Source organism: Tamandua tetradactyla, chromosome 26, assembly GCF_023851605.1.
Source record: "Tamandua tetradactyla isolate mTamTet1 chromosome 26, mTamTet1.pri, whole genome shotgun sequence".
Taxonomy (NCBI): Eukaryota; Metazoa; Chordata; class Mammalia; order Pilosa; family Myrmecophagidae; genus Tamandua; species Tamandua tetradactyla.
Genome location: NC_135352.1, coordinates 2,275,679 through 2,419,857, shown reverse-complemented (window position 1 = coordinate 2,419,857; position 144,179 = coordinate 2,275,679). Strand labels below are relative to the sequence as shown.

The 144,179-nt window shown below is 38.1% G+C and overlaps 1 protein-coding gene, 1 long non-coding RNA gene and 3 pseudogenes across 2 annotated transcripts; 3 read left to right on the top strand and 2 right to left on the bottom strand.

Moving 5' to 3' along the window:
• Positions 1-28,859: 28,859 nt before the first annotated feature.
• LOC143669654 (uncharacterized) lies at positions 28,860-109,253 on the bottom strand. The gene is made up of 7 exons (XR_013168955.1): positions 108,767-109,253; positions 41,121-41,227; positions 39,292-39,364; positions 37,584-37,693; positions 31,353-31,498; positions 30,720-30,840; positions 28,860-30,367 (listed from the first exon to the last, which is right to left on the bottom strand). It is a non-coding gene; the product is annotated as an uncharacterized LOC143669654 (long non-coding RNA).
• Positions 42,144-42,827, top strand: LOC143669650 (galectin-related protein pseudogene; annotated as a pseudogene).
• Positions 57,929-62,200, top strand: LOC143669564 (iron-sulfur clusters transporter ABCB7, mitochondrial-like). Its single transcript, XM_077144186.1, is given in 2 exon segments — positions 57,929-57,952; positions 59,998-62,200. Coding segments are annotated over 2 exon segments (1,815 nt in total). The 3' UTR covers positions 61,789-62,200.
• On the top strand, positions 93,329-93,867 carry LOC143669563 (ubiquitin-conjugating enzyme E2 C pseudogene; annotated as a pseudogene).
• A 12,588-nt stretch (positions 109,254-121,841) lies between the features above and the next one.
• Positions 121,842-123,304, bottom strand: LOC143669602 (WW domain-containing adapter protein with coiled-coil pseudogene; annotated as a pseudogene).
• Between the last annotated feature and the right edge of the window lie 20,875 nt (positions 123,305-144,179).

Here is a 144,179-nt window from a genome sequence, read left to right as displayed (position 1 = left end):
CACTATCTTTAAGTAGGGTTGAAGCTATCTTAAGGATTCCCCAACCAAAGACAAAAAGGCAAGTACAGGAATTCCTGGGGGCAGTTGGATATTGTTGACTCTGGATTCCCAGGTTTGCAGAAATGGCCAAGCCCTTGTATACAAGTACAGGGGGAAAAGAGAAAACTCTAACCTGGACTAAAACTGAGCAAAAGGCTTTTAGATTGTTAAAACAGGCTCTTGTAAGCACTCCTGTCTTAACCTTTCCTGACCTGTCAAAACCCTTTCAACTGCATGTTGTTGAGGCCTGGGGAATAGCAAAAGGGCTTCTACCCCAAATATTAGGTCCATGGAAAAGGCCTGTTGCCTACCTGTCTAAGAGGCTAGACTATGTAGCAGCCAGGTGGCCAAACTGCCTCCAGGCCATTGCCACCACAGCTATTTTGGTTAAAGAAGCATCCAAATTAACTCTGGGGTAGGACTTACAAATAGTGGCCCCACACTCAGTAGAAACATTACTAAAAAGCCCTTCTGAGAGATGGCTCTCAAATGCCCAGATAACCCAGTAACAAGTACTGCTACTAGATCCCCTGAGAATCTGCTTTCTGAAAGTGACAGCTCTTAACCCCGCCAACTTACTCCCGGATGATGACCCATCTGAGCCCATCCATGACTGCTACGAGGTCCTGGCTGACCCCCCCCGTCCAGATCCTGATGAAGAATTATATACAGACAGAAGCAGTTACGTCTCAGAGGGAATCAAGTATGCAGGGGCAGCGGTGGTAACTGCGGACCGGGTCATCTGGGCTCAGGTCCTAGGACACGAGACTTCAGCCCAAATGGCCGAACTGATAGCTCTGACCCAGGATCTGAGGTGGTGAAAAGGGAAGGTTGTCAACATCTACATGGACAGCAGGTATGTCTTCACAACTTCACATGTCCATGGGGCACTATATCAGGAGTGGGGAATTTTGACATCAGGGGGAATAGAAATAAAAAATATACCAGAAATATTCGCCTTGCTAGAGGCTATCTGGTTACTGAAAAGGGCAGCCATTATACATTGCAAAGGACATCAGATTACCAAAACTCATATCACCAGAGGAAATGCCGTGGCTGATAAAATGGCAAAAGAAGTTGCCCAAAAACCAGTGGGGACACTGCAGATACTTCCTGTCCTACCCAGATGAGTACTGCTGAACCCTCCAAGCTATACCGGGGAAGAAATGAAACTGGGCAAAACACTGGGCACCAAAACAGATCTGGATGGTTGGAAAATTTTCCTGGATGGGAGAATTCTGGTGCCAGGACACCTGGGGCACAATTTGGTTGCCCAGGTGCACTAAAGTACACACCTGGGCAGTATAAAACTACCTGAACTATTATAGAGAAATTACTACATTCCCCACTGCAACAACAAGCCTGGCAAATGTCATCCAGATGCCACATCTGCACCCAGGTAAATTCTGGCCAAGGGAAGGAGGTACCCCAAGGGACCAGGATGAGGGGACAAGCTCCAGGAGAACAGTGGGAAGTGGACTTCATGGAAATGTTACCCAGTCCATATGGATACAAATATCTGCTAGTTTTCATTGACACCTTCTCCGGATGGACTGAGGCATTCCCTACCAAAACCGAGACAGCACAAATAATAGTAAGAAAACTAGTTTCTGAAATTGTCCCCCAATTTGACCTCCCGACTGCAATGGGGTCCGACAATGTGCCAGTGTTCATCGCCCAAATTACCCAATTGTAGCAAAAATATTAAACATTAAATGGAAATTACTTTGTTTTTATAAGCCACAGAGTTCAGGGCAAGTTGAGAGAATGAATAGAACAATAAAGGAAACTCTGATTAAACTGAAGACTGGCAAAAACTGGGTGAGTCTCCTTCCATTTGCCCTCCTAAGGACTAGATGTACTCCCTATGTTAAGGGAATTACCCCATATGAAATCATGTTTGGGCGACCACCCCCACTAATTCCTAGGTTGGGAGAAGAGAAAATAGCTGAATTAAATAACCATTCTCTTCTAAAATCATTACAAGACTTGCAGTCTGCCACCCATCATACGAGGGAACTGGTGAAGGTAGCCCATCCAGGACCAAGAAATCCTGCCCCTAACAAAGATCTATTTCAGGTACAGCCTGGAGACCTGGTCTGGATTAAGAGGCTTCAGCCAGCCACCTTGGAGGCCTAGTGGACGGTACCCCTGCCAGTAATCCTCACAACCCCAATGGCAGTAAAAGTTGCAGGAAAACGACACTGGATTCATTACACCCAGATCAAGAAGGCTGCCCCAAACCAGCTCCCCAGGAAATGGACTATCCAGTGAATTGAGGATCCACTAAAGATAAGACTTTCCAGAAATCCTTCTGGGTCCTCCTGATATCCCTGGTGGAGGTCGTGGGAAAAAATCCTCACCAGGTTATAAACTATACCTGGGAACACACTGGAACAGTGGATGGGATAGTGGTCACTAGAAACACCACTCCATCCCAACCAATCCTCCAGTTTGACCTCTGCCAGCTGTTTGGGAATCAATGGAACACTTACTGAGGAAATCAGAGGATGGGGGTCATCTTCAAGGGGAAGGGCCAACTATAATCTGGGGATATGGATATGGCACCTTTCCCCAAGAAAAAAGCTTACAGCATGTTGGCCATTATGCCTGTCCTGAAAAAGGCAGTCCAGAATGTCAGAGGGAAGACGAGTACCATTGTGCCAAATGGAGTTGTGAAACACTCACAAAATGGACTGACCAAGACCCATTCATAACCTTAACAAGAACACCAACCCCTAGCCATGACAGTTGCACCCAAGGTGTTTGTAACCCAGTTATTATTACAATCCATTCCTGGTATACCCAAGTCTGGGACAGTGGGAAAACTTGGGGATTTAGATTATATGTCACAGGTTATGATCCTGGCATCAGTTTCACAATTCAGAGATTCCTTCCCCGAAAACCGAACAACCCCATAGGGTCAAACAGAGCTCTAAACGCTGGCATAAAACCCATACAACCCCCCCCCCAAACAAAAGCCGTGGTCGCTGGAGCAGCCTCTGCTGGAGCAGCCATCGCCATCACGCTCCCTCCCTCCAGCCAAGGGGTGGGGCAGATCATCACCCCTCAGGCTACCCTGAACCCAAACAATCTCACCCTTTTAAGCCCTCATACAGGCTTCTCCCCCTCCCCAAAAAAACTCCTGCTTGACATGTTGGATTCAGTGTTCCAGTTCATGAATCAAACCAATCTCTTACTACTGAAGACTGTTGGCTTTGCTTAAACCCTGAACCCACCTTATTACATAGGAATAGGAGCTAATATCTCCCTAGGCCTTGCAGATACCCATATCAGAAACCTCTCAGTCCAAGAAGCACAAGGCCAACACCTATGCAGGTGGGGACAAGAACCGAAACTCACCCTAGGAGATCTCCAAGGTCAGGAAACCTGTATTTACTCTGAGGATTTCAATCTAGCTAAATGCCCCTATAGTGACTCTTGTGGACTCCTCATATCACTAGAGAACATTTTAACTTCAACCCCAAATGGATGGGACTGCCTCCTTGTAGCTCCCCACAGCACTTGGTTTGCTTGCACATCTGGTATCACACCCTGCATAACTCCTCCAGTAATGGCCGTCGAGGAGGAATTTTGTATCTTGGTTCACCTTATCCCCCAAGTATATTATTATTCTGGGGAAGGGGGTAGGGCACATTTAGAAATCACTTACAGGGCCAAGCAAGCCCCAATCCTGGTGCCCCTCCTTGTCAGACTGAGCATCGCAGGATCAACTGCAGTTGGAACTGCAGCCTTTATCACTGGGGACCAAAACTTTAAAACCCTTAGCAAACAAGTTGATCAGGACCTTAGTGAATTAGAAAGCTCCATCAGTTGTTTGGAAAACTTCTAAAATTCACTGGCCAAGGTCGTCCTCCAAAACCGCAGAGGCTTAGATCTCCTATTTCTGAAACAAGGCGGGTTATGCATGACCCTCAGAGAAACCTACTGCTTCTATTCCAATCATTCTGGAATAATTAGAAGTAGTCTATCCCTGGTCCATAGCAGGTTATGAGAGTGGGAGGGACACCAGAAAGCTGAAACCAATTGGCATGAAGATTTGTTTTCCTGGTCCCCATGGCTAACCATGCTCCTAATCACCATAACAAGACCCTAATTCTCATATTATTAGGCTTAATGTTTGGACCCTGTACAATAAACTGTCCGACCTCATATGTGAGACAAAGAATACAAGCTATTAAATTATTAGTTCTTTGAACCCACTATCAACAGATTTATAATCAAGATACAGAAACAATGATTTGATTCTCTCATAAAACCAGTGGGGAATGCAGGGGGTCTGGAGCAATGAATCAGGCCCTAGCAAGAAGAAGGTACCCAGAGTCACAAGATCCAGGGCAGAAAGTTACCAAGAGTTAAAAATTGAACAATAATCATTGTTAAGAAACAAAAAGAATAGGATGCTTACCAATGCAAGCTTGGTAAGAATGCTTGCCTGCCAAGCCCGAGGACCTGGGTTCGATTCCCGGTGCCTGCCCATGTAAAAAAAAAAAAAAATAGAAAAAGAATGGGGATGCATTGTGCAAGAGCAAATGGCATTCCTCTGCTTCTATGGATAAGATTGCTTGCTTACAGCTGCAAACCAAGATGTGGCTCTAAAAGATAATGTCCTTTTTCCTGCTTCTGTGGATATGCTTGTGGTTTTTACCTTTATAAGCCCCCCTTGAGAACTCCTCGGGGCTGCTCTCTGAATCCTCCTTCTTGGGTTTCTGAGGCAGTCATCTGCCGGCTAACAAAGACTCCTAATTGGCTTGCAAATTGCTTTGACTTGTGTGGTCTCTCCTTTGGTGCACCCCACAACAGGAGGAGGTGCGGGACTATTCTACTGAGTTTCATAATAAAGTCCTTTTGTGGATAATTCTTCAAATTATCAGGGCAGGAAAGGAAACTCTTCAAAATGAAAGGAGGTACTTTATCCTTTTGAGATAGTCTTTCTTTTGGGGAGGAGAGCTATGGTCTTAATTCTTCTTCCTCTAAATCATCTCCATCCTCCTCCTCCTCCTCAGATTACTGTGTTCAAAAGGCTGCCACATAGGGAAATTAAATTACAGAAGGACCATATAGTAACAGGAATATTCTTGCCTATAATCCTTCTTTAATTCTTTAATGACCTCATGTCATTGTTTCAATTCCAAAGTCCCTCATTCTGACAGCCAAAACAATATTTTTAAATGATACTGAATAATTCTTTTACTTTAGTTTTTGAAAGTCGTACACCATTAACCTACATAAAAGTTCATATTCACTATAAAGTGACTGCTGTTGCCCAGTAATGACCCTGATGCACAATTCTCAGAGCACTCACACTGTGAGTTTGAAATCTGGAATCTCTGATTCACTGAGTCCCATGGACATGAACACTTTCCTTGATGATCTCAAGCCTTCCTCTTCAGGTACCTGCTTGGGTGCCAGTTGCCAGGGATTCCTCAGTGAACAGGGGAAAAAAAGGGGTGCTGAAAGGGATGAAGAAAAATAAGACACAGTAGAAAAGTGAGCTCAGGGGACTTGAGTCTTTATCGAGACAAGAACCACGAGTAGCTTCTAAGTATAACATATTCATTCTCCAGTTCAGCAGAAAGTAAAATTATATTTTAACTAAGCATTCTCTGAGTTGTTTTGGCAAACTGTAACATATTTGCATATAATATCTGAATTTCAGTAGTGATCATGGATTTTCATTTGTTGAAATCCAGGGATATTGAAGTCATTCATTTAAAAGTTATCTTTACTATTCCTTGATATGTATTGGCATTCCACTAATTTCATTTGTTTAATCCATGTACACAATCACTTGGTCCACACATTCTCCTTATAGATAAAGTGAATATCATGATATCCATTTATATAAATGGATATAAATGTATGTCATTGAATGAATTCTCATTCAGGAGATTTACACAGATCTTACAATTTTAGGAATAGGATTTCTTCATTAGTAAAATGATGGTATGGCCAAGGGAAACTGGAGAGAGGAGAAGAGACCAAAAGAAATTGTCGGAACTGCAAAACTGACCATTTGGGAATACACGTGTCCACTCTAAGTACTGTATTGAAATCTTTCATTACTTAAAGAATGTAATTTAATAAAGAATTTACTGTAAGAGTTTATTTAAATTCACAGTTCATGGTTTAGATGGGCATAAATTAGGAATATGCTGTGAAAATCCACAACAAATATCTCAGTATACATTTAAAAATAATTGTTAGTTGCTAAAATGATGTGATAATTATTTTTGGCACACAGTTTATTACTTTTCTTCTTAAACCCACCTGTCATCAAGGTGGAGTTGTGTTTAAAACCAACAACTAAAACTACAACTGGAAAAAGAGATAGCTAGGGAAAGCTTTGGCATACCTCTAGAGAACCATGCTGTGGAGAAAAGCATCAAATGTGAGTCTTTATCTATACTTGCATTTTATGATCATGGTACTAGTTCAACTAGGTGTGAATGATATCGGACAGTGGCCAACCCTGAGGGGCTTCTTAGTGATATATCAATCTTGGTATCATCATGTGAAAGATGGTTGTTTTAGGTTAATCAGAATCAGGGAGTCTACAATCCAGTGTGCAAGCATCTGTTGGCATTAAATTTCTTATGTTACCTTGAAAATTGTTGCCTCTTTAAAAAAATTGTATTGGCATACAACAAATTCTTGAGAAAGTTTTGCAAACAACTCACAGCAGCTGGCACCCTGGTTCTCCCATTAAGGCATTGTAACACTAAAAGTAAACCATCCCAGACATCATGTGAGCAAAGACTTATTATGTTGTCTAAATAATGAACTTGCATAATATATTCCCTTTTGTGTTTGGCTATTTTTATTTCACATGATGCTTGTGAAACACATTCCAGTTATTTATGGATCCATAGATCATACATTCATTTTTCTGGATAATATTGTTATCCCCTAGTTATTTATCAGTTCCACTGCTAACTGAACATATGTGAATATCATAGGTTTTAAATATTGTAAATAGTGATGCTATGTACATTCTTTTCCATGTTTGGAGGCCATATGGAAGCATTTCCATTGGCAGTGACTCAGGAGTATAGGTTCTAAGTCATAGGATATGACTATGTTAATCTTTAGTATAAATTGCCAAAAATTGCAGAGGGGTGGGCCCAGTGCACACACTACAAATTCATAGGAGAGTTACAACATTAAGTCAAATTCTTTTACATAATTTCAGTGTTTTCTCTTGGTCAAATTAACAGGAACATTGAAGAGTGTAAAGGAAAACAGTCTCTCAGTGTTGTCTTATACCGTCTTAAAATAATCTTAAAAGCAGTTGCTCATGGGTCAGCAAGGAAAATACTGTCACTATGTCCATCATTATAAACTAATGTGGGCAACTTAGAAAATGATGAATTTCTTCTTACCCACTACTCAGGTACCTCCTTATTACACTACCCATAGTCCACTCAGATTTGTGATCAAATTATTATTATCTGCAGGAAAGAGAAGAAATTACCCAGATTACAGATTTTACAATGTGGCAAATGAACATTGCATAATAAATTGTGCTGTCTATTTAGAAGATTAATATCAGTTATACATTAAAATTTCAAATTTATTTCCTAGTTGTTTCATTGTTGAATACAAGTTAGACAGCTATTGTTTGTGGGAAAATAGAATCCCTGAGAAATGTCCCAACAACCAAATACATTTTGTGAGTTTTAATGTGACATTTTGCCTGCTTGGATGACTGAATTTCTCTAAGTATCACTTTGAATTTTTAATTCTTTTCAGAGGAGGTTGAGGATTATGATTAGCAGGTTTATTGAAATATATTACACCACACAGTCCATCTCAAGAATATAATGAGTGGCTTTAAGTAACACAGCATAGTTGTCCATTCATCACCACAATCAATTTTAGAACACTTTCATTAATCCAAAAAATTCCATAGCCCTTATTTCCCCTTATTATTGACTCTTAGCATTGGTGGATACATTTGTTACAGTTGATACTAGAATATTAAAATATTACAATTAACTATATCCCATAGTTTGCAATAGGTGCATTTGCTCCACATTCCATTTAATTACTATATCCTTGCAACAGTAGTGTACATTTGCTCTAGTTCATGAAAGAATATTTTTATATTTGTACTGTTATTCAGTCATTATCCACCTCAAGGATCACAGTATTATACAATACCATGTTTTTCCCTCTACTTTTCCTTCTAGTGTCATAATTACTCTAAATTTTCCTTTTCAGTCACAAGCACATAACTTAGTGCTGTTAACATGATGGGCTATTATCACCTCTGTAAGTTTCTAAATATTGAAATTCAACTGAGTTAAAAATTATTAACACACTATGCATCCACTTTCCATTCTTTACCCTCATTCTATCTCCTAGTAACCTATATTCTGGATTTAACTTTATGAATTTACTCATTACAGCTAGTTCATATTAGTGAGATCATATAATATTTGTCTTTTATGTGTGACTTATTTCACTCAAATTAATGTCAAAGTTCATTCATGGTACATGCTTCAGGACTTCATCCCTTCTTACTGCAGAATAATATTCAACCATATGTGTATACCACATATTGTTTATCCAGTTATTGGTCATTGTTTATCCAGTCATTGGTTGATAGACACTTGGGCTGCTTCCTTCTATTGACAATTGTAAATGTCTGCTATGAAAAATCAGTATTGCAAATGTCTGTTTGCATATCTCCTTTCAGTTCTTTTGAGTATATATCAAATAGTGGGATTGAAGTTCTATACTTAGCTTCCTGAGGAGCAGCCAAACTGTCATCCACAGTGGCCATACCATTTTACATTCCCATCAAAAATGAATAAGTTTTCCTATTTCTTCACATCCTCACCCACACTTACAGTTTTCTATTTGTTTAATAGTTGCTATTTTGGTAGGTTTGACATGATAACTCATTGTGGTTTTGATTTGCTTTTTCTAAAGGTTATTAATGTTGAGCATCCTCCTTTGAAAGACAGCATATGTTCTTCATATGATTCTGGGAAATTTTGTTTCACCTACATTATCTAGGACCATTGGCACAATATTCTTTTTTTTTTGGCACAATATTCTTTATAATATCTTCTCATTATCATTTTTATTTCTGTGGGGTCTATGGTAATGACCGTACTCTCAATTATTTATTTTATCTATATGTATCCTCATTTTCATCAGCATAGCTAAAGGATTGTCAATTTTATTTATCTCAAAGAAAAACTTTTTTTCATTGATTCCCTCCATTCTTTTTTCTCAATTTCACTTATTTCTCCTTTGTTGTTTATTTCCTTCAGTTTGTTTTGGGATTAGTTTTCTTCTCTTTTTCTTGTTCCTCCAGGTGTGCAGTTAGTTCTCTGATTTTAGTTTACTTTTTCCTTTTTAATTTAGATGTTTAGAGATAAAAATTTCCACCTCAGCACCTTCTTCACTGCATCTCATAAGTTTTGATATGTTGTGTTCTCATTTTCATACATCTCAAAATATTTTTTAATTTATTTCACAATTTCCTTTTTGACCATTGTTTAAAAGTATGTTGTTTGACCTCCACATATTCATGAATATTTCTCATCACCACTTGTTATTAATTTCCAATTTCATTCCATTGTGATAATAGAATGTACTTTGAGTGCTTGCAATATTTTTAAATTTATTGAAACTTGTTTCTTGGGCCAACACATGATCTATCCTGAAAATAGTCTATGGATGTGTGAGATGACTGTATGTCCTGTTTAGGGATGTAATGTTCTGTAAATGTCTCTTAGATCTAGTTCATTTAGCCTGTTATTCCTGTTTACTGTTTCTTCATGATCTCCTCACTTGAGATATTCTATTGATGAGGGGTGTGTTGAAGTCTCCAAATATCATTGTAGAGCTATTTATTTCTCCCTTCAGTTTTGCCAGTATTTGCCTCTTTTATTTTGTTCCCAATGGTTAGGTGCATAAATGTTTATGACTGTTTGTTTCTTTTAGTAGATTGGCCCTTTTATTAGTATATAATGTTCTTCCTTGCCTCATAAAGTTCTCATACTTAAAGTCTATTTTGTCCAATATTGTATAGCTACCTTAGTTATTTTTTGATTACTGCCTGCATGTAATAACTTTTCCAGCTTTTCCTCTTTATGTCTTTGGGTCTAAGGTGAGCCTATTACAGATAGCATATAAATAGATCATTTTAAAACCCATTTTATCAATCTATATATTTTTATTGGAGAGTTTAATATATTAACATTCAATGTTCTTATTCTTAAGGCAGTATTTACTTCAGCCATCCTATCCTTTGATTTTAACATGTCCTATTGCCTCTTTTATGGTCCTCTCAGGAACTATTATTGATAACCTTCATTTCTACACTCTCCTTCAAGCTTCTCTCCACTGTCTTTTCTATTTAGCTGGCATAATACCAAATATTTCTAGCATGTCAGGATTCTCATGAAAGAGCTTCTGTTTATCAATGAATATTTTAAACTCTCCATCATCTTTGAAGAGTTTTTCTAGATGAAGAATTCTTGGCTGGCATATTTTCTCTTTCAGTAGCTTAAATATATCATACCACTACCATGTCACTTCCATGGTTTCTGATAAGATATTGGTACTTACATATTTTTTTCCTATATTTCTACTGAGATACTTCCACATGCCATAAAGTCCATCAAAAGTATTGTCCAGCATATCATCACACAGATGTGTATTTATCACCAGTATCATATATAAAACATTTGCATTACAGCAGAAATGAAATTAAAAGGAAAAAGAAAAACCCAAACTTCTCATGCCCCTCACCTTCCCTCTTACTGGCCACTAGTATTGTAATCTATATAATTTTAAGACTTACAATTGAGGTAGGTTAAATAAGACAGAATAGTATTGACAGGTATATATATATATGAGAGAGAGAGTCAGTGGAACAAAAGAAAGCATCTTAAAGTAGATCCATACAAATGCAGAAAACTATTTATTTGCAATATACTTATCAAGCATCATCAAAGATCAGAATTACTGGATACAGTTCCACAATTTCAGTTATTTCCTTCTGGCTATTCTGAAACTCTAGACTCTATAAAGAAATGTCTATTTTATGAGTCAGTAGTCATAGTCATTTATAGAATTCTAGCTTCTCAGTTACACTTTTTCCTCTCATTTATGTTTCATCCTTCAGGGCTATCTGGGCAAAGACCATTTTAATTTCCTCATGCTGAAAAGTGGTATTGGCCTTCTGGGGTAGAGAAGTTAACTGGTTGCTTTCTTGGAGAGACTGGCACTTCTGGGTTTCAGGACTTATCTTGTCTATGATCAATCTGGAGGATTTAATTTTCTGAGAAAATAAGCTTAGGAAATCTTTATAGTGACTTTTATAGAGCATAGGACACCCCCTACAGTTTTCAGGATTACTGTTGTTTGTAGTATGGCATATTGTGTTAGTTTGAAATATATGGCTACAGCTTACATAAAAGTAACCTCCAGAATGACCTCTCAATACAATTTGAAATGTTTTCACCACTGAAACTTTATTTTATTCCATTTATTTCCCCCCTTTTGTTCATTCTCAATCCCAAGATGCCGGGGCAAGGATCATCCCTGAGAATCATGTCCCACAGTGCCACAAACACTTATACCATTGGAAGTCACATCCCATGGACTGGAAAGAGTAGTGAGTTTATTTACAGAGTTTTTGGCATTTAATCTTATTCCAATTCTGTCGTATATGATGATTTGCTTTTCTCATGATGTTTTCAAAATCCTTTCTTTATCTTTAGAAGTTGACATTCTGTTTAGTATGTGACTCAGAGTAGGTTTCATAGGGTTTATTTTGTTTGGATTACATCAAACCTATAGGACTTAGGGATTTTTTCTTTGTCATTATTTCCTTGAATATACCTTCTGCCTTTTTCCCTTCTATTGTCCTCCTGAGACATGCATGTCATGTATGTTTGTGAATCCTCTGTTTTCATTAAATTCCCAGCGACCCTGTTTAAAATTTTCCATTCTTACCTATGTGCTCTTTTTTCATTTTATTTCAGATGTCTTATCTTATAGGTTACTAGTTCTTATAACCTTATAGGTTATTAATTCTTCTGTCTGCTCAAAACTGCTGTTGTTTGCCTTTAACACAATTTTTTTATTAATTAAAAAAATTAACAAACAAAACATTTAGAAATCATTCCATTCTACATATATAATCAGTAATTTTTAATATCATCACATAGTTGCATATTCATCATTTCTTAGTACATTTGCATCGATTTAGAAAAAGAAATAAAAAGACAATGGAAAAAGAAATAAAATATTAATAGAGAAAAAACTATACGTACCATACCCCTTACCCCTTGCTTTCATTTACCACTATTTCAAACTGAATTTATTTTAACATTTGTTTCCCCAATTATTTATTTTTATTCCATATATTCTACTCTTCTGTTGATACAGTAGCTAAAAGGAGCATCAGACATAAGGTTTTCACATTCACAGAGTCTCATTGTGAAAGCTATATCATTGTTCAATCATCATCAAGAAACATGGCTACTGGAACACAGCACTACATTTTCAGGCAATTCCCTCCAGCCTCTCCACTACATCTTGAACAACAAAGTGATATCTATTTAATGCATAGGAATAACCTCCAGGATAAACTCTCGACTGTGTTTGGAATCTCTCAGCTATTGACACTTTGCCTCATTTTAGTCTTTTCCCTTTTGGTCGAGAAGGTTCTTTCAGTCTCTTGATGTTAATTCTCAGCTCATTCTAGGGTTTTCCTCAGTCCTTTGATGCTGGGTCTCAGCTCATTCCAGGATCTTTGTCCCACGTTGCCAGGAAGGTCCACACCCCTGGGAGTCATGTCCCACGCAGAGAGGGGGAAGGTGGTGAGACTGCTCATCATAATGGCTGGAGAGAGAGGCCACATCTGAGCAACAAAAGAGGCTCTCTTGGGGGTGATTCTTAGGCCTAAATTTTAAGTAGACTTGACCTATCTTTTGTGGGATTAAGTTTCATGTGAACACTCCCCAAGAGTGGGGGCTCAGCCTATAGCTTTGGTTGTCCACACTGCTTGTGAGAATATCAAGAATTCAACTTAGGGAAGTTGAATTTCTCCCCACTCTCACCCCCCAAAGGGGGCTTGCAAATACTTTTCCAGTCACTCATCAAATCATTCTGGGATTCATAGGGGGATCACTCTGGACAAACCAACAAAATCTCAAGTGCTACCTGAGATTCCAAGTACTTATGACATTCAATCAAACTATCTACATGAGTTATATTAGGAAATGCTCTAGTCAAAATCTAAATTTTGTAACAAATAAACATTTTTTGCTTTAGTCTTACACATAATGTGACATTTTGAAGTATTAGTTATCATCTATTATCAGCACCCTGCAATAATGACAATCCTTTGTTCTTCCTCATGCAAAAACATTTTTAAATTTGTACATTGTACATTTTACTATTATTATACACTCTAGACATTCCTAGATTATACCATCTTTAACATCTATCTTTCTTTCTGATTTCATTTATGTCCCCACCCCTCCTCCCTCTATCATTCTCACATGTAGCTTCATCCAGTGTTTTAACATAATTACATTACAGTTAGGTAGTATTGTGCTGTCCATTTCCGAGTTTTTGTATCCAGTCCTGTTGCACAGTCCATATCCCTTCAGCTCCAATTACTCACTATCTTACCCTATTTCTATTTCCTGATGGTTTCTGTTACCAATGACATATTCCAAGTTTATTCATTAATGTCGGTTCATATCAGTGAGACCATAGAGTATTTGTCCTTTAGTTTTTGGCTAGTCTCACTCAACATAATGTTCTCTAGGTCCATCCATGTTGTTACATACTTTAAAAGTTTATTCTGTCTTAGAGCTGCATAATATTCCATTGTATGTATACACCACAATTTGTTTAGCCATTCATCTGTTGATGGACATTTTGGCTGCTTCCATCTCCTTGCAATTGTAAATAATGCTGCTATAAACATTGGTGTGCAAATGTCGGTTTGTGTCTTTGCTCTTAAGTCCTCTGAGTAGATACCTAGCAATGGTATTGCTGGGTCATATGGAAAGTCTATATTCAGCTTTTTGAGGAACCACCAAACTGCCTTCCACAGTGGTTGCACCATTTGACATTCCCACCAACAGTGGATAAGTGTGCCTCTTTCTCCGCATCCTCTCCAGCACTTGTCATTTTCTGTTTTGCTGATAATGGCCATTCTGGTGGGTGTGAGATGATATCTCATTGTGGTTGTGATTTGCATTTCTCTAATGGCCAGGGACATTGAGCATCTCTTCATGTGCCTTTTGGCCATTTGTATTTCCTCTTCTGAGAGGTGTCTGTTCAAGTCTTTTTCCCATTTTGTAATTGGATTGGCTGTCTTTTTGTTGTTGAGTTGGACAATCTCTTTATAAATTCTGGATACTAGACCTTTATCTGATATGTCATTTCCAAATACTGTCTCCCATTGTGTAGGTTGTCTTTTTACTTTCTTGATGAAGTTCTTTGATGCACAAAAGTGTTCAATTTTGAGGAGTTCCCATTTATTTATTTCCTTCTTCAGTGCTCTTGCTTTAGGTGTAAGGTCCATAAAACCAACTCCAGTTATAAGCTTCATAAGATATCTCCCAACATTTTCCTCTAACTGTTTTATGGTCTTAGACCTAATGTTTAGATCTTTGATCCATTTTGAGTTAACTTTTGTATAGGGTGTGAGATACAGGTCCTCTTTCATTCTTTTGCATATGGATATCCAGTTTTCTAGGCACCATTTATTGAAGAGACTGTTCTGTCCCAGGTGAGTTGACTTGACTGCCTTATCAAAGATCAAATGTCCATAGATGAGAGGGTCTATATCTGAGCACTCTATTCGATTCCATTGGTCAATATATCTATCTTTATGCCAGTACCATGCTGTTTTGACCACTGTGACTTCATAATATACCTTAAAGTCAGGTAACGCGAGACCTCCAGCTTCGTTTTTTTTCCTCAAGATGTTTTTAGCAATTCAGGGCACCCTCCCCTTCTAGATAAATTTGCTTATTGGTTTTTCCATTTCTGAAAAATAAGTTGTTGGGATTTTGATTGGTATTGCATTGTATCTGTAAATCAATTTAGGTAGAATTGACATCTTAACTATATTTAGTCTTCCAGTCCATGAACATGGTATGCCCTTCCATCTATTTGGGTCTTCTGTGATTTCTTTTAACAGTTTCTTGTAGTTTTCTTTGTATGGGTCTTTTGTCTCTTTAGTTAAATTTATTCCTAACTATTTTATTCTTTTAGTTGCAATTGTAAGTGGAATTCATTTCTTGATTCCCCCCTCAACTTGTTCATTGCTAGTGTATAGAAACACTACAGATTTTTGAATGTTGATCTTGTAACCTGCTACTTTGATATACTCGTTTATTAGCTCTAGTAGTTTTGCTGTGGATTTTTCAGAGCTTTCAATGTATAGTATCATATCATCTGCAAATAGCGATAGTTTTACTTCTTCCTTTCCAATTTTGATGACTTGTATTTCTTTTTCTTGCCTAATTGCTCTGGCTAGAACTTCCAACACAATGTTGAATAACAGTGGTGATAGTGGACATCCTTGTCTTGTTACTGATCTTAGGGGGAAAGTTTTCAATTTTTCCCCATTGAGGATGATATTAACTGTGGGTTTTTCATATATTCCCTTTATCATTTTAAGGAAGTTCCCTTGTATTCCTATCCTTTGAAATGTTTTCAACAGGAAAGGATGTTGAATCTTGTCAAATGCCTTCTCTGCATCAATTGAGATGATCATGTGATTTTTCTGCTTTGATTTGTTGATATGGTGTAATACATTAATTGATTTTCTTATGTTGAACTATCCTTACATACCTGGAATGAATCCTACTTGGTCATGATGTATAATTCTTTTAATGTGTTGCTGGATTCGATTTGCTAGAATTTTGTTGAGGATTTTTGCATCTATATTCATTAGAGAGATTGGTCTGTAGTTTTCCTTTTTTGTAATATCTTTGCCTGGATTTGGTATGAGGTGATGTTGGCTTCATAGGATGAATTAGGTAGCTTCCCTCCACTTCAGCTTTTTTGAAGAGTTTGAGCAGGGTTGGTACTAATTCTTTCTGGAATGTTTGGTAGAATTCACATGTGAAGCCGTCTGGTCCTGGACTTTCTTTTTGGGAAGCTTTTGAATGACTGTTTCAATTTCTTTACTTGTGATTGGTTTGTTGACATCATCTATTTCTTCTTGAGTCAAAGTTGGTTGTTCATGCCTTTCTAGGAACTTGTCCATTTCATCTACATTGTTGTATTTATTAGCATAAAGTTGTTCATAGTATCCTGTTATTACCTCCTTTATTTCTGTGAGATCAGTGATTATGTCTCCTCTTCCATTTCTGATCTTATTTATTTGCATCTTCTTTCTTCTTCTTTTTGTCAATTTTGCTAAGGGCCCATCAATCTTGGTGATTTTCTCATAGAACCAACTTCTGTTCTTATTGATTTTCCCTATTGTTTTCATGTTCTCAATTTCATTTATTTCTGCTCTACTCTGTTATTTCTTTCCTTTTGCTTGCTTTGGGGTTAATTTGCTGTTCTTTTTCCAGTTCTTCCAAGTGGACAGTTAATTCCCAAATTTTTGCCCTTTCTTCTTTTTTGATATAGGCATTTAGTGCAATAAATTTCCTTCTTAAAACTGCCTTTGCTGCATCCCATAGGTTTGATATGTTGTGTTTTCATTTTCATTCACCTCGAGATATTTACTAATTTCTCTTGTAATTTCTTCCTTGACCCAGTGGTTGTTTAAGAGTGTGTTGTTGAATCTCCATGTATTTGTGAATTTTCTGGCACTCTGCCTATTATTGATTTCCAACTTCATTCCTTTATGATCTGAGAAAGTGTTGTATATGATTTCAAAGTTTAAATTTGTTGAGACTTGCTTTGTGACACAGCATATGGTCTATCTTTGAGAATGATCCATGAGCACTTGAGAAAAAGGTGTATCCTGCTGTTGTGGGATGTAATGTCCTATAAATGTCTGTTAAGTCTAGCTCATTTATTGTAATATTCAAATTCTCTGTTTCTTTATTGATCCTCTGTCTAGATGTTCTGTTCATTGATGAGAGTGGGGAATTGAAGTCTCCAACTATTACAGTAGATATGTCTATTTTCCTTTTCAGTATTTGAGTGTATGCCTCACGTATTTTGGGGCATTCTGGTTTGGTGCATAAATATTTATGACTGTTATGTCTTCTTGTTGAATTGTTCCTTTTATTAGTAGATAGTATCTTTCTTTGTCTCTTTTAACTGTTTCACATTTGAAGTCTAATTTTTTGGATATTAGTATAGCTACTCCTCCTCTTTTCTGGTTGTTATTTGCATGAAATATCTTTTCCCAACCTTTCACTTTAAACCTATGTTTATCTTTGGGTCTAAGATGTGTTTCCTGTAGATAGCATATAGAAGGATCCTGTTTTTTAATCCATTCTGCCAGTCTATGTCTTTTGATTGGGGAGTTCAGTCCATTAACATTTAGTGTTATTACTGTTTGGGTAGTACTTTCCTCTACCATTTTGCCTTTTGTATTTTATATATCATCTAATTTTCCTTCTTTCTACACTCTTCTCCACACCTCTCTCTTCCATCTTTTCATATCTGTCTCTAGTGCTCCCTTTAGTATTTCTTGCAGAGCTGGTCTCTTGGTCACAAATTCTCTCAGTGATTTTTTGTCTGAAAATGTTTAAATTTCTCCCTCATTTTTGAAGGACAATTTTGCTGGATATAGGAGTCTTGGTTGGCAGTTTTTCTCTTTTAGTAATTTAAATATATCATCCCACTGTCTTCTTGCCTCCATGGTTTCTGCTGAGAAATCTACACATAGTCTTATTGGGTTTCCCTTGTATGTGATGGATTGCTTTTCTCTTGCTGCTTTCAAGATCCTCTCTTTCTCTTTGACCTCTGACATTCTAACTAGTAAGTGTCTTGGAGAACGTCTATTTGGATCTATTCTCTTTGGGGTGCACTGCACTTCTTAGATCTGTAATTTTAGATCTTTCATAAGAGTTGGGAAATTTTCAGTGATAATTTCTTCCATTAGTTTTTCTCCTCCTTTTCCCTTCTCTTCTCCTTCCAGGACACCCACCACATGTATATTTGTGCACTTCATATTATCATTCAGTTCCCTGAGCCCCTGCTCAAATTTTCCCATTCTTTTCCCTATAGTTTCTGTTTCTTTTTGGATTTCAGATGTTCCATCCTTCAGTTCACTAATTCTAACCTCTGTCTCTTGAAATCTACCATTGTAGGTTTCCATTGTTTTTTTCATCTCTTCTACTGTATCTTTCATTCCCATAAGTTCTGTGATTTGTTTTTTCAGACTTTCTATTTCTTCTTTTTGTTCATTCCTTGCCTTCTTCCTGTCCTCCCTCAATTTATTGATTTGGTTTTTGAAGAGGTTTTCCATTTCTGTTCGTATATTCAGAATTAGTTGTCTCAGCTCCTGTATCTCATTTGAACTATTGATTTGTTCCTTTGACTGGGCCATGTCTTCAATTTTCCTGGTGTGATTTGTTATTTTTTGCTGGCGTCTGGACATTTAATTACCTTAATTAGTTTATTCTGGAGATGGCTTTCACGTATCTTACCTAGGGTTTTCTTGGTAGATGTTTGTTGTCTATCTTTTCACTGACCTTCAGTTCTTCTTTTTCTGGGCCTCTAGCTTAAGTTTTGTTTAACAGAGGGTAATTTTTCAGTTCTTGTTGTCTTGTTTCTTTTCCTGCTTGTGATGGGCCTTTTCCCTTCCCACCCTTAGGAGGGTCTACATAGGTATTACAGACTCCAGTCGGGTTTTCCTGGACTAAGCTGGCCTCCTTTCAGGGGGAAGGAATCTCCTGCATCAGTTACCCCTGAGTGTGAGACCCAGCAGGTTGAAAGACTTTCCTGTGAAGTCTCTGGGCTCTGTTTTTCTTATCTTGCCCAGTATGTGGTGCTTGTCTGTCTGCGGGTCCCAACAGCAAAAGATGTTGTGGCTCCTTTAACTTTGGAAGGCTCTCCCTGCTGGGGGCGTGGTGGAGACAGAGGAAAATTTGTAGGCTGGTTTTAATGGCTTCAAATTGTGAAACCCTGGGGTCTGAATTCCTTAAGAGAGGGATTCCACCTGAGTTGCATTTCACCCCTCCTGTGGGGAAGGTTCAGGTGGGAGACAGCCCTGAAAGCACCCTGTTTCTGCATTTGGGGCTGTTGCAGCATGTATAATCCCCCCTCTGGGAAGCTGCCTGTGGGGGAGGGGCGATGGGCGCCAGCCACCACAGCGTGGGAAATTCTGTGCGTGGCTTGGGGAACTGCACACAGCTTGGGGAACTCACTGTTCCGGAGACTCGTAGGCAGTCCAACTGGTCCAGACTGGGGTACGCTGTGTGTCTGGTCACTGTTGTGGCTCCGGGAGCTGTTCTGTACTGTTTCTCATTATTTAGTAGTTGCTCTGGAGGATGAACTAAAAATGCACACACATTACTAAGCCGCCATCTTGGCCCCCTCTTGTCTAACACAACATTTTAATCATATGTATTATGCTTTCCTGTTAACTTTTTTTTACACTTTCAAATTCTTCTTTGTGTTCACCCAGTGTCTTCTTAATATCCTTTAATACACATTTTCCTTCATCTCTTTGAGTTGGTTTGGGAGATTGGTGTGAATATCTGTGAGTGGTTGTTCTAACAACTCCATCTCTTTTTATTTTACTCCTTTGCCTGGCCATATTCTTGTTAATAGTATGGTTTGTAATTTTTTGCTTGTTATTTGGGCCTTTAATTATGTTGGTGAGATTTTGAAGACTGGTTTCCCTCTCTTATCTAAGATTTTGTTGTTTATGGGGTTTCTGTTAAAGTTCTTATTTGGCACTGGGTTTTTTATATTTCCCAGCCAAACCAGAAGGTCACATGCAGGGGGTGCAGAAGAGTTCCAAAAGGACTTGGAAAATAGCTTCCTAAGATGGCACATTCCAAGCCTGCCCCACAAGTAACACTATTTGGCAACATATTTTTCATAGGCCTTACAAAGGCAAATTATTTTGACACTCAGTCTGCTCTACTTCTAAGGCATTTGAAAACAATAGCATTTCAGGAACCTGGGTAGGACCTTGAGGAGACCCAGAATCCAATTTCACAGGCCAGCTGCTGGGCTAGGCTCTGCAGCATTCACCTGTGTTCCTGGCAGGGGGAGAACTTCTCCAAATCTTTCAGATGCAACAGCCCACCAGGAAGAAACTTGTCCTATCACAATCTGTTGGTCTTAAGGTGTGGGGATGGGCATCATGAGACATGGCCAACTGAATCATTCACTGCAGTTTCTCCATCTGAGTAAAGGATGGTTTTGCAGGCACCATGGGGTTCTGTCTGGAAAGGGACAAGGCTGTGGGACACAGTTGTCCAATTTTGCTGGACAAGAAATGGATCAAAACTGTGCCATGTCACGATTCCCAAGGGGATAAGGGCCTTCCAAAATTCCAGTCCACTGCGTTCTGATATATAGGAACTGGTCTGACTACCAACTACTGGATCCAAGGGTGGGAGACACGTGAAAACAGGCACAGCTAAGTGAATTATCACTGTGGTTTCTCCATCATAGTTTCTTTATTGATCCAGCATTGTACTCCACTGATCTCTTGAGCCCAGAACATCTGCTTTGGACACTTTCTACTTGCCCACTAGGCATTTTTCCTGAAGGACAATCTGCATTTCTTATTCCACCATCTTCCACCTCAGAGATTTTCACTGCAAGCTTATAGGACCACCATCATTTGATGTAATTTAAGTATACAGAATTCTGTAGATTTGTCTCTGCCTGAAAACTTCCTAATATCCCTGTACTTATATGGACTTCCCGTGTCAGCAAGGTTGATCCTGTGTTCCCCATGACAAGATTCAAGGGTGAGATCTAACTCATGGACACATGGCTAAGTAATGATTTACCTGAAGAAACTCTTGATATTGAGCATTATTGATGACCAAATGGAGTCCAGGAAATAATATAACAAATTTCTAGATAAATTGTTCTTGCCAAAGATCATATTTATAGCACTCCATACCAAGCACTGTCTGCCAATCTTCTTATTTCTCTGTGTGCAACTATATCTTCTTATGTGCCTTAAATTTTCCTTCTTCCTGCAAAAAGACATCATTTTATGGCTTTTTATATGATATGAATTCAACCAAGGAATGTCTTAGGTGTGGTATGGGAGGAGAATGCAGCAAATGGAAAAGCAAGCCCTAGAATATCCACCCAAGATAATTTGAAGGATATTTAGCATTATTTCCCAGCGTCCTCAAAATACAAAACAAAAATTTTTTCTATGTTAACTATAAAAATTGCATAAAAAGATGTTAATACAAAATATGCAGTCTGAGTCAGCATATATGCACATTTTCTTTCAATATACCCTGTATTTTCTCAATGGAGGGAGAGATTTGTGCATGATCAAGGAAAAATGGCAAAATTAGGAAATAGGGAAATATTTTATATTTGATGACTAATTGGATAGACTATTTATTTCAGATACCTTATAACTGAAATTTATAAATCTTCATATTTCCTAAAGGCATAGTATCTTTTGAGAGAAAATAGCAGAGTAATATGGAATTTTTAGAAAGACCACCATACTTGAAAGAGAATAAGTGCTCACCCGATTGTGGGAAAGAAAAGAATTAATTCATGGTCTTGTGAGAGCAGGTACCCTCCCAAAACAGTGGTGGTGAACATGCCAAACAATAGAAAGCCATAGGTATTTACATCCTAAGCTTAGCATGCAGGCCCCTCCCCTGTTTCTCTGCTGATTGGATATTTCAGAAGTTACAGCCTATCCAGAGAGTCTAACTAATTTGAATTTCCCACTGAAGGTTCCCTCTTTCTTTATGTTTCACATTTTTAATGGCTTAAGGATTTAAATCCTTAACCTGGCTGTTAAGGATTTGCCACGAGTTCTAGGCTTTTTTGGGGTGCATCCCTTTCCCTGCCTGCCATCATCCTTTGTGAAAGCTAAACTTAATTTGAGTCTTACAAAAACCCTCTGTTTTCCAAATCTTTAATTTTCACATTTTAGTATCTCTTTAAACCTAATAAGGCCTTTTCACAGTCTTCATCATAGGGATCTTCTTTTTCAAGGAGATTTTTGATGAGTATTTGAACTAACCCTTGGGCACCAGAGGTAATGCAGCATCTAAGTATGTGAGCAGTGATGGTTAAAGAAGTTAGCAAGGATAGTGCCACCCCTTTTCATTTCCCAAACCAGGTCTCTCAACATCTCATGAGGTGGTCATCAATGCCTGAATGTTTCACCAATTCTTCAATAAAGGCCCTCAGACTTTGTAAAGCTTTGGTAACTGTTCCACTTGGGGATGTATTATTGAGGGCAAATCCATAACAATTACCCCCAACTGTAATGCAAACACCTCCCTTTTCATCTAACATCATGTCTAGGGCCATCTTATTCTGCCAGGCCATTTGGTTAATAGCATCCCATTATTCTGCTATTCCTTCAACTACATCCTTGGTGTATTCAAATCCTGAAGGTACTTGGTTTTAGCCATTAACTTATCTGGAATTTCCCTTGGCATCTTACGCTGTCTAAATTAACTTGATCCTCCTCTTTTTCAAATACCAGCATGAATGGGATGGCCAGTTGGACCACAGCATATGTCCTTTTCCACTTCTTTGGTAAAACTGGTCAGAGCATTCTCTTCCCACAATACCACCAAAGCCCTGTTTGTGGTGTGGTTAAACTGGAGAAATTGCCAGTACTATCCTCAGTCACATACCATGTTTGGGTACGTGAAACCATGGTCCCAAGGTCCTGGAGACCTGCTTCCCATCTAGGAAGACAGGCAAAGTGGTTTCCTGAACCAAGGCAAGAAGCCAATATGGCTTAGACTTTTCCATCCCTGAAAAGAGAGGACTATGTACTACTACTTTCACCAGGAATAATATTCTAAAACAGGAGTACCATGAACTTAACTCCTCATCAAGTTCCTCCATACTCATTGGAAAAGGCATAAAAAGAACAGTGGGTCAGCCTGTTGTGCAAGCATAACAGTTGCTTTTGTTTAGATTCTAGACTTTATATTTGAACCATTTCACATAGGCATTTGTATCTCCCTACCCTTATGGTTTGCCTTAAAATTTCTGTTCTGTCCACCCTGACAACTTTGGGATTATTCTGTGTTGGGGCTATTGGACAATTCTAAGCATCAAGTGTTAGGCCTGGAGGATAGGACCCTTTCCCCCAGGATTTAACCCACCACTGGCAAATATTTTGGAACGTCTTTCTTATCCCAAACTGCCAAAGCACATTATATCCTTCACCCTCCATCAGCTGCCTTCTTGCAGTAACTTCTCATTACTCAGCCTCCACTTTCCAGCAAATGCATTCTTATGTAAATCCCCCTTATTTATTATATGCCTTCCAGCATTTATAACTCTGCATGACTAAAGCAGTTTCAATTTTAAACTTTACCAATGGAAAGCTGCCAATTCAAACTTAGCCCCCTATTTCTAAAAGCTAGTTAATAGGGGCTTTCTTAAACCTTGCCCCCAACTCCTTAATACTAAACCTTAAAAACAATATCACCACATCACCACCTCAGGGCAACTGTTTTCTCTTTCTCTTGAAATGCAACCTGGGTGGTTTTTTTTTTTTTTCTGAAATAAAGCCTTTGCCTAAACTCTTTTGTTCCACCTCCTTTCTGACTTTGCTGAGTTTGTATTTCATCAACTGTACGGTTTGGGGTTTAAACTTTCAGTTACATTCATTACCAGCTTGATAGGACTTGTTGCAGCTCCAATTTGGTCTCAGACCCCTCATCTGTCCTTTGACCATGGTCACTATTAATTATGTTAGGTTAAAATACAGACTCCAAAATTCCCAAATCCAAAAATCCCCTTTATCCCCCAACTACTGTCTCTTTAAAGTGTTTTTAAGTGGATCAAATTTGGAATTATTTCCCAGGAATCAAACTTATCATCTGGCTTAGGCACTAGTCCTTTCACTCAGGTATAGTGGGTCCAACCATTCTCTGCCTTCCATATGGCTGTGTCAGTTGTCAACAGAACTTGATAGGGTCCCTCTGAGGATGGTTGAAGTTTGGACTCTTTTCACAAATTGATGAGGATACAAATGCCAGGTTGGTGTTGATGGAGAGCAAATTCAAGAGCTGGGGTCTGGTCCAACAATCCAAGTGGAAGAAAAAAACAGCATATAATTCTGAAGGAAGAGGTGTTTGCAAAGTTAACTTCTGGCATAGTTTACCCTAAGGAAAAATTCTCTTCTGGTTTGGACCTGTAAAACTCACAATAAGTTATTTGCTGCTAACATACAAAGGAGGAACAACCACAGAATACATATTCCCATTAACATAAGGAGAAATTAGAAGGAACACAGGGGTCACCAGACCCAAGCAGTTTTGAAAGCCTGCAGGGCAAACTTCAGTAGATTTTAGTCTAAGAGTCATTTATTCTTAGTCTTTAGTAAGCAATATTCCCACCCTTTCCAAAGGCCTACACAGAAGCCCACCTCTCTGAATGCAACCCTGGGGAAAGCTGGGGAGACCACAACCCTCTCAGCTCCACCCTCTCCAAGTACTTGGGAAGGTCCACTTTCCTGGCCCAAAACTTTCTGACTTCAAGCTCCAGCCTCCATATTTCTGTCTCTGAAGTCATTTTCCTCCAATGCCTTCCTTCCCTGCCTCCCCCAAGTTCTGACTGGCAGTGGCTTTTTTTATGCACATGCTACAGTACTCTCAATGCCCTTCTGTGTAGTAGTTTTGGGTCAAGCCCATTAGTCAGTCCCATGGATATTATTAGGTCCTTTCCCAACAAGCTACTCACAGCTCCTGGAATGTATAGCAGGGGGCTTAAAATTTGGTTATCTTACAGATAGTATCAGCAGGTTTGAAACTGGAGGCTTTGAATCTTTTCCCTTTTACCCCTGAAACTGCAAGGCAGCTACTGAGAATTTGATTCCCTTTGTGACATGAGTCACAAAGACCAAGCTGCCCTGGTGTCCACCAAAAATGTAATTTCTCCCTAATACAAGTCCACCTATAAATTTACCAAAGGCCTCCATTTAACAAAGGTGGGTTCTTGAGATGAGGAGACTTAAACCTCCTTAATTTTAAAATTCATCAGGAATATTCCCAACCCTTCTTTCTTTAAATCCAGGCATTCCCTTTTGAAATGATTAAGTTTCCCACAGTGATAACATCTTGCTGAGTCTTGTGCACTTCTTGCTCCTTTATCCCCTTTTGCCCAGACTGTTTCCTTAACTTGCCTCTGTCTGTCTCCTCCCTGCTTTATCTCTAATCCCTCTTGACCATGTGGTTGACTGTGCTCAACATGATTTTAACTTGCTGTTTCTGCTTTCCTCTTCCCTCCCCACAGTTACTATCATCAGTGGCATGGCAGGAGAAGCTGTTCAGCTAAGTGAATTGCTGTTTGGCACTTGGCGGGCAGCCTGGGGAACACCCAGTCAGCATTTGCGCTGGCCCATTGGCCAGGCTCATAGCTGGCCCATCCTGGCACTGGTCCTCACCCCCAGAGGGGCCAGTGGCTGTGTAGTCCTGGGAGCCTGGGGGTGGGCCATGCATGGTGGAGGGGTTTGGGGATTAGAGGAAGGAGCAGGGTGGGTGATGAGCCCATGCTCTCAGGACCTACTGACCTATGTTCAACTGCTGTTCACATGGAACCCTTCTCCACTTCAACCTTCAAAGTTTTCATTTAAATATTTGCTACTACCACCAAGATCTGCACCTGTGGTGGATCCACCTGGCCCCATGTCTTAGGTTTCAAGACTCACCACAGCAGCGCTCCTACTTCTCACAGTGTAGCATCTTCAGTTAACATCTGCAGGATTGGGGATCCAGGTGGTACCACAAGGGCCTATCCATCTCCTAACCCTCTTGTGCACATCCAACTGCTGGCAACAGTTGGGTATGGACAGGATACTCCAGTGCCATCCATTTTTACAGCCAGCCCTGACACTGAGCAGTTTTGAGCACCCCCCTCTCATATGCTTCCCACCTCCCTCTTATATAACACCTTAAAGCAGACAAACAATAAATATAAGCCTATGCCTGTACCAAAGAAGCACTAAGTGATTCTGTATCTAAAACAAAATATAGAAGCAAAGAAAGGAGTCTGATTGAGTCATAAGGGCTTCCATCACCAGTAAAGTTGAATGCAGCAAAACATCACAAATAAAATACACAGAGACTTTTTTAATAACACTTCTAGTGATTTATCCTTCCATCTATATATTTCCTGGATTTTTTTCTGAATGTTAGACCCCTTTACATCCTTGGGCCACACGACTATCAGTGTCCATCCATGAATATCTTCTAACTTGGTCCTTCAACTTTTACAGGTAAGCAGAGGGAGCTTTAAGTTCATTCCTCAAAAAAAGTAATACCCAACAAGATTTTGCTGGAAAAGATGTATCTTTAGTTTAACTAAGAATCTCCTGTGTCTCTTTAATCATCCAACCTCCCCTCGACTCAGGCAGTTGCCTAAATAAAATACAAAGCAGGCATCTTTTCTTCACTTCAAATAAAGCTCAGAAGTAGTTTGGCAGGTCTTGTTAGGAGAAATCATAACCCTCCAAGGAGTCCAGTTCCTGCACTGACACTTTCACCAAGACTGAACTCCTATAAGATAATGCTCCCACATCAAGATAGTTGTATTCATCCATTTGCTTCATTCTTATAAGTAGCAAATCTGCAATTCCTGCATTTGACAATTGGCTATATTATAGAGAAACCCTAACTCTTCATCAAGTGGTCCCATACCACTAAGAAATAGTTCTATTGAACCAAAGAGAAAAAACTAGAAAATTACCAAAATATCAGTAACTCTGCATACCTCCCTCAAGTCCCTTTTAAGTACTAAAAATTACTGAGTAGTTTAAGCTGTTTTTTCCTTGAGATTGCTCAAAGACTTTATTTAAGTTCTGAGATTTGGGTATAGCCAATTTTATCCCTTGTTTTGTGAGGCCTTAAAGATCTCACATAAAGTCAGTATTTATCTGCCCCATATTTTCACCAGAACACATCAGACTGCACAATGCTTTCTTTCATTCAAATGTCCATTCTTCTTTTCCTTGATCTGCCAATGTTCCAACATTCTCCCTATGTGTTACTCAGGAGAATGTTCTTAGGGGGTATTTTATAGGTGCCCCTTCCATTTTTCCCTGGTCAGTCAACTGCATCTACCCATCCTGAGTAGTCTAGATTCCTTTCCCTCAGCACCATTTCACTTCATCCATCTCCAGTCCCTTTTCCTTGCAGAGGTACTTTGGGACTCAGCACTTGTTTCATGCCACCTTGACACACACACTTCACCTCAGACTAATCAAGATCCTTTCCATCCACCAAGGTAATACTTAATAGCTTTTTTTCCTACCTTGGTCTGTGTACAGAGTTGCCTCATCACTGTGATGCCAATATCCCCCTTTTCTTCTTCACAGTCAGTGAATTTAAGCATATGGTCTTAGGTCCTTCTGGCTGCTAGAGGTGGGCCCCACTGCTGGAGTCTAAGACCTCTTAATCAGCAGGGCATACCTCCCATTTCTCCTTCTCAGGGATCCCCTTTTGAAGCCTCAGATTCCAGACAAGCTCCCAAATTGTTAGAAAGAAAACAATACTTGAAAGATAGTAAATGCTCACCCAATTGTGGAGAAGCAAAGAATTCATTCACAATCTTGCAAGAACCGTGCCTACCCAAAAACTGGTGGCTGGCATGCCACACAATAGAATACCACAGGTATTTATATCCTAAGTTTAGCACACTGACCTTTCACTTGTTTCTCCACTGATTGGCTATTTTAGAAGTTACAACTTATCCAGATAATCGAACTAATTTGAACTTCCCACTGAAGGTTCACAGTTTGTTTATGTTTTACATTTTTAATGAGCCTGGCCATTAAGGATTTGGCACCAGTTCTAAGCTTTTGTCAGAGACTGTCTCCTTTTCCAGCCTACAATCATCTTTTGTGAAAGCTAAGCTTACTTGATTCTTAGTGTCCTATAAAGTTGAGTGTGCACAATAACATAGATGCTTTGAAGATATAACCCTATAAGTTTCAAATCTCATTATAACGAGAAAGCAATTTATCCATGTGTGTGTGTAAGTTCATCCAGTTATCAAGCTGACATCACTGAGGTTGAAGTGGGTGGATTTCAGATCCTTCTGAATGGGTGCACTAAGGAGTGGGCAGCATCAATCTGGGGTTTTACTGTTGGAATTCAACATGTATCAGTTCAGGAGGAGGCTGTGGAAAGATTTGGGTTGGAATCATTTGTGTTTGCCAATCTGTCAAGGACATGGGGGAAATTCTCAGGGACAGTTTCAGTTGAAAGAATATGAGCTGAAAAGCAAAAAGAAACATTTTCCCACTATAGGGACAACTGGTAAAATTTGAAAATGATCTGTGGATTGGATCATAGTATGAAAACTATTTTGTTACCCAATTTGTGTTTGTGTGGTTATGTAGAGGAGCATTCCTGTTGTTAAGAAACAAACACTGGTGTGTTTTGTGTTAAGGGGTAAATGTGGTGAAGCTATAACAATTGGGAACTTGAAAAGACCAGGAGTTCTTTATATTGTTATTACAATTTTATATATAAAATCTATATATTCAATCATTACTTCAAAATATATTTAGTTACCATCACAATACCATGCCATTAAGGTAGAACAATATTAAATCCCATTATAGAGCCTAAACTCTAAAGAAATCCATTTAAAAATTATGATACTAAGTTTAAATTTAATTAAGGAGGTAGTGATTGAGTATTATATGAATGACCATTTTATGTTCAGTGTTTTGAATGATTTTGTGATGCTATGAAAACAGCACTATGTTTGGATTTAATTTTTGCATATGAGCTCCTTCACCTGGGAACTCTGAAGACTGTCCTTTAGCCAAGACTGAATGCTATGGAGAAAGCACTTACTTTTCTCAGGTTAAAACATTGAGTAAAGGCTTTCCCACGTAGATGACATTCCTAAGGTTTCCCTACAGTGTGAGTTCTCTTATGTTTTCTAAGGTTAGAATAATGAGTGAAGACTTTCTGACATAAATGACATTCATATGTTTTCTCTCAAGTATGAGTTCTCTCATGTTTTTTCAGGTTAGAACGCTGAGTGGAGGCTTTTTCACATAGATGGCTTTCATAAGGTTTCTCTCCTGTGTGAGTTCTTTCGTGTTTTCTCAGGTAAGCACATTCACTGAAGCCCTTACCACATAGAAGACATTCATAGGGTTTCTCCCCAGCATGAGTGTTCTCATATCATGTAAGGTTAGAGTAATGGATGAAGACTTTTCCACAGAGATAACATTCATAAGGTTTCTATCCTATGTGAATTCTCTCATGCTTTTTAAGGGCAGGACCTTGAGTGAAGGCTTTTCCACATAGATGGCATTCACAAGGCTTCTCTCCAGTGTGAGTTCTCTCATGTACTCTAAGATAAGAAATTTGAGTGGGGGCTTTCCCACATAGATGGCACTCATATGGTTTCTCTCCTGTATGAGTTTTTTCATGTTGTCTGAGGTTGGCACATTGAGTGAAGACTTTTCCACAAAGATGGCATTCATAAAGGTTTCTCTCCCATATGAAGTTTCTTATGTTGCTTCCATTCAGAATACTGAGTGAAGGCTTTCCCACATACATGACATTCATAGGGCTTCTGTCCAGTATGAGTGTTCTCATGTTGGTTAAGGCCAGAATATTGAGTGAAGGCTTTACTACATAGATGACATTCATGTGGTTTCTCTCCAGTGTGAATTTTCTCATGTTGTCTAGAGCTAGAATAAGTGAAGGCTTTCCCACATAGATGACATTCATAAGGTTTCTCTCCAGTGTGAGATTTCTCATGTTGTTTAAGGCCAGAATATTGAGTGAAGGCTTTACCACACAAATGACATACATAGGATTTCTCTCTAGTATGGATTCTCTCACGTTGTCACAATTCAGAATATTTAGTAAGGGCTTTCCCACATAGATGATATTCACAGTTCCTCTTCAATATGAGCTCCATTGTAATGTGTATGGGCAGAATTTTGAACAAATGATTTCTCAATTAGATGACATTCATATGACATACTTCTAGTGTGAAACTGTTTTTATTGTTTCAAAGATGATTGGTCATTGAGGGCTTTTACAAATAGGTTGCTGAAGTAAGATTTCCTTCCCTTGTGAGTTAATACATGATGAGTCACCCTGGAACTGTGCATGCAATCTTCTGGCAATTCACTACATATAATGCCATTCTTTTGAGCATGAGATTTCTGCTTCTAGGAAGTAGAGGAGAGACTATAAGAGGTTTGTCCATAAATATTAATTCATATACATATAAATTGTAAACTAGTCAATCAGCGAAGTCTCCAATTAAAATATTTCCCATATTGCTTATGAATGATGTTATTCTCCAGCAGGTATAGAGATCAACATTTTTGTAGCATCCAAACTGCTAAACTATCTAATTAGTTTTGAAGACTATAATGCTTCAAAGATTAGTATATGAGCCATATTTATAGAATTATCTTTTTATAAATAACTAAGATTATACTATTGTGGTGAAATTGATTTTTCTCTAAATTCAAATTGTTGCACACTTTTCCTGTATTAGCACCTAAACCAACTTACAGAATATTGAGTGAAGTGATTGTACTGAATTCTTCATTTATTCCACTCCCAGGTATCTATTTGGAAGACCAGGGTTACAGCCATGATGCTTACCAATGACATGATGGTAGGTATATCTTTCCTGCAGATATAATGCATGGATAGCATTTCTTGTTTTTTTAAGACTACTTTCCCTGCCTGAAAGAACTGACAAGTCAATTAATTGCTAGACCAGCATTAAGTAAATGAATACATTAAAGCAATACACATAGCCCTATAATTATTTAAAATATGGCAGCTATCTGAGAAAAAAATATCAAATTAAGGATTACTACAGGTAGAAACCTTTGTATGACATTGACAGTTATATTGTCAAGATTGAATTATAAGAAAAATTATTTCAAAAATAATATTTTGGGGAGGTAAAGAGAGGGAAAATCTTGAAGATGAGAACCAGGAAAAGGACAATAAGTGAAAATTCAAATCCAATTGTCCATGAATGTCTATTTTGCCAAAGACACAGACATTTGAATACAGATTAGTAAGTAAATGATAATATGATTATAACTGAGGAAGTTTCCCCAACATCCACACCTACACTCCAGAAAATATAGCTTGCAGAAATTGATGTCATAGTTTCAAGAACAGACTCACTCATTGACAAGGTTCCTCCTTGTTCAGAAGCACATGTTCCAAGAGCTCACCTGAATTCTGGCTATGGAACAATCTAGTTCCTTCTTCCTACAGTTCCTCCCCTTCAGCCAAATTTGAACTTAAATCTGATTTACAGACCTGGTATCCTGTTTGTGGGAAAAACAAAGGAAATTTTCTTTGCACTTACCAGTGCATTATCCTGAAGTCCAATGAAGCTGGTTTTGTTAGAGTATAAGCTGCCAGAATGCAATATACCAGAACTGGAATGGCTTTTATGAAGAGGAATTCAATAAATTACAATTTTATAATTCTAAGGATGTGACAGTGTTAAATTAAGGCATGAATAAGAAATTACCTTCACTCAAGAAGGGCTGATGTATTCAGAACACCTGTCAGCTGGGTAGTCATGTGGCTGACATCTGCTAGTCCCTTGCTTCAGTCTCCATTGCTTTCAGCCTCTGTTCCTGTGAGTGTTCCTCACTTTACTTCTCCATGGCTGGGTTTCATCTCTTGGCTTCCCTTGGATCTTTCTAGGTTCTGGCTTTCTTAACACCTCATGACAACACCTGCTGGGCTCCAAGCATCTCTAAACATTTCTGTTTCTGTTCTCCACATGTCCACATATGTGTCAGCTCTAGTGTAATGGTTCTGTGGTCTCTGAGGTTTCTGTCATTTTTAACTCTTTCTAATACATTTCCTCTTTTGAACTACTCCAGTAAACTAATCAAGTCCCACCTGGAATGGGTTAAGTCACATTTCCCTCTAATCAGAATTAACACCCACAATTGGGTATGTCATGTCTCTATGGGGATGATCTAATCAAAAGTTTCCAAGCTATACTATTGAATGAGGATCAAAAGAAACAGCTCATCCCACAAGATTGGATCAGGAATAAAATATGGCTTTTCTTGGGTATATTATATTTCAAAACAGGCACAGTGACATTCTAGTTTCTTATGCTATTTTAGCAAATATCATGAAAGTGGTTCACTTAAAATATAGAAATTTATTTGCCCATGGCTTTTAAGCCAGGGAAATGTCCAAATCAAAACACAATTGAGACAATGCTTTCTCCTCAACATTGTGGTTCTGGACTGGCATGTGTTGACCCTGCTTTCTTGGCTTGCCACATGTCAAGGTACAAGGCTGCATCACTTGATGTTTCCCTTCTATTCTAGGTTTCATTGATTTCAGCTTATTTCAGATGGACTTTTCTCCCTGTATTTGAATTTTATTCTCTTATAAAATATGTCAGTAATAAGATTAAAACATAACTTCTTTTTGGTAGTGCACTCCTTAACTGAAGGGACCTCACCAAAATGTCATGTTACAATTAGTATACAATCACAGGTATGGATTTTAGTTGACAAAATGTTTTCTGGGTATATACAATTTCAAACCACCAGACTCTACCCTCTGGCCCCAGAAAGACCTGTTCTTTCCATAGGCAAAAATACATTCATTCCATTAAAATATCCCCCAAAACTTAAGCCAAAGTCTAGTCCAAATTAGTTATGAGCAGCATTATTTACAATTGTGAAAAGATGGAAACACCCAAAATGTCCACCAACATATGAGTGGCTAAACAAACTGTGGTATATATATATGATGGAATATAATGTAGCTGTAAGACAGAATAAAGTTATGAAGTATGTAACTACATGGATGGACCTTAAGGACATTATGCTGAGTGAGATTAGCCAGACACAAAAGGACAAATACTATATAGTCTCACTGATATGAACTGACAATAATGAATAAACTTGGAGAATTTCATTGGTAATAGAGACCACCAGGAGATAGAAATAGGGTAAGATATTGGGTAATTGGAGCTGAAGGGATACAGATTGTGTGACAGGACAGGATTGTAAAATCTCAGAAAAGGATAGCACAATACTACCTAACTGTAATACAATTCTGTTAAAACACTGAATGAAGCAGAATGTGAGAATGATAGAGGGAGGAGGGCTGGGGACACAAATGAAATCAGAAAGAAGAATAGATGATAAAGACTGAGATGGCATAATCTAAGAATGTCTAGAATGTATAATGATAGTGACTAAATGTACAAATTTTAAAAATGTTTCTGCATGAGGAAGAATAAAGGAATATCATTACTGCAGGGTGTTGAAAATAATGGTAATCAATATTTAAAAATTTTTAAATGTGTGAGACTAAAGCAAAAAATGTTTATTGAGTACAAAATTTATATTTTGACTAGTGCATTTCCTAATATATCTTATGTAGACAGCTTAATTGAACACCATAAGTAAATGGAACTTTGAGTAGGGCATGATATTTTGTTGGTTTGTCCAGAGTGATACCCCAATAAATCCAGTGATTTGAACAGTGAATAAAAAGTATTTACAAATTCCTCTTTGGGAAATGTTGAGAAAAGAGGAAAATTCAACTTCCCCAAGTGGAGAATTCTTGATATTCTCACAAACAGTGTGGACAACCAAAGCAATAGTCTGTGCTCCCAATCTTTGGATTTGTTCATATGAAACTTAACCCCACAAAGGATAGGTCAAGCCCACTTAAAATTAGGCCTAAGAGTCACCCCCAAGAAAACTTCTTTTATTTCTCAGATGTGGCCTCTCTTTCCAGCCAACACAACAAGTAAGCTCACTGCCCTCCCCCTATCTACATGGGACATGACTCCCAGGAGTGTGGATATTCCTGGCAACATGGGACAGAAATCCTAGAATGAGCTGAGACTCAGCATCAAGAGATTAAGAAAACCTTCTCAATCAAAAGGTGGAAGGGTGAAATAAGACAAAATAAAGTGTCAATGGCTGAGAGATTCCAAACAGAGTCGAGAGATTCTCCTGGAGGTTATTCTTATGCATTAAATAGGTATCACCTTGTTAGTCAAGATGTAATGGAGAGGCTGGAGGGAACTGCCTGGAAATGAAGAGCTGTGTTCCACTAGCCATGCTTCTTGAATATGAGTGTATAATGATATAGCTTTCACAATGTGCCTGTGTGACTGTGAAAACTTCGCGTCTGATGTTCCTTTTATCTACCTTATCAACAGATGAGTAAATCATAAGTTTATTTTATTATTCAGTTTATATTATAATAATTTTATATAATAAAATTATTATATAAGTTTATTTAACACTGGCACCAAGTGTTAAAATAAACTTAGATTGAAATGCTAGTCATCAATGAAAGGGAGGGGTAAAGGGTACAGTACATATGAATTTTTTTCTGTTGTCTCTTTACTTCTTGTTCTGAATTAATGTAAATGTTCTAAAAAATGATCATGATGATGAATATGCAACTATGTAATGATATTGTGAATTACTGATTATATATGTAGAATGGAATGATCAAAAGTTAAGAATGTTTGTGTTAGTTTGTTATATATTTCTTTAAAAAATTAAAAAATAATAAAAAGAGAAAAAAATTGGTTATGGGTATGGTTAGCCCAGTCCAGGAGTACAATTTCCATCTGCCTGTGCACCTGGAAAATCCAGAGAAGAATGTGCAATGGAGGAACAAGTATGAAATAAATATTTCCATTTACATAGGTAGAAACTGAAAGGAAAACAGAGTTCATGGTTTCAAAGCCTTTAAAGCATACTCCATTACATTTCAAGGTCTGAGAGTTACATATGGAATGAAATTTTGACCTCCAAAACTGAAGTGGCAACTGCAGCCCTCCCAAGTGCTTGTGCATCTGTAAACACAGGAGTGAAGCCAATGACTCAGAACTTTGGGGGTAGTGCTCTGACTCTGAAATCCATGGGGAATAGGCACAACCCTCTCAGAACACTTATGCAGCAGATAAAGACTCTAAAATTCCATGACTACTGATTTCACCCTCTGAAACAGTGAGGTGGAACTGAACACGGGGTTGAAGGCCAACAGACTCCAAGCCATGAAATAGACATATTCTTTCAACATATATTTGTGGCCCCACCTTCTTGCCTGAAACTGTCTTTGGTCCAGACTTCAGCTTCATAGTTCAGCCCTTGAAGTGATATTTCCTACAATCTGTCCCTTTTCATTGAGGTTGCCAGTGATTTTTTTATGCAGATCTTGCAAAAACCTTGTCAGTTGTGAATGTTTTACATAGGGGTCCAAAGTGTCAGACAGAAGAACATTCCACAAATCCTTTCTGGAAAACTAAACCTCCAATATTGACTTAACAGAAATTGTTGACTGGTCTCATGTTTAATGAAACCTCACATGAAGCATTATTCTCAGGGGACTCACTTTCCAGAAGCTCCAACTTCTACAAACCATCAATTTCTGTTTTCTAAAGCCCATGATTTCAGTTCTTAGTTTATCCCATTCCTCTCACATTTTACTATAAATTGCAATTAGAAATTAGTCTGAACTTTCCATGTTTATCTTAGAAATTGCCTCAGTTAAATATCCTATTTCATGAATGAAGATCTGCATTCCACAAAACATCAGAACTCAATATTGACAAGAATCTTTGTTCCTCCTGCCTTCATAATGCATTATCATTTCCTTCAAGGGCATTAATGGAAATAACTTTCACATCCACACTTCTATGAATGGTCTCTTCAAAGAAATCTAGGTCATTTTCTATAAATGACCTCACTATTCTTCCAGCATCAACCAATTACCCCATTCCAAAGGTATATTCACATTTTTGGTATGTGCAACAAAAGCACCCCAATTGCCTGTTGCCAAACTTTGTTTTTGCTTCCTAAGCAAACAGCATTAAATGGGTTGGTTTGAACAATGGAAATTTATTAGCTTATGGTTTTGCGATTTGGAAAAGATCCAAATCCAAACATCATCAAGGCAACATTTTCTCCCCAAGGCTGCAACTTTCTGGGATTCACAGCTGGCAACCATTGTTCCTTAGCTTGCCACATGGTAAGACATATCATGCCATCTCCTGGTTTCTTTTTTTTTCTTCAAGGTTTCATTGACTTCAGCTTCTTACTACTGATTGCTTTCTCTCTCTCTCTGAATTTTGTTTTCTTGTAAGAGACTCCAGTAATAGATGAAGACCCATTCTGCTTGATGTGGAACACAACTTAACTAAAGTAACCTCATCAAAAGTTAATATAAACAATGGTTCACATGTGAAGGAATGGATTAGGTTTAAGAACATTGTTTTTCTGCAGTAGATACAGCTTCAAACCACTATAGTGACTAAAGAAGAACATATATATTGAAGGTCAACCAAGGGCAAAGTACCTGAAACATGGGAATATTGACCATTTTTCATCATGAAAGGGTGACATCTTGACCTTATGCCCAAGTACAGTGAGAACTTCTGGTTGCTGATGCCCAAGTTCAAGGACAGACTGCAGAATATTCTGTATTTTCAGGCAAGGAGAAATACTAGGTTTCCACAACAGTTCATTATTATTTTTGAAAATAATTTAAAAACAACTGTGAAAGTTAGGTTCATGGGTCAACTTGGCCAGATGAGTGTGCCCAGTTGTCTGGTCAAGTAAGGAATGGTATAATCATTACTGCAAAGAAATTTCATGGCTGGTTAATAAACCAGAAGATGGGTTCATAAAATCATCACTTGGTTTATTGCATCTGTGCTAATTACATCCATGATCAAATAAGGAAATTTCTTCCTCAAAGAGTGAATCCAATCAGTTGGATTTAATTCAATTAGTTGAAGACTTTTAGGGGAGAAGAGAGAACTTTCATGTCTTCTTCAGCCAACCAGCCCTCCTGAAGTGTTCACACTTCATTGGAGTTGCCAACTAGTGCCTGTGTTATGGAATTTGGACTCATGCATCCACACAGTTGTGTGAGACACTTTTATAAAATCTCATATTTGTAGATATGTCCTGTTGGAGATAACCTGATCAATATAATAAGCTTCCTTGGATCAGTCTAAGTAATGTGGTAAAGGATATACCTCTTGTTTTATTGCTATCATCAGAATCCACACCAAATACCTAGAGCACAATAATTACTTAGGACACGTTTAATCCCCTTATCTATCCCTATAGAAAATACTTATCATATTCCTATTACTGTACTGAGCATTTGACATTGAGTAAAAGAAAATGTGAAATTTGTGTTCACAAAGATTATGTTTCAGTCAGGTGAGAAAGTAGATGTAAGAAATAAGGGGACAAAAATTTTAGGCAGTTTTTCACATTATAAAATAACACAGAATATGTATATAAAGTAAAAAAATAAAATCTAAAACAATATAAGTAAGCTGTTTCAGATACTTCTTAAGAGGAGTAGATGGGTAAGTTTGAGACTCACCTACTGAGAGCAGTTGATTGATATTCTCCAGCATCACATCTCTGAACAGCTTTCTGTGGGATGTATCCTGCAGTGAATTCTATAACTACATCTTTCAAGTTCACTAACTTCTAAAAACACGAGAGATAGAAGAATTCAGGTAGGGCCATCTTCCAATATCCAGAGCAGAATGATTGATAGCATAGCACTGAGGAATTTGTGACTGTTAAAAGAAATCTTAAACTACATTTAAGTTTTAAGTCATGATTCTCAATGCTGAAGTTAGTCATCTGTCTTTCACAGGTATAGACATATACACATACACACAACTGATTATTTGTCTCAATTATTAAAAAAATCTCAAAAAGCACATGGTGTAATATAACCTGGACATTTCCTAATAAACTGGTCATTATGACTTGCTGATGATAATGTATGATTTGAACTTCACCCTTTTAAGAAAAGATACTTTTCAACCTATTTCAAGTAAATATAGAGACTCATCACAGGACAATGAATACCCATGTTTTGCCACTTTTATAACTATAGATTATTGCCCCAGATGACCTCAGTTTTCTTTCATCTAAGAAATCATTTCACAATCAGTTTGAAATTTTGAAAGATCTGATGAGCTTATGTGTAAAGTATTTTTCATCTGAACATAATATGCAGGTATATTATTCAATAGAATGGCAGCAAACATTGCAGCTAAGCATAGCATTCTGTAGAACTAAACAGCTATTGTAGACAACTTGCAACAATGTATGCTGCTTAACTCAACTCTCCATAACTCAGGTATTCATTAAAACATACAAGCACAGACAGATCAGTGGTACACTCCACAGACTCCTGAGACTCCTATATGGTCCTAGCTGGCCATTCCAGGGGTAAGAGATCTTCCAAACTCAACTTTCCTTGGTTTCTTCAAAACCCATATTCATCATCTCTTCTACCTTCATCTCCTTGTTATGTTCAAGAATAAAAGAAGGCTCTCAAGTTATTATGGTCTCTCTGACTCTTTAAATGTTTTCATAGGGACATAAATTTTACTCTACCCACTCTACTCCTGAATGCAAGCTAAAGTTAAAGAAACAAGAGTTCTTTTCATTACTTCCATTTACAAAATTTGAATAAAGACTGTTTAAAAGAAGGGAAAATGGGCAATGAGGACAAAAGGGAAAATTTTTAGGTATCTTTTAGAAAGTTATAAAAATGTACAAATACACAGCAACACTACCTTAAGAAATTAGGAAAATAAACTATTCCTCTTTTCCTTATATTAACTAATCCTCACATTTGCCTCTATTAACAATGCAAAACCCTCCATCATAGCAACTGTGTCACTGTACTGATCGAATTCACTTGATGAACACCAGCCTCCCTACTGACTGTAAACATCTGCTGTTACATGCCTCTATCACCTAAGTTCACTGTATGCCTAAGCCATTTGCTGGCATTAACAGGATCAAGGAGTGTATTATTCCTCCAAAGAGGATATGGGCTGAATGAGAAAAAACCTCTCTCAGCTCTCCACTGAATAGAGTCTTAATGAAGTCTGGAACAAACTTGCAATGAAAGATTACATACTGATGAATGATCACCATCCCAGAAACCAGGATAAATATAACTTTAGCTCAGGTCCTTAAATATCTTCTAAATGAGATTAGAATATCCATGCCATCTGCTGAAAACACATGGGTAATTTCAGTAAAAAGAATTCCTTACTCACCACTGCCTGCAAGGTCAACAGTTCAGCTGACAACTATCTTCCTCAGGTTTTATATACCACAACAATTTATGCACTAGTTAAGAATGTAGAAAGAAGCTATTAGATTCTGGACTTGTCCCTGATTTCCACACACAATTCTCATGACTTCTAATCTTTCACCTGGGAAAAACCCAGTCCAATAAATAGGAATATGAAGTATGCTCCAAAAGAATAAATTCTTTGTACAGATAAGATGAAAATCATTGAGTTCTATATATTCATTAGCCCATGTTTTTCTGAGACTTTCCATTCCATCCCTGATTTCAAAACATTTGGTCTCCACATCCAGAGGAAACACTGGATTTTCTCAGCTATCAGCATGCCTGGCTTCTGAAATATTCATCTCTGAATATTTTAACTCTCACTCCTCTCCTGCTTTACCTTGTACCTGTCTTCTGAGGATACTTGCCTGAAATCATCATGGTTCTTCCACATTAGATGTCTAATAATATCACTCTCTCAATACTTACTTATGATCTCACCCTGGTAAATTTAGATAGTGACCAAGAATCAATGCCTTTTATTATGGGGTGATCAATTCAATGACTTGGTCCACTTTGAGGGATCAATGGACAGCTGCCCTTATACAAATATAGTCCTGAAAATCCCTTGCATCAAAATGTAGCATGTGTATATGGGTCATAACATCTTATAATCCCCATAAATTCAGGGGGCTCAAATAATATAGAATGAAGTATTAGGAAACAAACCTAGTATCTCAATCTGATATTAGTAAAATGGCAGTTGACATCTCATACTATATTAATAGTTTTCATCTGTAACATCCTTTCATTTCATAATTTTATAGATGAGGAAGATATTTTATGTTTTAAATTTTTATTAACATTGTTAATAATTACATAATAATTTCACAGACAAATGATGATATTTTCTGAAAAGCAAGTCAGATGAACTTACCCATTTATAACTGAATTCACATAAACAATGTTGTATTAAATGTGCTTGGAGAATTACATTTATTTAATCTTCAAATTAACCATATTGATTAAGGCAGATTTACCTATTCAGTAAATGAAATGAACAGAGGTTCAGAAATGTTTAGTAATCTTAGAAAATTACATGGCAAGAAAAAGACACAAGTCAGAGTTTGAATTTTTTCTGCCTGTCTCCTCAGTTCAAATTCCTTAAGGTTTACACCTAGGTTTTACCTCAAATGCCATCTCTCATTTCAATAATCAGATTCTGCACCTTATTGTGAAAATCTCATTTTTATATAATTTCTTTACTCAATTATGCCTATGTCCAGGTTCCCCTCCATGTGAGGACCTTCATATGATTGAATCCACTACCAAAACATCAACTTCTGTCTCACCTGGTGTTTACTGACCAGCATAAACTATACTAACATCAATATCCACTTACTGAGAATAGTCCTTATGTCCTGTCTTTTCCATGACTCCAAACAGAACATGATTAAGATGTTGAGCCAGGTTTAAACACAGAGCTCCTTTCCCTCAGGTCACTAATAAAATTTGTCATTATTCATTTATTAGTTCATTTGCCTGTGCTTCCTACTGGTCTACCTGCTTGAATTTACTCCTTGAATGATTTTAGGAAAGTTTCCCTGTGAAAAGTGCTAATGAATTATGAATCTAGAGAAAGTGTATGTCCGCTATAACCTAATCTGATCTCAAATGGCCTGGGCATAAATGCCTGCAGTCAAATCCAATCATTTGAAAGTAAATAAGGACTGTCCTTTCTGGTTAAAATACTCTTTCTTCTAAAACAGAACCCAAACAGGGCAAAAATGCATGTAAATCAAGACTTACTAATGCACCTTCACCAAATTCCAGTGCGAAGAGGTTCTTTAACACTCTAGAAAATGTACCATTTCATGGGGTACTCTCCTTTAATGCAGTTGACAGTGTCATCAGTCCTATAATTCAAACACACCCTCATTATTTCAAATGACAGTAAAAATACATATAATCAACACATGCCTTCTTTAACAATATCTTTGCCATCAAAATGCATACATCACAAAGATACTTTTTAATTCCTATTAAAATATAAAAACCAACCTACATAACTTCCCAGAGGATTCTTTTTTGTGGATTTTGATATGCTGGGGTAAGGACTCTGGGGTAAAATGTCTACCAAACTACATCTCTAAAAGTATTTGTAATCAACCACCATTCACTAAAGATGTGAACATCAGTGTAGTATATAATTACAGCTGTTTGTGCTAAAAATACATATTCAAATAAAAATGTATTCATTTGCTTTTAAATGTATATATTTTATTACTGTACAAAGGAAAGAACATAACATATCTCATCATCTCAAATTTCGATACTCTTCTAAGAACTTTAAAACACTTTAACCCCGCACGCCCCGACCCGGGTAGGACCGTCCCTCACCCCCGGGCCTCCAGCCACCGTCCAATAGCTGAGGCGCAGGGCAAGCTGAGCAAGCCGCGGCAACCCAGCTGGGTCCCCGCCCTGGACCCGGACACCGGCGGCTTTTAAAGGCCGCCCAGGGCCGGCACGGTGCGGCCCTCGCCACCTTCCTTCCCCGGGCGGCGGCAACCACAGCCGGAGCCGCAGAGCCGACCCCTACTCCGCCGCCACCTTCGACCTCCCGGCTTGCGCCGCCCCTTCTCTCCCCTCCCCTCCCCCTCCTCCCGGGCTCTGCCCGCCGGGTCGGCGCCGGGCCCCCGGGCGTGCGCGTCGGAGCCAGCCTCGGACCCGCTCCCTCGCCCGGCGCAGGACAGCCCCGGGATGCCGTAGCGCGCGCCGCGTTCCTGGTCCCCCTGGGCCGGGCCGCCCTCGGTGCAGCCCCACCGCGCCGTGCAGGAAGATGGCGGGATCGGTGGCCGACAGTGATGCCGTAGTGAAACTAGATGATGGGCATTTAAATAACTCCTTGGGCTCTCCGGTTCAAGCAGACTTGTACTTCCCACGACTGATAGTTCCATTTGGTGGGCACATTAAAGGTGGCATGAAACCAGGCAAAAAGGTGTTAGTGATGGGCATCGTAGATCTCAACCCAGAGAGCTTTGTAATTAGCCTGACCTGTGATGACTCTGAAGATCCTCCCGCGGATGTGGCAATTGAACTTAAAGCTGTGTTCACAGACCCGCAGCTACTCAGAAATTCTTGCATATCTGGGGAAAGGGGAGAACAGTCAGCAATCCCTTACTTTCCATTCATTCCAGACCAGCCATTCAGAGTGGAAATTCTTTGTGAGCACCCACGCTTCAGAATGTTTGTGGATGAACACTAACTCTTTGATTTTTACCACCACATTCAAACATTATCTGCAATTGACACCATAAAGATAAACGGGGACCTCCAGATCACTAAACTTGGCTGATGTTGCTTAAACCACCCCTGCTTCACATAGGACCAGGTGCCACAACCATCTGAGTGTTGGTCTGAAAGAAGTGTCTTAGCAAGATCTGGAGACTTAAAAAGAAAACAAAAACAAACAGCAAGTTTACAGTCTCTTTTCTGTGCAGTTTAAACACAAAATGACAACCTCAACTGTGCTTTGCCCTTTGGAAGAAAGCTGTTGGGACAAAGACACCGAGCCATTATTCCTAGAACAAAATAATACATTTATACTGGATTTTATTCAAACTACACTAAAATAGATTTGTGATGATTTGTGATTTGATAGAAACTTATTCATCTTTTCAAAGCTAAACAAAAGTGCTAAAGACTTTTAAAAAAAATCGGTACACCGAAATCAACTATCCTTTCTGCACTGAAGTGTAATTGTGTAGCAGAACCAACATTTTAGTCAGGGTATTTACACAGAATGTATTGTTCAAGGATTGTTTGATTTTGTTTTGTTTTATTTTGGTCGAGTTGGGTTGTTTTTTGTTTGTTTTTATTTGTTTTCTTTTGCACAGCATAATGTTAATTCAGATTTTTAAGGCTTTCTTGTAGTTATTTATTTATATTCAACGTATGTATTAGTAAGCATTGTCACTGAGCATCAGAAACCACAATTTATGAACATTTGAATGTATAAATATCTTATGTCCCTGGGGGAAAACTATGTATTACAGTCATGAAACAGGTAAATTTCTACTTTAAAGTATTCAGTGTATCCTCTATACCCCTAAACTTAGGATTTATTGATATGAATTGCTCTTTATCCTTTTGGGAAACTTTGCAATATTTCAATACAATTGCTTTTCAAGTTATTGATCATTAAGTAACACTCTATTTACATTTGCTTTTTCACCTTACTGTGAATTAGCACAGTATTGGCTTCCTTAAGGTTAATTAACTATTTGTTCCTAGATTTACATAATTACAAAATAAACAATTTAAGTTGTTTTTAAATTAGTTGAGAACAGAGGTGATTGCATAGACAATTTGTTAAATAACTACTATATGAACTTTTAAAAGAGTAATATTAAAATGATTCTGGAATGCAGTATAAAGCAGAAGCAGATGGCCCCAGATAACTTTCTCAGAAATGGTTTATATTAATTTAAGCTGTTAGCTCATTGTATAACTTTTCTAATGTGACCCTCACCAATATCCCCAAGCAATGTCTTTGGAGCTTCAGAATAGAAGATACTTCCTACTGTGTTGACACTGCTGAAATGTTAGGGTAAGATAGGATCCAGATCAGGAAACAATCCAGTTTATCTGTGAGGTCAACCCCCCCAGGCCTCTGGGTCTTTGAGTTCAGCAGAGAATGTGGATGCTTCCAATTAAACTGGAGGAGTTTCCCTGCACTTGTGGAACTGATGGTGCAGTGGAGTGCCCTGCTCCAGCCCAAACCTGAAGAACTGTAAATATCACTGCAAGGCAAGGGCTGGGTAGAGTCCTGGGTGCTGGACTTCCCAAACTCCATTAGCTTTGGAGCAAAGGCCCCTTGGCATTGCTTTGGTCACGTAGTGGGGGAAGAAAGGGGTACAGGGGTGGGGGTGTATTTCTATATCATTTAGATTTGATTTGTACAGCATACTGCATCTTGCTATGACATGTTCTTGTCCTGCTTTGCTTATGAGATTTTTACACAGCATGCACAGGCACTGAAGTGGCCATGTCATTTTCATGTGTCGAGAATGTAGACAGTGTTTCAGTACCAAAGTTTAAGATAAACAAAGCAAATGAGCATTTTGAATTTTTTTTGGAGGTGATGTGTTTGGATTCCTCTCAACTTTGAAACCATTTACCACAGCTCCATTGTGTTACGTAAGAGGATACTTTATTCCACAAGACACACTGTGCATTGAAAAGCTTTACATACCAGCTGAGTGATTCAGCCTTATTCGGCCATCAGGGCTGTTCTGTGGCTCCAGGTATAGCCAAGTGATTAATTTCTCATGGGTTTGTAGAGCCATTCAATTTTGAGAAGTATTTGTAGACAGATTTAGAGGGCACCCTGAGAATATATTTATAGGGGTTTTGAGCCTTCTTATAGGGGAAGCTCCTGTGGAAGGTCTCCTTTGAATAGCCAACCTTTCCCACCCACTGCATAATTCAGCAGAAACTATCTGAGCTTGGAGTAGAGCTGATTGGAACTGACACTCAGGAAGGCAATGAGGCAGCTTCGCTTGAAGACACGGGGTTAGTCCTCTCATTTCTCCATGAGAGCTATGGGAGCCTTTTGGCAAAGCCTATTGGGATCCATCTAAATGACATGATGGTTTGATTCAGGTACAGCTACATTAGTAGAGGGCTAATCTGGCTGCACTAATCATTAGTTTGTAAACCAGAAACAATTTTCACATTCTCTCATTGGCCTATGAAGTTTAAGGTGAGAACTTCAGGATAGAAAGTGCAACTTAAAGTTTCACAGGAAGGCATTTGGGTTTTTAAGCTATTTCTGACCACAGCCCTAATTTTGCAATATAACCAAAAACAAGGGGTATAAATAACAGTCAGGCTCTGGTGGAATAAGAGGCAGGTTTTAGACAATCTGTCCGTTTCTGCAGCAAAGTTAAAGTGAATGTGTGTATCTCCTTAAAAAGCTATTAAAAGTGACTTATAACTTTCTGGGTCATCTCAGAATCGTCTTAAAAATTTTTTTATTTTTTAAAAATCTTGAAACCCCCTTTCAAATCATGCCAACCTTGGTTCGGAGTCTCTGAAGAGTTCACTCTTAGAGTTGATGGTGATTTGTTAAAATGGCAAATCCTTTCATTTTTATTTTTTTTTAAACCCAGAAAGGGAGGAAGCCCTATTGCCTTGACAGGACCAGCATTGGCATTTTCAGTATTAATGCAGAAATAACATTCCCATGACATATTTTCAAAGAAACACTTTCTTATTTACTGCCTGGTGTAAAATGTTGCTAAATGTATTCTTACATGATTATGTCACTGCTGAAAGTTATTTGCACTATAATAAAGAAATTTTCTAAAAAAACAAAACAAAACACTTTAAGTATTAAGTTTCCCAGAATAAATAATCTAGATTCATTAATGATTTTACTATGAATAGGATTTGTACCATATTTTTCCTTTTACTCAGTCTGGGATCATATAATACATTCAAATTTTACTGTCTATATAGTCTTTCTCTCTTTTTTCAAATTTTATGAAAACATATATGCAACATAAACTTTCCAATCTCAAACACTCCCCATCATATAAGCCATGGGAATAATCATATGCAATATATTGTGCTGCCTTCATCAGCTACTTTGCCAGAACTTCACAATCACCACAAACAGAAATCATACAGCCAGCACTATTTCCTTTATATTAAAAGTATGAGAACATTCAGTCATATCTTAAAATATATTTTAAAACTTCAGAAACAAAAATCAAGCAAATCATTTTAGGTATAGGCATTTGATTCTAAAGTCATATTTTAGCTTTCATTTTAAGCTCACTGTTATGAAATTTAACAAGATGTATTCTGTATTAGTTTATTACTATGCATTTTGGTAATCAATGACTCCATCATTATGGTTTTCTTATAGCCCTAGGAATTACACCCTAGTTACACCACAACATTTTTGATGCAAATGATATTGTTCTTGTTGCAAATGACATTGTTTTGTCAGAAATGTGAAGATGGTTACAGATTACTCTGAACTAGGCCTCTACAACGGTATAAAGTTATACTCACAAATAAAAAAGATAGTTAGCCCAGAACTGTGGAGTTTAAGCACTACATTAGAAGAGATCATTTATAGGAAAAGAAATCAAGGATGCTTTGAATACAGAATACAGAACTATTTCATTTTGGGAGATGGGAAATCCTCCCAGAAATGCAGGCATTCTGTACAAAATATTGTTTTAAGTTTTTTTTTTTTTTACCCCAGGCACGAGTCACAGGTAAAGTACCTTACTAAAGTTTAAATTATCAAAGATGAGAAAGCTTTCAAAAATATAATTTAAAAAGAAATAAATAAAAAGAAAAACAAAAAAATCAGTTAATCTACATTACTGATGAGGGAACTGATATATCTCACTTGAGAAATAAATATTCATGTCTGGAAATCAGATATTACAGCCAGATGGGAAAGCATAAGTTTATATACATAAGATAATATCTGAGGTCAAGTGAATGAAAGTATTGCCTAGGTAAAGAGGAAAAAGAAAAGAAGAGCTGAGACTGAGGCCTGCATTTCCTATAATTAAGGTTTCAGAAAGAGCTCACAAACACATAGAATATAGACCAGAGAAATCCAGGTGAATACTGATCTAGGAGATGAGGACAGTTTCCAGAAAAAGGGAATCAGGGAATTTGTTGAGGAGCTTTGTGGGGTTAAGCAGTATTCAGTTGTATCACTGAGGTGGAAGTAATCAGACTCTCAAGGATATTGGATGTATACAAAGACAGTTTAAAACATATTGAGTGCATTGAGAAAAAAATTTAAGTACCTACACCACAATGAACCATAGAACTTTAGGCAACTTTTCAGTAAGAATTGAAATTTATATTTCAGTGGAACTCAAGAGTTTTACTTCACTGCCTTTTATTAGTGGATTTTGTTTGTTGTGAATATGGTGGTAAATGTCACTAGAAATAAATGTGAAATATGCCTAGGCTAATATATATGAAAATCATTTTCTTTTTATTAAAAATACATGCACTTTTGCTGAATCACTTCTGTAAAGTGTGGAAAACTCAAATGGCCTCTGAACCCATGGTGTATAGTAACTGGATCTGCAAATGAGTATGCCAGAAACACTGGCAGAAAAGAAAAAATCAAAGACACTAAACTAGACCTTTCTAATCAGGATCTGCATTTAATGAGATCTTAGGGGATTCATAAGTATGTTCAAGAATGAGCTGTACTGGTTCAGAATTTATTCCAGTGTTCCCTTTCACCATGCTTAAATCCTGTGTGGCAAAATGAAAATTCTTTCACTGCTTCATTCAGTTCATTTCCAAAAAGACATCATCAAGAAAAGTTTATCTCAGGGTCTTTGCCTCCATTGTAGTAATTCAGATAACTTCTTGTTGCCAAGACCACAGATTCGCAAAATCTTTCCTGACTTTTGGAATAGGCTCAAAATAAAATACTCCACATTGAAAATATTGAATAATACAGTCACACTTAGAATGACAAAAAAGAATCTGGGCTGTTTCTTCAACTTCCAGCCATACTTTGCAGATTTAAAGGTTTCATATTATTTTAACAATTGCTGTGTCTAACTCAAAATTTGTATCACATGCATTCATTTAAAATTTTATCTTTCCCAATCAATACTCATTAGATTGACTTCCTTGTGGCATGCAAATAGCACACACACCAATGACAATACTTTCAAAATAATTGCTTCATAATTTTAGTTAATTTAATTTCTTGTTCATTATGATGAAATTATTACTTATTTCTAGTTAGGATGACCACTTGGCCAGGTGCTGGTGCCTTGGGCAAGCACTGGCCTGTCTATTGCTGTGAGGACATTTCATGGACTTAAGTCATGATCACATTAGCTGCATCCATAGTTGATTCAGTTAAGGGGATTGTCTTCTGCAATCAGTGATGCTTGCCTAATCACAAGAAGGCTTTTAAGGAGGATTCAGAAGAGACAATAACTCTTCCTGCTTTAGCCAGCCAGCCTCTTCTAGGGGTTCATTGAGGACCTTCATTGAAGCCACCAGCTTGGGGCCTGGCCTACAGAGCTTGGACACTTACATCCCCACAGTTGTCTAGCCAGCCTCTCCTGAGAGTTCATTGAGGACTATCTTTGGAGTTGCCAGCTTGTGGCCTGCCCTGCTGACCTTGGACTCTGCATCTCCACAGTTACATGATACAGTTTTATAAATTTTATATTAACAGATATCAACTGCTGAATCTGTTTCTCTAGAGAACCCTTGCTAATACAGCTTGGTATCAGAAGTGGTTCTTAAGAAACAGAATCTTGAAAATGGGTTTTTCAATGGTGCAATGGTGACTCAGTGGCAGAATTCTTACCTGCCATGCCAGAGATCCAGGTTTGATTCCCAGTGCATGCCCATACAAAAAAAAATGAGTATATATGATTGGTTTCTGCATTGACTGGACTCATAGGCACTAAAGACTGTTTTCCACAATCTAACACTTCCAATCCTTGGGGTGAGCTGGCAAAAGAGATAGTCAGAATATCACCATTGGATTCTGCTAATGATTCACTTATACAAAGACAGGCTCTAGGGGACAAGTTTTGTACATCTTTATGGAGGTGTTGTTTTCCTTTACATGGGCAGGGACCGGAAATCGAACCCAGGCCCTCTGGCATGGCAGGCAAACATTCTTGCCTGCTGAGCCACCGTGGCCCTCCCTCTTTATGGAGTTTTATGGAAATAGGAGGTATAGGGATATTGGTTGGCTGTTAGATATGTTGTATACATTGATGAGGGAAAGTAATAAACTGAAGGCATCAAATGAAAAGCTTATGCAACTTGAATGTATGGAACCATAGTTCCATGGAAACAACTGAATCAAAATTTCCCATCCAAAATTGGGTGTTTAAATCAGTATGGATACACCCTAATAAAAAATATCCCACCCAACAAATGAGTAAATAGTAAGGAGAGAAAATATTACATAACAGGTGGGAGGAGGGATAAAAAATTTTTGGTTGACTGGAATACTAGTGGTCAATGAGGTGAGTGGGTAAGAGTATATAATTTATGATATTTTTCTTTTTATTTCTTTTTCTGGAGTGATACAATTGTTCTAAAATTGATCATGGTGATGAATACACAACTATGTGATGATTTAAAAAATTGAATATGGTGATGAATTTCTTGATGAAACTGTGAGCCTTAAATTGTATACTTTGGATGGATTGTAAGCTGTGTGAATATATCTCAATAAAATTGCATAACAAAAGATCCTACCCAACAATATTGAATCAGGATTAAAGAATACAGTTTTTCTGGGTGTACACAACAATGTCAAGGTACCAAGCAGTTCCAAAAGCCCACAGGACAAACTACATTAGATTTTACAGTCTGAGAGTCATGTTCCTTGGTGCTTTAGAATGCAGCTGTCCCACCCTTTCTAAGAGACTAAGCAGTGGTCCTGCCTTCTTCAAACACTGAGGTGAAGGGTGCAACCTTTGGGGACATTGGAGAGACCACCTTTTTCTTGGCTCCACCCTCAGGAAGCATAGGGTCAGTATCTGGGTTCTCCGCCATCTCTGGGGTACACTCTAAACCCCCTCAGGAAATTTGGATAGCAGCAAGGATCTCCCTAAACCCCAAGGATTGTACTCCACCCTCTCTGAGGCCAGGTTCCCTGAACTTTGAGGCAGAAGACCTGCTCTCTTTCTTCAGAGTAAATTCACCCTCTCCAAATGTACACGTGTGCCTGCTTTCTTGGTCTGAATATAGTTCTGTCTTTAAAGCTTTTCCCCCTACAATCTGTCCCTTTTAGTCAAGACTGGCAGTGGTTCTGTTTAAACAGTTCCCACGAGATGCATGTTGAATTTTTAAGGCAGAATACTGGGATCATACCTATCAGATGATAGAACTTTCCACAAATCTTTCCTGGATAACTTCATTTCCAATCATTGCTTTTTCTGAAATGGCTTACAGATTTCATTTTTTTTTATTAATTAATGGAAAAAAAGCAAAAAAAGAAATTAACCTAACATTTAGAAATCATACCATTCTACATATGCAATCAGTAATTCTTAACATCATCACATAGATGCATGATCATCGTTTCTTAGTACATTTGCATCGGTTTAGCAGAACTAGCAACACAACAGAAAAAGATATAGAATGTTAATATAGAGAAAAAAAATAAAAGTAATAACAATAGTAAAAAAAAGACAAACAAACAACCAGACAGACAAACAAACAAACAAGCAAACAAACAAAAAAACAAAAACCTATAGCTCAGATGCAGCTTCATTCAGTGTTTTAACATGATTACTTTATAATTAGGTATTATTGTGCTGTCCATTTTTGAGTTTTTGTATCTAGTCCTGTTGCACAGTCTGTATCCCTTCTGCTCCAATTACCCATTATCTTACCCTGTTTCTAACTCCTGCTGGACTCTGTTACCAATGACATATTCCAAGTTTATTCACTAATGTCCGTTCACATCAGTGGGACCATACAGTATTTGTCCTTTAGTTTTTGGCTAGTCTCACTCAACGTAATGTTCTCTAGGTCCATCCATGTTATTACATGCTTCATAAGTTTATCCTGTCTTAAAGCTGCATAATATTCCATCATATGTATATACCACAGTTTGTTTAGCCACTCGTCTGTTGATGGACATTTTGGCTGTTTCCATCTCTTTGCAATTGTAAATAACGCTGCTATAAACATTGGTGTGCAAATGTCCGTTTGTGTCTTTGCCCTTAAGTCCTTTGAATAGATTCCCAGCAATGGTACTGCTGGGTCGTATGGCAATTCTATATTCAGCTTTTTGAGGAACCGCCAAACTGCCTTCCACAGTGGTTGCACCATTTGACATTCCCACCAACAGTGGATAAGTGTGCCTCTTTCTCCGCATCCTCTCCAGCACTTCTCATTTTCTGTTTGTTGATAATGGCCATTCTGGTGGGTGTGAGATGATATCTCATTGTGGTTTTGATTTGCATTTCTCTAATGGCCAGGGACATTGAGCATCTCTTCATGTGCCTTTTGGCCATTTGTATTTCCTCTTCTGAGAGGTGACTGTTCAAGTCTTTTTCCCATTTTGTAATTGGATTGGCTGTCTTTTTGTTGTTGAGTTGGACAATCTCTTTATAAATTCTGGATACTAGACCTTTATCTGATATGTCATTTCCAAATACTGTCTCCCATTGTGTAGGTTGTCTTTTTACTTTCTTGATGAAGTTCTTTGATGCACAAAAGTGTTCAATTTTGAGGAGTTCCCATTTATTTATTTCCTTCTTCAGTGCTCTTGCTTTAGGTTTAAGGTCCATAAAACCGCCTCCAATTGTAAGTTTCATAAGATATCTCCCAACATTTTCCTCTAACTGTTTTATGATCTTAGACCTAATGTTTAGATCTTTGATCCATTTTGAGTTAACTTTTGTATAGGGTGTGAGATATGGGTCTTCTTTCATTCTTTTGTATATGGATATCCAGTTCTCTAGGCACCATTTATTGAAGAGACTGTTCTGTCCCAGGTGAGTTGGCTTGACTGCCTTATCAAAGATCAAATGTCCATAGATGAGAGAGTCTATATCTGAGCACTCTATTCGATTCCATTGGTCGATATATCTATCTTTATGCCAATACCATGCTGTTTTGACCACTGTGGCTTCATAATATGCCTTAAAGTCAGGCAGCGTGAGACCTCCAGCTTCGTTTTTTTCCCTCAAGATGTTTTTAGCAATTCAGGGCACCCTGCCCTTCCAGATAAATTTGCTTTGGTTTTTCTATTTCTGAAAAATAAGTTGTTGGGATTTTGATTGGTATTGCATTGAATCTGTAAATCAATTTAGGTAGGATTGACATCTTAACTATATTTAGTCTTCCAATCCATGAACACGGTATGCCCTTCCATCTATTTAGGTCTTCTGTGATTTCTTTTAACAGTTTTTTGTAGTTGTCTTTATATAGGTTTTTTGTCTCTTTAGTTAAATTTATTCCTAGGTATTTTATTATTTTAGTTGCAACTGTAAATGGGATTCGTTTCTTGATTTCCCCCTCAGCTTGTTCATTACTAGTGTATAGAAAAGCTACAGATTTTTGAATGTTGATCTTGTAGCCTGCTACTTTGCTGTACTCATTTATTAGCTCTAGTAATTTTGTTGTGGATTTTTCCGGGTTTTCGATGTATAATATCATATCGTCTGCAAACAGTGATAGTTTTAGTTCTTCCTTTCCAATTTTGATGCCTTGTATTTCTTTTTCTTGTCTAAATGCTCTGGCTAGAACCTCCAACACAATGTTGAATAATAGTGGTGATAGTGGACATCCTTGTCTTGTTCCTGATCTTAGGGGGAAAGTTTTCAATTTTTCCCCATTGAGGATATTAGCTGTGGGTTTTTCATATATTCCCTCTATCATTTTAAGGAAGTTCCCTTGTATTCCTATCTTTTGAAGTGTTTTCAACAGGAAAGGATGTTGAATCTTGTCAAATGCGTTCTCTGCATCAATTGAGATGATCATGTGATTTTTCTGCTTTGATTTGTTGATATGGTGTATTACATTAATTGATTTTCTTATGTTGAACCATCCTTGCATACCTGGGATGAATCCTACTTGGTCATGATGAATAATTCTTTTAATGTGTTGTTGGATATGATTTGCTAGAATTTTATTGAGGATTTTTGCATCTATATTCATTAGAGAGATTGGTCTATAGTTTTCTTTTTTTGTAATATCTTTGCCTGGTTTTGGTATGAGGGTGATGCTTGCTTCATAGAATGAATTAGGTAGTTTTCCCTCCACTTTGATTGTTTTGAAGAGTTTGAGGAGAGTTGGTACTAATTCTTTCTGGAATGTTTGGTAGAATTCACATGTGAAGCCGTCTGGTCCTGGACTTTTCTTTTTAGGGAGCTTTTGAATGACTAATTCAATTTCTTTACTTGTGATTGGTTTGTTGAGATCATCTATCTCTTCTTGAGTCAAAGTTGGTTGTTCATGTCTTTCCAGGAACCCTTCCATTTCATCTAAATTGTTGTGTTTATTAGCATAAAGTTGTTCATAGTATCCTGTTATTACCTCCTTTATTTCTGTGAGGTCAGTAGTTATGTCTCCTCTTCCATTTCTGATCTTATTTATTTGCATCCTCTCTCTTCTTCTTTTTGTCAATCTTGATAAGGGCCCATCAATCTTATTGATTTTCTCATAGAACCAACTTCTGGTCTTATTGATTTTCTCTATTGTTTTCATGTTTTCAATTTCATTTATTTCTACTCTAATCTTTGTTATTTCTTTCCTTTTGCTTACTTTGGGATTAGTTTGCTGTTCTTTCTCCAGTTCTTCCAAGTGGACAGTTAATTCCTGCATTTTTGCCTTTTCTTATTTTATGATATAGGCATTTAGGGCAATAAATTTCCCTCTTAACACTGCCTTTGCTGCGTCCCATAGGTTTTGATATGTTGTGTTTTCATTTTCATTTGCCTCGAGGTATTTACTAATTTCTCTTGCAATTTCTTCTTTGACCCACTCGTTGTTTAAGAGTGTGTTGTTGAGCCTCCTCATATTTGTGAATTTTCTGGCAGTCCGCCTATTATTGATTTCCAATTTCATTCCTTTATGATCCGAGAAAGTATTGTGTATGATTTCAATCTTTTTAAATTTGTTAAGACTTGCTTTGTGACCCAGCACATCTTTGAGAATGATCCATGAGCACTTGAGAAAAAGATGTATCCTGCTGTTGTGGGATGTAATGTCCTATAAATGTCTGTTAAGTCTAGCTCATTTATAGTAATATTCAGATTCTCTATTTCTTTATTGATCTTCTGTCTAGATGTTCTGTCCATTGATGAGAGTGGGGAATTGAAGCCTCCAACTATTATGGTAGTTTTGTTGATTTCCCTTTTCAATGTTTGCAGTGTATTCCTCACGTATTTTGGAGCATTCTGGTTCGCTGCGTAAATATTTATGATTGTTATGTCTTCTTGTTTAATTGTTCCTTTTATTAGTAGATAGTGTCCTTCTTTGTCTCTTTTAACTGTTTTACATTTGAAGTCTAACTTGTTGGATATTAGCATAGCCACTCCTGCTCTTTTCTGGTTACTATTTGCATGAAATATCTTTTCCCAGCCTTTCAATTTCAACCTATGTTTATCTTTGGGTCTAAGATGTGTTTCCTGTAGACAGCATATAGAAGGATCCTGTTTTTTAATTCATTCTGCCAGTCTATGTCTTTTGATTGGGGAATTCAGTCCATTAACATTTAGTGTTATTACTGTTTGGATAGTATTTTCCTCTAACATTTTGCCTTTTGTATTATATATATGATATCTGACTTTCCTTCTTTCTACACTCTTCTCCATACCTCTCTCTTCTGTCTTTTTGTATCTGATTCTAGTGCTCCCTTTATTATTTCTTGCAGAGCTGGTCTCTTGGTCACAAATTCTCTCAGTGAGTTTTTGTCTGAGAATGTTTTAATTTCTCCCTCGTTTTTGAAGGACAATTTTCCTGGATATAGGAGTCTTGGTTGGCAGTTTTTCTCTTTTAGTAATTTAAATATATCATCCCACTGTCTTCTAGCCTCCATGGTTTCTGCTGAGAAATCTACACATAGTCTTATTGGGTTTCCCTTGTATGTGATGGATTGTTTTTCTCTTGCTGCTTTCAAGATCCTCTCTTTCTCTTTGACCTCTGACATTCTAACTAGTAAGTGTCTTGGGGAATGCCTATTTGTGTCTAATCTCTTTGGGGTGTGCTGCACTTCTTGGCTCTGTAATTTTAGGTTTTTCATAAGAGTTGGGAAATTTTCAGTGATAATTTCTTCCATTAGTTTTTCTCCTCCTTTTCCCTTCTCTTCTCCTTCTGGGACACCCACAACACGTATATTTGTGTGGTTCATATTGTCCTTCAGTTCCCTGATCCCCTGTTCAAATTTTTCCATTCTTTTCCTGATAGTTTCTGTTTCTTTTTGGAATTCAGATGTTCCATCCTCCAAATCACTAATTCTATCTTCTGTCTCTTTAAATCTATCATTGTAGGTATCCATTGTTTTTTCCATCTTTTCTACTTTGTCCTTCACTTCCATAAGTTCTGTGATTTGTTTTTTCAGTTTTTCTATTTCTTCTTTTTGTTCAGCCCATGTCTTCTTCATGTCCTCCCTCAATTTATCGATTTCGTTTTTGAAGTGGTTTTCCATTTCTGTTCATATATTCAGCATTAGTTGTCTCAGCTCCTGTATCTCATTTGAACTATTGGTTTGTTCCTTTGACTGGGCCATATTTTCAATTTTTTGAGCGTGATCCATTATCTTCTGCTGGCGTCTGGGCATTTAGACAGATTTCCCTGGGTGTTGGATCCAACAGTTTGGAAGATTTTTCTGTGAAATCTCTGGGTTCTGTTTTTCTTATCCTGCCCAGTAGGTGGCGCTCATGGCACACGTTTTTCTGCGGGTCACACCAGTAAAAGGTGCTGTGGGTCCTTTATCTTTGGAAAACTCTCTCTGTCAGGGAGGTTCGCCAGCTGAAGTGGCTTGGAAGAGTGCCAGCCGGCCCGGGGTCCGAACGCGGGGAGGGTCGCTGGCCCCCGCAGCCTGGGAGAGCACCCGTCTGAGTTTCCTAGTCGGCCTGGGGCACCAAGCTTGGCAGGAGGGCGCCAGCCGCCGTGGCCCTGGAGAGTGCACCGTTCCCGGGGAGTCACGTGTTTGGAAGGGCCCCCCCCCCTCCCGTCACCGTTCTCCGTGGCCTGGGGATTTCTGATCTAATTCTCTCAGTTGATCCGTAGGGCTGTGCGTGGTGTGGGCGCCAGCCACCGCGGTTTGAGTGGACCGCCTGTCCAATTCTCCCACCCGGCCTGGGAAGGGGGAAGGGAGGGATTCCGGTTGCTTGCCGCCCCGCCCGGTGAAGCCCGTGCCCCTCAGCGATCTCACCGGAGAGGGTTTTCTCAGCCAGTCAGCCATTCCAGGATGGGGTACGTTGTCTTTTTTATCTCTGTCATGGCTTTGGGAGCTGTTCTGTATCATTTCCACTCCCCTAGTAGCTGTTCTGGAGGAGGAACTAAGATCCGCGCATCTTACTAAGCCGCCATCTTCTCTGGAAGTCCAGATTTCATTTTTGGTTCCATCCTCATTTGGAGCACTAATATCTGTAGTCACCCTTTCTGGAATTCCAGAATTTTGCATACTATCAATTTCTGGTTTCCTTGTATGCAAGAATTCAGTTCTTGGCTTATCTGCTTCCTGTCATATTTCACTATAAGCTGCAAGGAATTACCAGAACACACTTTCCACATTTGGGAAACTCTTCAGATAAGTGTCCTAGTTTGTGTATTTAAATACTGCCTTCCATTCACAACCAGGACTCAATTTGGTGAAATTCTCTGCATCTTTAAAGGAGGGATCACCTTCCTTCCAGTTTGGATTAACACATATATTATTTCTGTTTAAAGCCTTATCAGAAGTATCTTTACAGTCCACATTTCTACCAACAAGTTTTCAAATACATAAGCCTTCTCTATCAAACTCCTCACAAGTTTCCAGAATCATCCCCTCATCCATTTAAAAAGCCATTCCAACATAGTTGGTATTTGCAAATCAGTGTTTTCTACTTCTCTGTTACCAATATCTGTTTTAGTTTGCTAATTCTGCTAGAAATGTAATATACAAGAAATGGGTTGGTTTTTATAAAGATAATTTATTAAATTATAAGATTACTGTTTCAAGACCATAAATATGTCCAAACTAAGGCATCCAGGGAAAAAATACCTTGATTCAAAAAAGGGCCGATGATGCTCATGGTTTCTCTGTCAGCTGGCAAGGCATATGGGGATGTCCACTAGCTTTCTTTCCTGGGGTACAGGACAGTTTCAAACCGGTGAAGAGGCCATTAATTGTTTTTCTCAAAGTTTAAAAAGAAGCAATAAAATAAAAAATTATATAGTTCTACCAGCATGAAGCATATGGTTCTATATGTTAATATTAAGTACCAAATTAATATGATTAAATTCTACCCAAAATTCACACCAAATATACAGACATTAACAAACTGATTCTAATATTTATTTTAAAGACATAAGGCCAAGAATGCTGCCATCAGACTCTTTGCTCTAGTCCTAGCTGGGCACTTCTTGCTGTTTATGGTCAAGGCCTGACAAGCAATAATGGGAAATCCATCTTGGCAGGAGTAATTGATTTGACCAGGAGGAAGAAAAGACTCTGTATATTGCAGAGTCAAGGAAGAATATGTTTGGCACCTACATGATTTCTTTAGGTACCTCTCAATGTTCCCCTATCCAAATTTGCTAATAAACGGAAAAGTTTGGCAAACTCTGCCTGAGAAAAGCATTGTGACACAGAGATCTGACCCATCAGATTGATGAACTGCCACCTAGTAGGATCTGAGACTGGAAGAGGTGCTAGGAGGGGGTGAGGGAAATGTAGAATGGACAAGGTAGAAGGATACTGATTGGCCCCAAGAATACCTGCAGTAGTGGTAGTATTATGGGTAAATATGCTTGTGCTCACATATTCCTTCAGAAGAGAAGCCTGGAGGAATAACTCCATGAATATATAAACATTTATCCAAGTAAGACAAGTGATGGACTGGATGGACATCGAAATGGTCCACCTAGATCCTCCTTATGTAAAAAGCTTCCTGCTCAGATTCTGAATGTTATCAACACTCTGACAAAGCCCTTTATTTATCTGGATGATTGAGGATTGCCTCACCTGCAGAAAGTCACATGCCACAAGGTCACACATCCCCAGGGTGATTAATGGATACCAAGGTTCATAGTTCTGGCCATTCTGATTCAGTACAGTCCACCTGTAATGGGCCATGTCAGTTATAAGACTGCTTTGCAGCTTCAATTTTCCCTTTGCTTAGGATTTCTTTCCCTCTTCTCCTTTCCATCACATTGATCCCAACAGCAATTCCAAATAAATATCTTACATATTGGTTCTGGGACCCTAACCTGTGAGAACAGCCAAAATTGTCTAGGGAAAAAGAGTTCATATGCAGGAGTTACTAAAATTCTGCTAAGGATGAAATAAAATGAAGACTGAAAAAATCTCATGAAACTGTTATATTGATGAAAATATTACTATCAACAAGACTGATGTCTATGAATTAAAGGGAATAAAGACTTAGATTTGTAAGGGTGAGAATGGGATGTAATGTAGAGCAAATCTGATGAATGTATTCTGTTCTTAACTTGCACTGAAAAGGGCATGAGAGGTCAGCAGCTGGAAAGAAATGTTCTAAAGGGTTTTAAGTATTTTTTTCAAGTTTCAGAATTGAAGATTTTAGAACATGTCTAAATTCAAAGGGCCTGAATCAGATTTAGATGGAGTAGATTCTAAGATAAAATATATAACTTATAAGGAATAAAATAAAATTCATGAAACTGTAGCAAGAGATGGGAATCAAACACAAAGTTAGAGGTTCTGCTGTGCTAAGCTGCACCAAAAGTAGGAATGCTTCTAAGCATATAGGAACTTGAAGACTGAGGGTTTCTGAAGGCCAGGACTGAATATTATGATCTCTGTGGCCAAATATGACTCATGTTTGTGGAGCTCCAGGATAAATTCAAGCATCACTAAATACAACCTATTTGTTCCAAGGAAGATTAATTTCTTCAGCTGTAAAATGTAGGTATTTTAACCAACTTCTTACTCTGAATGGTAAAATAAATAGTTGGATTTACAGGACTTTGAAACATGCTCAATAAAGAGTACTCAACTACTATATTTATAATAGTAACAACATATAATTATTTAAGTTTCAGAAAAATAGTTTCTCTGAGTTCAAGGAGTGACCAGTCAGCCCCTCTTTATAAGAAATATGATGTTTGAGTCTAAAATATTATATAAAATTAGAAAGCATTGCATTCAGGTTGAATGTGGAAATGTGTGAATCCTGATTAAAACATACTACTCACAGATTTTGTAGGTTTGTCCAGATTGATGCCCCAATAAATCCCAGAGTAACCTGAACAGTGAATAAAAAAGTATCTGCAAAGTCCCCTTGGAGAAATGGTGAGAAAGGAGAAAAATTCAACTTCCCCAAGTTGAGAATTCTTGCTATTCTCACAAGCAGTAGGGACAACCAATGCAATAGTTGCCTCCAATCTTGGGTTTGTTTACATGAAACTTAACCCCACAAAGGATAGGCTAATTCGACTTAAAATGAGGCCTAAGAGTCACCCCTAAAAGAACCTCTTTTGTTGCTCAGATATGGCCTCTCTCTCTCAGCCAACATGACAAGCAAACTCACTGACCTCCCCCTCTCTACATGGGACATGACTCCCAGATGTGTGGACCTTCCTGGAAATGTGGGACAGAAACCGTAGAATAAGCTGGGACTCAATACCAAGAGATTGAGAAAATCTTCTTGACCAAAATGGGGAAGAAAAAAATGAGACTAAATAAAGTGTCGGAGATTCAGAGAGAGCAGAGAATGCTGCAACACTACAAAGCAGAGAGTCCACCAGCCAGCGACCTTTGGAGATGAAGAAGGGAAACGCCTCCTGGGGAGCTTCATGAAACCAGAAGCCAGGAGAGTAAGCTAGCAGATGACGCCGTGTCTGCCATGTGCCCTTCCAGCCGAGAGAGAAGCCCTGACTGCGTTTGCCATGTGCCTTTCCAGATGAGAGAAACCCTGAACTTCATCGGCCTTCTTGAACCAAGGCCATGAATATTGTGGTTCCCTTCATGTTTAAATATGCTGTAGAGAGTCTCAACCAGATGTCGGGAAACATGCTGAACCTGAGTGATCCACCAAGTACAGTTGCAACCATGGCAACAGCAGTTTTGATTGGCTATGGTGTATCGAGAGCTGGAGCTGCCTTTTTTAATGAAGTTCGAAATGCAGTATTTGGCAAGGTAGCCCAAAATTCGATTCGAAGAATAGCCAAAAATGTCTTTCTTCATCGTCACAACCTGGACCTAGGTTTCCACCTGAGCAGACAGACAGGAGCTTTATCTAAGGCTATTGACAGAGGGACCAGGGGTATCAGTTTTGTTCTGAGTGCTTTAGTTTTTAATCTTCTGCCCATCATGTTTGAAGTGATGCTTTATTACAGATGTGGTGCCCAGTTTGCATTGGTAACCCTCGGGACACTTGGGGCATACACAGCATTCACAGTTGCAGTCACACGGTGGAGAACTAGATTTAGAATAGAAATGAACAGAGCGGATAATGATGCAGGTAATGCTGCCATAGACTCACTGCTGAATTATGAAACTGTGAAGTATTTTAATAATGAAAAATATGAAGCTCAGAGATATGATGGATTTCTGAAGACGTATGAGACTGCTTCATTGAAAAGTACCTCTACTCTGGCTATGCTGAATTTCGGTCAAAGTGCTATTTTCAGCATTGGTTTAACAGCTATAATGGTGCTCGCCAGTCAGGGAATTGTAGCAGGTACCCTGACCGTTGGAGACCTAGTAATGGTGAATGGACTGTTTTTTCAACTTTCATTACCCCTTAACTTTCTGGGAACTGTATATAGAGAGACTAGACAAGCACTCATAGATATGAACACCTTGTTTACTCTACTCAAGGTAGACACCCCAATTAAAGACAAAGTGATGGCACCTTCCCTTCAGATCATACCACAGACAGCTACGGTGGCTTTTGATAATGTGCATTTTGAATACATTGAAGGGCAGAAAGTCCTTAGTGGACTATCATTTGAAATCCCTGCAGGAAAGAAAGTGGCCATTGTAGGAGGAAGTGGGTCAGGGAAAAGCACAATAGTAAGGCTGTTGTTCCGCTTCTATGAGCCTCAAAAGGGTAGCATTTATGTTGCTGGTCAAAATATACAAGATGTGAGCCTAGAAAGCCTTCGGAGGGCACTAGGAGTTGTACCTCAGGATGCTGTCCTCTTCCATAATACCATTTACTACAACCTCTTATATGGGAACATTAATGCTTCACCAGAAGAAGTGTATGCAGTGGCAAAATTAGCTGGACTCCATGATGCAATTCTCCGAATGCCACATGGATATGATACCCAAGTAGGGGAACGAGGACTCAAGCTCTCAGGAGGAGAAAAGCAAAGAGTAGCAATTGCAAGAGCCATTTTGAAGGACCCACCAGTCATTCTCTATGATGAAGCCACTTCATCATTAGATTCAATTACTGAAGAGACTATTCTTGGTGCCATGAGGGATGTAGTCAAACACAGGACTTCTATTTTCATTGCACACAGATTATCAACGGTGGTTGATGCTGATGAAATCATTGTCCTGGATCAGGGTAAGGTAGCTGAACGTGGTACCCACCATGGTTTGCTGGCTAACCCTGGCAGTATCTATTCATAAATGTGGCATACACAGAGCAGTCGTGTGCAAAACCATGATAAACTCAAATGGGATGTGAAGAAAGAAAGTGTGTCCAAAGAGGAGGAAAGGAAAAAACTACAAGAAGAAATTATCAACAGTGTAAAAGGCTGTGGAAACTGTTCCTGCTAAGTCAAATGAGACATTTTCTTTTCTTTCTTTTTTTGTCTACGCATTTGCACAGAGGAAAATTGTTTTATTAAAAAAGCATACATTCCCATTTCCTATAATCCTTCTTTTAGATAACATTTATTTAAAAGGGGGGTTTAGTTTTACATCTTTCACAATCTACTTAATGTGGTGGTATCTCTGTTTATCCCCAAATGGTCTTCTTATTACTAACTTAGTTGTGCACAAACATAATTTTATACCATTTCACTTTACCTCATTTCCATTTCTGAGGCCTGACTTTTGATATTCATAACCAGAAGAATCAGATTGTTTCCAATTTTTTGTGCAAGTTTTAAAATCTCCTTTATGCTGGCAATTTAGAAGGAACGTGTCTGTTTCTTAAAATTAAAAAACAAAAAGAGAGAAAGAAGAATGGGACAGTAGAGTTTCATTGTTTCTCCTCCCTCCTGATAAAATGAATTTATAAGCACATATAAAGTTAGAACTTGTCAGAAATAGACATGCATTTATAGATCAGTTGTCTTAGTTGATAAGAGTTCTATACTTACATGTTTTAAAGTAGTTTTTATTATATACCTTTTTGGAGGAAAAACCTTAGGTCTCATATTAGCATATAGAATATTATTCTTCATTAACCAGCACCATAACTATCATCCAGTAATTGGAGTTTTATTTTTCCACTGAAATGGAGCATTGCTCTTTTATTGAGCCAAAATTTATATATTTTTTCTTTAGAGTCTTCCAAACTCTGATATAATTTGTAAGTTTCTACGCTGGAAATAATCTAAAAAAATTAAGAAGTTAATAACCTTTTATCTTTCCATCATTTAATGCACTGCTTTTGCTGCCTGAAATTATACTGAGAAACATCTAAATGGGATGTGTGCACATGCTCATATTTGGATAAAGCAACATCCACTTACAAATTATTTGAGTACTTTAGGGAAATAGGAGAGGTTTACATATATATATGCTCTTTAGATGGTCAAGACCCCTAAACTGTGTTGACACTTAAGAATTACTTCATTATTAGGCCTTACCTTTTTTTTTTTTTTTTTAGTAATTTAATGAGTTCCTTTAAGCTTGACATAGGAGCATGGAGAAACCCAATCAGGTTTTACCTGCTAGAAATAATTAATAAAATGATGGCATATAAAAAAAAATAAAGTGTCAATGGCTGAGAGATTCCAAACATAGTTGAGAGGTTATCCTGGAGGTTATTGATGTGTATAATATAGATATCACCTTTTTAGTGAAGGTGTAATGGAGAGTCTGGAGGGACTGCTTGAAAATGTAGAGCTGTGTTCCAGTAGCCATGTTTCTTGAAGATGGTTGTATAATGATACAGCTTTCATAATTTGAAAGTGTGTAAACCTTGTGTCTGATGCTGTTTTATCTACCTTATTGACAGATTGGTAAAACAAATGAATTAAAAATAAATAAATAAAAGGGAAAACAATGTTAAAATAAATTTAGTAGAGTGACTATATATATATAAAGTACTCATAGACAACAGAACAATCCTTAAAGAAGAAAAGAGAAACTCATAATTTTTCAAACATTTTAAATAGTATCAAAGGTCTTCAAGTCAATGATGTAGTGCTTGAAATAATAATTCTAATAAGATCAAAAACCTTATAGGATGAATTCAGAAAATGTCAATATTACACTGATAAATTTTCATTGACAATATCCAAACATCTAAATTGTTTATAAAATAGCTAAAAATGTTACTGTAGAGTCATAATTTAAACTAAGTAATCAAGCAAATATCCCTAATTATTTTAGATATGAAACCTGGAAATAATTTTAGTAAAATGTAAAATCTTTGAAATAATTTAAAGATTTAAAAGAATCATGCTCCCAAAGAGCATGAGGCAAAAATATACTTTACATAATTGTTTACTGATAAAAATTCACTGTCACTGCTATGGCTTAAATTATGTCCGAAATGTTTTTAATCTGAAAACAAAGTCTTAATTCCTCACAAATTCAAACAGTTGGGATCAAGCAATTCTCTTTTTCAGTCCCATCCTTGTCTATACCAGCTCAGGTGATCACTGAAAGAGTTTATGACAGTGAACATTGATGCCTTTTATTTAATCTCCACTGAAACTGTCTCAGAAAGCTCCCAAACACAACCCATCTCATCCCTGGCATTTCTTGACAGGAAATGGACTTCTTCAAATACTTGTATTTGAAGTATTTGAATACCTATATTCCTCTAATACTTATAAGTGGTTTCCCTCAACATTAATTCCAGAACATGGGCATCAATAAAGAACAAATACCTAAATCAGAATATCTGTCATTTTTTCAATATAATTTCTGAAACTTTTCATATGCCACAATGTGATATAAAATGTGGAGACAAACAGAACTGATAACTGACCTTCTGGAGTTTACTTGGGTAGAGAGAGTCAATAAAATGTATTACTAGTGGTGCATACTTTGGTGGAAACAGAGAGATTTTTTATTTTATTATTATTATTTTTTTACATGGGCAGGCACCGGGAAACGAACCCGGGTCCTCGGGCATGGCAGGCAAGCACTCTTACCTGCTGAGCCACCATGGCCCACCCAACAGAGAGATTTTTGTGGTTCTTGATAGATAAGTTTGGGTTTCAATTTTCAGACTATTAATACCTAGGCCAGTATCTAAAAGAAGGCTATGCTGGATATCATCATAAGGAGTCCCAGGAATAGGTGGCTGTGTGAATAAGTCACTAGTGCAGTAGACCCTATCACCCCCCACAGAAGAAGTGGGGTTATTCACATGTCAGATGCTGCTGAGAGAAGGTACATACAAATTGCCTGGGAAAAAAATGGTTCCAGTATTACCACATGGCCCCAACACGATTTCAGGTAAAGCAAGGATTCAAGATCTCCTTAGGTGTAAACTAACATAGCAGTAAAATACATATGACCTAAATTTAGTAATTGTATGAGCTCATGGGTGGTTTTGAGACTGAAAATGATTCAATACAATTCCAGTCTTCCTGCTAGCTTCCTGCCCTATCAGTATCCATCTGTCTCCCTAATAAATAATATCTATGTTGTGGATCCTTGCAGGGGTAAGGACACAAAAATTACAGATTTGTGACCCTAATTTAAGCAACTACATGATATATTTATACAGATCCTCATCTGACTCTTCCAGCACCACCACCGAGACCCAAAACAGTCTGCCCTCCTCAAGAGGCTCTGTATACTAATCTGAACCCTACTGTGAAGAAAATACACTATTCAGACCCATGAGATAAGGTTGCAGACTCCTATAGTGAAGATGTATGAGAAGATTATGAAAATAGATAGTTACAGTATTGCCCCATTTCAGAAATATTGATTTATACAAAAGATTCAAAGTGCACATGAAAAGAAATGTGGATCACAAATGTAAACAGATATCAGCATCAACACTTCATGAGAGAAGGCTTATAAAACTAAGAGAAAAATGAGTCTGTTTTGTTTTGTTTTCTTTCTTTCTAACATGATCAAATTACCTGAATGATATATAGAATAATAACAGGCAGGCATCCATGCTCATAACTAACTCTCTACCTATTCACAACTGATGAGAAAGTTACTGCACAGAAGTTATGATAAGAAAAGAAGTGCTAAAAATGGTGAGACCATGGACTGCTCAATCAGGGAAACCAATTCAAGGTAGAACAAAAGAAGATGTAAAAGCATGAGAAATTGTGCACTAGGACAAAGGTCCCAGCAGGCCCACAGAACTCAGTAGTGGACTAATAGCAGACAAGGGTGCCAAAAGGAGGATTGTTAGGTGATGATAATTAGATATAATACATTAGGACTTGAAATTAAAGCATTGGGAATAATTTCACAATTATCTTACAATTATTTTTAAATGTTACAGATGATGACTGATGAGATGCAATGACAGTGAAGAAAATGACATTAAAACAAGTGCTGGTTTTTAATGAAAAATGAAAACTACAAAACTGCAATAAAGGCTTTATACACATTCCAAAGTAATATAAACACTAAATGTATTTAAAAATATTCATGATGTAATTATTTTGGGAAAAGATTAGAGTTAGTAGTTGGGCAGATATAATGTGTAAATGAAAATACTGATCTTTTGAAATGCAAAGGTATCTATAGATTCAGTATAAATTTGGAAAGATAAAATTAAAAATGAAAACATTATTAAAAACTAACATATACAAAGAAGGCTTAAATAACTGAAAATATAATCTTATCAGAAATGGGGTTGAGGATGTGAAGAATTAGAGCATGGAGGCATTCTTGTTTTCTACACTAGTGGTGGCTATATTATTCAATATCTTAAACAAAGACTTTTTCATTTTGATACAACATCCCAAACGAGGGAAACAGTTTGGGTCAGCAAAAGTTCACTACTTCAAGTTGTAGTGGAGAGGCTGGAGGGAACTGCCTGAAAATGCAGAGCTGTATTCCAGTAGCCATGTTTCTTGATGATGATTGAATAATGACACAGCTTTCACAATGTGACTGTGTGATTGGGAAAACTTTGTGTCCGATGCTCCTTTTATCTACTACATCAACAGACAAGTAGAACATATGGAATAAAAATAAGTAATGGGAAAATTTCACTACCAAATGTTAACTTTTCTTGGCAATCATCTGTATTTTCTCTTTTAAGCAGAGATGCTTTGGGATAAGAACAGAGGGAGGCAGTGGCAGTATCCTCACTTTTCTGCATAGTATTTAAGCACAGTGATGTGAGAAGCTGAAGACAATTGAGAACCAATGCTGCTCATATTTCAACAACCACATGAATCTCTGCAATCTTGTAAAATCTCAGGTCCTGATTTAGTATGTTTGTAGTGGGCCCTTTGTAAATGCTTGTATAGCAAGCTCCTAAGATGTGCTGATACCAGGGGCATATAAACTTCACACTATGAGTTGCAATGTCCTGTTTTGGTCTCCACTTCTATACAGAAGTGGTTTTCAACTTTAATTCTATTTAATTCTATTCAAATGACATTGGGATCTTTTAAATTCTGACTGTCAAGATCACAAATAAGGAAAATTAAATCAGTATCTCTTGCAATGGATTCTAGATATCATAATAAAATAAAGACAAATTCAATGTGCAGAACCTTTAAAATTCATTGCTTTAGAAGTCATGATGCAGTATGAGTGATATTCTTATTTAAAATTGTGCAGATTGTTGTACCAGCAAAAAGAGCAGCATAGTTGGCTCCAATGGGTCCTTTCTCCTCAGAAATAATGAATAAAAAGTATAAATTCTCAAAATCATATTTGTCATAAGAAATAGTCACATGCTTACAGAAACAACATGAAGGCTCAATCTAAGGTAACAAATGAGGAAGGGAAGAGAGACTTTGTAGCATTTCAACTTAGCCCTGTATTTCCTCATCCCAAATGTGGGGTTGTCCCAAGACAGAAACCCCTGGTTGCAGTGTACCTGATTCCAGAGGGAGCAGGCAGGACTTGATCCCAAGAAATTCTGTCCATCTCTTTTAACCTCTCAGGGCTTTTCCTAAAGGTTAGATGCAGGGTTAATGCCTTTCTTTGGCCTGATTTAGAACCCTGTCATGGCAAAAATAGTGGTAAAGTGGAGGGTGGTCCATAAAAACATTACAATGAGAAAAAACTTTCTGCTGCCTAAGAAAAGATGCCCAGTAAAATAAATAATAAACAAATCAAAAAACCCTGGCTAGGAAAGCTGGAGAGTCTTATTTTAGAGGATAAGTGTTTTCAAAACTTCTGTGTTTAAGGGTAATCAAGAAAGCCAAGCACAGTATTTGAAAGCATTTGTGCTCATTCAGAAAAGGACCAAGAAGATCCTATGTTGCCACATCAGTGTGAGGGTTAAGCTTCAGAAAATTAAGACATGAAGACAAAGGTAGTAGTTTAAATGGCCTAGCTAAGCATAAAGGAATACTCCAACAGAACAAACATGCTAATACAGGGAGAGGTGTTTTATTTAATATTACATGTTTTCAGATGGAATGCTGTATGAATGGAGAACATATTCAAGTCTTAATGAACACTCACATAGGTGCGATTCATTTGAAAATGGTATCTTCAAGTATATTACCATGACTCAGAGTGTGGACGCATTTGTAAATAGGATTTTTGAATATTCGTTGGCATAATGGAATGAATTTGGGCTTGCACCAGATGGGGGATACTTTACAGTCAAAGAAAATTGAATATGGAGATGAGATGGAAAGAACCAGACATTGAAGCTAGAGAAAGGAGAGAGATCACCATGTGATGCATGACTACCATCACCAAAATGCTACCAAGTGTGAGAGAAAACACAAACTTGCTGACATTTTGACTTTTGTCTTCCAACCTTCAAGATTGTTAGACAGGGTGGGTAACAGTGGCTCAGTGGCATACTTCTTGCTTGGCATTCCACAGACCAGGGTTCATTTTCTGGTGCCTGCCCATGCAAAAAAAAAAAAGTGAAAAAAAAACAGAGACAGTAAATGCATTTTGTTTAAGCCAATGCATGGTGTGTTATTTGCCATAGCAGCTCCAGCAAACAAAGACTGCTGATATTAATGAATTTTTCTGCATATAAAACTTCTACCAATATGATTCATAGACAATTTCTACAGCAATAATTATAAGCCCACATAAATGGGAACTAAATATAGAAAGATACAAGTAGTGGAAATAACAACTTAAAGCATGATTGATATTGCTCTATTAGAGTATGATCAATAATAATAGAGGACTTAAAAATACAAACCACATAGATCAGGGAGACCCATATAGAATAAGTCATACAACAGAAGTAGATATTCATTCTTTATAAACTCACATGGAATATTTTCAAGGGTAGACATATATCTAGTCACAAAACAAATCTAAAAATTTTTTTAAGAATGAAATCACTCAAAGTGTCTTCCAAGCCATAGTGAAATGAACCCTAAGTCAGAAAAATAAGGAAAGCTAGAAAATTTACAAATGTGTGGAAAGTAAATAACACTTATTTAACAAACTGTTGGTGAAAAATCAATTACAAGGGATATTACAATATGTGTTTAGATGAATGAGAATAATAATACAATATACTGAATTTGTGAGATGAACAGAAAGCAGTGCTCAAGCAAATTACATCTTGAAACCCCAACTTTAGAGTTTTTTTTTTGCATGGGCAGGCATTGGAATTGAACTCAGGTCTCTGGCATTACAGGCAAGAACTTTAATAAAGAAGAAAAATTCACAATTAAGAATCTAACTTTGTATATTATGCATTTTATGGAACTATAAAAAGAAGAGCAAACTAAACACTATCTTACGAGACAGAATGAAATAATAAAAATTAGATTGTATAAATACAGAATGCAGAAAAGAAAATGAAGAACAAAATCAACAAAACCAAAACATGTTTCTTTGAAAACATCAATAAAATTGCCAAGCCTTTAACTAGACTGACCAAATACCAATGATAAAAATAATAAATTAAAGTGGGGGATTGCATGAGAGTCCTCTGAACAATTGTAATCCAACAAGTTAAATAGAGTGGATCAGAAAAATTCCTAGAAATAAACAAATTACAAAAATTGACTCAAGAAGAAATAGAATATCTTAATAGAACTATAATAAGCAAAGAATTTGAATCAGAAATAAAAACCTCCCCATAAAGAAACAATCAAGTCAAAATGCCTTCACTGTTGAAATCCATAAAATATTTAAAGAATTGGCACCAATATTTCTCAATATCTTTCATAAAACAGAAGAGATAACTAACATGTGTTATACCCATACAATGGAATACCATTCAGACACAAATAGGAATGAAATAATCACATTCTAAAAGAAAAAAACAAATTAAAAAACATACTAAGTTAATGAAGTGAGGCATAAAAGTTCACATTTTTAAATTATTTTACTTATATACAATATACAGTATTGGTAAATCTATAGAGACAGAAAGATTACTGGTTGAAAAGGTTTGGTTGTAGTAGATGCAGGCTTTCCTTTGATGATGACAAAAATGTTTTAGCAGTAGATAAAGCTGATATACAACATTGTGACTATATTAAATGTGATTTATTGTACACTTCAAAATGGTTAATTTGATGTTATCTGGATTCAGCTCAATAAAAAAGGGGCAATTATAAGCCAAGGAAATACAATTTACTTTTCTCTCTCTTTTTTTTACATGGGTGGGCAGTGGGAATCAAACCTGGGTCTCTGGCATGGCAGGTGAGAATACTACTACAGAGCTATCATTGCACACCCAAAATTTACTATTTTTTTTTGCAAGGGCAGGCATCAGGAATCAAACCCAGGTCTCTGGCATGGCAGGTGAGAACGCTGCCTGCTGAGCCACTGTGGCCCACTGCCCCCCAATTTTCTTTCTTTTTTTAAGATTTTACCATCTCAGTCTTTATTGTCTATCTTTCCTTCTGATTTCATTTGTGCCCCCAGGCTTCCTCCCTCTATCATTCTCACATTCAGCTTAATTTAGTGTTCTAACATTATTGTATTACATAGGTAGTATTGTGCTATCCATTTTTTATTTTTTACAGTCACCCTGTTGCACAATCTGTATCCCTTCAGCTTCAATTATCCAATATCTTACTCTATTTCTATCTCCTTATAGTCTCTATTACCAACTGAAATTCTCCAGGTTCATTCGCTAATGTCAGTTCATATTAGTGGGACCATACAATATTTATCCTTTTTTTCTGGCTAATCTCACTCAGCATAATGTCCTTAAGGTCCATCCATGTTGTCACATACTTCATGACTTTATTGTGTCTTACAGCTGCATAATATTCCATCATATGTATATGCCACAGTTTGCTTAGCCACTGATCTGTAAATGGACATTTGGGCTGTTTCCATTTCTTGGCAGTTGTAAATAATACTTCTGTAAACTTTGGTATGCATATGTCCATTTGTGTTCTTGCTCTCAGGTCCTCTGAGTACATACCTAACAATGGCATTGCCAGATCATATGGCAAATCTATATTTAGCTTCCTGAGGAAACACCATATTGCCTTCCTCAGTGATTGCACCATTTGACATTCCCACCAACAGTGAATAAGTGTGATGCTTTCTCCACATCCTCTCCAGAACTTGTCATTTTCTGTTTTATTTGATAATGGCCATTCTGGTGGGTGTGAGATGATATCTCACTGCGGTTTTTATTTGCATTTCCCTAATAGCCAGGGAAGTTAAGCATCTTTTCATATACATTTTGGTCATTTGTATTTCCTCTTCCGAGAAGTGTCCGTTCACATCTTTTGCCCATTTTGAAATTGGATTGTCTATCTCTTTGTTGTTGAGTTGAACAATCTCTTCATATATTCTAGATACTAGATCTTCATCTGATGTCATTCCCAAATATTGTCTCCCATTGTATAGACTGTCTTTTTACTTTCTTGATGAAGTTCTTTGATGTACAAAAGTACTTAATTTTGAGGAGATCCCATTTATTTATTTATTTCTTCACTGCTCTTGCTTTGGGTGTAAGGTCTAGGAAACTACTTCCAATGATAAGATTGATGAGATATTTCCCTACATTTTCTTCTAAAAGTTTTATGGTCTTAGATCTAACATTTAGGTCTTTGATTCATTTTAAGTTAATTTTTGTATAAGATGTGAGATATGGATCCTCTTTCATTCTTTTGCATGTGGATATCCAGTTCTCCAGGGACCATTTATTGAAGAGACTGTTCTGTCCCAGGTGAGTTGGCTTGACTGCCTTAGCAAAGATCAATTGTCCATAGATGAGAGGGTCTATATCTGAACACTCTATTCGATTCCATTGGTCAGTATATCTATCTATATGCCAGTACCATGCTGTTTTGATCACTGTAGCTTCATAATATGCCTTAAAGTCAGGTGACATGAGGCCTCCAACTTCAGTTTTCTTTCTCAGGATATTTTTAGCTATTCAGAACACCCTGTCCTTCCAGATGAAGTTTGTGACTGGATTTTCTGTTTCTGAGAAGTAAGATTTTGTGATTTTAGTTGGTATTGCATTGAATATGTAAATCGATTTAGGTAGAATTCATATCTTAACTCTATATAGTCTTCCAATCCATGAACTCGGTATGCCCTTCAGTTTATTTAAGTCTTCTGTGGTTTCTTCAATATCTTGTAGTATTCTTTGTATAGGTCTTTTGGATCTTCTGTTAAATTCATTTTTAAATATTTTATTCTTTTGGTTGCAATTGTAAATGGAATTTTTTTCTTGATTTCCCCCTCAGATTGTTCATTACTAGTGTATAGAAACACCAAGGTCTTTAACTGTTGATCTTGTAACCTACCACTTTGCTGTACTCATTTATTAGCTTTAATAGTTTTGCTGTGTATTTTTCAGGGTTTTCGACATACAGTATCATATCATTGGCAAACAAGAGAGTTTTACTCAGGAGAGTTTTACTTCTTCCTTTCCAATTTTGATGCCTTGTATTTCTTTTTCTTGTCTAACTGCTCTGGCTAGAACTTACAACACAATGTTGAAAACCAATGGTGATAGTGGACATGCTTGTCTTGTTCCTGAACTTAGGGGGAAAGTTTTCAGATTTTCCCCCTTGAGGATGATGTTAGCTGTGGGTTTTTATATATTCCCTTTATTATGTTGAAGAAGTTCTTTCTATTCCTATTCTTTGAAGTATTTTCAACAAGAAAGGATGTTGAATTTTGTCAAATGTCTTTTCAGCATCAATCAAGATGATCATGTGGTTTCTCTGCATTGATTTATTGGCATGGTGTATTACATTAATTGATTTTCTTATGTTGAACCACGCTTGCATACATGGATTAAATCCTACTTGGGCATGATGTGTAATTCTTTAAATGTGTTGCTGGATTCAATTTGCTAGAATTTTGTTGAGGACTTTTGCATCTATATTCATTAGAGAGATTGGTCAGAGTTTTCTTTTCTTTTTTTGTAATGTCTTTGTCAGGCTTTGGTATGAGGATGATGTTGGCTTCACAGAAAGAGTTAGGTAGCTTTCCCTCCTCTTCAATTTTTTTGAAGAGTTTGAGCAGGATTGGTACTAATTCTTTCTGGAATGTTTGGCAGAATTCACATAATTTTCTTTTTGAAGAGCTTCTTAATGATTGATTCCATTTCTTTACTTGCAATTGGTTTGTTGAGGTCATCTATTTCTTCTTGAGTCAATATTGGTTGTTCATGCCTTTCTAGGAAGCTGTCCATTTCATCTGCATTGTTTTATTTATTAGCATAAAGTTGTTCATAGCATCCTGTCATTACTTCCTTTATTTCTGTGTAGTAAGCCATTATGTCTCCTCTTCCATTTCTGATTTTATTTATTTGTTTCCTCTCTTTTCTTCTTTTTGTCAACCTCGCTAAATATCCATTATTTTTTAAATTTTCTCATGCAACCTTCTGCTTTTGTTGATATTCTCAATTGTTTTCTTGCTTGCAATTTCATTTATTTTCTGCTCTAATCTTCATAATTTCATTGCTTTTGCTTGCTTTGTGGTTAATTTGCTGTTATTTTTCTAGCTTTTCCAAGTGGAAAGTTAATTCTTTGATTTTTATTCTTTCTTCTTTTTAAGGCAATACATTTCCCTCTTAGCACTGTCTGTGTTGCATCCCATAAATTTTGATACGTTGTGTTTTAATTTTCATTTGCCTCGAGATATTTACTGACTTCTCTTGGAATTTCTTCCTTGACCAACTGGTTGTTTAAAGAATGTGTTGTTGAGCCTCCATGTATTTGTGAATTCTCTGGCACTCTGCCTATTATTGATTTCCAACTTCATTCCTTTATGATCTGTGAAATCATTTTGTATGATTTCAATCTTTTTAAATTTATTGAGACTTGCTTTGTGACCCAGTATATGGTCTATCCTTGAGAATCATCCATGAGCAATTGAAAAAAAGGTATATCCTGCTGTTGTGGGGTATAATGCTCTACAATGTCTGCTAAATCTAGTGAATTTATTGGATTATTCAAATTATCTGTTTCTTTATTGATCCTCTGTCTAGATGTTCAGTCCATTAAAGAGAGTGTGGAATTGAAGTCTCCAACTATTATGGTAGATGTGTCTATTTCTCTTCTCAGTGTTTGTCTCATGTGTTTTGAGAATTATGGCTTGGTGCATAAGTACTTATGATTATTATGTCTTCTTGTAGAATTGTTCCTTTTATTAATGCATAGTGTACTTTGTCTCTTTTAGCTGTTTTACATTTGAAGTCTAATTTGTTGGATATTGTTATAGCTACTCCTGGTCTTTTCTGATTGCTATTTGGATGGAATATCTTTCCCAACCTCTCACTTTCAACCTATGTTTATCCTTGGGTCTTAGATGTGCTTCTTGTAGACAGCATATAGATGGGTCCTGTTTTAATCCATTCTGCCAGTCTATGTCTTTTGATGGGAAGTTTAATCCATTAGCATTTAGTGTTATTACTGTATGCATAGTACTTTCTTCTATCATTTTGATTTTTTGGACTTTATATGTCATATCTAATTTCTCTTCTTTTTACCTTTACTGATAGTATCCATTTCTATGCACTTCTGTGCCAGTCTGAATCTGTAGTGGACCCCAGAAAAGCCATGCCCTTTGATCATCATTCAATATTGATGGGTGGGAGCATTTTGATTTTTCCATGAAGATGTGACCCACCCAATTGTGGGTGATAACTTTTGGTTAGATGATTTCCACGGAGGTGTGTCTCCATCCAGTGAAGGTGGAGTTGCTTACTGGAATCTTTTAAAAGAGGAAACATTTTGGAGAGTGTACCTTTTTGTAAGAGTCACATGAAAGCCAACAGATGCCTGTATGTTCACCATCTGCCCTTCCAACTGAGAGAGAAATGTTGAACATTGTTGGCTTTCTTGAACCAAGGTATCATTCCCCAGATGCCTCATATTGGACATGTCTATGGACTTGTTTTAATTGGGATATTTTCTCGGCCTTAGAACTGTAAAGTAGCAACTCATTAAATTCCCCCTTTAAAAAGCCATTTAATTTCTGGTATATTGCATTCTGGCAGCTAGCAAACTAGATGTTCTCCACACCTCTCTCTCCTATCTTTTCTTATCTGTCTCTAGTGCTCCCTTTAGTATTTCTTGCAGAGCCAGTCTCTTGGTCACAAATTCTCTCAGTGAATTTTTTACTGCAAATGTTTTAATTTCCCCCTCAGTTTTGAAGGACAGTTTTGCTGGATATAGAATTCTTGGTTGGCAGTTTTTCTCTTTTAGTATCTGAAATATATCATCCCACTGTCTTCTCACCTCCATGGTTTCTTCTGAGAAATCTACACATAGTCTTATTGGGTTTCTCTTGTATGTGATGGATCGCTTTTCTCTTGCTGCTTTCAAGATTCTCTCTTTTGGGGAAAATTCAACTTCCCCAAGTTGAATTCTTGATATTCTCACACACAGTGTGGACAATCAAAGCTATAGGATGAACCCCCAGTCTTGGGGTTTGTTCATATGAAACTTAACCCCACAAAGGATAGGTCAAGCCTACTTAAAATTAGGCCTAAGAGTCACCCCCAAAAGAGCCTCTTTTATTACTGAGAGATTCCAAACAGAGTTGAGAGGTTATCCTGGAGGTGATTCTTACACATTAAGTAGATATCACCTTGTTATTCAAGATGTAATGGAGAGGCTGGAGGGAACTGCCTGAAAATGTAGCACTGCATTCCAGTAGCCATGTTCCTTGAAGGTGATTGTAAAATGATATAGCTTTTGCAATGTGACTGTGTGATTGTGATGCTCCTTTTGTCTACTTTATCAACAGATGAGTAGAACATATGAAATAAAAATAAATAATAGGAGGAACAAATGTTAAAATAAATTTAGTTTGAAATGCTAGTGATCAATGGAAGAGAGGGGTAAGGGGTATGGTATGCATAAATTTTTTTCTGTTTTCGGTTTTTTTTTCTGAATAGATGCAAATGTTCCAAGAAATGATCATGATGATGAATACGCAACGATGTGATGATATTGTGAATTACTGATTATATATGTAGAATTGAATGATCAAAATAGGAATGTCTGCATTTGTTTGGTTGGTTTTTTGGTATTTAAAAAAATAAAATTAAAAATTTTAAAAAGATTATCTCTTTCTCTTAGACCTCTGACATTCTGATTTGTAAGTGTCTTGGAGTATGTCTATTTGGATATATTCTGTTTGGGGTATGCTGAACTTCTTGGATCTGTAATTTTAAATCTTTCATGAGAATTGGGAAATTTACAGTGGTAATTTCCTCCATTATTTTTCCTCCTCATTTTCCCCTTCTCTTCTCCTTCTGGGACACCCACAACAGGTATATTCATGTGCTTCATGTTGTCATTCAATTCCCTGTGTCCCTGCTCATATGTTTCCATTCTTTCCGTTAATTTCTTTTGCTTGTTAGATTTCAGATGTACCATCCTCCAGTTTACCATCCTATCTTCTGCCTCTTGAAATCTAACATTGTAGGTTTCCATTGTTTTTTCACCTCTTTTACTGTGTCTTTCATTCCCATAAGTTCTGTGATTTGTTTTTTCAGACTTTCAATTTCTTCTTTTTGTTCATTCCTTGCCTTCTTTATATCCTCCCTCAGTTCACTGATTTGATTTTGTTGAGGTTTTCCATGTCTGCTCAAACATTCTGAATTAATTGTCTCAATGCCTGTATCTCATTTGAATTGTTGGTGTGTTCCTTTTACTGGGCCATATCTTCAATTTTCCTAGTGTGATTCATTTTTTTTTGCTGGCACTAGGCATTTAATTACCTTAATTAGTTTATTCTGGAGATTGTTTTCACTTCTTTTACCTAGGATTTTCTTGCTGGATGACTTTGTTTTCTATCTGTTCTTTGATGTTCAGTTCAGTTTATTCTCGACCACTAACTTAGGTTTTGTTTAACAAAGCAGAATTTTTCAGTTCTTGTTGTCTTGCTTCTTGCCTTGCTTGCATGGTGCCTCCCCCCCCCCCCCCCCCGCCTTAGAAGGGTCTACTTAGGTATTATAGACCCCAACCAGATTTTCCCAAACTAAACTAACCTTCTGTCAGGAGGAAAGGGTCACCTACATCAGTTTTCCCTGAGGGTGAAACCAAGAAGATTGAAAGACTTTCCTGTGAAGTCTCTGTGCTCTGTGTTTTTCCTTTCCTCCTCAGTACGTGGCACTTGTCTGCCTGCAGGTCCCACAAGCATAACGTGATGGGGTACCTTTAACTTTAGCAGACTTTCCCTCCTGGGGCCATGGTGGAGACAGGAGAGTTTGTAGGCTGGCTTTATTAACTTCAAATTTCCAAATCCTGGTGTCTTAATTCCTCGAGGGAGGGAATCCACCTGAGCTGGGCCCCTACCCTTCCCCTGGGGAATGCATAGGCTCCAGACATGCTCTCAAGCAAGCTGTTTCTGCTTATGCCTGGGGCAGCTGCAGCCTGAAAAGCCCTGCTGCTCTATCCAAAGGCAGTCAAGCCTTTGTAGAAACACAGCCACAAAAAAGCAAGAGAAAAATCTTTCTCAGAGCAGGATCTCCCCATTGCTCAGTTTTACCAATCAAAAGCATACGTTGGTATGTTGCTTTGTGTACCTTCAGATCCTATGTGCTCCCTCCTTTACTTCAGGGCCCAGACCCTTTCAAGTATTATGTGCCATCTGATAAAAAAAATCTCTGTTTCTTTGTTCTTTTTCCATCAGCACTGCCCCCTCAGCATTGGGACAAAAATCAGCAACCTCCTCTTTGACCAAGTTCAGCTGTGGTGGGGGCCTGTTTTTAGTAGTTAGAATTTTTTAATTAATTTCATAATTGAAGCTTAGTTGTGCTCAGCCCCTGCTTCTGGTAAAGTCCCTTTCTTTTCCCCTCTGGGAAGCAGCTTGTGGGGAGGGGTGCCAGCCACCATGGCTTGGGGAGCTCACAGTTCTGGGGTGCTCGCAGCTGCTCCAGCTGGTCCTGACTGGGGTATGCTGTGTGTCCAGTCACAGAGGTGACCCCAGCAGTTGTCCTGTACTGTTCCTGGTTATTTATTGGCTGTTCTGGAGGAAGAACCAAATCCCACAACTCTCTAAGCCACTATCTTGGCACTCTCTTGGTTACCCTATATTATTGACAGCCCCTTCTATGAAATTTTCCCTTTCATTATAAATGAAAATTTAGAATAATCATAGCCCAAATACCCCTAAAGAGTGGGATAGAAAGTTCAAAGTTGATGGTGCAGTTTTACAGGGAAAGTAAGACTTAACAAATGAATATGGTTGCTGAATATTATATTGATGTTTATTTTAGTCTCTAGTATCTTAGAGAAGCAGAAGTAAAGGCTCAAAATCATAGAATTGTAACCTATATTGAACTCTGAAATCTGCCCTATTACTAATTGTTGGTGCTGTGCTTTGAAATGTTTTGGTTTATTGTATGTATGTTATTTTTCACAAAAATAAAAAAAGTTGATTGTGATGATAAAAAAATATTTATTCCTTCTAGACTCCTATATTCTGGAGCAGACAGAAGGAAAATTCGGAGAGTATGGTATAGTAGCCCATGACAAACCCTGGGATCTGCCTTGTAACTATTTGTTGAAGAGTACTTTGAAAACTATTGCTTTTTAAATTTACTTTATATATATATACATATATGTATATATATTATACAATTTAAAAAGTTAAAAAACAATTTGTAGATTTGTTATGAAGTACCTGTGACTATTTGAATTACCTGTTACTATTTGTATGTACTGTTGTGTATGCAGCTTCACATTCATTTATTCAGTGAGTGTTATATCAGTGCTATGCCCTGTCTACTGGCCACCTTTGAACCTAACTTGAAAATAAAGTGATATAGCATTTCCCCTCAAATAGTCTTTTCTTTCTAAAATTCTAAATGATTACACCTTAACTTACTTGAAGGAAAATGGTGACAGAAAGCTTGAGAATAGGTTGCCTAAAGAGTGCATCATTAACAGCAAATAAATGCTGCTCTGCATTATTTGATTAGGTTCAAAAAACAGAGGAGTCTGAAGGAACTGATGAAGTTGATGCACTATCAGTGACCAGTAACTAGAGCAATAACTGCTTTTGCAGTTAGATCCTCTCCTCAGCACCATTCACAATGAAAAAAAAAGAGAACCCCTTTTGGTAGGTAAGCAATGAAAAATATAGAAGTCAACTCTGCTTTTCAGAGAAATTAGTTTAGCAACATATTTAAAAGTCTGCTCAATTAAATAAGTACACATTCAAAGATATTATGTTTGAGTCATGAGAAAATTTAGATAAACATTACACTACTTCAAAAGTCACATATTAAGTGCAAAACAATTTTTAACAGTTACACAAAATGGGTACATACAATCACTTGTACACAGGTACACACAGGTATGCATACAGCAGATATGCGCACACACACACTGACACTCACACTCTTATACAAATAATCAAATACACATACCCATCTATGACATAATGAGGTTTTCCAGTGATGGTGCAACAAGCTAATATTTGTGCAGCATTATGTAACAAAGCTCTAAGCAAGTTTCAAGACCTTTGTACATATCTTCTGTGATTAACACCTGTTAGCATCATGTTCTCAAGAGTCCAGGTTCCTAAACCTGTAATTCAGTTTCCATCAGAGGCAAGCAACTAAAGGAGTGGGAAGCCTGCTATGATTTTTTTTTAAGTTGGAGTATCTTGTATAGGCTCATTGTATAAAGGGAAGCAAAGCCATATAAGAGTTTCATTTGGCTTAAGTTTTAGTCAGAATATTGAAGATATGAGCACACTACTTTCTTGAACATTGGAAACTGATCCCTTTATAGGAGCCCTGGGCATAGAAGGGAGAGTATGTTTCAGGTAGAGGGTCAGAGAGAAGAGGAAAATGGAGGGTAAAGGGGGAGGAACAGAGAAGCAGAAAAGGGACCATTCTAAAAGGGGACTGTTTAGAAAGGGAAAAGAAAAGGAAAAGGAAAGGAAAGGAAAATAGGTTTAGAAATGCTGTATTGACTTGCAAGCAGAAAGACACAGTGCTGTATGTGAACAAATCTCAAATATATCTTTGTTAGGAAATAAAAGCTAAAAAGTGGGCATGTCATACCTCCTTCCTTTCCCTTTTATAAAAGATGTCATTGAAAATACGTGTAAATTGTGGCCATCACAATTTTAATGATGTAAAATATTTAGGTTTAATTTTGAAGATGAAAAACATTCAAATAAGAGCATGTGAAGTAAAAGGTTAAGTTCATGAAAAGGTAGATATGATCTGGGATCTTTTCATTTATTAGTAGCATATACCCAGAACATTTTCTTTTTGAATTTTTTTATTAATTAAATTTTTTAATATGACAAAAAAGAAAGGCAAACATTCTTAACATATGAACATGCCATTCTACATATATAATCAGTAATTCACAATATCATCACATAGTTGCATACTCATTCATCATCATTTCTTAGAACATCTACATCAATTCAGAAAAAGAAGTAAAAAGACAACAGAAAAAAATTCATACATGCCATACCCCTTACTCCTCCCTTTCTTTAACTTATTTATTTTTTATTTATAATATGTAACCATATACAAACACAAATATTCTTATCATATGATCATTCTATTCTTGTTGTATAATCAATAACTCATGCTATCATCATGTAGTTGTATATTCATCATCATGATCATTTCCTAGAACTTCATCAATTCAGAAAAAGCAATAAAAAGAAGACAGAAAAAATAACATACACTCCATACTCATTTCCCCTCCCCTTCACTGATCACCAGAATTTCAATCTACTTAATTTATTTTAACATTTGTTTCCCCTATTATTTATTTATTCTTAATCCATATGTTTTACTCATCCATCATAAGGTAGACAAAAGGAGCATCAGACACAAGGCTCTCACAACCACACGGTCACATTGTGACAACAATATCATTATACACTCATCTTCAAGATATATGGCCACCAGAGCACAGCTTCACATTTTCAGGCAGTTCCTTCCAGCCTCTCCATTATAACTTGACTTGGTGATATCCATTTAATGTGTAAGAATAACCTCCAGGATAACCTCTTGAATCTGTTTGGAATCTCTCAGTCATGGACACTTTATTTTGTCTCATTTTGCTTCTTCCCCCTTTTGGTCAAGAAGGCTTGAATTTCTCAATTGTTTTCATGTTCTCAATTTCATTTATTTCTGCTCTAATCTTCATTATTTCTTTCCTTTTGCTTGCTTTGGGGTTAATTTGCTGCTCTTTCTCTAGTTCTTCCAGGTGGACAGTTAACTCCTCTATATTTGCTCTTTCTTCTTTTTTGATATAGGCATTTAGGGCAATAAATTTCCCTCTTAGCACTGCCTTTGCTTCATCCCATACATTTTGATATGTTGTGCTTTCATTTTCATTTGCTTCGAGATATTTACTGATTTCTCTTGTAATTTCTTCCTTGACCCATTGGTTGTTCAAGAGTGTATTGTTGAGCTCCATGTATTTGTGAATTTTCTGGCACTCTGCCTATTATTGATTTCCAGCTTCATTCCTTCATCATCTGAGAAAGTGTTTTGTATGATTTCAACCTTTTAAAATTTATTGAGATTTGCTTTGTGACCCAGCATATGGTCTGTCCTTGAGAATGTTCTATGAGCACTTGAGAAAAAGGTGTAACCTGCTGTTGTGGGGTGTAATGTTCTATATATGTCTAAGTATAACTCATTTATTGCATTATTCCATTTCTCCATTTCTTTATTGATCCTCTGCCTAGATGTTCTATCCATTGATGAAGGTGGGGAATTGAAATCTCCAACTATTATGGTAGATGTGTATATTTTTCTATTCAGTGTTTTCAGTGTTTGCCTCATATATTTTGGAGCACTCTGGCTCGGTGCATAAATATTTCTGATTGTTGTGTCTTCTCTTTGTATTGTTCCTTTTATTAATATATAGTGTCCTTCTTCATCACTTTTAAGAGTTTCACATTTGAAATCTAAGTAGTTGAATATTAGTACAGCTACTCCTGCTCTTTTCTGATTGTTATTTGCATGGAATATCTTTTCCCAACCTTTAATTTCAATGTTTTTTTTATCCTGGGGTCTAAGATGCATTTCCTGTAGACAGCATATAGATGGGTCCTGTTTTTTAATCCATTCTGCCAGTCAACATATTTTGATTGGGGAGTTTAATCCATTAACATTTAGTGTTATTACTGTATAGGTAGTACTTACTTCTACCATTTTGCCTTTTGGATTTTATATGTCATATCTAATTTTTCCTCTTTCTACCTTTACTGATAGTCTTCATTTTAATACTCTTTTCCACACCTCTCTCTCCTGTCTTTTCTTATCTGTCTCTAGTGCTCCCTTTAGTATTTCTGGCAGAGCCAGTCTCTTGGTCACAAATTCTCTCAGTGAATTTTTGTCACAAATGTTTTAATTTTCCCCTCATTTTTGAAGGATAGTTTCACAGGATAAAGAATTCTTGGTTGGCAGTTTTTCTCTTTTAGTATCTAAAATATATCATCCCACTGTTTTCTCGCTTCCATGATTTCTGCTGAGAAATCTACACATAGTCTTATTGGGCTTCCCTTGTATGTGATGGATTATTTTTCTCTTGCTGCTTTCAAGATTCTCTCTTTCTCTTTGAAATCTGACATTCTGATTAGTAAATGTCTTGGAGAATGTCTATTTGGATCCATTCTCTTTGGGGTATGCTGCACTTCTCCGATCTGTAATTTTAAGTCTTTTATAAGAGTTGGGAAATTTTGAGTGATAATTTCTTCCATTAGTTTTTCTGCTCCTTTTCCTTTCTCTTCTCCTTCCGGGACACCCACAACACATATATTCATAAGCATCATGTTGTCATTCAATTCCCTGAGTCCTTGCTCATATTTTTCCATTCTTTTCCTTATATTTTCTTTTGCTTGTTGGATTACAGATGTCCTGTCCTCCAGTTCACTAATCCTATCTTCTGCCTCTTGATATCTGACATTGTAGGTTTCTATTGTTTTTCATCTCTTCTACTGTACCTTTAATTCCCATAAGTTCTGTGATTTGTTTTTTCAGACTTTCAATTTCTTCTTTTTGTTTGTTCCTTGACTTCTTTATATTCTCCCTCAATTCATTGATTTGATTTTGTTGAGGTTTTCCATGTCTGTTTGAACATTCTGAATTAATTGTTTCAATTCTTGTGTCTCATTTGAATTGTTGGTTTGTTCCTTTGACTGGGCCATATCTTCAATTTTCCTAGCATGATTCATTATTTTTTACTGACGTCTTGGCATTTAGTTATATTAATTAGTTTATTCTGGAGACTGTTTTCCCTAGGATTTTCTTGCTGGATGACTGTGTTGTCTATCTGTCCTTTGATATGCAGTTCAGCTTATTCTACTCCTCTAGTTTAGGTTTTGTTTAATAGACCAGAATTTTTCGGTTCTATTTTTTTTCATTTCTTGCCCTGCCTGTATGGTGCCTTTCCCCCACTCCTTAGGAAGGTCTACTTAGGTATTATACACCCCATTCAGATTTTCCCAGACCAAACTGATCACCTCAGGAGGAAAGAGTCATCTGCATCAGTTTTCCCTGAGTGTGAGACCTAGTAGATTTAAGGACTTTCCTATGAAGTCTCTGAACTCTGCATTTTTCCTATCCTGTCCTGTATGTGGTGTTCCACCAGCATAAGGTGATGTGGTACCTTTAACTTCAGCAGACTCTCTCTGCTGGGGTTGTGATGGAGATCAGAGGAGAGGTTTTAGGTTGGCTTTAATCATTTCCCTTTTCTGGACCCTGGTGTCTGAATTTCTTGAGGGAATGATTCCACCTGATCTGGGCCCCACCCCTCTCCTGGGGAAGGCAGAGGTTCCAGAGAAGCTCTCAAACAAGCATGTTTCTGCCTAGACCTGGGGCTGTGGAGCCCAAGAAGTCCTGCAGCTATATCCAAAGAGTAATCAATCTGTAGAAACACAGCCACAAAAGAGAAAAGGAAAACTTCTTTTCAAAGCAGGACCCCATCCCTAGGGATTGCCAATCAAGGGATTAAGTTGGTGCATTGCTCTGTGTATCTCCATGTCCTATGTGCCCCCTGCTTTCTTGCAGGGCCCAGACCTTTTCAATTCCAATAAACCTTTTTTTTTCTCTTTTTTTCTTTTTCCACCAGCACTGCCCCCTCTGTACTGGGGGAAAAACCTCCACTTTTACTCGAGGTTCAGCTGAGCTGGGAGCCTATTTTTAGTAGTCAAAATTTGTTAATTAATTCCACAATTGGTGTTTGGTTGTGCTCAGATCCTGTTGCTAGTAAAATTCATTTCCTCTCTCCTCTGGGAAGCAGCCTGTGGGGAAGGGGCACCAGCCTCTGTGTCTTGGGAAACTCATGGTCATGGGTGGGATCGCAGCCAGTCCAGGTGGTCCAGATGGGTACACTGTGTGTCTGTTCACTGATGTGACTCCAGCAGTTGTTCTGTACTGTTACTGGCTATTTACTAGCTGCTCTGAAAGACCAACTAAATAAATCCTACACCTCGCTAAGCCACCATCTTTGATCAGACTCAATTTCATTCTTACATCAATAAAAATAATTAATTTCAATTAAATCCTTTTTATCTATCTTTTATGTTATGCTTAATTCCTTTTCTTGTCTTAATAAATCTTCACCTGATTGAGAGAAAGAAATTGGACTATGTCACATACATCCCTATGCTGCTTCCCACCTTCCCACAGAACATTTGTAATCAAGGAGTTAAATCAATTGAGCTGATAGCTTGATGGGGTATCTTCAAATTTAAAAGGCAGAACCAAAGGGTAGATGATCTCAGTTCATACTCATTAATGAAACTGCAATATCCTGTACAAATAAAATATCAACTAAATTGATATCTTGATTGAGCATTTACAGCATTTTAAATGCAGAAATGAGGAACACAATGTCGATTTGTTCACTTTTCTAAAGCTTCTATTATTGCTTAAATACCTTTCCTCACTTATAATGACAAAGGTTATTGACTACCTTGGGTTGATTTATTCCTGCCTTGAGCTCAGTCTTTGCTGGATGGCAAGTTATAGTTCTTTTCAGAGTGCCAGATGAAAATACCTCAGAGGTGACATGTCTGTGTATGTGAGCTGGTATTGGTTCCTTTACAGTTTCTTTTTTTTTTTTTTCAGTACTCCTCTTTCTTTCTCTTGCTCTAGATTTCTCTCCACACTGCTTTCTTCTGTGTTGGTTTCATTCTTTTGTGTGTTTTTTTCATCATATTTCCTAAGAGCTTGAGGCTTATATATTTCTTACAGCTAGCCAACCCCAACAAAAGCAGAACTTAATATTTCCAGAAATAAATCTAGCTAACTTGAATCACATGCCCATCTTTGAATCAGTCACTGCCACAAGAGAAAAGGGGTGAACTAATTTTTCCAGACACTGCTCTCATGTTTACATCTAGAAAGTGGTGTATGAGGAAATCAACTTCACTCATCTCACGTGGGCTGATACCAAGGGAGTGGCTGTTCCCCAAAGACTGACCATTAAACTTGTTGCTGAAGAGAGGAGACTCAGTAACCAGTAGGAAAAGGAACAGATACCCCAAAGACATGATATCTCACACTAAAACTATTGTTTTGCTTCTTCAGGAGTCATATTTCAAGACCCAATTCCTTGTCATATCCTCCATAATCTTCTGAGGACTTCTACCTCACTGTATTAATCTGTTATGCTCCTTAAAGACCACCTTTAGCAACCCTCTCAGTTAATATTTCCCAAATAACACAGCCCATCCCCAGCTTCACGAATATGGAACTCTAACTCTGATATCCATGCCTTTTTTCCTTGTTTCTCTGCTCCCAAACACCCATGAAATCCCACTCATCCTTCAATATCATCCTCTGTTCAATTATCATTTTCTCTGAGCTGTGAACCTGGAGTCTCCCAGTCAAGAACATCTTTTAAATATCCTAATCTTGTGTTTCCACTGAAACTGTACACCATATGTCACTTTCAAAGTATCATATATAATTCTACTGCATGACAAGACTCATGTAAACTGTGAGTAAGTTCTGCTTGTGGTGGTGCATTTAAAATGACCAATTTCAGGAAATTGAATGAAATGAAGGGACCATTAAGCTGCCTTGACAAGATTAGGGGGCTGAACAAGATATGTTAAGGCACCCAGAGATTAACAATGGTGGGAAGTCATTACCACCCCTAGGCCTGAAAAGGCAAGCAAGAGCCCTATAACTGGAAGCTCATCAGAGCTATAGCCAAAGAAGAGAAATAGCCAAAGAGGAACTGCTGCTATTGGTAGAAAAATGCAGCTACTCCCCAAAAGGTGGCCTGACAGGGTGAATGTGATACAAAATAAGTATCCCAAGCTTTCTCTTCTCCCATGTCATTTTTGTACCTCCATTGACAGAGGCTAACAGAAGGAAGTAGATAAGAAAGCCAGGTTGTGCAGGATGTAGAGGTGAACTGCCAGGCATAAAAGTAAGGTAGGAAAGGATGAGATGGATCAGGAGATAAAAAAAAGAGGATAACTTGCAGAGTCCACTTAATGTTTTGTATTTTCAGCCCTGCACATAGCTCCTTACATATAGTAGATACACTAAATATATGTATGAGTGAATGATGAATGACTCCCACAAACCTCCACTTGTTATTTTTTAAAACTTTTTTATTGTATAGTATAACATATATACAAAGCAAAGAAATAAAAGCAATAGTTTTCAAAGCACCCTTCAAAAGTGGTTACAGGTCTTTCTCCGCCAGCCCGCCGCGCGGCGCCCACGCCCTGCAGCAGCCGACCCGTGGGCCCTCCTTCTCCCCTCTCTTTCTCCGCCCGCCCGCCGCGCGGCGCCCACGCCCCGCAGCAGCCGACCCGCCCGCCCTCCTTCTCCCCTCTCTTTTTCCGCCCGCCCGCCCTCCTTCTCCCCCCTCTTTCCCCTCCTGCTCCAGCGGCTCTCCAATCACCACGGTGCCCTCTTCCCCCGCCTTCACCGGCTCCTCCGCCACCAGCCTCGACAGCCTTGCCGCCCTCACCTTTCCTCCTCCAGAACAGCTACTGGGGGAGTGGAGATAATACAGAGCAGCTCCCGGAGCCACGAGGGAGATCAAAAGGACGGCGTACCCCATCCTGGAACGGCTGACTATCTGGGAGAACCAGCTCCGGTGAGATCACCAAGGGGCACGGGCTTTCCTGGGTGGGACGGCAAGCGACCGGAGTCCCTCCCTTCCACCTTCTCAGGCCAGCTGGTAGAATTGGACAGGCGGTCCCCTTAGGCTGCGGTGGCTGGTGCCCCCACCACGCGAGGCCCCCCGGACCAATTGAGATAGTTGCGTCGGAAATCCCCAGACTGCAGAGAACAGTGACCGGGGGATCCTTTCCAAACACATGACTCCCCCATCCGGCTGGGAACAGTGCACTCTCCCGGGCTGCGACAGCTGGTGCCCTCCCGCCACGCTTGGCGCCCCAGGCCGACTAGCTAATTCGGCCGGACGCTCTCCCGTGCTGCGGCGGCCGGCGACCCTCCCTGCATTCGGAACTCCAGGTCGGCTGGCATTCTTCCAAGACGCTTTTGCTGCCGAACCTCCCCTATGGCGAGAGTTTTCCAGAGTTAAAGGACCCACAGCAACTTTCATTGGTGGAACCTGTGGACAAACATGTGCCACGAGAGCCACCTACTGGGCAGGATAAGAAAAACAGAACCCAGAGATTGCACAGAAAAATCTTTCAACCTGTGGGGTCGAACACCCAGGGAAATCTGACTAAATGCCCAGACGCCAGCAGAAGATAACGGATCATGCTCAGAAAATTGAACATATGGCCCAGTCAAACGAAGAAACCAATAGTTCAAATGAGATACAGGAGCTGAGACAACTAATGCTGAATATACGAACAGAAATGGAAAACCTCTTCAAAAACGAAATCGATAAATTGAGGGAGGACATGAAGAAGACATGGGCTGAACATAAAGAAGAAATAGAAAAACTGAAAAAACAAATCAAAGAACTTATGGAAGTGAAAGATAAAGTAGAAAAGATGGAAAAAACAATGGATACCTACAATGACAGATTTAAAGAGACAGAAGATAGAATTAGTGATTTGGAGGATGAAACATCTGAATTCCAAAAAGAAACAGAAACTATCCAGAAAAGAATGGAAAAATTTGAACAAGGTATCAGGGAACTCAAGGACAATGTGAACCGTACAAATATACGTGTAGTGGGTGTCCCAGAAGGAGAAGAGAAGGGAAAAGGAGGAGAAAAACTAATGGAAGAAATTTTCACTGAAAATTTCCCAACTCTTATGAAAGACCTAAAATTACAGATCCAAGAAGTGCAGCGCACCCCAAAGAGATTAGACACAAATAGGCATTCCCCAAGACACTTACTAGTTAGAATGTCAGAGGTCAAAGAGAAAGAGAGGATCTTGAAAGCAGCGAGAGAAAAACAATCTGTCACATACAAGGGAAACCCAATAAGATTATGTGTAGATTTCTCAGCAGAAACCATGGAAGCTAGAAGACAGTGGGATGATATATTTAAGTTACTAAAAGAGAAAAACTGCCAGCCAAGACTCCTATATCCAGGAAAATTGTCCTTCAAAAATGAGGGAGAAATTAAAACATTCTCAGACAAAAAGTCACTGAGAGAATTTGTGACCAAGAGACCAGCTCTGCAAGAAATACTAAAGGAAGCACTAGAGTCAGATACAAAAAGACAGAAGAGAGAGGCATGGAGAAAAGTGTAGAAAGAAGGAAAGTCAGATATGATATATATAATACAAAAGGCAAAATGGTAGAGGAAAATATTATCCAAACAGTAATAACTTTAAATGTTAATGGACTGAATTCCCCAATCAAAAGACATAGACTGGCAGAATGGATTAAAAAACAGGATCCTTCTATATGCTGTCTACAGGAAACACATCTTAGACCCAAAGATAAATATAGGTTGAAAGTGAAAGGTTGGGAGAAAGATATTTCATGCAAATAACAACAAGAAAAGAGCAGGAGTGGCTATACTAATATCCAACAAATTAGACTTCAAATGTAAAACAGCTAAAAGAGACAAAGAAGGACACTATATACTATTAAAAGGAACAATTAAGCAAGAAGACATAACAATCATAAATATTTATGCACCGAACCAGAATGCCCCAAAATACGTGAGGAATACACTGCAAACACTGAAAAGGGAAATAGACACATATACCATAATAGTTGGAGACTTCAATTCACCACTCTCATCAATGGACAGAACATATAGACAGAGGATCAATAAAGAAATAGAGAACCCGAACATTACTATAAATGAGCTTGACTTAACAGACATTTATAGGACATTACATCCCACAACAGCAGGATACACCTTTTTTTCAAGTGCTCATGGATCATTCTCAAAGATAGACCATATGCTGGGTCACAAAGCAAGTCTTAACAAATTTAAAAAGATTGAAATCATACACAACACTTTCTCGGATCATAAAGGAATGAAGTTGGAAATCAATAATAGGCAGAGTGCCAGAAAATTCATAAATACATGGAGGCTCAACAACACACTCTTAAACAACAAGTCAGTCAAAGAAGAAATTGCAAGAGAAATTAGTAAATACCTAGAGGCAAATGAAAATGAAGACACAACATATCAAAACTTATGGGACGCAGCAAAGGCAGTGCTAAGACGGAAATTTATTGCCCTAAATGCCTTTATCAGAAAAGAAGAAAAGGCAAAAATGCAGGAATTAACTGCCCACTTGGAAGAACTGGAGAAAGAACAGCAAACTAATCCCAAAGCAAGCAAAAGGAAAGAAATAACAAAGATTAGAGCAGAAATAAATGAAATTGAAAACATGAAAACAATAGAGAAAATCAATAAGACCAGAAGTTGGTTCTATGAGAAAATCAACAAGATTGATGGGCCCTTGGCAAGATTGACAAAAAGAAGAAGAGAGAGGATGCAAATAAATAAGATTACAAATGGAAGAGGAGACATAACTACTGACCTCATGGAAATAAAGGAGGTAATAACAGAATACTATGAACAACTTTATGCTAATAAATACAACAATTTAGATGAAATGGACAGGTTCCTGGAAAGACATGAACAAACAACTTTGACTCAAGAAGAAATAGACGACCTCAACAAACCAATCACAAGTAAAGAGATTGAATTAGTCATTCAAAAGCTCCCTAAAAAGAAAAGTCCAGGACCAGACGGCTTCACATGTGAATTCTATCAAACATTCCAGAAAGAATTAGTACCTACTCTCCTCAAACTCTTCAACATAATCGAAGTGGAGGGAAAACAACCTAATTCATTCTATGAAGCCAACATCACCCTCATACCAAAACCAGGCAAAGATATTACAAAAAAAGAAAACTACAGACCAATCTCTCTAATGAATACAGATGCAAAAATCCTCAATAAAATTCTAGCAAATCGTATCCAACAACACATTAAAAGAATTATACATCATGACCAAGTAGGATTCATCCCAGGTATGCAAGGATGGTTCAACATAAGAAAATCAATTAATGTAATACACCATATCAACAAATCAAAGCAGAAAAATCACATGATCATCTCAATTGATGCAGAGAAGGCATTTGACAAGATTCAACATCCTTTCCTGCTGAAAACACTTCAAAAGATAAGAATACAAGGGAACTTCCTTAAAATGATAGAGGGAATATATGAAAAACCCACAGCTAATATCATCCTCAATGGGGAAAAATTGAAAACTTTCCCCCTAAGATCAGGAACAAGACAAGGATGTCCACTATCACCACTATTATTCAACATTGTGTTGGAAGTTCTAGCCAGAGCAATTAGGCAAGAAAAAGAAATACAAGGCATCAAAATTGGAAAGGAAGAAGTAAAACTATCACTGTTTGCAGACGATATGATACTATACGTAGAAATCCCAGAAAAATCCACAACAAAATTACTAGAGCTAATAAATGAGTACAGCAAAGTAGCAGGCTACAAGATCAACATTCAAAAATCTGTAGCTTTTCTATACACTAGTAATGAACAAGCTGAGGCAGAAATCAAGAAACGAATCCCATTTACAATCGCAACTAAAAGAATAAAATACCTAGGAATAAATTTAACTAAAGAGACAAAAAACCTATATAAAGAAAACTACAAAAAACTGCTAAAAGAAATCACAGAAGACCTAAATAGATGGAAGGGCATACCGTATTCATGGATTGGAAGACTAAATATAGTTAAGATGTCAACCCTACCTAAACTCATCTACAGATTCAATGCAATACCAATCAAAATCCCAACAACTTATTTTTCAGAATTAGAAAAACCAATAAGCAAATTTATCTGGAAGGGCAGGTTGCCCTGAATTGCTAAAAACATCTTGAGGAAAAAAAACGAAGCTGGAGGTCTAGCGATGCCGGACTCTAAGGCATATTATGAAGCCACAGTGGTCAAAACAGCATGGTATTGGCGTAAAGATAGATATATCGACCAATGGAATCAAATAGAGTGCTCAGATATAGACCCTCTCATCTATGGACATTTGATCTTTGATAAGCAGTCAAGCCAACTCACCTGGGACAGAACAGTCTCTTCAATAAATGGTGCCTAGAGAACTGGATATCCATAAGTAAAAGAATGAAAGAAGACCCATATCTCACACCTTATACAAAAATTAGCTCAAAATGGATCAAAGATCTAAACATTAGGTCTAAGACCATAAAACAGTTAGAGGAAAATGTAGGGAGATATCTTACGAATCTTACAACTGGAGGCGGTTTTATGGACCTTAAACCTAAAGCAAGAGCACTGAAGAAATAAATAAATAAATGGGAGCTCCTCAAAATTAAACACTTTTGTGCATCAAAGAACTTCATCAAGAAAGTAGAAAGACAGCCTACACAATGGGAGACAATATTTGGAAACGACATATCAGATAAAGGTCTAGTATCCAGAATTTATAAACAGATTGTTCAACTCAACAACAAAAATATAGCCAACCCAATTACAAAATAGGAAAAAGACTTGAACAGACACCTACCAGAAGAAGAAATACGGATGGCCAAGAGGCACATGAAGAGATGCTCAATGTCCCTGGCCATTAGAGAAATGCAAATCAAAACCACAATGAGATATCATCTCACACCCACCAGAATGGCCATTATCAACAAAACAGAAAATGACAAGTGCTGGAGAGGATGCGGAGAAAGAGTCACACTTATCCACTGTTGGTGGGAATGTCAAAGGGTGCAACCACTGTGGAAGGCAGTTTGGCGGTTCCTCAAAAAGCTGAATACAGAATTGCCATACGACCCAGCAATACCATTGCTAGGTATCTACTCAAAGGACTTAAGGGCAAAGACACAAACGGACATTTGCACACCAATGTTTATAGCAGCGTTATTTACAATTGCAAAGAGATGGAAACAGCCAAAATCTCCATCAACAGAAGAGTGGCTAAACAAACTGTGGTATATACATACGATGGAATATTATGCAGCTTTAAGACAAGATAAACTTATGAACCATGTAATAACATGGATGGACCTAGAGAATATTATGCTGAGTGAATCCAGCCAAAAACTAAAGGACAAATACTGTATGGTCCCACTGATGTGAACGGACATTCGAGAATAAACTTGAAATATGTCATTGGTAACAGAGTTCAGCAGGAGGTAGAAACAGGGTAAGACAATGGGTAATTGAAGCTGAAGGGATACAGACTCTGCAACAGGACTAGATACAAAAACTCAAAAATGGACAGCACAATAATACCTAATTGTAAAGTAATCATGTTAAAACACTGAATGAAGCTGCATCTGAGCTATAGGTTTTTTTTTTGTTTGTGTTTTTTTTTACTATTATTATTATTTTTATTTTTTTCTCTATATTAACATTCTATATCTTTTTCTGTTGTTTTGCTAGTTCTTTTCCTAAATCGATGCAAATGTACTAAGAAATGGTGATCATGCTTCTATGTGACGATGTTAAGAATTATTGATTGCATATGTAGAATGGAATGATTTCTAAATGTTGTGTTAATTTCTTTTTTTTCTTTAATTAATAAAAAACCTTTAGGGTAATTATTTTCCTATAGCTGGTTGTTTTTAATGAACTAAAATTAATATATGTATCATTTTCTTGCAAAAATTTGGGCGGGCCGCGGTGGCTCAGCGGGCAAAGTGCTTGCCTGCCATGCCGGAGGACCTCGGTTCGATTCCCGGCCCCAGCCCATGTAAAAAAAAAAAAAAAAAAACAAACAAACAAAATACAATAAAACAAGAAAATGTTTAAAGATGTTTCCCTTTCTTCCTTCCTTCCTTCCTGCAAGAGATGTTTTGGTAGGATTATATATTATGTAACATTTTCAACATGTTTTTTGGAACAGAATTCACACGTGACTAGTTCACTTCCTCTTTCCCTTCTCCTAATCATATTCATTGGGCTTTTTCCTTATATTTGAACAATCAATGTACTTTCAGCACCCATGCCCAGCAATACTTTTCCATCAATTCTTGCAGGGTGCAAATGGATTTCAATAATTTATATAAACAATTGGGTTATGCTCAATCACTGCAATTTTAAATACTGGAAACAGGAGGGAAAATGTTATTTTAAAATGTAATGGCAGCAGTTGCAGCTCCTGTGTCCCTGTCAGCAGTACCCAGATGACACCCCAGAACTGTGACCCAGCCACTGCCAGCATCACTGCTGTTTGCAAGAGTGCTGAGCCCAGCAGAGGTACTGCCCAGAGCTCCATGAACAAGAGGCTACAGCAGAAGTTGAGAACTTTCATGATATGTGGTGACAAAGGAATTTCCACCTTCCCTGGATAAGACAACATTTTCAAGAGGGTAGGGACCATCCATGGAGCAGCTGGCACAGTATATGAAGACCTGAGGTATAAGCTCTCCCTGGAGTTCCCCAGTGGCTACCCTACAATGTGCCAATGGTAATGTTCCTCCCACCCTTCTACCACCCTAATGTGGGCACTAAGATTAACATCTGCCTGGACATCCTGAAGGACAAGTGGTCTGCCTTGCATGATATCTGTTCCAGCCTCCTCTCTACCCAGAGCCTGCTGGGAGAACCCAACATTGAATGCCCTTTGAACACACATTCTTCAAAACTCTGGAAAAACCCCACAGCCTTTAAGAAGTACCTGCAAGAGACCTACTCAAAGCACATCTCCAGCCAAGAGTCTTGAGCTAGACTGTCCAACATCTGTCTTTTTGTTGTCTTTTTATTTTTTCCTTAGATGGTCTGTCCTTTCCATCATATTGGTGGTGTCATTTTTATTTTGTTTCTATTTTTAATCTAAATATCTGTTGCCCTTGTGATGAATATATTAATAAAAACAAATGCAGTTTTTTTGAAAAAAATAAATGCCATGGCAATGGTGCCTGAAGATAGGAGAAAAAGAGGAGCCTGAAAGAATTGATAAAATCAGATTGATGATTTCAGAGAGAAATGGAACACACAGGAAATGAAAAACATTTCTTGGCAAAATAAATGGAGAAACTCTCCTCTTGATCAGGGGCCAGTGTGGAAAGACCTGTTTCATAATATTTTATGCATGCCTATAGGTTTAAAAATTTTATCCTTAGGACACAGATCACCTGTGAATTTTTGAAATTTTTGAAAATGCCAGATTTTTGAATAAAATAAACCACTACTTTTTTCCTTAAAGCTAATTTTGTAGGAAATTTTACACGTAAAAATCTAAGTATTTAGTTAATTCAGCACTGATTAGTTTTGGATGTCTAAGCTTTTTTTTAAAAAAACTATTTTTATTGAGAAATATCCATAAACATACAGTCTAAACATATTGTACACTAAATAGCTCACAATATCATCACATAGTTGTACATTCTTCACCATGATCAATTTTAGAAAATTTGTGTCACTCTAGAAAAAAGAAATAAAAAAGAAGAAAACAGAACTCATACATTCCATACCCATTACCCCTCCCTAACATTGACCCACAGTATTTTTTTTCTTAGAAAAGTTCAGTGTGTTTCTTTTTTAAATTTTAATTTTTTTATAAAATAACAACAAATAAACACAAGTATTCTTAACTTATGATCATTCTGTTCTACATGTATAATCAGTAATTTGCAATATCATCACATAGTTGCATATTCATCATCATGATCATTTCTTAGAGCATTTGCATCAACTCAGAAAAAGAAATAAAAAGATGACAGAAAAAATTTCATACATACCATACCCCATACCCCTCCCTTTCAATGATCACTAGCATTTCAATCTAAATTTATTTTAACATTTGTTCTTTCTATTATTTACTTTTATTCCACATGTTTTATTCATCTGTTGATGAGGTAGATGAAAGGAGCATCAGACACCAGGTTTTCACAAACACACAGTCACAGTGAGAAAGTTATATCATACAATCATCTTCAAGAAACATGGCTACTGGAACATAGCTTTACAGTTTTAGGCAGTTCCTTCCAGCCTCTTCACTACATCTTGACTAACAAGGTTGTGCTGATTTGAAAGGAAGTGTGCCCCCCAAGAAAAGCCATGTTTTAATATAAATCCCATTTCATAAATGTAGAATAATCTCTATTCAATACTGTATGTTTGAAACTGTAATGAGATCATCTCCCTGGATGATGTGATTTAGTCAAGAATGGTTGTTAAACTGAATTAGGGGATGACATGTATCCACCCATTTGGGAGGGTCTTGATTGGATTACTGGAGTCCTAAAAAGGAGGAAATATTTTGGAGAATGAGAGATTCAGAGAGAGCAATACTATGAAGCAGAGAGTCCACCAGCCAGCAACCTTAGAGATGAAGAAGGGAAACGCCTCCCGGGGAGCTTCATGAAACTGGAAGCCAGGAGAGAAAGCTAGCAGATGATGCTGTGTTCACCATGTGCCCTTCTAGCCAAGAGAGAAGCCCTGACTGTGTTCACCATGTGCCTTCTCACTTGAGAGAGAAACCCTGAACTTCATCGGCCTTCTTGAACCAAGGTATCTTTCCCTGGATGCCTTTGAGAGGACATTTCTATAGACTTATTTTAATTGGGACATTTTCTTGGCCTTAGAACTATAAACTAGCAACTCATTAAATTCCCCCTTTTAAAAGCCATTCCATTTCTGGTATATTGCATTCTGGCAGCTAGCTAACTAGAACAAAGGTGATATCTATTTAATGCATAAGAATAACCTCCAGGATAACCTCTCAACTGTTTGGAATCTCTCCGCCATTGACACTTTATTTTGCCTCATTTCACTCTTCCCCCTTTTGGTTGAGAATGTTTTCTCAATTCCTTGATGCTAGTCTCAGCTCATTCTAAGATTTCTGTCCCACATTGCCAGAAACATCCACATACCTCAGAGTCAGGTGCCCCACAGTCAGGGGGAGGGCAGTGAGTTTGCTTGCTATGTTGACTGGAGAGAGAGGCCACATCTGAGCAGCAAAAGAGGTTCTCTTGGGGGTGACTCTTAGGCCTAATTTTAAGTAGGCTTGACCTAACCTTTGTGGGGTTAAGTTTCATATGAACAAATCCCAAGACTGGGGGCTCAACCTATTGGTTTGGTTGTCCACACTGTTTGTGAGAATATCAAGAATTCAACTTGGGGAAGTTGAATTTTCCCCCATTCTCACCATTCCCCAAAGAGGACCTTGCAAATACTTTTTCATTTTCTGTTCAAATCACTCCGGGATTTATCAGGGTATCACTCTGGACAAACCAACAAAATCTCATGCCCTACTCAAGGTTCCATGTACTTATGGTGTTCAATTAAGTGGTCTACATAAGTTATATTAGGAAATGCACTAGTCAAAACATAAATTTTGTACCAAATAAACATTTTTTGCTTCAGTCTCACACATAAGTTAAAATTTTAAAATATTAATTACCATCTATTTTCAACACCCTGCAGGAATGACATTCCTTTGTTCTTCCTCATGCAAAAATTGTTTTAAATTTGTACATTTAGTCAGTATCGTTATACACTCTAGGCATTCCTAGATTATACCATCTCAGTCTTTATCACCTACTTTATTTCTGATTTCATTTGTGCCCCCAGCCCTCCTCCCTCTATCATTCTCACATTCAGTTTCATTCAAAGTTTTAACATAATTGTATTACAGTTAGATAGTGTTATGCTATCCATTTCTGAGATTTTACAATCAGCCTTGTTGCACAATCTGTATCCCTTCAGCTCAAATTACCCAATATCTTACCCTATTTCTATTTCCTAATGGTCTCTGATACCAATGAAGTTCTCCAAATTTATTCACTAATGTCAGTTCGTATGAGTGAGACCATACAGTATTTGTCTTTTTGTTTCTGGCTAGTCTCACTCAGCATAATGTCCTTAAGGTCCATCCATGTTGTTACATACTTCATAACTTTATTCTTACAGCTGCATAATATTCCATCATATGTATATACCACAGTTTGTTTAGCCACTCATCTGTTAATGGATAATTTGGATGTTTCCATCTCTTCCCAATTGTAAATAATGATGCTATAAACATTGGTATGCATATGTCCATTTGTCCACTTGCCCTCATGTCCTCTGAGTAGATACTTGACAATGGTATTGCCGGGACCTATGGAAATTCTATATTTAGCTTCCTGAGGAACCACCAAACTACCTTCCACAGTGTTTGTACCATTTGACATTCCCACCAACAGTGGATAAGTGTGTCTCTTTCTCCACATCCTCTCCGGCACTTGTCATTTTCTGTTTTATTGATAATGGCCATTCTGGTGGGTATGAGATGATATCACTTTGTGGTTTTGATTTGAATTTCCTTAATAGCCAATGAAGTATAGTATCTGTGGTTTCCTTGCCTACATTACCATCACTACCCTGCCTGTCCATGTATGGCAGCCATGAGCAGAGGGCAGGAGGGCCAGAGGGTTGAGTGGCTCCTGCATCAGGGTCTGACATGCCCCAGGGCAAATCTCAGCACCTTTGTTACTGGCGCAGCACTCCTGGCACATCTCCTCATGCAGAAACCATGTCCACTCCCAGGCTGACCAGCAGTGCCAACTCTGTGGGGGCCACGATGGACAGGGGTAAGGGGACCCAGACACTTGGCTAATCTGGGCCAATAGCAGTGGCCTGCACATCTCTACCCTCCTTCCTCTCTTTCCCAGCTGCTGACTTGCCACAGGCTACATCCTGGCAACTCCTATCATGTGCCTTTTTATATTTTCAAAATTCACTCATTGGAAACACAGAAGATTATTTGTATAATTAGCGGATCCTTGCTTTGAAATTCAGGATTTGGGTTAATTATAGTCCACAATATCAATTTCCCCAATGACCTGAAATGTCTTAAAAGAAGAATGAAGTGAGGGAGATTTATGATATTACAGTAAATTATCTAGCAACTATTACCTCATTGAACCTGGAGAGACATGGAATTCTTGGCTGCTTCAGTCCATATTACTGGCAGAACAAACAAATTCTCCTTGGTTACTTGAAAGTCACAGCTGCTAGGGTAGAATTCATGGAGTTAAAGGAGGAGGGTGGCTTGGAATTTCAGCCTCCTTCCCCCATCCCCCATTCGTGTGATCTGTAAAACAGGGGAATCCCCTCTTGGTTCCCCATTAGACCAGGATATCTTTCTTTTTTAGCATTTGATGTTTTCCCTTTAATCTGAAGAGCAAATTACCTTTAGGGAGTGTTTCAATTTGCAAACTGCTTGAATATGACATGCCAGAACTAAAATGGCTTTTAAAAATGAGAATTTAATGAGTTACAGGTTTACAGTTTTAAGGCCATGAAAATGTCCACATTAAGGCAAGGCTATACAAGTGTCCAAATTAAGGTATACAGGGAAAGATATCTTCACTCAAGAAAGCAGACAGGTCCAGAAGACCTCTGTCAGCTGGAAAGACACATAGCAAAGTCTGCTATCTTTCTCTCCTGGCTTCTAATTTCATGAAGCTCCCCAGGGGGTGTTTTCCTTCTTCATCTCCAAAGGTGTCTAGCTGTGTGAGCACTGTTGGTTCTGTTGGCACTCTCTGAAATAGTTCCCTCTTAAAGGGTTCCAGTAAGAACCCTACCTTGAATGGGTGCAGATTCATCTCCATGAAAACCATCTAATCAAATATTACCACCCACAATGGTGTGGTCTGTATCTCTATGGAAACGATAAAAAGATCACACTCAGAAATATTGAATGATAATCAAAGAACTTGGCTTTTCTGGGGTACACAACACCCTCAAACTGGCACAGGGAGTTAGGAGTCCAGACATTTAAAAAGGTCACATTTCTTGGGAAGAGATGAAGATACGGGATATGGTTGACTTAGTGCCTCTCTTTGGATGTATGTAAAACTGACTAAATATCCTTCAGAAAAGCACATAGCGTTACTGGAGGTGAAGTACATTTTTAACCCATTTAATCCTAAACTTACAATTTAGTATTCTGGCCACACTTCAGAGAAAATGGCTCTTTAACATACTGTTGAAATATAATGCAAAATTGTTTAATGTATGTTCAATATGTTTAAGTTGACGTCATTGATACACTTGCTTTCAAACATCTCCAGGCCCTATTCTGTACTTGGCTTTTCATTTCTTCTTTTTTTTCTAGCACTTGGGGATTTTGTCTCTTTCAAGTCAGTCTGTCTCTCTTTCTAATCACATACAAATGCACACTTTTTTCTCTGTATTTTCTGGGCATAGTCCTATTATTTTTGAAGCAATTTGCCCATATGTATTAAAGTATTCACGCATGTTTCTCTAGTGTCCTGATTTATAGTAAAGTATCCCAAGGTAAAAATATATTTTTTGAGATGGCAAAATTTGGGATGTTACCTAAATGTTACCTAAATAATGTCAGATTATTAAATCATAGTATTAATATTCTGTGCTTCATGATCCAGACATAGAAAAGGATGACTTTAAAATTTACAAGCAATATGGGAACCTACAACTATACAGAAAGAGAGAATCAGAATGCAACATCCTATATTATGACTACAGGTATCAAATGATATATCTAAGCATACTTAAAAATAGAACTAAAAGTCACCCTCAGAGAATCTCTTTTGTCACACAGATGTACAAAAGATAAATATTATCATGCCTCAATCATATGGACTATCTATAATGTAAAACTAAAATATATTATTTATAATACAAAAACTCAGCAAACTGAAGTTGAGAACATGGGTTTTCAGGCTGAGGCCTTGAAGTAAATCTCTTGTTCACCCAACTTCTTTCTGAAGCTCAGGATTGATGGATAGCCCATGATACATCACATAATTTTTCTTCCTTGGACTCTCCCAAAGCCCCAAGTTCCAAAGAGATTTATTTGTACTCTTTTTGATAGTCTTCTTGGTGTCTGTTGGGGGAAATCTACTTTTCATAACAACCATTATCTTTAGCCCTGCCTTGAGCTCCCCTATTTAGTTTTTCCTGGCATGTTTGTCCTTTAGTGATACTTGGCTATTCCTTATGTATGAATCCTAAACTCAGTGCTAATTCCATGTATGAATGAAGAGCCATATCTTTTGAAGGTTGCCCATTTATTTGGAGGAGATGAGATCATCCTGCTCATGGTGCTGGCCTATGACCACTATGTGGCCAACTGCAGGCCCATGAACTACACAATATCATGACCAGGCATCTCTGTGCCTTGCTTGTGGGGGTGGTTTGGTTGGGAGGCTTCCTGCATTCATTGGTTCAGCTCCTACTCATCTTTCAGTTTCCCTTCTGTGGGCCCAACATGATCATGATCAACTACTTCATCTATGACTTGTATGCTTTGCTGAAACTTACCTGCACCACCATATGTCACTGGCCTGTTGGTGGTTGCTAACAGTGGTGTGATCTGCCAATTGAACTTGTTCATGCTGGCTGCCTTCTACATCATCATCCTGTGTGTCTTGAGGTCTCAAAGTGCAGAAGGGAGATGCAAAGTCCTCTCCACCTGTGGGGCACACTTCACTGCAATTGCCATGTTCTTCGTGCCCTATATATTTATTTACATGTGATCTTCATATACTCAGTCAATAGATAAAATAGTGTCTGTATTTTATTGTGTTCTAACACCCATATTTAACCCTGAGGAATGCAGAAGTAAAAAATACCATGACAAATATCTGATAAAAATGGATATTAGTGATTGAGGATACATGGCAGAGTAGAAAGATAAATAACTGAGCCATTCTTGGTAAGAATATCTGTTGCTGTGATGGGAGCTGAGAGATCATTAAAAGCTTTTAGAATAAAACTAATCAGAATGTTTGAATTTGTTTCTCACCTATCCATCTTCCACATTATTGTCCAAGCAGGTAATTATATGACACTTTAATTTCTTCATTACAATTTACCTTAGCCCACAGAGCATGGGAGTGCCACCATGATCTATCCCTCACCTATGTTTTTGATAGAGCCTTCATCAGCCTCAGATACCAAATGATGATGAACATAATCTCCTTATTGATCTCTTTTGGCAGTGTAGCATAAACAAAATCAAAGTCATTAGATTTGTGGGTTTTATTTTTTCTGCATCATTACAGGACTAGTTTTCTAGGCTGCTTAAGAAAATACCATGAAATGGGTGAAATCAAACAATAGGAATTTATTCAGTCATAGTTTGAGGCTGGGAAGGTCTACATCAAGATGCCATCAAGAGAATGTAGTTTCCAAGAAGACTGTGGCATTGGAACTGGCTGCTGGCTTCCTTGGTTCTTAGCTTGTCAAATGTCAAGGCACATCGCGGCATCTCCTGGTCTCTTCTTTCTCTTCTGGATTGCATTGATATCTAGCTTCTGGCTGCTCCCTCTCTGCTTTTCTCTCTCTCTCTGAATTTCATGCTGCTCATAAAGGATTCCACTAATAGGATTAAGGCCCATCCTGATGTAAATGGGCCACACCTTAATTTAAGCAACCTCATCAAAAGGTCTTACTTATAATGGGTTCACACCCACAGCAATGGATTAAATTTAAGTATATATTTATCAGTGTTCATACATTTTCAACCACCACAACTTTCCTGACTGAATACTTGTATACAAAGCCATCTATCAGGCTGACACTTTCTACATTTTTAATCTCAGACCTTGTCATGCCTTTCACATTTGATTACATATCACTTTTAAACTGACTGTTTTAATCTATCTCCATTAGATTATGATCTCACTGCAGGGAAGCATTGAGCCTCTTTATCTCAATGTCCACAGAATCTGGCATAGAGGAAACTTGAATAAATGTGCTCTCTCATGCATGAATGAAATGAGATTCTCAGGGTATTATGCAACTGTTGCTTATTTCTGTCTGATTCAAACTTGATCAGTCATCCTTAAACTTTTACCTTCTTTTCAGTGTCTTTGGTTTCTTTGTCAAAGTCCTACCTATATCTCTACTCTACCTAATTTTCAGAGAATATTTTAACATTTTTTTCTTTGAAATTTTGACTTTTTCCTCTCACAGTTGAGTTTGGAAAGTTAGTACAAATGCATATATTTTCCTAAAAGAAACAGTTCCTAAAGTGAATGAAAACTCACACTACAATCCTCTTAAAATAATGTTTCTGAGGTGTGATTGCAATTTTAGTGTGGATATTCTTTTCACCCATCACAACAGTACTTAAGCTACTGAACCACAGTCACTTTTTCATCCATATCCTCCAATAATAAAAAATAATTAATTCCCATTCACTCTTGTTTAAAATCAAAAGTTTCCAAATAGAACAGAGGCATGTATAGAGAAGCAATTATTTAACAAATACCAGTACCTTCCATTATTGACTTGGTAAAGTTGTCAAGATTATCTTGTCATAGTCAACACTTAATTCTTTTCCCTCAGATTACACATAGACTAACATTTACCTTATAAAGACAAGATCTGATTACAACATGAATAAACTGATCTTCCAACTCTGGAAATAAGAATACTGAGCAAAATAGTTATTAATGGTTCACATATACCTGATTTCTATCTACAATATGATTAGAAGAAAAATTAGTATGGGATTTTAAGAATACAGCAAAATAAGATTGAGAATAATTAAACTCAAATCTTGGAACTGGGGAGGTGAGCAAGATGGTGGTTTTGTGAGATATGGGATTTAGTTTTCCCTCCAGAGCAGATAGTAAATAGCCAAGAACAGTACAGAACAACTGCTATGGGTACATAAGTGACCATACACACAGCATATACCAGTCTGGACCAGGAAAATTGGCTGAAATGCCACACAAAACTGTAAATTCCCCAAGCCTACCCCACAGGCATGGCAGGCTGGTTCCCCAAGGAGAAAGGAAAGAGACTTTACTAGCAGCAAAGGGTTTAGCTCAACCAAGATCCAATTGTGGAATTAATTAGCAAATTATGACTACTGAAAATTGGCCTCCAGCACATACAAACCTGAAATTAGCACTAAAGTTACTAAGAGAATTTTCCCTGGCAGAGATGGGGCAGGGCTGATGGGAAAAAATAGGTGTTTTGAGTCAGATAGCCAGAAATACTGAAAAAGAGCTGAACCTCAAGACAAAGGGGTACACAGAGCATGGAGATACATAAAGTAACATATTAACTTAAGCTCTTGATTGACAAACCTGAGAAGTGGAGGTCCCTCTCTGAAAAGCCTTTTTTTCTCTTTTTTCTGCCCCTTAACAGCTCATTAGATAGAACTGAAAGTCTTCTAAGGTTCCAGCACTGCCCCAGACAAGGGTGGAATTAAACTGTTCTGAGGTACAAAGTAAGTAGTCAAGTGAAAGGAGCGAATTCCCTAAAGGCTGTATCTTCCCCCAGAGAAAGGTGGGGCCTAGTTTAAGTGAAATCCTTCCTTCAAGGAATTCAGGTCCCAGGAACTGGAAAGCTGCAGCAATTAATGTCAGCCTACAACCTCACCTACATCTCAACCAGGCTCCCAGCAAAGTCTGCTGAAATTAAAGGCATAACAGCACTTTATACTGGTGGAGAACCATGGACAGATATGTGTTACATGCTGGGAAGGACAGGAAGAAAAACAGACTCCAGAGACTTCATAAGAAAGTCTGACAACCTGATGGGTCTAACTCTGGGGAAAATTAATGTTGGCAAATCTTTCCTCCTGAAAGGAGGCCAGTTGGGTCTATGAATATATGACTGGTGCAATAACTGCAGAGATGCTCCTAAAAAGAATAGCTCCATATAGGCAGGGCAAGAAGCAGAAAATCAAGAACTGAAACATTCTGATCAGTTAAACAGAACCCATGCTAGAGGGCTACATTAAGTTGAACTGAATGTCAAAGAACAGATAAAGAATAAAGCCATCCAGCAAGAAATTCCTACATAAAAGAGTGAAAACAACCTCCAGAACAAAGGAAATCAAATTTTTTTGCTAGATGCCAGCAAAACATAGCAAGTCATACTAGGAAAATTGAAGATAGAAGCCAGTCAAAGGAATGATTCAACAACATAAATGAGATACAGGAGTTTAAATAGCAAATTCAGAATTCTCAAACAGATACGGAAAATATCATTAAAAAATTAAGTCAATGAGTTAAGGGAGGATATAAAGAAAACATTGAATGAAAAAAAGAAATCAAAAGTTCGAAAAAGTGAATCATAGAACTGTGGGAATGAAAGACACAATAGAAGAGAAGAAAAGAACAATGGAAACCTACACCAATAGATTTGAAGAGGCAGAAGAAATGATTAATGAACTAGAGGACTGGACATCTGAAATATGATACACAAAAGAAAATATAGGGAAATGAATTGAAAAATAGGAGCAGGATTTCAGGGAATTGAATGGCAACATGAAGCACACAAATATACATGCTGAGAGTGCCCCAGAAGGAAAAAAGAATTAAGTGAAAAGGAGGAGGAAGATTAGTGAAGGAAATAATCACTGAATATTTTCCATCTCTTATAAAAGACATAAAATCACAGTTTCAAGAAGTGCAGCAAACCCCAACTGAATAGATCCAAATAGACATACTCAAAGCCACTTAATAAACAGATTGTCAGATGTCAAAGAGAAAGAGAATGTTCCAAGCTTGAAGAGAGAAGCAATCCATCACATACAAGAGAAACCCAATGATTTTACATTTGGTTTTCTCAGCAGAAAATGTGGAGGTGAGAAGATAGTGGAATGATATATTCAAGGTTAAAAAAAAAAGAAAAATTGCCAAATAAGAATTCTATATCCACCAAAATTATCTTTTCAAAATGAGGGGAGATTTAAAATATTTTCAGACACTCACTGAGTGAATTTGAGAAAAAGAGATCAGCTTTGTAAGAAATACTAAAGGGAGCATTACGAGCAGATGGGAAAAGGCAGGAGAGACAGGTCTGGAGAAGAGTGCAGAAGTGAAGACTATCAGTAAAGGTAAGAAGAAAAAAAATTAGGTATGATATATAAAACCTAAAAGGCAAAATGATAGACAAAATAGTAATAACTTTATAGTAATAACACTAAATGTTAATGGATTAAACTCCCCAATCAAAAGACATATACTGAAGAATGGATTAAAAAAATAAAGAAAACAGTACCCATCTATATTCTGTCTACAGGAGACTCATTTTAGACCCCAAGCCAAAAATAGGTGGAAAGGGAAAGTTTGTGAAAAATTTTTCATGTAAACAACAATCAGAAAAGCACAGGATTAGCTATACTATTGTTCAACAAATTAGACATTAAATGTAAAAAAATTAAAAGAGGCTACTAAGTATGTTATATATTAATAAAAGAAAGAATTCAACAAGAAGACATAATAATCATAAATATTTAAACACTGAGCAAGAGTGCTCCAAGCTACATGAGATGAACACTGACAAAACTGAAGGGAGAAATCAACACCTCTACCATCACAGAGACTTCAATTCACCACTCTCATCAATGGATAGAAAATCTAGACAGAGGAGAAGGAAGAAATAGAGAAATTGAAAAATGTAATAAATGAACTAGACTTAACAGACATTTACAGAACATTAACCCCTCAACAGCAGTATACACATTTTTCTCAAGTGCTCATGAATCATTCTCAAGGATAGATCATATGCTAGGTCACAAATAAATTCTCAATAAATTTAAAAAGACTGAAATCATGCAAAAATACTTTCTCAGTTCATAATGGAATGAAGTTGGAAATCAATAACAGGCACAGGCCCGAAAATTCACAAATATATGGGGTCTAAACAATGGACTCTAAAAACCAGTGGGTCAAGGAAGAAATTACAGGGGGATGTAAATATCTTGAGTGAAATGAGAATGAAAAACAATGTATCAAAATCTATGGGATGTGGCAAAGACGGTGCTAAAAGAGAAATTTATTGCCTATATAAAAAAAATAGAAAGCAAAAGTCAAGGAATTAACTGTCCACTTGGAAGAACTAGAGAAAAAAACAGCAAAATAACCCCTTAGCAAATAAAAGGAAAGAAATAATGAAGATTAGGGCAGACAAAAATGAAACTGAGAACATGAAAATAATCAAGAAAATCAACAAGACGAGAAGTTTGTTCTTTGGGAAAATCAATAAAATCAATGGACTCCAAGCGAGGTTGACAAAACCGATGAGAGGGAAGATGCAAATATATAAAATTAGAAATGTAAGAGGGGTCATAACCACTGATCCCACAGAAATAAAAGAGGTAATGAGAGGATATCATAAGCAACTATATGATAATAAACAAGACAACACAGATGAAATGAACAACTTCCTAGAAAGGCATGAACAAGCACTAAGGGTACAACTACAGAGTAATGGCAGGGGAAACTATGGGGTATATATACAGTAATGTACTGAGTGACCAGAAGAAGGAATGAATTTGTGAGTCATGCAACTAGGTGAATGAACCCTAAGGACTGTTATGTTGAATGAAAGGACAGGAATAAAAAAACAAATATCATGCTTCAACCATGTGGACTAACTATTATATAAAAACTAGGTAAACTAAAGTCAAGAGCATGGGTTATCAGGCTACAGCCTATTGTAAATGGTCCAAGATTGTTAGCTCTTATAGCAGACACATATATCAGGAGATGTAACTGTTAATCCTAAATTCTGAGATAATGAGTTGTTTGTATATAACATGGTCACTTCCAGAAACTTTGGGTACTTATATGACACTTGTCACTCAGATTTAGAGCTCTGAATGTATAAAAGTCAGCTGTACCCCATACAGAAACTATTTAAAAAGTTGAAAAACTAATCAGACTTTCAGTAGAGATATGAATGAAGCTGATCTGAATAGGACTAAGGTATATCAAAATACAGAGTAAAAGATTATATTCTCCATATTTTAAAACATCAAATTTTGTGTTGATGACTAAGGGGAGAGATGTGTATTGGATACAAAATTTATATTTTGGGTAGTGCATTTCATAATTTAAATTTTATGGTCAGTGTAATTGAACATCCTAAATACATGGAATCATGAATAGGATGTGAGATTTCATTGGTTTATCCAGGTTAGTGTGATGCCCCTATATATCCCAGAGTAATTTGGGCAGTGAATAAAGAAATATTTGAAAGGTCCCTTTGGGAGAATGAGGAGAAAGGAGGAAATATTCAACTTTCTCATTTTGAGAATTTCTGATATTCTCACAAGCAATGGGGACAACAAAATCAACAAGCCAAACCATCTATCTTGGGGTTCACTCCTTATGTAACTTATTTCTGCAAAGGATAGGGTAAATCTACTTAAGATTAGGCCTAAATATCACCCCCAGAGAACCCCTTTTCTTGCTCAGATGTGGCATCTCTCTCTAAGCCAATTCAGCAGGTGAACTCATTGCCTTCTCTACTTTGTGGGACATGACTCCAGGAGTATAAAACTCTCTGGCAATGTGGGACATAACTCCTGGATGAGCTGGGACCTGGCACCAAGAGATTGAGAAAACCTTCTTGACCAAAAGGGGGAAGAGAGAAATGAGACAAAATAAAGTTTCAAAGGCTGAGAGATTTTGAACAGAGTTGAGAGATTAACCTGGAAGTTATTCTTACACATTATATAGATATCCCTTTTTAGTTTATATTGTACTGGAGTGGGTAGAGGGAAAAGCACGAAACTGTTGGGCTGTTTTCTAGAAGGCTTGATTCTTGAAGATGTTTGTATAAGGATATAATGTTTACCATGTTTCTGCGCAATTGTGAAAACTTTGCTGTCCCTTTTATCCAGTGTATGGACAGATGAGTAAACAACTATGTTTAAAAAATAAATAAATAATAGGGGAGACAAAAGGTAAAATAAATTGGGTAGATGTAAATACTAGCAGTCAATGAGAGGGAGGGGTAAAGTGCATGATTTGTATGACTTTTTTCTTTTGTCTTTTTATTTCTTTTTCTAGAGTGATGCAAATATTCTAAAAAATGATCATGGTGATATATACACACTTATGTTATGATATTGTGAGTCATCAATTATACGCTATATGGAAATATGTGTGTGAAGACTCAATAAAAATATTTTAAAAATAATTGTGGAACTGTATAGAATAGTTTCTATGAAAATTTACATAAGCATGATTACATATATCAAATTATAATATGTTGTGAAATATTCTGAAATAAATGTATGATATTATGTACATGTGACCTCATATACACATACATGCAAATATATCTATCATTTCCTGAGTTTGAGTCTTTGTCATTGTGCTAATCACTTTATAGACAGTATCTTATATTGTCCCCATAAGAAGGAGACATGACTGTCTTTGAAAATGAAGAAAGTGCTGTTCACAGAAGTTCGATTGCTTAAAAATGTTTGTGCTGGAATTTAAATCCAACTACAAGATATTTTCAACTACAGGTCAGGTCTTGGCCAAATGCAAAGTGCTTCATGATTTACTGAATTTCCCAAATCCCTCTCCGAAAACCGAACCGCCCCCTACCGGTCTGCCAGTCCAGCCTGCGGCTGTGCAACTGCTCCGGACTCTCCCTGGCAAAGCCCGACAGCTGCCCTGTCCGCCCAGGTTCCTGCCCGCTGGTGGGCTGGCAGGAGGGCGCCAGGTCAGGCCAGGCGAGAGGAAGGAGGAGGCCTGAGGCAGGCTTGACCACCCAACAGAAGGCATGTTTTCTGCTCCAAGCTTCTCGCCTCGCCGCGGTTCCCTGCCTTCTGATCCGTCTGGCCCCTCCCATCTCGTCCAGCCACCCCACCCATCCTCCGCTACCTGCGACCGTGCGGTTCCTGTCGCTGGACCACCTGGGCTGTGTGCACCACCTGCCGGGTGCCAGACTCCGGCTTCGGACCTCGCAGGCGCCTCACATGGCACGCTATTCTTGGGATCGGAAGGTTCCACCTGGCACGCTGAGGCGCATTCAAGAAATATACAGTCGTTGTGAGGTGCGCGTCTGGTTAGCCCAGCAGTCTGGGCGAAATCGGGGCTCTGATTCCCTCTGCTCTGGCTGGAAACCACAGCCAGGGCCCGAGATCGGGGCTAGAGGGTCAGGCCCTCGGGGGCAGGAGAGAGATGCCCTTGGAGCTGGCCACGGGGATCGGGTGTCGCCATGGCAGAAGGCCCGGGACCGTTTGAAAAGGCGGGGCTCGGTAGCCTGCCTCGGATTCCGGAAGACGCCCGCGCCTCCGCCTGCACAGCCGCGGCCTTCAGCTGCCAGGGACGGTTGGTGGGCGGGGTCTCCCGCACAGTTCCACCTCGTGCGGGCCCCGCCCTCTGATCCACTGTGACCCTCGTTTGTGACGCAGAGGCTGCAGACCCTGCGTCTGCGGCCACGACAGGGGCGCGTGTTGCCCCCCACGGTGCAAGCACCCCACAAGCCCAAGACCTCTTGCTCCCCACCCCCAGTTCTGTGAGGCATATGGATCGCCTTGCCAGCTGGGAGGCGTTCAATCAGGCTGTGGCTCCTTCGGCTTCTGGGTGGAATGGGACCCTGGGATGCCACGCTGCGACTGTCTGTTTCCCAGGCTCCAATTTTGTTTGGCTCGGTGTGCACAGGGTTCGTGAAGGGGCTCAATGCACCAGATGCACCGTGCACGCAGCTGAGTGTTCCAAAGGAAGGCGTCAGGGATGTGCCAAGACACAAAGCGCCTGGAAAAAGGCGCTATTGTAGCAGATGTTTTGGGAAATGGATTTCCGAATTTCACTTTAGTGGACCCTCTGGCGGTCCACCGTAAGTTCATGGAATCCTCAATTCGGTTTGAGATCTTGTTAGTTGGTCCAGGTCAGTGCAGTGCCTTGAAATATCCCCGAATAATTTGAGCAGTGAAGAAACAAATGTTCCGAGGTTCCCTTGGGGACTGCGGTGTAAGAGGAAACATTCAACATCGATCGATCTGAATTTCTCAAGCAGGTGAGAACAGCGACATCTTTGTCCAAATACTCAATCTTGGCGTTCCTCCCTAAGAACCTAATTCCTGAAATGGATAGACCAAGCCTTCTTAAAATAAGTCCTGAGAGTCCCCCCCATCAATCATATTTTGTTGTTCAGATGTGCCCTGTCTTCTCTAGGCCAAGTCAGCAGGTGAATGGCTACCCTCCCCCCACGTGGGACATGTTTTCTAGCTGTGCAAATCTGCCTGGAAAATTGGGACACTACTCCTGGCATGAGCCAGGACTCAGCATCAAGGGATTGAGAAAGCCTACTTGACCGGAAGAGCAAGAGTGCTGAGACAAAGAAAGGTTCAGTGGCCGAGAGATTTCAAAGAGAGATCAGGTGTTATCCTGGAGGTGATTCTTATGCACTATATGGGACTCCACTGTGCGTTTATGGTGTAATGGGCTGGCTGGAGGGAATTACCTGGAAGTGTTGAGAGATGTTCCAGAAGCCTTAATTCTGCAAGACTACTGCCGAAAGATATAACCTTTACTATGTGATTTTGGGATTGTGAAAACTAACCATGATGAAATCAACATATGCTTAAAAAGTTTCCTGTAAATAATCCCATGATTGAAAATAATATAATAATGTAAAAACATGAAAATAGCATCTTCTATAGATAACAGGAAATCTCATAATGAAGTAGTTTTGCATTGTTATATAAAGTATAAAGTCATTAAAGTCTGCAATGCATTTAAAATATTTTACACTTTTTCATTTTCATCTTTGACATATTTAAAATATATCAAATAACTCTTAGTTAAGTAACACTTGATTATTTATAAATGCATGCATATTTTTAGGGTTGTTTCTGTCAAACTATTTTTTAATAATAGAGGTGGAATAAGAAGTTCAGATATTATTCCTGTATCACCCTGTCATGTTCTTCACATTAATTGTAATGTGTCATTATTTATTTACTTCTTTGCTTTATTGTCTCTCTGTTTCAACAGATTTCAAGCTCTTCAAGGGCAGGGAACCACTTTGTCTTGCCCAGTATGGTTCTCCTGGGTTAACAGTGGAGGAGCATCATAACTTGTACCTGGGGATTTTCTGAACTGGGCAGACTTGAGACTCCTGAGCTGGATGAGTGGTGAGTGGGGCAATGCTGCATTGCAGAATCAATGAGCATAAAGTGCTGATTACCACATCTGCAGTGTCCTCTTCATGTTATGATGGACAAAGGTGTTAATGGGTCAAAATCTGTTGCAAAATCTAATGCATAAGTAAGAGATAGCAACTTTCTTACTGCTATCAGCTTTATCTGTAGGTTGCCACTGGGTTATAGTGTTGGGAGCACTAAGAAAGCTTCTAAGCCCAAATTATCACCTCACAATGCATCATTAAATCTTATAGATTGACTGTGCTGGGGAGGGAGCAAGGCCAGGTGTGTGTGTTTTGTTTTGTTTTATTTGAGGATCCATATTTGCCAACCCCACTGTGCACCGTGCCCAGCTCTAAGGTGCTCTTTTCCTCTTGGATGGAAGGATGGACAGATGGACAGTATAACTAAAACCCGGAGATGTGAAGTGACTTTGGGCTATAATTTTATGAATTGGGTCCTAGCTCCTAATTTGAAACTTTTTCCACCATTTCAATAATTTCCCTGAGATAGTCTTATCTTTATAATACTTGGTGGATCTATATAAACTCTCAAATGTTTCTACCAAATTTTATATCCCACAATTTCAAGAAAAATCAATAGGTTGCTTAGAGTTTCATTTTTACAGTTCTCTTATGTAACCTTTGGAAAATGAATACCAAAAGGGAAGAAGAAATAGAGAAATTCATCAGTCATCTGGACCCATCTTTGGAGTAAGTTCTGATAATCTTTAGGTAAACATTTTCATAACTCTTTGATTTCTGTGAAGGCAAAGCCCTGTGTGTCCCTGGAGAAGAGAAGTTGAGGCAAAGAAAGACCAAGTTGCTTTGCGTAAAAAAGTAGAAAACGTGACTCTCTTAGATGGAAAAGTTGTCATGATGTGAATCAAGTTTTGCTTTCTCCAAGGGGCTGGGGTAGGCCTTTGGGGTTCTGGACTGGAAGAAGAGAGGACTGGATCTGGCAGGAGGGATGGCACCTGGGTGGAAGCAGGCCTGAAGAAATGGTGGCCAACTGGTCTAGAGACTCCTTGGCTGAAAGTCCTGGGAGGACTGGTGTCAGATACTAAATTTTAGAGTTTCTTGTTGATTCCATCATCAGGTCAGATGATTCAGCCAAGTGTTGTTATGCAGCGGGGAAGAAGGAGGGGGCAGCTGGAGAGGTATAGAGAAGAAGTAATGAGATGCTAGATGCACATGGCCAGGGAGCAGTGAAATTGATGACAATAATGAGGATGATGTTAACTATGGTCATAATAGCAAATACTACACAGTAGTTATAATGTTCCAGGAATTATTGCAAGCATTTTGCATGTATTGTCTCATTTTATCCTCATGATGGCTTTGTGTGATGGCTATTGTTTTCACCACAAATTACAGATGAGGAAGCTAAAGCCTAAAAATTTGAAGGTTAAATAATTTGCACAAAGGGGAAAACCTGAAGCAGAAACCTGGAGGGGAGTGATTTCCTGCAGCCACTTAAGATGGGGAGTGGACCTGTTCTGTTTGCCAATAACATAAGCTGTGACCCTGGGAGGCTGGAAGACCCAGGCCCATGGACAAGTTCAACCCTGTTGCCAGGCCTGGCTCTGCGTCACCCTCAGCAGAGGTGGTGGCCACTGAGACTGGGTGTCCTGGAACTATGGTGTTTACATTATTGGTCCAAGCCAACTTCTAGATAGTATGTGGACAGTAAGGGTGCAGACAAAGTTGGTCAGTACCTTTTAGGAGCAGACTCTCCTGCCTGAGACACTCATGGAAGGCACTCTCAATTTCCTCCAATTTTCAGGGCAGGAAGGAAAATGGGATTATGGGGTTCTCCATCTGTCTGGGTCATGTGTTTAGCTGCCCTGGTCAAGGCAGGGTAATTGAGCTGGGACCATCCAGGGCCCCAAGCAGCCTTCTCTCCCACTCACTGTCCATCTTGCTCTTACTCCAGACAACTGGCAAGGTAGACAGCAGGACTCAGACCAGCTGCAGGTGAGTTTGGGGTTTTGGTGGTTGGTGCTTTTGACATCTTGGAACTGCCTTGGCAGAATTCAAAATTGCAATTGATGTTTCAAAATGTTCAGTCTTTCAGGCTTTGCATAGAAAAAATTCCAACAAAGAGTATAAAATTGTTAAAGTGTTTTGAGTTGGCTACAGAGATAAATTTTCCTTCATTTTTGTTACCTTTTTCATTAACTTCAAATATTCTATTGTTTCCTAGGTAAAAAGCAATGAAATAATCTAACTCCATTTTTCTTTTTGCTGAATTTTAATTTTTTTCACACTACTTATACTTGATATCAAGGTTTGAACTGAGAATAAGAAGGGCATATTAATAATAACAAATAATGTCACATTTTTCTGGAACTTTATGGTGTCCACTGTTTGTTCATATATCTTCTCATCTAACCTTGCCAACACCCTCAATAGGTAGTGAGACTAAGTATTAATATCATCCCTATTTTATAAAGGAAGACACAGGAGCTCAAGCTGGCTGAGTGGAGAAGCTGGGACCTCCATGGACTGAAGACATTTCAGTGTTAGGAGGATGTTGCCAGGTCCAGAGACTGAATGTTCCAACCCAATATAGTGAGTCCCCCCATTGGAAATGTGATGTTTCTTTTGTCTGATTTTTTTTTTACCTGCATTCTGTCAGCTACTTTTTATTTTTTAAGAATACAGAAAGGAAATAATGCAGAACTTTTTCAGGATTTTTCCTATGATGAATCAGTTTCTTTATAATTTAAAATATATTTTCAGGCACCCTTATCTATGAGGATCACTAGGTGTACCTGGTCATTCCATAGTATCCTCTTCTGAGATTTTATGGTATTCTGTAAAATAAGGTCTTTTGACTCTTTTTGTTTGTTTGTTTTATGACTCTCAGGATTGTGGTTGGGACTGGAAACAATAGCCATTATCTGAATGTTTAAAATGTATGAACCCTAATCAATAACTTTTTGTGATGAAGGGGGCCCAGGAGGAGGGCTGGGGTGGGTTTGGAGGATGTAGGGGAGCATAAAGACGTGAGTGGGAGAGGCCAGAGGGGCTGGGCCAAGGGTGGCAGTGGACGGGAACCCAGGTGAAGGTGAGCAGGGCTGGGCAGGGTGAGACAGGAGAAGGTCATCAGGTTGTGCTCAAAGAATGCCAAATGTCTTCTTGTCTTATTAATAACTCTTCTCTAAGCCATAGAAATTTCACAATTGGTAATTCAGTTCTTCAGTTTTTCAGTGTATTAGACATTTTATTGCTGTCATAGCACAGTATGCCAATGATGATTTAAAATAACACAAATTTATTACTTAAGTTCTTTCAGCTCTGAATTACATTAGCTAAAATCAAGGTGCCAGCAGGGATGTGTCTCTTTCTGTAGACACAGCAGACAATCCTCTACCTTTTTCAGCCTCTGGACACTTTCCATACTCATCTTGTCCCCTTCTTTCATGTTCATCTCTGGCTATGCTTCCACAGTCATATCTTTTCCTCTACATTTTCATCTGCTTCAGTTTCCATTTCTCAGAGCCCTCTGGATTTCATTGGGCCCATTGTGACAATGCTGGGTAATATCCCTTTTATGAGTCACTTGATTAGCAATCCTAATTCCATCTGCAACTCTGATGCTCCTTTGCCATGTAACCTAACATACAGGTTTCAGGGATTAGGGCATGAACACTTCTGAGATTGAGCATTATTCTGTATGCTACATTCAACTTTTTCCCTTTCATAGCCTGGATGACTCTCGGCAGCCTGAGGCAGACTGTGCCTGGCCAGATGAGGTTCAGGCAGAAAGGGACTGTGTTCTAGAAACAGGGAAAAGGCTTAAAGTGAGTATCACTCTTATGATAATAGATGGCTCTGTGATCATCCTTCTTTGGGCCCCCTCTAGGGTGCTGGATCAGAAGACCCCTACTGTATACTTGACTTGGGAAAGACAATGCCCTTTCCTCTCACCTTGCCCAGGGACCAGAGTCCAGCATTGTGAGTATGTTTAGGGAGGTTTCTCACTTTGCCTCCAGGTTGTGTTATGATTCCTCTTCATGCTCACTCAATTCCCTGGTCATATTTCCATCATGGCACTGAATATCATGTGCTGGTGAAAATAAGGTCCAAGCTGATATGATTTTGTTTTGCAGTAAGTGGCCCAACACATCATGCAACACTTGTGGAATGAATGAATGAGTAAATAAATGGAGGGTCTGAGACATTCTGAAACCTCTTTGCCTCCACTCTGTTTTTAATCTGATATGAAGCTATTCTAGGAAATGTCGTTTACTTACCTACTTAGGGTATGAGACTCTCCCTTTATGAAAGCTGATCAGAAATTGATCAGGATTGTGAAGGCTACTTTCAGGAATTTTAGAACAACACTCAAATGTTCGTTTACTGGGTTGATGCTACAATATTTTCTTTCTTTTTTAAAATACAAAAATTCATTGAGCCACTGATCTCTGTTAAAATGACAGAGTTTTCTGTTTGGTTTTGGTTTTAACTCTAGGCCTGGAACCTAAAGGACTCATCTATAACTAATCTTATTTAATGATATTTTGGTCCTTACATATTCTGTTTACCCAAAATGAGCATCCTTCCCTTGTGGTGGAAATTGTCTTATTTCCAGTTGTCCACAACTGACCATTTTATACCACAGGGTCACTATTTTTCAAACTCCCAATGGGCATTCAGACTGCTTCAGTTTAAACCCAGACTGGACAATTTACTGACCAAGAGATTTAAGCTTGAGCAGTGTACTTTTCCTCTATTTGTTGCAACTACTTCACTGTAAAGTTGACACTCATCTTTTAAATATATTTGTGGAGACTGAATAAAATAATGCATGTAAAGGGTATAACAGTGTTTGGCATGAATTAAGGATGCATGTTTATTTTTGCTCTCTATAAAATTTTCTATCTCTATGTCTTGTTTTCCTTTTAGTTTCTTCTATCTCCCACCCCTTATGGTTCTTATTTGCAGGCCATCCTCTCTTTTTACTATCCTTTTAATGAGATTTTTTCCTCTGAAAGTCTGAAAATTCTACAACCAATGCAGAACAATCTTCAATATTAAACCTTGGTAGAATACATGAGGTCTTCCTGGTTCCAGTGATATTCCTTTGAAATCCCAAATAGCACAAGAAGTTGCAGTTTTCTGGAGTCGGTGGATTCCCCACACCCCCAAGATAGTGCATAATATCAGGAGACGGTAGTGTGTCTGCTTGGAGCCTAGATGCAAAGGTCCTAACCTCTCACCTTCTTCTCTGTGCTTGGCACTGATAGGTCTCAAAGAAACATGGACACAGAAAATGAATTGTCTCATTGCTGAGGCTGTACCTGTGAACATCTTCTTTTTAACTATTGGGGAAGGACATTTAGGGCAGAGTTATAGTGGGTGCATCTTTGAATCTATGGGGAGCTGTGGCAGACACAGACTTCACTTGTTTCAGTTGTGGTCTGAATACCACATCCCTTCATGGATTCTCAGCCCACTGCCCAAGATATGGGCAGCATATTTAGATCCCTGCTTCCTTGAGATATACCTTTGGAAGCATAGAAGCCAAGATCCATGGGTTGGTGGCTAGGGCCAGGGTATAGCAATCTCCACCTGGGAGGTTGTTCCCTCCCCTGAGTGTCATTTCTGTGGAGGAAAAGTGGAAAAAGATTTTGTTCCTTTAGATAATAACATCAAAGAGGAAAACTAGGCTCTAAGAGGTTAAAATCTGCTCAAGGTCACACCAATTAATGAGTTCACGTGAGGTTGGGGCTCACACCTGGGAGAAAGAGGAGGGTATGGCTGTGAAAGGAGGGGATGGCTCCAAGCATCAAGAGAGAGCCCAGTAGCCTGCTTGGCCCGGTCACATGAAGCTGAAACCACTCACTGGCCCCACCTTTCCTCCTGCACCAGCCCTGGAGAGTCTCACAGTCACTTTGTGAGACTGGAACCTGAATTTGTGCCCTCTCAATCAGAGACTAACAGCTGCCCATCTACAGTCTAGGGAAGAGAGTTCTGGAATTCTCAGGCAGTTTGTCTAATAGAGTGGCATGAGGAGAGTACATTATTTCATGTCACATCTGGAAGTGGTTAGACCCTGGTCTCATCTCTACTAGCTTTGGGACAGTAGGTATGAGAACAGATTCCCCAGATACTTAATTTTATCACCTATACGGGGAGTTAAACTTACTTTTCAGACTCACTGTAATAATGAAATAAAGTTGTGCATAATCATTTCTTGACTTATACATTCAAATAGAAAAATTAGATGGGTTTAAAATTATCTCTGCCAGTTCTGAGAGCTGCATTGGTGAGAAATCCCAGCAGGCAGGCTTGGCATCTATGGGGCAGGACCAGATGGAGAAACACTGATCATGCACTGTTACCTCTCAGTTCATAATAATGCCTGTTAGCATTTATGGAAGAAATATTAGCATTTGCAAAAGAGAATACAGTGATCAGAAAACATAGGAAGTTGTTCAGTATTAGTAATGTTCAAACAAATGTGAATTAAAACAAGAATGAGATGAAATGTGTAACAAAACAAAAACAAAACAAATCAAAAAGCAATGAAAGAAGTAACATATTAACTTTTGGCTATGGCAATGTAAATTGTCAATAGATATCAAAAGACTTTACAATATCCATATTCATTTGTGATATCTATACAACTGAGAAATTATCCAAGGGACCCAGAAATGCCTTGATACATAATGAGGTTCTTCATGATTTTAGAAACAATGGCTCATTAATAGATATGATTCCTTGACAGAATAGTGTTCTAGCTTAAAAAATGAAAGTGTTCAAAAATCAATGAAGATGACAAATCCACAGCCATATGATGATATTGTGAACCCTGATTATGCAATTTGGATGATTACATGGTATGTGAATATATGATATATCTCAGTAAAAATGCATTTAAAAAGAACTTCACATTCAGAAAAAATAATGTTTTTAAAGAATATATAATCATATTGGGAAAAGCTTAAAATTATATTATTTATCATAACACACTAAATATGTGGAATATTTCAAAATTATAAATAAGAAGTGAACAAAAATTTATATATAGAAAAAGAAACATACTGCAATGCATTAGTAGTGGTTTTCTTGGATGGCAAAATTGAGAATATTTTTTTCCTTTCTTCATTTTTAAATATATTCTAAATGCTCTCTCATCACTGTGGGTTATCTTTGTAATTATTGTTTCCTCTCTTGTCTTTGTAGGATCTGCTGATGCACAGCCTTGGTCAAAACCAGACCTAGCAAATTTCCCTTCCTTTCTGCTCCTCTTTATTTCTCCATGGGCTGAAACTTCTGGGTTGTGAGAGGGGACAATGAGGGGTAGGGAGGGGTGCACATTGATTAGCATTTGATCTTCATAACCTACCTGCTATGACATGGGGCAGGCCACTCCCTCAGTTAAAATGTTGACATTTTAAAACCCAAGGAATTTGGACAAGGTTATCATGATCACTTTCCTTCATGGCTTTTTTAGCAGAGAAAACATGAAGGGATGGTTTAAGGAGTTCCTTGCAATCCTTAAATTGTTGAGAGCCACTATTTGGGTTTTGAACCCACACTTAGGATCTGAGATTTCCAGGTCAAAAAGAGACTATGAATCCATAGATTTTCTCACTGCAACTTTACTCTTCCAGGGAACTGTATCCAGCATTTACCATATGAGCAATCAGAGAAAGAGGAGGGTCAGGTGATGCAGGGGATGGGCCCCAGACCTGCGAGGACTCTGGTGCTTCTGTCCATCTGCCCTGTTAGGGTGCAATAACAATTCTGCAAAGAGGCTGTCAGCCTCCTTGGATCTCATTACTGTAAGTTTCCTATACTTTTGGTTTCAGTTCTTAGTCATCCGAGAAATACTCTTTGGGCACTCCTCTAGGTCTGGGGACATATGTTTCAAACATGCAGAATTCCTGCTTTCAAGGTACTTCTGGTGTAGAGTGGGAGGGTGGAGAGAGACCAAACACAGCACAGCATGCAAAGTATTCCAGTGGCAACAAAACATGGGTGCTTTTGGCATAGAGTGGGGGTTGCATAATCCAGGCTAGGGCAGGTGAAGGAGTTTTCTGTTTTGAGGGATGTGTAAGAGTAAGCCAGTAGAAGAATGGGGAGAAGATGTGCAAGAAGGGGTAGTAGAAGGATGACAATGAGAATGGGTGAGTGTGGCCCAATATCGGAATTGAGGGTAGTTTTGGGTGGCTAAAGTATTTCATAGTGTCAGGATTGGGAGAGTAAGTATAAGTGGGTAGGTCAGTAGGTTGTGGGGACTTGTAATGAGGCAGAAATGCTAAGATCTTATCTTGAATATGAGCAGCAGTTTCTACAGGATTTTGAACCTAGTAATACCAAGATTGAATGATTTACTTTCATAAATATCACTTTGCTGCAATGAGGACAATGAAGCAAGTGTCTGGGGGAGACATGAGGCAGGCAGAGACCAGTTATGATCCTGTCGAGCAATTTGCTGCTGAGAATTATGACTGGGTGATGGGAGGTACTCATTGTTTTTGGAATGAATAAATGAATGAATGGCGAGATGGATGATACTAAATAACACTATAGGATAAAATGTGGTGACTAATTTTGGAATTAATGAAATAGAGTAGTACAGGGAAGAGTCAAGTATGACACCCATGTTTCTGGTGAATGGTGGAGACATTCACTAAGGGCAAACATAGAAGGTGGAACAGATTGAGACAGGGTGAGATGAAATGTTCAGTTTTTAAGGAGATGAATCCATGTGCATTTAGAAGTGCAATTAAGAGGTGGAAGGGTGACCCTCAAAAAGCAAATGCAAAAATATTTAGAGGAATTATTGTCCTATAACTGGTTATTTTAAATAAACTGAAATTAATACATCCATGTATCATTATTCTTTGTTTTTTTGGGGGGTTCTTCATACATGTATCATTTTTATTACAAAAAACTCAAAGTTATTTTCAATCTGAAAAAAAGAGAATTGACTGCTATTGGTATTGTTACAAAACAAGAGATGTAATGTTTGGGGAGAATTGTCTATTATGCAACTTGTTTTTGCTTTTTTTGTAGGTTTCTTTACATATTTTATTTAAGAAAACAAACAATACACTTAAAACCCCCCAAAATGGGCATCTTAGCTCAACCATAAGCATATTTAAATGAAGTATCCATATAATCATTGTAAAGCCTATGTTTGTGCAGTAAGTTTCATAAAGCAATTTAAAATTAAGGCAACAATGAAAAATTTTACATATTCTGGTACCAAAGTTCTTAAATTCTAAGCATGAAAAACTAACTTAGATACCATTTGATCAGCTGCCAAAACTGTGAATGTTCTCAAAATATCAAGTAGAAAGTTCTTACAAATATCAGCATTGCTATAGTAATGACCTATGTTACTAAATATTTTCCTTATTTCAGGAAAATGGAAAGATACAAATATTTTTGCAATTAACATGTGGAAATCTTAACCACCTAAAATGGATATCTTAGTTAGCTGATCCATAGACATATTAAAGATATATCTAATCACTGTAAGGCCTGCTTGTACAGTATGTTTCATAAACCAAGTTAAAATTAAAACAAAGAAAGAAAAACATACTATAAATACAGATATCAGAGTTACTTGAATTCTAAATATTAAACAGTATCTTCACTTCTATTTGATTAACTATCAGAACTGTGTTCTCAAAATATCAAGTAAAAAGTTATTATAAATATCAAATTTGCTATAGTGGTGCACTATGTTATTAAATATTTTCACATTTTTTATTTTTTATTTCAGGAATTTATTTTATCTAATATTACTATAACAGCCTATAGTTTTTTAAAACGATATTTTAGTTGTAAAATAGTGCACGTATATATACACGCAAAGAAAATAAGGAAAAGCAATAATTTTCAAAGCACACTTCAACAATCAGCTATAGACCAGTTCCCAGAGTATGTAACTTTTTTAAATATGTTTTTTTATAAAAGATACAATTCACATCTGAGTAGCTTTGTTTCTTCTTTCCTTTCCCACTACCATGTCATTGGGCTTCTTCCTTATACTTGAGCAATTGATGTGCTTTCACATCCATGCCCAGCAGTGCTTTCAGTCCATTTTTACATGGGTGCAAATGGACTTTTATAATTAAAACAGATGGTCATGCTCAATCACTGCCATTTTAAGCTACTTGACACAGGAGTAATAGGTTGCAGAAAAATGTCAGGGCAACACTGCTTAAAGAAAGGAGAAAAAAAAAGGAGCCTTAAAAAATTGATAAAATCAGATTGAGGATTTCAGAGGGAAATGGAACACTCAGGAAATGAAACACATTTATCTGCAAAATAAATGGAGAAGCACAGCTCCTGATGAGAGCAAGTGTGGAAAGGGTTATTTCGTGTACACAGCACATATGGCTCAAATTCATATCCTTAGAACATGGATTGCCTGGATTTGCACTGAATTTTTGAAAAAGTCAAGATTTATGAATGATAAAATAAATTCCCATTTTTCTAAAGCTATTTTTTTAGACATGTAGACACATTTACATGTAAAAGCCTAGGTATTTAGTCATTTCAGCATTGACTAGTTTTGGATGTCTAAATTCTGTTATATATGGGCTCACTCTACAAAACATACTTACAATGTGAAGTATATATCTACAGGGAATCTACTTTTCAATGATTTTACCCATCAATCTTGCAGCTTTCCCCTAAATTGACTCTTAGAGACCCCATCCCCTTGTCATTCCCTTTGCCCAACTTTACAGTCCAAAGTTACTTAAATACAACTCAAATATGTTAAGATTGGGCAATAGATTTATGGTTCCTGTTCTCAAGACCATGTGCAATTATTCAGATTATCTCACCAAGAAGGAATTCTGACTTTTTTAGTTTTTCAAGTTCCTTAAGCTGTTGTCTCAAAAATAGTATCCTTTGTTTTCCCAAAGTTGCTTGAATTTCACATACCTGAACTAAAGATTCAAAATTTTTAAACTTTACAAATCTCTGACATATAAATGCTTCCCATGTTATGTAGTTCTTCTCACAATCATTATACCTACTTCTCTGCATAATCTGTGAACCATCCTTGAAAATATTTCATGATATTTTCACTGAAGTGTGCTGCTAACATAGGTGCTAATGACCATGCAGTTCAGGCAGATAGATAAGTCCTATGACATGACTGTTGCATTTGATGTGTTGCTACTAGAAGTGTGATATAGACTCAGTGATAGAGTTCTCTGTTTGAACATTGAAAACTGTGAGGAGAGAAGGTTCCTGAATTTTGCTTCTTGTCAGCAGTTATAGGCTGCTTAGAAGCTGATTGTGAAATTGATCCTTGCTTATCTACTGGAGCACTAACTTTTGGCTGTGATGAAATGGGACAAGTGCTAATCAAAGGTCTGATAAGGGCTGTGTTAGTCTGAGATGTGCTTACTCTTGGAGATACATAAGATCTTGGGGATGACACATCAGATGTTAAAGCATTGGAGCTTGTTGAGATGGCTGGGCTGTGTGGAAAGTTGAGCAGTTTGTGGAATCAGAATATTTATGCTGAGAGCAGAGGGTCCAATGGTCAGAAATTTATGGATTATAGACTGCAGTGAGGTTTGTGTCACAGCTGCTGCAAGAACTTCATTTATTTTGGATATATCCATAATTATTACACTTCAGCCTGGCTTGCAAAGGAGGAAGCAACTGTGTAAGAAGATATGGGTCCTCAAGTAAGGAAGGCATTGTTAAAATAGAGACTGCAGGAGCAGATGTTAGAGGTACAGATGCAGGATTCAGTCGAGAAGCAGAAAGCATGGAAGGAGTTGTGCAAGAATATGACACTGACTTGTCTCCTGATTTAGATTTTCCACTGCAGACCCACCGCTAGCTGTTGCTTGCATCACCTCTCTTCTATAATCCCTATATTTTGGGAAGCTATAAACTGCCAGCTCACTTGCTTCTATTGTCTCTGTTCTCTTCCAAGCCACTCTTTTGTTTTTTCCTGTTGTGGAACTTCTGTTCATCAAGTGTAGCACTTTTTCCCTGAAGAGCTAATATGTTCAGACCAGTCATCTGCAGAATCAAGTGCAGCTGGAGTTTTGGTTGGATCTCTTCTTGAACTAGGAGAATGTGAATCATGAACAGCAATGTGGCTATGTGAATTTTCTTATGGAGAGTAACTGGTCCCACCACCCCTTTCTCTAGCTCCCTAAATTGGCAGGTTTTGGTCTTACTTGACTTGTTCTGTCATTGTCCTTGTTTTCAGGAAGCTCAGCACTCCTCACCATTTTATTTGGTGAAGAATCTGCCACATCTCACATCTTTGCATCTGTGATCCCCAATACTTAAGTCCCTGGAAAGGCTTCAAATCCCCTCCAGTCTGGCAGCTCACATTGAGTGTCTGCCGTGTCCTCATGCAAGTGCCATCAGTGGTCAGTGTGGGGACAGAGGGCTAGCGAGTGTAGGGACAGAAGGTGGGCAGATGGCCAGGAGAAGAGGGAGGGCATGGGCAGGAAAGGGGAGGCTGTGCAGGTGCCTGTGAGGGGAGGCAGGGCAGCATGAGGGTAGTGAGAGAGACAGTGGGAGAGTGAGGAAGGGAGGCCACAAGGGGAGGGTGATGAGGGGACTGAGGGAGGCCAGGAGAGCAGCACAAGGATAGTGCTGTGAGGGGAGGGAGGGCAGAGCAAGTGAAGGGTAGGGAGTTTCAGTGCCCCAAGCAGCAACAGACCCAGGACCCAGGACAGGACCCAGTCCCTAGGCTTGGCCCTGCCTCCCTCTCCTTCCTGCCTCCCCTCCTCCACTCCTTCCCTGCTTCCCAACCTTGCCCTCCTCCCTGTCATTCTCTCCTTCTCTCTTCTCTTCCTCCCTGCCTCCCCTCCATCTCCCTCTTCCCCTGCCACTGCCAAGCCACAGGCTACACCCTGGCAACTACAATCATGTGTCTTTTTCATTTTTATAAAAATTTACTCACCAGAAACACAATAAATTATTTGTATTATTAGTGGGTCCTTGCATTGGGATTCAGGATTTGTGTTAATTATAGTCCACAAACATCAATTTTCCCCAATCATCTTGAAACGTCTTAAAAGAGGAATGAAATGAGGCAAATTTATGACATTACGTTAAATTATCTTCCAACTCTCACTTCATTAACCCTGGGGAGAGACTCCATTCTTGGCCGCCTCAGTCCATGTTGCTTGCAGGACAAACACCTCTTTTTGGTTACTTGAGAGGCACCTGGCGTGGGCAGAATCCATGGTGGTAGAGGAAGTGGCTGGCTTGGAATTTCAGCCTCCTGTCCCTCACACCCAAGTCTTAAGTTCTGGAAAACTCAAGAAACCTCTTGGTTCCTCATTATACGTGGGCATCTTTTTCTTTTTCTAACACTTGATGTTTCCCCTTTAACCTGAAGAGCAAATTAACTTTAGGGAATTAGAAGTCCAGATATTTATAAAAGTCACATTTCTGGAAAGAATTGAAAGGTTGACTATGTGCCTCTGTTTGGATGTACTATGTGCTGGTTTAGGATGTATGTAAAACTGACTAGATATCCTCCAGACCAGCACATCAGCCTTCTTGAAGATGAAGTACATTTTTCACCCATTTAGCCAAAATTGTGATATGTCATTCAGGCCACATTACAGACAAAGTGACTCTTCAACACACTGTTGAAATAGTTATGTATGATTATATAATGTATGATGGATGTGTTTAAGTTGATGTCATTGGTACACTTGCTTTAAAACATCTTCAGGTCCTACCGTGTACCTGGCTTTTCATTTCTTAGTTTCTGGCAGTTGGGGATGTTCTCTCTTTCTTTCAGGGCTGTCTATCTCCTTCTCTTTATACATAAATGCACACTTAGCTTCTATGTTGTCTGAACATAACACTACTATTTTAGAAATGATTTGGCCTATGTATTAAGGTATTTATACCTGTGTTCTAATATCCACATTTAGAGTAAAGTATCCCAAGGAAGAAGCAGATTTGTTTTTGAGATGGCAAAATTTTGGAAGCAATGTAAATATTTACCAATAGTTCATATTACATTATTAAATTACAAAATTATTACTAGCCTATGGTTCATGATGCAGACATAAAAAAGAATGCCTGTAAAATCTACAAGAAATATGGGAAATGCTTACAATATAATTTTAAGTAAAAAGAGTGTCAGAATGCAACACCCTATACTATGAGTATGGTTATCAGAGCAATATGGATTTGTTGACAAAGATCTGGAAGGAAATGCAGAAAATTGAGACTTTTCAGATTGTAACAAAGTTTTCTTGGGCCTCTAGGTAAATCTCTTTTCATCCAAGTCCTTGTTGTAGCTCAGGATTAATGTCCATGAAACATTACAGAATTTTTTATGCTGATCCTCTCTTAAACCCCAAAGTCCAAAGAGTTTTATTTGTGCTCTTTTTGATAGTCTACCTGGTGACTGTTGGGGAAAATCTACTCATCATGACCATCATTATCTTTGGCCCCACCTTTGGTTCCCCTATGTACTTTTTCTTGGCATGTTTGTCCATTATTGACACTTGCTATTACTCATGGTGACTACTTGTATGAGGAAAGAGCCATATCCTTTGAAGGCTGTCTGGTTCAGTTCTTTCTTTTCCATTTATTGGGAGGAACTGAGATCATCTTGCTCATAGTGATGCCCTATGATCACTATATGGCCATCGGTAGGCCCCTGCACTACACCGCCATCATGACTAGGCACCTCTGTGCCCTTTTGGTGGGGGTATCTTGGTTGGGAGTGTTCTTACATTCATCAGTCCATCTCCTCCTCATCTTTCAGTGGCCCTTCTGGGGGCCCAATATGATCAATCACTTTTGTCTGTGACTTGTACCTTTTGCTGAAACTCACCTGCACCATCACATACACTGTTGGTGGTGGCCAACAGTGGTGTGATCTGCCTGCTGAATTTCCCCATGCTGGCTTCCTCCTATATCATCCTGTGCACCTTGAGGTCCCACAGTGCAGGGGGGAGATGCAAATCCCTCTCCACCTGTGGGGCCCACTTAATGGTCATTACCTCATTCTTTGAGCCCTGTATATTTATTTACAAGCAGTCATCATCTACTCTGTCCACAGAAAAAATAGTGACTGGTTTTTTTTTTGTATTCTGACATCCATGTTCAGCCCTCTGATTTATACCCTGAAGAAAGCAGAAGTAAAAATGCCATGAAGAATCTTTGAAAAAAATGAGCAGTGGTGATGGAGGACACATGGCAGAGTAGGGAAAGAAATAACTGAGCCATTATCCTTAAGAATACCTGCTCTCAGTATGGGATGTGAGACATCATCAAAAGTTTTCAGAATGAAACTGATTTGAATTTGTTTTTCACTTATCCATTTGCCAAATTATAGTCCAGGCAAATGATGATATGCCACTTCAGTTTCTTCCTTCACCCACAGAGCATGGGCCTGCCACCATGCTCTATACCTCACCAGTGTTTGTGATAGAGCTTTATCATCAGTCTCAAACATTGAGTTTATTAGGAGCAGAATATCCTTGTTGATCTCTTTTGGCAGTGTAGAATGAACAAAATCAAGGTCACTGAGATTTTGGTTGTTTTTCTACTACATCATTACATGACCCATTGTTTAAGTTTCCTAAGATGCTTAAGCAAATACCATGAAATGGGTAAAATTAAACAATGGAATTTATTCACTCAAAGTTTGAGGCTGGGAAAGTCTAAATCAAGATATAATCAAGGTAATACTTTACCCCCAAAGACTGTGGCTTTGGAGCTGGCTGCCAGGAACCTTGGTCCCTAGCTTGTCACATGATGAGGCACATGGTGGCATTTGTTTAAATTTATTTAAAGTCCAGAGTCATGAACCTAGTATATCATCAAGGAGAATTTGATTCTTTCTAATCCAATTGATTAAAAGATTACTCCCAGCTACTTGTTGCAGTGGGATGGTTTTGCTTTCTATTTGATGTGTAATTCCCATTTGTACCTTTTGAGTTTCCTGTCCTGGTGTCTGGCTTGAGGGCTGCACTTTGTGATACTATGGTGATGGGCAGGGATTAAAAAAATTCTTCCTTTAGCAATCAGAATAATACAGTTACAAGGTCATCATCTTCATTTGATATAATGACATTTCTTCTGTAGCACTATTTTTCTTGGTTTTGTATTTGGATAGACATTTACCAAAATAATAATGCTTCTTAATTCTGTGATTAGAGTCTATTTTATTTTGAATATTCATTAATGCCTTCAATTATTTATTTTTTATTTATAATAAGCAAATATTATTTTTACAAAAATAGGAAAGACTTATCAGACCAAAATATGTTAGCATTAATAAACTCCAGATGGCTCATTAAAAAACACACACACACACAGCATCAACAACCCAGGCACTGTCTAGATGCAGGGAAACAGAAATGAACAAAATCACATTAAAGTTACTGCTTTCAAGGTCTGACTCAATCCATGGAAATTCCTCTGTATGGGTGATGTCCTAGCACAAGATTTGGCCCAAGAACCAAAGTTCACATTGTGTTGCCTCCTCTTATTACATCAGAAAACCACCAAAAGGTTATCATAAAGTTATTATTTATGAACATTTTTTGAAGAGAGAGAGGCAAAGAAGAAGTGTTTGTTTGGAAAGCATAAACATGAAAAATTTAAGGTTTGTGGTTTTAATAATGATCTCCTGAATGAAAACATTAGCCCCATATTCAACCTTTCTAAACCAGATGTAACTCTTGTCCCAAAACCTAACAAGTAGGATATCAGAAACATAAGAAAAACATAGAGAAACCTTATAAATATATGTGAAAAAAATTAAATAAAGTACCTGAGAATCCTAATCTGAAATGTGTCAATGATTAGATAACCATAATAATGTGGGTTTTATTCTAGGAGTGCAAAGATCAATTAATATTAGAATGTTGATTAATATAAAATTTTTCCCACCAATAGGTCAATAGAGAAGAACCATATGATTATCTCAGCAGATTGTGGTAAGTCTTTTTATTTCATCTATAAAGACCTATCCCACCAGCAAACACAAATATTTTTGGGGTTCCAGAGGTAATTTAAAATAAGACAGAGGCCTCTGGTAGACAACATGATTTTATTAGCCCTATTACATCTTTCATCCTATGAGAGTTGAATAGTTTCCTGTTCCAGTACACATGAACATACAACATTTTTTTTCTAAGGTTTATTTCTGAATTTCTTCAGCCTTTTCCAAGATTCTCCTAATATCAACAGCTTTCCATTGTCACGTGGAGTAGATACAGTGCTCCCTGATGCTTATTTTGTTTAGAATGCTGTTCTAGTTTTCTAACTGCCAAAATGTGATATTACAGAAACAGAATGGCTTTTAAAAAGGGGGTTTTATTAAGTTGCAAGTTTACATATTCTAAGGTCATGAAAATGTCCAAATTAAGGCACCAACAAGAAGTTACCTTCACTCAAGAAAGGCCGATGAAGTTCAGGGTTTCTCCTTCAGCTGGAAGGATACATGGCAAAGTCTGCTAGCTTTCTGTCTGGACTTCTTGTTTTATGATGGTCCCCCAAGAGGTACTTTCTTCATCTCCAAATGTCCCCAGCTATGCGAGCTGTATCATGGCTCTAAAATCATTTTTCCAAAATGATTCCCTCTTAAAGGGCTCCAGTAAGCAACCCCACCTTGAATGGATCTCCATGGAAACCATCTAATCACAAGTTCCACCCACAACTGGGTGAGTCATATCTCCATGGAAATATTTTAAAAGATTCCACCAACAATACCAAATGAGGAATAAAGGACATGGCTTCTTTGGGGGTACACAACAGATTCAAACTAGCAAAGCACTTTCTTCAATTTTTGCTAAAATTTGCTAAAATAAAAGATTTATGAACATCAACATGAGTGTTTACATGTAAGACACAAAATTCCTGAAAGTTTTCACATCATAGTTCTGGTTTCTCAGAGAACCATCAGTTGCCTGCTAATACTTTAATGCATTCTGTTAAGGTCGATAAATAGTACTGATCTGAAGAGAAATGTATTTTACTATACTAAATAAGAATAGAAAATGAAATTTTTAGAAGTTTTATAGATACAATGCTTATGTAAGTTTTATAACAGACATGGCTTTTGGGGTCCATAAAACAATTGTACACCTGAGAGTATATAAATTAATTTAGTTAAGTTCATATTTTTATAATCCAGTAATTTCAGTTTTAAAAGTGTCGTTCATGGTGGGAACATTTTCTCTTGTGTATTCCATTCTTTACTCCTATAAGCTTAAGCCCTCTGCCTCCTGTAGCTGATGGGGTGGAGCCACCTGCCCTTTGCCTTAGTTTCATTCCATTCTTGCTCTTTGCTATAGATGAAACTCATTTCATCTCTTCTTCAGCAAAAACCAAGTATAGTGCTCCGCTGAAAATTGTGAATGAGAGGCAGCAGTGCCAACTCAGGTTCCATTATGTTCTGTGGTATTAGTTAATTGAGGAGATGCAGTTATATTCCTATCTCTTTTCCAGTAACAATACTTCACCAGAGTTCTACATTCACTTTCCTTTTGGCTCAGTTCAAAAAGTTTGAGATCATCTTTGACTCCAATCTTTCTCTTACACCTAATAGCTAATTTATCAGCAAATACTCTCACCTCAACTTTGAAATATATCCTACCTTAAAAGGTTGCAATTCCAGGCAATATTTGAGTAAGCATTGTCCATATTCTTTCTCACTTCAAATACAGCTCAAAGTCTTGGGCAGAATGAATTGAGAACCTTTCTGAGACCTCTGAAAAGTAAATGATGGTTTCTAATTTGTTTCTTCCTGGTATCATTTGGCCTGAACTCAAAAACAGCTTAGGGCCTGGAAATGTGCATTAGGTGCATACAGAAAGAGATGCAAGAGAAGCCTTCCTTTACTGGTCAAATGAGTGGAGAAAGGGATGCCCAAGGGCCACAGAGAGTGTGTGAATGGATCTTGTATCATCTACTATTTGTCTTCTCTTCATTCTCTCCTCTCCTACCTCTTGGTCAGTCCCATGGCAGAGAGGTATGACAAGGACAACAGTGATGGTGTGGTGGCTGGGCAGTGGCTAAGATTTCTAGGGAGAGGTATGCTTTCTATTTGACCAGAAGAGCTGTGATCTCAAGAGCATGGGAAAATCCATGTTGCTCTTATTCTCTCTCTCTGTCCTTCTGAAACTTGATTCTGGATATAGACAAAGTTGTGGAGAAGGTGCAACATGGCCTGGAAAATGAAGCAAGGTTCCCAGAACTAGAAAGTGTCAGGGAGGCCAAAGAGGAAGCAGCTCAAGAGAGTGATCTTATAAAGTATGTGGGAATTCCAGGGCTCATCTCTGAGCTGCAGATGTATGGATATGAACCACAATAGCATACCAACATCTTCAAGAACTGGATTATGGAATAGACCATTATCCAGGTCCAAGACTGGCCATTGGATGGCACATGTGTGGGACAGATCTGAATAGCAGTACAAAGGATTGGCTGTCTGTTCACATTTTTTTTGGGGGGGGTATATGGTCCGGGAATCGAACCCGGATCTTCCACATGAAAGGCAGGCATTCTAACCACTAAACTACCCGTGCACCCTGTCTGTTCACATTTGAATCACAAATGTGAACAGACATATCCCATAGAAGGCAAGTCTAACAACATTAATTGCCTGCTAAAAACCTCAACATTCTCCTGAATTTACACAAGATCATAGTACAATATTAAAAACTGTTCAGGATATACTACAAATGTTGCTCAATATGCAAAGAATCTAGAATCTTAACTTGCAAGGGAAAAGGGAATCAACACATGCTTACAATTAAATGGCACAGATGTTAGAATTATCAGACAAAGACTTTAAACCACTTGTAAGCTGATCAGAGCATGTGCCAGCATATTTGAAAGGAATGGAAATGTAGAACCTCAGCAAAGAAGTAGAAGCTACAAAGAAGAACAATTCAAAAATTTATAACTGAAAGATACAATAACCAAAATAAAAATTTACTGGCTGGGCTCATTGGCAGAATGGAAAATGTAAAAGAAAAAATGAGTGAATCTGAAGATAGTTCAATAAAAATTATCCAATATGAACCTCAAAGAAGAAAAACAGATGGTAAAAACAAACAAATAAACAAACTAAAACAACACATACAGCCAGAGTCTTAAAGACTTTCTAGGAAAATACCAAAATGTCTAAGATTCATACCACCAGAATCCAGGGAAAGCAAAGAAAGAACGAGGTTCAGGAAAAAATACTTGAAAAAAATGGCTGAAGATTCCCCAAATTTGGGAAGTGATATAAGATCACAGGTTCAAGAAGTTCAGCAAACCTAAACTGTATGAACACAAATAAATCTATCCTAGACATATCATAATTAAACTATCAAAACCAAAGGCAGTAAAAAAAAATTAAGGCAGCCAGAGGAAAATAAGAACCAGCAATGCAAATGACTACAAATTTACCATCAGAAACAATGGAGATCAGAAGGAAGTGGGAAAACATTTTTAAAATATTTAAAGAAAAGAACTTTCATCCCCTATTCAATTTCCATTGAAAATATTTTTCAGGAATAAAGGTAATGTAAAGATAATCTTGAATAAATTAAAATGAGGTGAATATATGGCCAGTAATTATGCTCTAAAAGAAATGTTGAAGAGAGTTCTTAACATCAAATGGAAATGACACCATTACAAAAATTGGAATGAAAGATACACAAAAGTCATGAAAGATATCTGGCCAAATACAATGAATTTTTCTTCTCTTTTTAAGTTATTTAAATATATATATATATATATATATATATATATATATATATATATATCTGTTGAAAGAAAAATTATAGCATCATCTGTTATGTTTTTAATACATATATCCAATAAAATAAAATGGGAGCATAAGGGACCTATAAGGTGAAAGGTATTCATATTCTAAATTAAATAATAAACTATCTTTATAAGTAGGTTGTGAAAAAGTTAGGTATGTATATTTCAGTGACCAGGACAACCACAAAAGTTGTATGAATATAGTAAAATGCTCAATACATAAATTAAATTGAAATACAAAAATTCAAGTAATCCCAAAGAAAATAGGAAAAGAGAATTAGAGGAATGAATAAGCAATAAAATGATAGATCTAAATTCAAAAAAAGTTATGGTATTTCATGTAAATGGTTTAAATGCAGCAATTAAGAGAGATTGTGAAATGAATGAAATATTAAGTTTAACCAATATACTCCCTATAAGCAAACCACAGGCAAAAGGAAAGGAAAAGAAATGTCTTGTCAACATCAACCTAAAAAAAACTCATGTGGCCATATTAATATCATGCAAAATTCAATTCAAAACAATGAAAATTACCAGGAATAAAAAAAGATATTACATAATGATGAAAGAAAGATATTACATAAAGATGACCCTAAATAGGCCTGTTTTAATTTCCTAGCTGCTGCAATAAATACCATATAGTTGGTTGGCTTAAACAATGGAAATTCAGTGGCTCATGGTTTTGAGGCCAGGGGAAATCCAAAATAAAGGTCCTTGGCTTTTCTGCCACATGACAATGCACAAAGCAGCATCCTTTCCTTTCTCTTCAGGGTTCCATTGACTTCCAGCATTTGGCTGTTCTCTGTGGTTTCTCTTGCTCTCTGACTTTCACTGTGCTTAAAAAATCCTCTGGATTAAAACACCACCTGTTTCAGTTGGGCTACACCTTAATTGAATTAACAGCTTTAAGAGATCTTATTTACAAGGGGTCCACACTGTCCAGAATGTGGACAAAGACTAAATATGTCCAAACTCTGATGTACAACTCAATCCACTACAAGGCTGTACCTAACAATAAACTTTCAAGAAGAAAATCAAGCCAAAGCCAAAAAAATTGAAAGGTAAAATGTACAATTTCACAATTACAGTGTCAACCGACCTGTTAAACTCACCTGATAGAATGGATACACAGAAAATCTGCATGTACATAGAAGAACTGAACTACATCATAAACCATAAACAAACTGGCTCTAATTGGCATATATAAAGCATTCCACTGAAGAACCCCACAACATACATTTTTTCAAGTGCATATGTAACATTCGACAAGATTAACTATATCCTGAATCATGAAAGGAATCTTAACTTAAAACAATTGAAATCTTGCATATCATAGTCTCTGATCATAATTGAAATAATTTCAGAACTTATAACAGAAATATAACTGGAAAATTGCCACACCCTTGGAAATTAAGAAAACATGCTTCTAAATAATCTGTGAGTCAAACTGATACCTTACAGAAATTAGAAAATAATTTAATCTTCACAAAAAAGAAAATACAAAATTTGTGTGAAATACTGTAAGCAGCACTTTAAGATAAATTTAGATTAGTGTTTATATTAAGAAATGAGAAAGATCTCAAATAAAAAGTTGAAGTTTTACCTAAGAAAATAAAAAAGAAGAGTAGAGTACGTACAACAAATGCAGACTATAGAAAATAATAAAGGGTAAAATCAATGAATTAGGAAACAGGAAAAAATAGCTTGTTCTTTGAAAGGTCAATAAAACTGACACAAATTGACAAAGAAAAAAATTACAAGATACAAATCATCAATATCAGGCGTGAAGATGGAATATCACTATGGACCAACAGACATCAAAATGATAACAATGGAATAAGGGAATCATAGTGTGCCAAAATTCATACTACATATATATTTATTTCACATCTTAGTTTAAATGCACCAATTCCTTGAAAACAAAAAAACTACTAAAATATACCTAAGAAGAAATAGAGAATCCTAGTAGCACTATAACCGTTAAAAGTATTGAGATTATAGTTAAAATCTTTGCATAAAACAAATCACCCCCCTCACCAAAAATCTCCAGGTGAATAGTATTTCACTGGTGATTTTTACCAAATATTTAAAGGAGTAATACCACTACTCCTACACAGTCTCTATCAGAAAATAGTACACTTAACAGTTCATTTTGTGAAAGCAACATTATCCTGATATCAAAACCCAGAAAAAGACAGTACAAAAAAGAAAACAAAGACTAATCTTCCTCATGAATAATAGATTAAAAATAGTTAACAAAATATTAACATATTGAGTCCAGAAATGTACAAAAAGAATAATGCACAATAACCAAATGGTGTTTATCCCAGGATGTAAGATGCTTCAACATCTGAAAATGAATCAATGTGATTTGCCATACTAACAGATTAAAGAAAAAAAGCTCACATGATTGTAGCAATTGCTACAGAAAAACAGTTGGGAAAATTCAACTAAGAATAGAGAGGATTATTTTAAATCTGAAAAAGTGCATGTATAAACAACCTATAGTTAATAGCATATAAAATGGTGAAAGACTGGACACTTCACCCTCAGACTAAGAACAAGACAAGAACATCTCCCTCAACACTCCTAATCCACATCTTACTGGAAGTCATAGCCAGTGCAATAAGATAGGAAAAAGAAACAAAACACATGCCAAATGGAAAGAAAAAAAGCAGTTGCTATTCACAGGCAACATGATTTTCTACTTAGAAAATTTCAAGGAATCTATAAAAAGTATTCTATATCCAATGAGTGAGTTTAACTTCTAGAACTGAGTTGTAGAATACAGTGTCAACACACAAAATAAAATTTCGTTCTTTATAGTGGCAGTGAACAATTGGGAATTGAAATAACAGTACCATCTTCAATAGCTCCAAAACAAAATACATGCACCATCTCTATACTGAAACATATGTAGGGCCAGTACGCTGAAAATTATAAATCATTTAAATAAAATCAAAGAAGATCTAAATAGATGGAGAGACACTGTGTTTGTGAATTGCAAGACTCAACATAGTAAACACATCACTTCTTCCTGCTATCCCATACTAATAGATATGTATATTTGGCACAGTTCCAATCACAGTCACAGAAGGATATTTTTGTAGATATAGATAAGCTGATGATACAATTTATATGACTAGACAAATAAATAGAATCATCCAAACAAGTTAGACTTAATTAAAATAAAAAATTTTGTGCTGTGAGAAATGCTGCTAAGAGAATGAAATGCAAGCTATGCACTGGGAGAAGATAGTTGCAAATTACATACCTGACAAAATATTTATATCCAGAATATATAAAGAACTCTTACATTATACAATTAGGAAACAAACAGCCTAATTCAAAGCATGGCCAAAGAACCTGAACACATACTTTACCAAAGAAGATATTTGAATAATCAGTAAGACATGAAAAGATGTTCACTGTCATCATCAATAGTAAAATGCAAATGAAAAGCACAATGGGGTACTATTACACACCTATTAGAATGTCCAAGAAAAAAATAACCTGACAATCTCAAGTACTTGTCTGAGGTTCCTTTGATGTATCAACTTGTCTCAGTTATAGTGTCCAGTTTTTTTTTACCAAGTGAGCACTGTCTGATTGTTACTGTGAGGGTGTATCATGGATGGAACAGCATCTATAGTCAGGTGGTTGTAGGTGTGGATAATCACTTGTGCAGTCAACAAATGAGATTGTTTTCAGTCATGTGGGAAGTCTCATAATCCAGTCAATTTGGGGACTTAAAGCCAGAGCTGAGGATTTCAGAAGTCAGAAAAAATTCCTGCTTCCACTTCCTCCAGCCAGCTTCTTCTAGGTTAATCAACTTTACCTTCACCATGGCCTGCCCCATGAAGTTCAGACTTGTCAATCTCCTTAGTAATATGACACAGTTCCTATAAGTCAATATTTATACACACATCCTTCATGTTCTATTTCTCTGGAGAATCCTGTTAAGCACAGCTAGTAAGGTGCTGATCTGCTGGAACTCTCACACTACTGGTAGGGATGCAAAATGGTATAGCATCTCTGTAAAAGTTTGGTCATTTCTAATAAAGTTAAATATATGTTTACCATATAATTTTGCAATTGAACTCCTAGTTATTTATCTTAGAGAAATGAGAGTTTATGTTCACAAAAAAATGTACAAAATTGTTTATAGCAGCTCTTTTCATAATTATCCCAAACTAGGAACAACCCAAATGTACTGTTAAGGAAGAATGGATAGCAAATTGTGTGGCAGATCCATACAATGAAGCACTACTCAGCAATAGAAAGGAATAAAAACACTCAGAAGGAATGATACACACAACTTGGATAAATCTGAAAGAAGTGATATACAGTGAAATAAGCCAGTTTCAATGCATACATGTCATAGGATTTTATTTATGTGATATTCTATAAAAGGGAAAACTATTACCTTAAATGGTTGCTGGGAGTTAGGGGTAGGAGGAGATCCTTTTTACATAGGCAGAGTCTGAAGGATTTTGGATGACTCATGGAGCTGTTATATTTCCTGATTATGGTGGTTGTTATATGAAAATATACATGTGTTACAACTCATGCAACTATATGTGAAAAAAGTCAGCTTTACTGTATATTTATTTAAAAATAAAATGAAAAGTCAGACAAATACTCCTACTTCCATTACTACCACCCTAATTTAAGACAGCATTGCTTTTCACCTGATCTACTGATATAGCTACACTGCAAAATGTGATGTCCCTTATTTAACCCTAGACTTTCCATGACCATTTTCCACATATCATTTGTAGTGATCTTTTAAAAATGTAAATCTAATCATGTTACTTTCTTCTAAAATCTCTGCAACGGTGATCCTTCATTCTGAGATAATGGCTACTATGAAGTGTCACCTGAAGACATATCTGGTCTCAATTTCTACCATTCACTCTAATCATTTACAGTGTTCTAAAAAAATTCTTTTTTTCCCTGATAAATGTGCATTAAAATTGTAAAATATGTCACCCCAAAATTTGCATAAAATATACATGTATAGGTCAATGAATTATGAAGTGGAATGTCTTTACAATCACAAACCAGATCGGAGATAGAGAATTGCTTCTTCTTCATGGATCATAAGATTCCTTAATCACAACTCTTTCTCTTCCCCTAAAGTTCAACACTAAGGTGACTTTTATGATAAAAATCCCCTGTGTTTCTTTATACTTTTAATCATTTAAAACCTAAGTTACACATCCTTTGTTTTACCTATTTACATTTATTAAATAAATTGGTTCATACAGTATATAGTCTCCTGTTTGCATTCTTTGGCTCCACATTGTGTTTGTGTGTCTCACTGATGTGCACCTGTAGCTCATTTGTTCTCATTGCTATGTTCATTCATTGCATGAAATGCTGAGGGTTTGGGCTGCAGTTCACCACCTTTCAGGCCCAGTCAAAGAGAAAGGCTTTACCATAGAGGGCTCACAGGGGAAGCTGCCCACCCCATGCCTGCCTTTGTGCATAGTCAAAGCATTGTACGCTAAAGGGAGGGCAGTGATGTTACACTTATCTCTCCACCCCAGCTGGCCTTGTGTATACACATACCTTCATCCCTAGTCTAGGCACCTCCAATGCAAGGCCTCCTGAGCCAACCTGATGGTGGGCTTGAAGTCTTCAATCTGACACAGTGTTTAGTACTTTCTAGCCCTTCCCCAGCCTCCAGGTTCATACACTAGCCAGAGCCTTTTATTTTAGGCTCCCTTGGCCCTGGCAAGATACCCACCTCCCAACTGTGCTGTTTTCTATACATGTGACCCTCACCCAGTACTGACCCATGAGTAAAAGTAGACACTGGGAAGGGGAAATTTTTCTGTTTAGCCTCTGGTTATACTGTTGCTATAAGTGATTAAAGGCTTTATCTCATTTAGCTTGGTTCAATTAAAGACCTCCTAGGCACTCAGGAGCTCACATCCCTTTAGCTCAGCTCTGGACACGTGGGTGCAACAAGCTGGGTGGTTAAACACAATGTGGATCTGGAAAAGCAGAAAGCCTGAAGGTCCCACTGGACATTTCACAAATGACATTGATGGAAGAACTTCCTGTGGTAGTGCTCATGGATCATCTGCAAAAGTCTGAGGCTCTTGAGGGTCACTTGCCACTGGGTCATGGGATGTGCTGGTGGAAGCTGTGAGCATTCTTGGAGAAGAAATACTTACATAAGTCAATACTTACATAAGCTTGCTGGTTCTGAATTGCTTCTTTTCCTCAAGCAACCACTTCCCTGTAGGCCAAATTAGAAATCCAACAGGGGACCCCAGGGTATCTAGGGAATTGCTACCACTTTCTCATGATAGGACTACAAGTCATCAGAGACCCTGCAAGTTAAGTCACGTCCAATGACAACTGTTAGCCTATGTCAGTTTGAAAAGATGTATGTACCCTAGAAAAACCATGTTTTAATCATAATCCCATTTTGTAAAGGCAGCTATTTATTCTAGTTTCTATTCAGTACTGTATGCTGGAAATTTGTTTAGATTATCTCCATGGAGATGTGACTTACTCACAGGTGGGTGTTAAACTTGATTGGGTGGAGACAGGTGGGTCTTGATTACTGTCATGGTTAGGGACAGGTGTCAACTTGGCCAAGTTGTGGTACCTGTTCATCTGATTGGGCAAACGTTGGCCTGTCTGTTGCAATGAGGACATTTCATAGGATTAGGTCATGATCACATCAGCTACATCCACAGCTGATTCCATTTGTAATCAGCCAAAGGGGAGTGTCTTCTGCAATTAGTGATGCTAAATCCAATCATGGGAAGCCTTTTAAGGAGAACTCAGAGGAGACAGGTTCCATTCCTGCTTTGGCTGGTGATCCTCTCCTGTGGAGTTCATCCAGGCCATCCATTGGAGTCATCGACTTTGCAGCCTGCCCTGTGGATTTTGGACTCTGCATTCCTACGGTCACGTGAGACACTTTCATAAATTTTATATTTGCAAGTGTTCCCTGTTGATCCTGTTTCTCTAGAGAACCCTAACTAATACATCTTGGTACCAGGAGTGGTTCTTAAGGAACAGAATCTTAAAAATGGGTTTTTATGAATGGTTTTCTACCCTGACTGGGCTCAGAGACACTAAGGACTCTGATTCCCATAATCAGAATGACACTCCCAATCCATGGACTGAGTTGGCAAAGGAGATAGTCAAAATATCATCATTCGATTCTCCTAATGCTTCGCTTGTACGAACCCAGACTCTGGGGGATAATGTTTTTGACACCTTTACAGAGTTTTGTAGAAATAAGAGTTATAAAGATGTTGGTTGGTTGTTGTTAGGTACACTGTCTACATTAAAGGGTGAAAAGGATGGGCTTAAGGCTTCAAACAAGAAGCTTAAGCGCTGTCTGAAAGATGTAGAGGTTTCTATGAGTATCCTGAAGGAAAATTTTATTTCCTGTAGCCGTAGACTTGAGATCTCTGAAAATCAGACTCAGAATCTTATTGTTAGAGTAGCAACTTTACAACATAAACTGAAATCTCAGTCTTGCATGGTGTCTGCCGTTAAAGTGAGGGCATTGATTGGAAAGGAGTGGGACCCTGAAAAATGGGATGGTGACATATGGATTGATAATGATGTTGGGGGTGAGGTTGAAACCCTAGACCATGCTGAGCCTTCTTTAGATAACCCTGTAATAGTCTTCCCTGAGGACATAGCCGCCCCACCTCCAGCCTGCCTTGAGGAATTGGACACCCAACCTCCTCCTGAAAGGATTAGCCCTAGAGTTATTAATCCTGTTTCACCAGATGAAACTGCAAATGAAAGCCCTGAAGCAAATGGCTTGGAAGATATTTCTAATTCTTTTCATGACCCACCCCCACCACCCCTCATTTCTTCTAGACCTATAACTAGACTAAAGTCCCAACAGGCCCCTAAAGGTGAGGTACAAAGTATCACACATGAGGAGTAACATTATACTCCAAAAGAACTGTGTGAGTTTTCCAATTTATATAGACAGAAATCAGGAGAATATGTGTGGCAATGTATTTTAAGAGTGTGGGATAATGGTGGGAGGAATATAAGGCTGGATCAGGCTGAATTTATTGATATGGGCCCACTAAGCAGAGATTCTGCATTCAATGTTATAGCTCGAGCAGTTAGAAAAGGTGTTAACAGCTTGTTTGGGTGGTTGGTTGAAACATGGATCAAAAGGTGGCCAACATTACCTGAGGTTGAAATTCCAGAACTGCCCTGGTATAATGTAGATGAGGGGATCCAGAGGCTTAGAGAGATTGGGATGTTAGAGTGGATTTATCATGCAAAGCCTGCTCTTACACCCCAGGAATGTCCAGAGGATGCACCTTTTACCAGAACAGTGAGAAATAAATTTGTGAGACTAGCACCATCATCCCTCAAGAGCTCTGTGGTTGCACTTCTCTGTAGGTCAGATATTACTGTAGGAACTGCTGTCACTGAGCTGGAATCCTTAAACACAATGGGGATGACAGGATCCCGAGTTGGCAGAAGCCAGGTGGCAGCACTTAATCACCAAAGACAGGGTAGACGTGGGTATTATAATAGACAACAAACTCAAAGGAGGCATCAAAATTATATGACACGCAGAGATTTGTGGCATTGGCTAGTAAATCATGGGGTGCCTAGAAATACAATAGAAGGGCAGTCTACTAAATTCTTGTTGGAGCTGTATAAACAAAAGAGTTCTAGGTCAAGGGAACAGAAGTCTAACCTGAATTACAAAAACACAGAGTCACGGCCCCTTAACCAATTTCCAGACTTGAAACAGTTTACAGACCCTGAGCCCCTTGAATGAAGGGGAGGCCAGGTCCCTATGGGGGAGAAACCTGTTACACTGCCACAAATTTATACTGTTAACCTTCCTCTAAGTCTTCCCCAAGGAGACCGACGGCCTTTTACCAGGGTAACTGTGCATTGGGGAAAAGGAAATGATCAGATATTTCAGGGATTATTAGACACTGGTTCAGAAGTGGCATTAATTCCAGGGGACCCAAAACGTCACTCTGGACCACCAGTCAGAGTGGGGGCTTATGGAGGCCAGGTGATCAATGGAGTTTTAGCTCAGGTCCGTCTCACAGTGGGTCCAGTGGGCCCCTGTACCCATCCTGTAGTTATTTCCCCAGTTCCGGAATGTATAATTGGCATAGACATACTGAGCAACTGGCAGAATCCCCACGTTGGTTCTCTAACTCGTTCAGTGAGGGCCATTATGGTGGGAAAGGCCAAGTGGAAGCCACTAGAACTGCCCCTACCCAGCAAAATAGTAAATCAAAAGCAATACCGTATTCCTGGAGGGATTGCAGAGATTACTGCCACTCTTAAGGACTTGAAAGATGCGGGGGTGGTGATTCCCACCACATCCCCGTTCAACTCTCCTATTTGGCCTGTGCAGAAAACAGATGGGTCTTGGAGAATGACAGTGGATTATCATAAACTCAACCAGGTGGTAACTCCAATTGCAGCTGCTGTTCCAGATGTAGTATCATTGCTTGAGCAAGTCAATGCATCCCCTGGTACCTGGTATGCAGCTATTGATCTGGCAAATGCTTTTTTCTCAATAGCTATTAGTAAGGACCACCAGAAACAGTTCGCTTTCAGCTGGCAAGGTCAGCAATATACTTTCACTGTCCTACCTCAGGGGTATATCAACTCTCCAGCCCTATGTCATAATCTTGTTCGCAGAGACCTTGATCATTTCTCCCTCCCACAAGACATCACACTGGTCCATTATATTGATGATATCATGTTGATTGGACCTAGTGAGCAAGAAGTAGCAACTACTCTAGATTTACTGGTAAGGCATTTGCGTGTCAGAGGATGGGAGATAAATCCAACAAAAATACAGGGGCCTTCCACCTCAGTAAAATGTTTAGGTGTCCAGTGGTGTGGGGCATGTCGAGATATCCCTTCTAAGGTGAAGGATAAATTGCTGCATCTGGCCCCTCCCACAACCAAAAAAGAGGCACAACGCCTAGTTGGTCTTTTTGGATTTTGGCGACAACATATTCCTCATTTGGGTGTGCTACTCCGGCCCATTTATCGAGTGACCAGAAAAGCTGCTAATTTTGAGTGGGGACCTGAACAAGAGGAGGCTCTGCAACAGGTCCAGGCTGCTGTGCAAGCTGCTCTGCCACTTGGGCCATATGATCCAGCAGATCCAATGGTGCTGGAAGTGTCAGTGGCAAATAGAGATGCTGTCTTGAGCCTTTGGCAGGCCCCTGTAGGAGAATCACAACGCAAACCCTTAGGATTTTGGAGCAAAGCCTTACCATCTGCTGCAGATAACTACTCTCCTTTTGAGAAACAGCTTTTGCCTGCTACTGGGCCTTAGTAGAGACTGAACGCTTAACCATGGGCCACCAAGTTACCATGAGACCTGAGTTGCCTATCATGAGTTGGGTGTTGTCTGACCCACCAAGCCATAAAGTTGGGCATGCACAGCAGCACTCTATTGTAAAGTGAAAATGGTATATACGAGATAGAGCCAGAGCAGGTCCTGAAGGCACAAGTAAGTTACATGAAGAAGTGGCACAAATGCCCATGGTTTCCACTCCTGCTGCCACATTACCTTCTCTTTCCCAGACCAGAGCTATGGCCTCTTGGGGAGTTCCTTACAGTGAATTGACTGAGGAAGAGAAAACTCAGGCCTGGTTTACAGATGGTTCAGTACGATATGCAGGTACCACCCGAAAGTGGACAGCTGCAGCATTACAACCCCTTTCTGGGGTGTCCTTGAAGGACAGTGGTGAGGGGAAATCCTCCCAGTGGGCAGAACTTCTAGCAGTGCACCTGGTTGTTCATTTTGCTTGGAAGGAAAACTGGCCAGAGGTGCGTTTGTATACTGACTCATGGGCTGCTGCTAATGGTTTGGCTGGATGGTCAGGGACTTGGAAAGACCATAATTGGAAAATTGGTGACAAAGAGGTCTGGGGAAGAAGTATGTGGATAGACCTTTCTGCGTGGGCTAAAAACATGAAGATATTTGTGTCCCATGTGAATGCACACCAGAGGGTGACTTCAGCAGAGGAAGATTTTAATAAAGTGGATAAGATGACCCGTTCTATGGATACCAGTCAGCCTCTTTCCCCAGCAACTCCTGTTATTGCCCAATGGGCTCATGAACAAAATGGTCATGGTGGTAGGGATGGAGGTTATGCATGGGCTCAGCAACATGGACTTCAACTCACCAAGGCTGACCTGGCTACAGCCACTGCTGAGTGCCCAATCTGCCAGCAGCAGAGACTCACACTCAGCCCCCAATATGGCACCATTCCCCGAGGTGACCAGGCAGCTACATGGTGGCAGGTTGATTACATTGGACCACTCCCTTCATGGAAGGGGCTGCGATTTGTTCTAACTGGATTAGACACATGCTCTGGATATGGGTTTGCTTTCCCTGCACGCAATGCTTCTGCCAAAACTACTCTCCATGGGCTTACAGAATGCCTTATCCATCGTCATGGCATTCCACATAGCATTGCTTTGGATCAAGGAACACACTTCACAGCAAATGAAGTGCGGGAATGGGCACATGCTCATGGAATTCTCTGGTCTTACCATGTTCCCCATCATCCAGAAGCAGCTGGATTGATAGAACGGTGGAATGGCCTTTTGAAAACTCAATTACACTGCCAACTAGGTGGCAAAAACTTGAAAGGCTGGGGTAATGTTTTCCAGGAAGCTGTGTATGCTCTGAATCAGCGTCCGCTGTATGGTGCTGTTTCTCCCATAGCCAGGATCCATGGGTCCAGGAACCAAGGGGTGGAAATGGGTGTGGTGCCACTCACTATTACTCCTAGTGATCCACTAGGAAAATTTTTGCTTCCTGTCCCTGCTACCCTGAGTTCTGCTGGTCTACAGGTTTTAGTTCCAAAACGGGGTGTGCTTTCTCCAGGAGAAACAACAGTGATACCACTGAACTGGAATTTAAGATTGCCAGGTGGCAATCTTAACTTAAAGCTGGCAGATGATGCATTGTTTGCCATGTGTCTTTCCAGATGAGAGAGAAATGCTGAACTTCATCAGCCTTCTTGAATCAAGGTATCTTTCCCTGGATGCCTTAGATTGGACATTTCTATAGATTTAATTTAAGACCTGGTCACTTTGGGCTACTTATGCCTCTGGATCAACACACCAAGAAGGGGATTACATTATTGTCTGGGGTAATTGACCCTGACTATCAGAAGGAAGTAGGACTGCAACTCCATAATGGAGGTAAAGAAGAGTTTTCTTGGAATATAGGAGATCCCCTGGGGCATCTATTAGTACTACCGTGCCCTGTGATTAAAATCAATGGAAAACTGCAACAACACAATCCAGGCAGGACCACTAATGACTCTGAGACTTCAGGAATGAAGGTTTGGGTCACCCCACCAGGCAAAGAACCAT